Genomic DNA, 134493 nt, shown 5'->3' on the forward strand with positions numbered 1-134493 from the left:
TCAACCCTTCAGTGATGTCATAATTGTAAACCGTTTGCCACGTTTTAAATGGGGAGCACCAGGACCCTCCGCCTGCGGCTTTCTGAATCTCCGGAGGCTGATCATACAAACTGTCATTTCCGAGGAATCCCCCGTGTCCGCAGTCCAAGTAATAATAGTCGGACGATGACACAATCACCCTGTACCCAGCTTGCACAATTTTTTTGGTGCTCTCAATACCATTCTTCCAGGATTGGAAAATGGTGTACTCAGGATAAAGATACGATGGATCAACTTTAATTTCATTATCCAGGATCACATCTTCCCAGTAAATCGCAGTCTTGTCAAGAGCAACAATGAACGGAAAGACAAAATTGATGAATTTTTCCAGGACTTCGCTCAGGGTACCGCCGGTGGATAAGAAGGATTGGATTAAGGAATCGGATTTCCAGCAAGCCGGAAGGATTTCATCGCCTCCTGAATGGAAAAAATTTTCCGGGAAAATGCTTGCAACATTCTCCAGGACATTTATCATGACCCCGAAGGTTTTTGGGTGCAAGGGATTAAGTTGTCCGGTTCCAGGCTCGGAAGCAAGCCTGTCTTCCCATTTGGTGCCTGCTGGCCACCAAAATTTGTTTGCACAGGACACTATCTCTGGGTGAGCTCCTGCCCATGATCCTGAGTGGCCTGAAATTACATTACAAAAAATTGAAAGTTTTTAAGGAACAGTCTTTGCGCACGGCTGTCTGATGGGAACATATCATATGAATTATAAGGAGAGAAAAAAAAAAGAAAAAAGGCTATGATTTTGTCAAATGGGTAGATAAAGTGACAAAAGATTTTTTCCTACTGATAAATGTTGGTCTTGAATATTAACATTAGTTAGATTTATTCATATTTAGAGTTAAAAAGACAAAAAACAAAAACAAAAATAAAAATAAATACTACTTTACTTTAATTGTGGATATTTTCTCTTTTACCATGTTGATGACTGATGAGACAAAATTTGTTCCGTTTCAAGTTACAAAACAAGAGAAAATTTTTTCTATCTTGTGGCTTAAAATTTCGGGTAATATCAAAATTAAAAACTCATATTCAAACAGTTTGAAGATAGCATTACATTATTTTTTAACTTCAGCTTTTAATTTTAAAAAAATAAAATAAAATTGTCAAACAGAAACGTTTTTCATTTTTAAATTACTATTTTTGAAAGACATTACCAGAAGCATTTTCGAATCCGAAAAACATCAAACTCAAAACAACAATTTTCAATGTCTCATTTAAAAAAAAAAATTGAGAAAACAGTGTCTGGAAAATAACATCAAACTCACCAGGAGTGTCAATTTCCGGAACAACCCTGACACCATAATCCAAACCATATTCAATAATCTTCTTCACATCACTAGGAGTGTACAAGTAGTCCTCCCCATAGGATCCCTTGGCGGCAAGATTAGGATCAGACGGCAGCAACAATGGAAACGAATGTGAATCCGTAATGTGCCAATGAAACACATTCAATTTATTTGCACTCATTGCAGAAATTGTCCTCAGTATATCATCAACTTCATAATAGTTCCTCGAGGTATCAAGCAACAACCCTCTATGCGAAAAGAGTGGCTCATCCCACACATAAATGCCAACCGCCACACACGACGGATTCCCCCAGACCAGCTGGGAGAAGGTCTCTAGGCCCCGCATGGCCCCCCATACAGTCGAGGCTACGAGGTAAGCTGTGTTTTCGTCGGAGGTGATGGTGAGAGAGTAGGACTCGTTAACACCGTGCGTAAGAGGGACAGAAATGTTGTCAACAGATATGGAGAGGGTCTGTAGGGGAGGAGATGATGAAATGTTGATGGATGGCCTAACCAAGTGATGGTGGTGCTCTGACTTAATGAGTTTGAGGTAACGGTCAACGGCAGAGGAGAGCTGGGTCTGCATTGGTGCTTGGATTTTGAACTCTGCAGCAAGATTTGTGGCTTCAGGTTTTGGCCATGAGAAGATTCTGGGTTTCGGCCAGACATTAATGGGATCAGATTGCAAAGACAAGAGGCAAAGTTGAGAAAGGCTGATGAAGAAGATAATGGCTCTTGCCATTTGGATTGTGCAATGGCTGTGAGAGAGAATGAGGGAGGTGCATTTGCATATAAACAAGGTGCAAAATTATCTTCTGTTTTAGGAGAAGTTTTTTGAATGGCTGTCGTTTCAGCTTGCAATGATAGGCCACGGTACAACAGTTAGAATCTGTATATCAAGTTCCAACAAAATTTCTAGAAAGTTTTGGCAGCCGGGTAGCAGGAATTTGTCTCCACTATTCTCAAAAAGTAGAATATTTATCGAAATACACCCTCACACTTCAAAATTCCTCGTATATGCCTTTTTTAATGTGCAAATACCCAATTACCCTCATCCAAATCTTCTAAATCATGGTCGAGTACACAAAGCCTATGCTTCTGTTGCTGTTACTTCATTCTTCTGCTGCTACTTGTTCTATTATTAACTTTCACTGTAAATTCACAGAATTTAAAGTGATTTACACTTGATTTTTACTTCACAAAGAGAATTTAGGATTTATAATTGTTAGAGTTATATGCTTTAGGATTTTAAAAAACTAACTCTTGGTCTTTGCAGAGTTGTACTTCAACTGTGACTCCCTAGCTAACTAGAAAATCAAAGAAGTTTGTCTCCCTTTCAAATTCCGTCAATTCTTTTTTTTTTTAAAAAAAAAAACAAATTACAAATTTTGAAAGCCAAAGTAAATCGCTTATCGACAGTTAAAATTCTAGGCCGGTTTGTTTATTATATGCTTTTACGAAACCATGACATGTAATTATCATTGGGGAAACCATGGCATGTAATTATCACAGAGGAAACCATGGCATGTATGTAAACGGATCCTTAGTAATTAAGAAAGTGTTATGGAGTGTTCAAGATTTTGAATTTTTGAAGTAAATAAACTTTTGATTTGAACAAAGTTAGAAGGTATAAGCATAGCATATAGGTCTCATTTGAGATTGAGGTGTTGTAGTTTAAAAGTTACAACTGTTGTAAAAAAAATATTGTAACTATTAAATAAAATTAATAATATGTAGCAAAAATAAATTTTAAATAATAATTTTCATAAAATTATTAAAGATATAATAAATTTTTCATTATACAAGTGAAAAATTATATGAACATACCTTACAAACTACATCAGTTAATGTTTATCAGACATTTTAATACTCTACCTTAACACAATCCTAAATGCACCCATAGTCGAGGAGGCCTAATTCGAAAGAATTAATCATATAGCCTTATTTATAGATTAGATTAGCATGGGAAGAGGGAAAAAGCATGTTGGTCTTCGGTTCATGTTTAATTATAATTATGCACATGCCGTCGCTTTTGGCAGTTATTAGTCGAGCTAGCATTAATATTATACAAGCAGGTGCAGGACTTGTAAATTTGGAGTACTATTTTTGGGTGCATTTGTGCTTTGACAATTGTGGTCTTCTTTCACTTTACAACTTAGATCCTGTTTCATTTGGCTTATATTGCCGATGCATTTCTGCATTTGATTTGACTCAACAGCGGTCATGTACTTTTAAAAATTAGCTTTTCCAGTTTTGCTTTCCTGTACAATCAAAACCCGAAGATGAAACATATAAACTGGACCTTTTGCCAAATTGAAATTGATGATGAATTTGAAGTATTGTTTTAATAGGATTGATCATATTTGCTATATATTATTTAAAATTTAATTGAGACCAAGAGTTAGTTACATTTTATTTAAAACTAATTGCAACTAAATTTCTCTAATGTAATCGTGTAATGAAAAATTTCCTCAACTAGTATGTCATGTAATTTGTCTGATTGGTTTATAATATATTATTATGCAACTTTTTAATCTTACTGCTATATATATATGTGTGTGTGTGTGTGTGAAATGGTAAGAATGAGGGAAGTTTCGGTGAGGATTTTTTATTTCTCTTTTAGGGATATTTGAGTCAATACACAACTCGAAAGGCATAATTACATAATTATCAAGTATGGGGTATAAATAAATAAATACCCTTTGTTTTGGGGTATACTGGAAAAACAGAATAGAAAAAGTCGAGAGTTTTAAACTGGGGACTATTATCGGACCCTGCAAGTGAGGAAAATGCAGAGTTTTGTTTTCAGGAAAATGAACTTAATCGCTTGGAATCAGAAGTTGGTTGAATTGTGGTCATAGAGTGTGATTGATCAATTCAATTCGGGTTAAAATCTTCCACATGTTACACGAGAGCTCTGTGGGAACCCAGTTATCTCATGCGACTGGCTGTTGTTTGAGCTGGTAGAGATAATAATTCAGAAGATACAAGAAAAGTATTAATATGCATTGGATACAACCTAAAAACTGGTAAATTTGGCAGCATGCGGCGCAGGGAAAACTAAAGAAATATCGGAACAATGTGTGATTTTCCTTCGTTCAAGGCTTTTGGTTCAATTTATTTCATCGACAATAGAATTTAAGTAAAATTGCCCGATTGTCAGCCGAACTCAACCAAATCCCGAAACCGGTATATTGAAAGGGAAAGCGCCAGAGAGAGAGATAAGAGAAGCATACACGTCTTTTGGAAAAAAAAAAATGCAATTAAAGAAATTGATAGATAAGACTGTCCGAATAACCCAATTGATTTAGACTCTTACCATGAGAACAAGACTGAAATCATAATCCTTTAAAATGAAAAAAAAAAGATGTAAATAAATCCTGAATTAAGTTCTTATCTGGTGGTGAGGTATTACCGGCTTTTAAACCACATCAACTGTGAAAAAAAAATTATAAACATGAAATAAAAGTCAACAATGTATAGTAAACATAACTTTTAAATAATAATTGTGACAAAAATAATAAAGTTATGGATTTTTTTTCTTTGGCTGAGAAATAAAAGATTATATAAAACACCATATGAAATTATTATAGATTTTTTAACATACAAATGTGAGACTAGATCAATTAATTTTCAAATAATTTATGTAGTGTAGCTTTTGCCCAATCATTCTGCCAAATAGGTCCTAAGACCATTTTCGCATAACATAAATATTATCTGTTATTACGTATACCATATAATGTCTAGACCAATGCCATGTGCCAAGAAGACAATTTCTTTTATCTCAATTTTGTAAATAGTAATGCACATCATTATGTATTTAGATGATCAAATACAGCAATATAATGGAGACAATATCTCCCAAGATTTTCTCATATAAACATGCCCATGAAAGGTTGATCCATACATGAAACAATCTCAATAGGAAGGGAATAGGACTACCTTTTCATTTTTTTTTTCCCCTTTCTCCTCAAAGGAATAGGGCTCACTGAACCCATCATTCAATAATTCAGTAGCAACAATGAAATATGGAAGAGCTTTCTGCAAAATGTGTTACACCTTGTATCCAGAGAAGTGAAATTTAGCTAAGAAACTAGCTCAAGGAATACATACTTTCCAAATTTCTAGCATGAAGACAGAAAGAAGCAGCAAAAACATTAGTACTTACAGTCTACAAAGGCATATGGATGAATGTTACTTTCAGATCTCTCCTAGATAAATCTGTTTATCGCTGCTGCAAGATCCAATGACAGGTTCAGTTGGGTGGAAAACAGACTCATTGACAGATCCAGTATGTCCCGGAAGCTTATACAAGATACGTCGTGAGGTTGTATCCCATATGTAAACCATGCGATCTGAACTACCTGCAGTGACCTTGCTTCCATCTGGTGACCAACCACATTTCAACAAGGTCTTTTCAAAGTTGTGCTGGTGTCCTTCCAAAATCTTCACACAGCGATTTTGAGGTGCATATGGGCGCATATCCCAAATGCAGAGCTTGCAGTCCATGCCATTAGTGAGGAGATATGAACCATCAGGACTCAAGCTCATGCCTGTTATCATATCTTGATGGCCTTGAAGTGTCATGCTTACTTCACCTTTACGCAAGTCCCAAACCTTGACGTCATTGTCTATGCCACCAGTGTAGATTTTATCAGAAGCATCGGAGAAACTGACAGCTGTGATCTGGTATTTATCTGGAAATGTTTGGATAGCACCCCTCTGACGCATATCCCAAAGTTTAGCAGTTCCATCATCAGAGCCACTAACAACAAGAGGCGGTCCTCTCCGAGAAGGGCAGCAAGAATTGACAAAAGAGTTGTGCTCTGCCATCTTTTTAATCTGTTTTCCGGTTTCAACATCCCAGGCCCGCAGAGTTTTGTCCGGGCTGGCTGATATTATCTGGGACCCGTCAGTTGTCCAGTGAAGATCCAGAATTGCATTCTTGTGCCCCTTCAGAACCATGAAATTTTTGCAATCCCCATGCACATGCCAAAGGAAGATGTCTCTGTCGTGAGATCCAGAAGCAATCACCGTTCCTGCTGGATTGACCTTCATGGTATATACAGCACTCTGATGGCCTGTCAGCAACATAATCGGTGATTCTAAACTTGATGTTCTCTGCTTTCCATTTGGACCTGGAGCTTGGGGAGCACTATATGGGACTGTAGACCATTCCATTGGCCTTGCACTAACAGTAGACAAAGCATTTTCATTCTCTCTTTGGTGTGTAACAACTTCCATATTTCCCTCTGGTACTATGCTGGACAAATGAGCTCTAAACCATAAATAACCAGTAAAGAAATTAGCAAGAGGAAACAACCCAAAAAAAAAAAACCGAAGTCAAAGAAGGTACAGGTCCAATATCTATGATTCTATCTAGCAAAACTAAGGACTAGATTTCAAAACTAATGGCTTTGCTTTCAAATAAGGACTCACAATTATCCTTGGCACATTCTGATAGCTTGATTACTACCATTAAAAATCCATGTTTTCCATAGATATAGTTATAATTTTTTTCATCCTAACATGATTGATGTAAGCAGGCATCATTTATTTCCTTTTTAACAAAAAAAGCCTTAATTCTACTAAATGGTTGGAAGGATGCATTCATCATTCAGCTAATCCTATGGATATGGGAATTATTATTAAGCTCGTCACTATCAAGTATCCAACTACATGAGACTCAAGCTCAGTGCAGGAAAATTAAATAAATGAAATCCAGCAAAAGTTGAGACATTAGATTATGCAGTCACGGAATGTGATAGAGACAAGACGTAATGATAAAAGTGAAGAATCATACTGTATGTTCTTTTTAAGGAGCCATAAAGTTAAATAAATCATAAGTTGATGTAATATATGTCAAGCTAAAGCAAACAAAACAACATTAAATGTGCATGAAACTGAAATTAAATTCCATGTTAACTAGCCCTGATGTAACATAGCAGACCTAACTGTCAATCCGTAAAACTAAATCCGAAACTAAACCTAGAACTGAACATTCAACACAGATAAGGAGGAAAAGATCAGATTCAAATCATCAAAATCTAAATGTAGGCCACACCAACAAGGCCCCAGACAAGGACTAGATACAGTTTGCGGATGCATATCAGAGCTTGAATGCCATTAACACCAAATCAACAAATAGCCACACGATGTATCATAGCCTAATGAGGACCGATCTCAGAAGCTAGAATTAACGCGGATCGAAGAATGAACCCTTGACTCCCAATCCCATGTTACAAATTCAACTAAATAGAAATCACATTGAAAATACAAAACTTGGAACTGCACTAAAAACAAGAATGACCAAAAAGCACTAGCAGAAACGAAAAATCAACTCATTCGATAATCCAACAAGGAACTTACCTATATTACCCAAAACCCAAAAGTTGCAAAAGAGCAAGATTTTTCTTAACAATACTTCATAAAACATTTAAAATAAAAATTAAAAAAAACATATTTTAATCCTTCATGTTGCTATAAATTTCAGGAGCCAGTCATGAAAGCTTATGGAACCATCACAAGTCTATCCTTAGCTGAAGCCCAAGTCTAGCATGAACTCAAGCACGTGATCAAAGCAGCACGCCAATCCAATTCCAAATTAAAAAAAAAAAAAATCTAGAAATTTTCATTGCAATTTTGACCTAAAAAAATTAAACCAAAAGATAATTACGACTCAAAGCATTGAAAGCTCAAAATTAGAGAGAGAGGGAGGGAGCGTACCGATTTCTTCTTGTGTGCCCTAAAGAGTTCTCTGCGATTGCAAAATAACGTCGTCTAAAGTTGCTCGGCAGAGAGTAATAGGTGGGTTCACTAAAGAGGTATCGTGAGGCGTCCCGATGTTGTGTGGGGTAGACTTAGAATGTTGATACCCATGAGAATTCAATCATGGGCCGGGCTTCACTTTCGTCGCAAATTGCCTGAAGTAAATGGTAATGGTTGACTACGGTATCGCCGGAGTAAAGCATCCTACAATTTGGGTGTTGTTGGATAGTCAAATTTTATTACTTTTTTTTTATCATTGTAGGGCACAATGCCACAGTTAAACCTTATAATATAATTACTAACTATATTTTGTTACCATCATATACAGTTCTCAAATTTTGCACTAGATATTTTACTACTGTTTGTAAAACAATTCGAAAAAACTTAGCCAACAACTTTTGTATTATAAACTTTTAAAGTCGTATTGGTATTAATTTTTTACGTACATTTTTAATTACAATAATGTTATGGATTCTATTATTTGAGTCTTAACTTGAGTCTGAATATAATGTATTATCTATTATATGAATATTTGATGATAGATTTCATAATTTATAAATTTATTTAAACTATTTAATAAATGAGTGTCATACATATTAAGATGCAGATTCGAATTTAGTATTGAGGTGTATAGTATTGCTCTTTTTACGATTGTTATTTAGCCTACACAATCCAATTATGTGAAGGTTTTCAAGTAGATTTGTATTAGATAAATTTTACAATTTTAGCTTTTACAAAAAGAAAATAGTTGTATGGTTATCAATTATATATTTTAGCGAAAGTTATGTAATAATTTTAATCAAATCTAATCAATTGTGTGCCGTCATATAAGTTATTGTGCTTGGCGATTCATGTGTCACTTGATCATTGATCTTGAGATTTTAGTCAATTGTCAGATGACACGTGGCTTATGGCAAAGATGATTTAGTGCATAGGACGCGTATTTGACGGATACTCTGTATTTAACTGACAAATTTTTTAAATTTATCTTTGCTAGAACGGCTTTATTGTATAGTTTTGTTTGGAGTCCATGCAAAACTATTACTTCATTTTCACTAACATACACCCACTTTTAAGTCTTGAATTATTTAATAAAATATTGACAACATTCTAATCATTCGACTCATTCCAATATTCCATGATCGCGCGCCCTTAAATGACAAACTCAATTGAGAAAATTAAACCTCAAAGGCCCGAGCTTTAGAACATCTTCCAAATAAACCCCGAAGGTTTTCAAACAATTACATCCATGTCCCTAGACTCAGAGCCATCTCCTTCCTCAAGCAGGGACTGGCTCTTCCCATCACACTCTTTCGCTCACTCCTATGACATCTACACGTCGAAAACCCCAAAATACCATCGCAGATTCTCCTCAAACCCCAGACTGTCGCAGCCACTTCCTCCCGATTCGAAACCCCACAAAACGCCGGCGTTTCACTCCGTTTCGTCCTCCAATTCCTGTTCTTTCAGTGAATACAAGTATGCAGGGCTTAGAAGAAGATCATACTCATCTCGCCGCGCCGGGACGTCTCCGAAACGTGAAGAAAATGGCACCGTATTGCAAAGAAACGCCGTCGTCTCAAATCGAAACGTCGGCGTTTCGGAGGAGAAAACGTCGGAAAGTAAGATGATTGCCGGCTTTTATGGTCAACGGGTCAAATTCCGGTGGCATATGGTCATTTCTTTGGTGGTGATTGCTCTTTCTATCTGTAAAACTATTAAATGTTGAATTTTTTTCAATGAAAAAAATGATTTCTTTGATTAATTTTGTTTGAAATAATTGCAGATTATGATAACATTTTTCACTTCATTGGTACACAAGAATTTCTCTTTACATAATCAAGTCGACGAGTTACAGGTAAAATTCAGTTTTTTTATTTTTTTATTTTTTAAAATGATTTTGTGACTGTTAACTTGATATTTAACATACTAACTTTTTGTTTAAAATTTTTGCTTGGTGGAAACTCTAAATTTGTTGTTTGCTTTTTGCTATCTAAAAGGTTAACTTTGTCTTGAATGATTAGCAGCAAACAATTATTTTAAATGGTAACCAAATGGCGTCATAAGATTGAAATAAGCTTGCTCCCAGTTTATCTGGTTATATAATGTGATATTTTTCAGGCTTTGATATTTTAACAATTGAATCACATTGATTAAAAGTATTCGTGTGTGATCTTCACTGAACAAACACTAGTTTCGCCTTTGTAGAACCAGGTCTCAAAGTTGAATAGTAGGTTACGAGCTTGCAATTTGTTGGATTCTACAGATGTCATTCGCTCCATATCCAAGGACAGTGAACAACTTTCCAGCGAAGGCTTAAAAAACCTGGCTTTAATCGTCTCACTGACACTTCTATCCATACCTGTTGTTATTTTGAAGTACATTGACTATGTCTCTAAATCAAGATCACCGGATAATATTTCAGAGGAAGTTTCTTTAAGCAAGCAGCTTGCATACCGGGTGGATGTCTTTTTTTCAGTCCATCCTTATGCTAAGCCATTGGCGCTGTTGGTTGCAACTCTGCTACTTATTTGTCTTGGGGGCTTGGCACTCTTTGGTGTGACAGATGATAACTTGGCCGATTGCCTTTGGTTATCTTGGACATTTGTGGCTGATTCAGGCAACCATGCTAACTCTGAAGGCATTGGTCCAAGGCTAGTTTCAGTTTCCATTAGCTTTGGAGGGATGCTTATATTTGCAATGATGCTTGGACTCGTTTCTGATTCAATTTCTGAGAAATTTGACTCACTGAGGAAAGGAAGAAGTGAGGTAGTGGAGCAAAACCACACCCTAATTCTTGGGTGGAGTGATAAATTGGTAATGTTCTAATTTCTTGGAATATCCACATAAGGCTTTTTCTTTCTTCCTAATACACAACCCCCCCCCCCCCCCAAAAAAAAAAAAAACAAGTTATGGGGCCTGAATATTACAGCACCTTGTGTCATACTTCTTACCCCTCTCTCTTAGACACCATAACCTATGATTCTACTTAGTTTAGCTTCCATACAAGCTATACCTGCAGTTGACTCCCTTTTTATATCTAAATTATTTGTTTTCATTTTATTATTATAGTTGGACTGTACTGTGATATCTTGCATCAGACATTCTAGTTTACATGTTCCTGCATTGGACAAATGAAGATGGATTGTGCCACTTAGTCCCCAATTATTTCAGTGCTCATGATAGCTTTCCCATTGTTCTCATCAATTAGTCTGCACTTCAACAGGGATCATTGCTAAATCAACTTGCCATAGCCAATGAGAGCTTGGGTGGAGGGATAGTTGTCGTAATGGCTGAACAAGATAAAGAGGAGATGGAACTTGACATTTCCAAAATGGAGTTTGATTTCAAAGGGACGTCTGTAATATGCAGAAGTGGGAGCCCTCTGATTCTGGCCGACCTTAAAAAGGTAAGACTCCATACTTTGTTAGCTCATGTAACATAATTCTTTCTTCATTTTTTCTAATCATGTAGCCAACGTAATGCAATAGGGTTTAACTGTAAGTAACTGATACCAGATAATTTGAGTATTAGATCCAAATCAAATAGTCAATTGAAATTATTTTAAATCTCATTTGAATCAAGTTATTTGAAAACAGGTGAAGTTATGAGACAAGCCAGAAGCACGAATCTGCACACAATTTGGTGAATAAGTTCTGTTTTCCTATAATGTTGCTTAACAAAAACGGAAAAGAATAACAAGGGCTTGTTGATGTCATTACTTTGATTTTTCTTAATGGGTATTAAAAGATACTGCTCCTTTTTCCTTGAGAATATGTTTTTCCAGAATCTTTTTCATGAAAAGAAATGAATTTGAATGAAAAGAACAAACGCCGAAAATTTTTTGCACGGGACTTCCTTACAATTCTGTGTTCCAACTTGCTGAATCTTGTGGCATACTCTTCAATGTACTTGTTGCTAGCATTTGCATTCATTTAATTTGAGCAATATTCTACGTTATCATCTAACCATCCAATCTGTGGTAGATGATAATCATGTGATGCTGAAAACCATGGCAATTTATTTGCTATGCTAACCTCATGAAAATATTCAGGTGTCTGTGTCCAAGGCCCGTGCCATAATTGTCCTTGCTGAAGATGGAAATGCTGATCAGGTTTATTTGATTGAAGACATTAATGTGTTTTATCCTTAAATATCCCATAAGATTGATCACATTAACTTATTCATAGTATAACACAGAGTGATGCTCGTGCATTGAGGACTGTCTTAAGTCTAACAGGCGTAAAAGAAGGGCTAAGAGGGCACATTGTAGTGGAACTAAGTGATCTTGACAATGAGGTCCTAGTTAAACTTGTTGGAGGAGATCTTGTTCAAACTGTTGTGGCTCATGATGTTATTGGCCGTTTGATGATTCAATGCGCTCGGCAGCCAGGACTTGCACAGGTTCATTTTATAATTCCAGATGTTTTTTATTCCACTTACTAAGTTTGGCAGCATTGTCTTAATCTCAATGTAGATGCTAATCTTCATGGACGAGTTTTCTGCCATTATATTTTAATGCTTATTGCCTTATTATGCAAATAAGCATCCAGTGTCATGTTCTCTTACTGTATCTATGATAATTATGGACTGGCCATGGCAGATCTGGGAAGATATTCTTGGGTTTGAAAATTGTGAGTTCTACATAAAAAGATGGCCAACGTTGGATGGCATGCCATTTGAGGATGCATTGATCAGTTTTCCTGATGCTATACCTTGTGGAGTCAAGGTTGCATCCTGTGGTGGTAAGATTATCATGAATCCCGATGACTCATACATTCTACAAGAAGGCGACGAAATTCTTGTCATTGCAGAAGATGATGATAGTTATGCTCCAGCAGAGTTGCCTATGGTGCTTTCATTTTCCTCTAGAAATAAGGATTTTAAACAAATTTCTTGGTTTATTTTGCTAGCCTATTCCGTTTGTTGCATAATATGTTCAACATGCATAATGTGATACTTGACTTACAGCTTACTGAAATCAGGCTGCATTTGAATGCTTCAAAAGAATGAAAGAGAACTTAAGAGAGATGAATAAATGCATTAAAGAAAGAGAATGATTAGGTTAATAGGCTAGGAATATGCAAATGGAGTTGATTTTGTATGCATTTCATAAGGCCTTTCATCGCTAAGGATAAAACTATATATTTGCCTTGGTTGAAGCAACCACTAAACGAATTGGGTTGGTGTTTGTATTTGCTTATAGGGTTGTTATTGTTTCACTAGTTTAGGAATTGCATAATATCAAATGAAATCAAGGACCTGAGATATCATTGTCCTCTTTTTCTGTGGGGTAGAAATGGTATCATCTGCTCCCTCTTGTTGTTTGTAAGTCATCTGCTTTTATTAATGTCCACATGAGTACTGCACAATATGATTCACAACTTATCACATGACGCACATTGATTAAGTGAAGTCTGTTACATTAGTCACACATTTCCTCTGTTGACCTGACTGCACGCTGGAAGAATGAAACTTATGCTGCATCAATCTGTCCAATTATAATTTTTTTTTAAAAGAGTTTTGACAGATCATTTGACAGAAAGCTGCAATTAAAGAAATCATTTGATGCTTTTAAAATATTTTGCCAAACAACTAAAATAAAAATAAGTGGAGAAAAAGGCAAACAGTGAACTGCAGTTATGACAAACATTCTTGGTTAAGAAAGATGGCATAGTTTTTTCAGGCTAGGGATATGTCATGCGTGGAGTTAAACTGAGTCGGGCTTAAATTTTAAAACTTACATAAGTATAATCACTTTGATCATTCAGGTCAAACAAGCATCTTTCATAAACATTGCTCGACCAGCAAAAATGCCACAGAAGATTCTACTTTGTGGATGGAGGAGGGACATTGATGATATGATTGTGGTAAGTTTATCTATTTAAGCCCCTAATCATTGTTGTTTCACCTGAATGCTGCAGGTACGGAGGGGTAATCTACCTAAAGACTTTATTCTGCCAAAGTCTGCAGAAAAGATACTTTTTTGTGGGTGGCGACGGGATATGGAAGATATGATCATGGTAATGTTACAATACAAGGAATCTGAAACCATGCTCCCAAAACTTCATGAGAGCGATCGATCCTCAATATACACGAAGTGGTGGTAGTTCAGAATTTGTTTCCCACCATTGCTCAATTTCTTCTCACACAATAAATCATTTAGTATTCAGAAACATTCTTTTTCTTTGTCTAGTTTGGTGCATTACAGATAACTGATTTCATATTTATGGTGTTAATAGTGTTACTCGTTTACGTTTCTTTAGGTTCTAGATGCCTTTCTAGCACCTGGTTCAGAGCTATGGATGTTCAATGATGTCCCAGAAAATGACAGGGAAAAGAAGCTTATTGATGGTGGTCTAGACCTCAGCAGGTTAATGAATATATCTCTGGTTAATCGTGAAGGGAATGCAGTTATACGGCGTCACTTGGAAAGCCTTCCCTTGGAATCTTTTGATTCAGTGAGTAGATATACAGTCAGCTTATTTATCAGAAGCATATGTTTTAGAGTGAGAGAAATTAATTCTCAGTCAGAGAAATTAATAATCATTATGGATCAAATGTAAAAGGGATAAAATAATGGGAAGCCAGAGCTTTGCCAAAAATATGTTCCTGATGTAAGTGCTCACTAGATGAGTGACCCTCTGGCTGTTGGGTATTTCATTTTCGAAAACTCTTTTTTTTTTTTCCTTTTTACTTCAGCACTTAATATGAAGCACACCAGGCAGGTGACAATCATTGTTGGAACTAGTTTGAAGTGAAACACAGTGTGGCTTGGTGGGCTTGTTAAGGGTGTTTGTAGCTGATATTTGCATTTCCTTTCTTGGTATGTTTCCTTTGTTTCTTAGTTTGATTATATTTTGATGTAGCCATTTTGTTTCACAGATTTTAATCTTGGCTGATGAGTCAGTGGAAGATTCAGCCATTCAAGCTGATTCCAGATCCCTTGCCACACTGCTTCTGATTCGTGATATTCAGGTACTTCGAAATATGAGAATAAGTTAAATATTCGTGATGTATCTACTCTTTCAAGGTACTTCTTGTAGTAGTTTCATTCTGAAGACCAATATAGAGAAATTTCTCTCATTCTCTGATTATTGCTGATCAAAGACTACTTACCCCAGTTTATCTTCCTACTTGTTCACATGCTGCATAGAGTTAGGTTCCTTTGTGAAAATGTTGGATCATATACCACATGATGTTTTGGAGATTGAGTTGCGTTTTTCCGGTCTTTCTACTCATGATTGCAGGCAAAGCGTCTCCCATACAGAGAAGCAAGGGTTTCCCAAGTCCACAGAGGAAGCTTCTCGCAAGGCTCTTGGATTGGGGAGATGCAGCAAGCTTCTGATAAATCAGTGATAATCAGTGAAATTCTAGATCCAAGGACTAAAAATCTCTTATCCATGTCAAAGATTAGTGATTATGTTCTGTCAAATGAGCTTGTCAGCATGGCTTTGGCTATGGTTGCAGAGGATCGACAGATAAATGATGTATTAGAAGAGCTATTTGCCGAAGAGGTACTTGAATTGACACCCCTCAATTCGTACCCAACTGTGTCTAACGGCTTACTTATGATTGGTCATTTGGAAAGATAAGATCTTGCTTGTCTTTTTTAGCCTAGTTAATGAATCTTTTTTGTTCTAACAGGGAAATGAATTGCACATAAGACAAGCTGATCTTTACCTTCGTAAAGGTGAGGAGTTGAGTTTCCTTGAAGTAATATTACGAGCCCGACAAAGAAGAGAGATAGTTATTGGCTACCGTTCAGCTAATGCTGAGCGAGCTGTCATAAATCCACCTTTGAAAAGTGAGAAACGGAGGTGGTCACTACAGGATGTATTTGTGGTAATTGCGGAGAAGGAATGAACCATTTTTATTTCCACACGGCCAAAGAGATTCTTGGAGAAAGGAGAAAATCCTCTTGAATGATCAGAGTAAGCTCAAACATTTTACGTGGAAGTGATATGTAAATATACAACTGTCACTTAGAGAATTCACCATCACAGTTTAGATTACCTAACACCGGAAAAAAATCTCAAGAGTATTAAAAGACAGCTCATTTTGGATTTACGGATAGGGGGGTCAATGCGGCAGATTGTCATTGTTGCCTGGCTTCTGCATGTGAAGGATATATCTTACTCTTCTTTTCCTACTCAGATTATGTTTTACAGTATAGATGAGTTAGAAAGTAGTGTCATCAAAGCAATGTCTCCATTTTGCCAAATGTGCTGAGTTCCAGAAATGTATTGTAGCTTTTACATTGGTGATTGTGAGTAGATCAACTGTTTGTTACATTGTTGAATATAAATGAACTAAGCTACTTCTTTCTGGAAAAGCACCAATGTGGTTGCAACTACAGAAGGCTCACAAAAAATTTAATGTAGTAACTGACATGGATATGTACACATGTCTCTTCATTTAATCAGATGAAATAGAAGAACTAAGCTTTATTTGTCTGGTGGAATGCACAAAAATGGTTCTCCAGGTTTACATAAAGGTCAGTATCAGAAAAAGTTTCTCGGAATCTGCCATGCAATTAACAGCAAGAATAATGAGAGGCTAAAATTGAGGCATCATACTGCACAAGAAAAATCTTTAACCTCTACGCTTCAGAGAGATCGACATTATCATTCATTGAAGCCACTGATTCAGAGGATGGATCTTGGATTCCTTCAGTATCAGCTGGTTGAGATTCATGCTTGGCAGCAGCCTGCAACACCCGGTTTTGGACATCTACAGATGAGGGCGATGTCGGTAGACCAGGTCGATTTGTTTCTAATTTCCCAGCAGCCCATGAAAATGCCTGAGCACCAATTCTAACAGGAGCTAGCAACATCCTTCAGAGAACATAACACAGAAACCACAGCTAATTCATCAGTTAACAGATTGGAAACTTAAAATCCTGTTCTTATCAACTACACTATACAACCAAGCTTCATGTCAATTTAAATTTCAATTTTGAATGTACTATTATCAGATAATACACCAGGGCGCATTTGGTATGTCGGTAAGGATTAGATAAAATAGGACATGATATGATTGCACTAGATTAAATTGGAATAGATTAAATTTAGTGATGTGTTGTCATATGTTCAGTGTAGCATAGTATATGTTTGTATTATAAATTCAATTATTTTATTAAAATAATTAAAAATAAAAAATAATTATTGTATATTTATTTAACCATGAATTTAATTAAATTAGTTAAATGAAAACTAATGAAATATCAAAATATATTTCTATTTATAATATTACAAAAATTTTCAAATTATTAAACATTAAATGCCTTTAAATCTTCGATGAAAGTTCATTAACATTTTCGATGTGGGATATGCTGAAAGTTCACCATATTTACAACACTTTGCCTTGAACTTCACCATTTAGTTGCATAAAACAAAGGTAACCATCATCTTCAATGATAGTTCACCAACATCTCAACGTGGGACATGGTGAAAGCTCACCATAGTTACAACACTCCGACTTGAATTTCAGCTTATCAATGATTCTAATTTTTGTACAGATTTACAAAACGTTATCACCACAATAACATGTTTTTTTATATATAGATATCATTTGTAGACTTTTCCTCTGATTAGAATTATAATATCTCTTCTAACTAAAATTTTATCTAAAATGATCCATTCCACCTAGGGAAAACAATGAAGACATACTTGGGATATTTAAAACATGAAAGAGATACTTGATTTAATTTATAAATGTTGTAAATGTGGTAAACTTTCACCATATCCACATTGAAATATTAGTGAACTTTCATTGAAGACTCAAAAGCAAACCACACGCAATCGCCCAACAAACCGTCCCTCTTGCTCCTCCTCCAATTAGTAAATAAAATAGCTGATGAAAACATAAAAGAGAATGAAGAGAGAAAGAAGAGATGAGGAGGCAAGGGATGAAAAACCACATCAACCCTAGTCCTTCTGTGTTGGATAAATCAAAGGGGGAGTGTTATAAATTCATAATTATGGCCCTACCACTTTGATATTATAAACAGAAAAGTCACGATAAAAAAATTTCATTTAAATTCCTTGATGTTTTAACACACACACACACACACACATAAGGGCTAAGGTAATGAAGAGAGAGAGAATAGAAGAGGAGGCAGAGGAGGAGAAACCTGACTTTAAACAGTATTTTCCAATCCTAACCCTCATATGTGTGTGTATATTAAAATATCAATTTTCATATCTTGACTGTCAAGGACCTATATGTTTATAACGTCAAAAGAGGTGGGGTCGTAATTATCAATTTACAACATTACCCCTTAGACACACCACTTCTATTACATTATTGGAGGTGCTCAGTATTACCTCGTTAAAACCTTGCTAATAAAACTCAGAGGGATAAATCCTGGTTATTCCACTAAAACCCAAGGAATAAAACTTGGACGAAGGGAAAGAAATAATAAAATAAATAAAAGAAAACTTCAAAATGGAGAAAAGTACTTCAATCAAATACATTATAATAGCTTAAATAAGCTCTTTTGTTCATTGGTCAATAATACAACAAGCACACACATATATATAGTCGATTATACAATTAAAAATATATTTTATAATATTATTAACTAACATATAATATCAAAATTATGAATTTTATTTATAAAAAGAAATTTTATTTTTGTTAATATTCTATTATACAATAATATTTAAAATTTCTCTTATTCTTTAAGAATCAAAAAAATTATTTTATAATTAAAAATTAATGTAATAACTAAATAATGTACAATTGAATTAACGAAAATATTTATCCTAACATCTCCCATGCCCATGGGATAAGTTTTGGTTGAAACTAAATGGTGGGTTTCAGGATCACAATTAATTATCTCATTTCATTCTATTCTCACATGCACCAAACATAGGACTGGATAAAAAAATAATCCATCTCAAGTTTTAATAATGCAACCAAATAGTATTAAATTGAACTATTTATTGTCAAATTCCATGTTTAGTGAATGTTAGGATAGGATAATCAGAGAGAGTTAATTGTAACCCATCATTCAATCCCCAATTGGAGCGAAAACTTATCCCATGGCCTTCATGTGATAAGTTAAGATAAGTATTTTTGCTAAATAAAATTATAGATATATTTTTGTTACATTATTTTATACTAAAGCATAAATTATTTAATTATAATAATGAGACAAATTAATTTTATAATAAAAATCCTAATTAAAAAATAAAAAATTCTTTTATAAATTATATCTATTATAAAATAAAAAATTTATTTTAAATAAAATTCATAATTTTAAGATTATATTTTAGTCAATAGTAAAATGCTATATATTTTTAATAGTTTAAAATTTATATTATTTAGATATTTAATCTTTTTTCATATGAACTATTTTACTAAATTAATGGTTAAATTAATATATAATAACTACTTTTTTATATTTGAATAAAAAATTATATTTATAATTCAATCTTATCCCAAACTATACGAAACACAAAACAAGACAATACTATACATAATCCTATCTAATTCAATCCTATCTTATCTAGACCAATCTAATCTAGTCCAATCTAATCCAGTCCAATTTGACATATCAACCATTCCTATGAAATGCCTATCATGATGCCCAATATTGGTTTTAGAAATTGGTGTCCATATGTATATTCGGTGCAACACCCAGTGGTTTTAAATCACCTTATTATTTTCAGCTGGCAGTGCAATTAAAATGCTAACTCTGGGTGTTCATGTCTAACAAGCATTCAATCTACACACTACACCCTTCATAACATTATACACAATGAACATCTATATTCACTAAGATTTGGCGTTTGATTAAAACATTATTATAGCATCTGGAAGATAGGAAACCACAAGACAATTTATAAAGAATAAACTAATCACGTTGTGGTAGTTTGAGAAGAACAAGTGATCCATGTTAGGAGTTTATAATCATTTGAACCTTTATTTTTCCAAAACCTAATTATTTTCAATATATATATTTAATGTGCAGATCAAAATTGGAATAAAATATTTAATGATGACTCTGTTTTCTAGATTTCATATAACCTTAAGAAGATTTTACCTCACATCTTGCTTAAAATCTTCAGCATCATTGTATGAAGCCACCCGCCGATAAATAGTCTGGTAGAATTACAGCAACCCAGCCACAGAATCAGTATAATTTGCAATACCCAAATACATAAAACATATAAGAAATTTTCAGTTTCATTTAATAAAGAAATCTGCACCAGTGCATGACGGCCAGTAGATGGACTATATTATATAAACTCTCTGTTCCAAAATCAATGTAACATGATGATGTCATAACATTTATTGCAAAAAATCCAGAGGCATTAATAATTTTTTTAAAAAAATAGAAAAAGGACCAAAGAATAGACCAAAAAAGCCATCTTCTTGTCAGAAGCAACTAGCAAAATCAGACAATTGAAAATCATCATATCATTCTCAATCTTTTACCACAAAATCCCAACCAGTTAACCTCTAGGACCGGATTGTATATTTGAAACTGAATTGCAAAGGAAAAGGAGCATGTACGCACACACTCATCATTTCACAGAAGTTTATATGATTTCATCATTTACTTAATCTATACCAGTATTAAAATTCAATATATTAAATGAAACAACTTTACAGGAGCACTTAAACTAGAGAAGAATATGAGTACCTGACCAAGGCCAATAACACCAATAAATTGTAACGTCTTCTCCCACTCTGAGTCCAATTATTTACATGCAGTTAGCACAAAGCATGGGACATTATATTTTTATAGAAAAAGGAAATAGATTTAAAGGACAGTTGTCTATACAGAGGCCATTAATCTAAAACAAGATCTCAATAAACATCCCATGAAACAGATATGCTATGATTACATGCCAAGACAATCCAAAGCTAATGTCAGGCCACAGCAGAACAATGGTACAGGTTGCCCCCAACAAAGTCTCAAGATGTAACTATCCAACATTGGAATTAAACGGGGCCTTCTAAGGCACAGTAAATCCTAAAACGAACACCCACTCCTCTTCCCTGCCCACCCCTAACCTTTGTCTTTCACCTCGGGCGTCTGTGTCGTAGCATGTGCCCTCAATCATAGACATCATAGAATGCTATCTATCATGGGCCAAGACCAGTTTGCACTTGAATTTCAGAACCTTAACCTTTCCATTTGATATATGCTACCAAAACAATCCACAATTCAGTAGTTTCGGTGAGTAATCCTAGAAAAAGTTTACCTTTGTTTTCGTTCTGGTAATAGTCACTAGATATAAAAAGAACCCAATTTAAACCCTGTTTGGTATTGTAGTTAGCAGCTATAGCTTTTGATGTACGCACTAAAAGTGTTTGGTAAACACTAGTTGCTATAATTTGACAGCTAAGTTGATTTTTAGCATACACTTATACAATGAAAACCTATAATATCTTCATTATTTTTTATCAAAAATTATTATTAAAATTCATATTTACCACACACTATCAACTTTTATTTCATAACTACAGCTTTTTCTTTTTCTTTTTTTTAATTACAAAAGCCATGGATTTTAAACCACAGCACCTTAACACTAAACAGGTACTAAGGGCGTTTTGTCTTTTGCCACTAACTAGCAGGCCATCCAACCAAAAGGGAATAGACTGACACCCACAAAAGAGAATGAAAATGAAAATACACTAGGATACCACCTAAACAATAATTTATCCCATCCAACCCTCCATCCCAAAAGTTAGTCTACATGTATAACCTCCAACCTCTATGTATCACCTACCCAACAAATACACAGCCAGATTGTCTTAGCCAACTATTCAAGGTAGAAGCATACAGGCATTACTGCCTTAGTTATGAGTCTACTCTCAACTAGGCTCCTGCATGCAGGCTCCTTCAACAAGCATCCATAATTTCCTTAAAGAATTGGAGGGAAATGTTTCCGGAGTTAGTTGCCAGCAGATGCATGTCAACATCCATGTTTCTTTTCACCAGAAATCAATCCCATTGAGTATAAGCTTTTCATTGTTCAACAAGCACAAGCTCTAATGATAAAAAAGTCAAATTGCAAAGGGTCATATGTTACATTTTTTATGACCTGAACTTGAAAAGCAGTTCAACAATGTATACCGAACTAGTAAATTTGTACAAACCAAAGTTCACTAAGGACATATCCCAATGAATCATATTGCATTCCAATTATGAATAAAATTGACATATCTGAACAAAGAAATATACGCACCTAATAGCGCATATAATACTGCAAAACAGCCCTGGCCATAAATAAAAGCAGTTATTAGCGAAAGATGCACCTTAGATCACATGACAAGCCTTAACATTCATATTATGTACTTGAGACTGCATCTGAACCATTAACCAGTATTTAGAGACTGAACAAAAATTAATGTAGTAGATATTCAGGAAATAGTTAAGAAGCAAAGACCAATTCAAGGAATGTTTTAATATATTTTCTTAAACTGCAGATAAAATGTACAGATAGATGATGAAATTTATCTATGTGGCCGAACTCTCTTCGTCATAATGGGTTCCAACACTTCTCAATGCAATTCTATGCAGCTCTTAGCTTAGATAGAACTAGAAGAATTGCTTTTAATCCATGCCTCCAGTTATGACAAGTCAAACAAAGATAGCTTTAGAGGTGTACAAAATGGATTCAGCATGATAAACAATTACTGTGAAGAAATCACGTATGCAATTGAATATCCACACGAAAGTAACCTTACCACACCAAACCCAAGAAATTGCACCGGAGAAGGATTGATATCTTCTAAGATTGCCTCAGCATCCTGAAACGATTCAACTATGCATTAATAGGCAGCTAAAAAGTTTGATCTACTTTTCGGAAAGAGAAGACAAAGAAACAAGTTCAGCCAGAATAAAATCTTATACTACTGAAAGTTTAGAAGTTCAGAGAATAACAGTAACCCTGTTGTGAATACCTCGTTGAGTATAGTTAATGCAGTCTCAGATTTTAGCTCCTTTATCCGTAGACCCTCTTTTACCCAAGACTGAAAGCCACCTTGGACCAGGAATGGTCTCTATCATGTGAAACAACACAACAATTAGTAGATGATTTTTAGATCTATCTATGATGATTCTGGCAATATATTTTTAGCTAATGCTGCCTTCCGGTTCCCCAACACATGAGATAAATTATACAGTGAACAATGGGATTTGAATTTTGGGTCAGATATATATATTTTCTTCTTCCAATTTTGATTCCATCTTAATTTCATAATCAAGTATTGCAAAGAAGCATTGAAGAGTCCTAGTGATACTTACCATAACCCCAAGTTTTCTCAGAGATCTTGCAATGCCTTTCGAACGAGTACCATCAGCATCCATAACTATGACCTTGGACCTGTCCTACAGATAGTACAAAAAGTATATTCTGAGACATCATTTCCACATACCATTAAGAAACAACAAAAAGTGCATGATATAGGGGATATTATTGCAAATAAGAACAGCCCATCATAAATTCTAGAAAAACTCGAAGGCAGCACAAGCATATATACATAAATAAGACAGGATCACATTACTTACACTACAAAATATATATTGTATCTTTACTTTTCATCAAATCACTGAATCAAAGGGATCGCTACCATCTGTGATACACACCAAATATCACATTCCAGCTCTAATTGTAGCTATCTAATCCATAAACTGCATTCCTACAGACAATTAAATGTTTGTTCTCTTAGTACAATCTCAATAGTACAGCTTTATTGAACAACTTGAAATTGGATGCTCAATGGGTATGACCAAACTACGAAACCGACCATTTTGGTTTGTGCATCATTTATGCTACACAATTTTATTGAATGATGTAATATATTTACCATTTGCAAGTCATATGCTCCTATGGGTTGTTAAAAATGTAAAGAGTGGTAAGGTATACTAATCATGTGTTAAGCAAGACAGGGACACAGGGTAAAGCTTCATGACTTCTTCTTAGTGGCCATTAGCACACAAGAACAGAATTTGGAGAGTCAAGTAAAAAGTTGTTTAGCATTTTTGCAGAAAGTTTATTTTTATTTTTTGAGAATAGAAAGCTTTCTATTTGAAAAATTAGGAGCTATACAGAAATAAGCATTCTAAGAGTTTAAAGCTACCATACCTGAACAATTTTCAAATTACGAATAATGGCAGCTGTTAAGGTGTCATCAAGCTCTCTGCCACCTCTTAACAATTTCTTTACTGATCCACCAACCTAAATATAAACAACGAAAATTAGAATGAAACCGTAAGCTCCACATAGACACCACCCTCTTTTTCTTTCTCCAAAACATTACTTAGCAATTTCCATCAAATTAGAGGCAATGGGCATTTTGATTGCCTTCCCTATAACAAATTCACAAAAGAAATTACACCATATACATGCTTAAACCAACCTCAGGCAAATATACACTTGCGTAGCGAAATCGTGCTCCTCGTCGAAGATCAGGAATTCCATCTCTTTCTCTTAGATCCTTCAGAAGATTCAATTCCCAACATCAAGCAAAATTTGATAAAATTGAGCAGGAAACAAAAATGTAGGTTTAACTTTGGAGTGAAAACATTATCACTAATCAATCATACATTTGAACCCAAAAGAGAACCCCTTTCTTTTAATAACCCAAAAACAACTTTAAAAACAGTAGAGGTTCTAAGTAAAACTGGAATGAAAGCAGTAGGACAATTGTTTTAGCCTTCTTATGGGAGCACCAGAACTTAACATGTCTGATTTAACCAAATAAATGGCCAGAAAGATTTACAATCTCTTGCCTCATGCCGGACATCAATCAGTACAGCATTCTCCTTCCCTCTCAAAAGTTCCAAAGTCGACTTAGGAGATAAATCTCCAGAGTAACCACCATATGTCCACCACCAATAAAAGATCCTGCACAAATCTGATAGAACATTAAGTTTCCCATGCGATAAGTAATTCGCTAATTTGTTTTCTAACATGAATGGTAACAAAATTCATTCTTCAGAACAAAAGGATATTCATACCACAAAGTAGCTGATGTACCCAAGAAAACAACAAATGGAACAATAGGATCATTCGGATCAAAGCCAAGGCTTCTTTCCAACCCCTCAATGGCAACAGAAACCTGCTTACACAGTACTGAAATTTAGTGCTCACAGGCAATGCAAGCTCAACGTGTTTACAATCAGTTACTGTTAGAAAATCTTAATGGAAGTGATGCAACAACAAAGAAAATGTCTGACCAAGAACCAAGGAAACAAATATTTTCGTGTCTCATAATGGAGATTTCCGAATTATGCTTTCAATGAAAATAATCTCACTATAGAATCTTACTAAATCATCAGATATCATGAAGCAATGAAACTGATTAGTATCCAAATTATAACAGTACCTGTTGTAAAGCTGACCCAACAGGCCTCCAGAGTTTTACTGCTCTGTCTTCATATAAATTAAGAGCATCCCTTATCTCTGGAGCAAGTGATTCCTTAGTGGTGCCATAATAGTAAACAACAAAAGAAGCCCCATTTGTTATAGATTCTTCCAATGCAACAATTGTATTCCTCAAGACATCAACAGCAGCAACAGTTGCTTTACTTGAGGCTTCCTTCAAGTCAGTTGAAAAATTTGTCAACTTGCTGCCGGCAGATCCTCCTGTTTGATCAATAGAAGAAAACACCCTACTAACAACATTATCAACTGCTTCTGAAGTACTTTTCTTTATAGATGTTAGTGATGAAGTAATTGTGTCAAGTGAGCTTTTCACAGCATTTTCTCCTTTAATCATGGAAGAACTGAAGGACTCATTTACGCCAGCTAAAAAATCATCAAAACTGCTTTTGATATTGGATATTGAACTGTTATCCATATCCAGAGAATCAAATGTTGTGGTGGGATTCTCAGGTGTTAATTCAATAGTTAATGTGGCTTTGGGTTCCACAGGTGCCATCAACTTGTCTGCATTTTCAGTCATTCGGTCTGCAAAATCCACAAGTCCTTCTTCCACAGCAGGTACACTAGAATCTTCGATATATTTCAGCTCCCCACTTCCCATAGGGTTCATCTCATTTGCCGCTTCAACAGAATAACTCCACGCATTAGATGGTTTGCAACTAATGTCGTCTAATTCATTTGGACAGGAATTAATGAAATCTATGGAGACTGATTTACTGTTTTCAACAAAACTAGAGTACAAGGACTTTGTAGCTTGTGTTTTAAAGCAAACTCTCTGGAGATGAGTTCCATTTTTCAAGCCCAAATCAATACCATCTTCCACATTACACTTCAATTCAAAGTCCTTCCTGAATGGGGAAAAGGATTGCAAACCTCCATGGAATGATGTCTGCTAATTGAAAAATGCAAATGCAATCAATGTTTAAACGCAAGATTCCCAAGGCAACAAAAAAGTAAGAGATTTCAGGGCATGTATTGCAAGATTCCCATCATTTTTTGTACATTTCGATTCAAAGTCCTTACTGAGTGAAAATGTCATCTTTGTAATGTAGGGTAGTTCGAGTGCACAATATCAATCATGCAACAATGACCTACAACATCTATGTGGATTGATTTTTGCAAAATAAAGAACAATGCTGACTGAGGAATAAGGTGCATACCAGATTAGCAATATCTCAGCAAGTAACCAACAATTTTTTATCTGATAAGAAAAAATTACAATTTCTTGAATATACATGAAACATTTTGCAGAAAGAACCATGTCATAATTATGAGTCCAACTGAAGAATTATCAATACTTATCACATGAAACGAAAGATACCCGAGTTCACTTAATGAAATTCTCTTTTTTTTCTCTAACATTGAGATAAGCAAAAACTTTTAACTAAAGACAATCATCTAGTGATCTCAAACAAATTAGGTTAGTATGAAACCATCATAATTTGTTCGCTCATTGCCTAATTTTATTAATGCAAGAGCCTGGAAGCAACTCAAAAAGAAAATAACCAACATAGGAAGTGTCATCTCATATCTCACCAATGAATGGGAACAGCTTGATGTGGCTGAGCAAACTGGCAGAATTGTCATTTTAACACACGTTCAAGAAACTCAGCAAATTCTCATATCTGTTTAAATTCCACAGCAAAGATAGTTACAAGAAATCTAATCAAAATTTAAAATGTCAGAAGGCAAATCTTCCAATTAGGATCAAAAGAAGATAATTATAATTTGTCATTTCAATTCTGATTGTACAATTTTATTTTTTTATGTGTGCATTTATTAAGATTCTACCTTCTCTTCCAAATTGTGATGGACTTGGTAAATAATGAATTGTACCGACTTGAATTTTATACAACTTATTGAGATAATAATACGCAAAATTCAACACCGTCCATCCCAAATCACAACAAGAAACACAAACTTTTATCCCCTCAAGTGGGTTCTTGAAACTCAAGCTTTAGTGCCAGTACAATTTTGAAAGATTGTGATCAAACTAAAACATCAAATAAAATAAGACGTAACAAAAACACGTCTTCAGAAAATTAGTATAGGAATAAAGATAAGCTACACAGACCTACTTCAAGGAATTAGAAAAATTATGATAAACTTGATGCATTTCGAAAAACAACAAACAAATATTCCCAGGAAAACAAAAAAAAGACAACTTTGTTTAAGCTTAGACAAAAATAACTAAGGACATATGAATGCATCATAATAGTATCTATTCCCCAATTGAGTTCACCAACATAAAATCAGCATATAGTCTTAGCAAAATTTGTGTGAAAATGGGCTAAAGTAAACCCAAAAACCATTTGAAATTCAATCTCTGATGCAAGAAACATCCAAAACTTAAGATAAATAAACTAAATTACACAACCCCATTTGATTTCATGACAAAGAGATCAAATCTTGAACTGTGTATCTTGAAATTCAGCCGTTAGTAACTGCAAAATTATCAAAAAAATGAGCTAAACATATATAGCATTTCAGAGGAGTGCTTACTTGACAAATCACTAATACAAAGCTGCGAATGGGCATTCGGAATGTTTTGAGAGCCTCGTGTAGATAAAATATGAAGTTATTTAAGTAATGACAAAAGGAGAATCGTGTGGCTTGTCAAAGCCGTTAGCTCCATCTCATTTGCCTCGTCCTCTCGTTTTGTTTCTGTGGGGACATATTTGATATTTCGGATTTTGTCTAAAATTTGTCATGTTTTTGGATACTAACATCTACGCCTCTAGTATTTAATAAAATTGTTATTAAGGATAAGCTTTTCATTTTTTTCATCTTTGATCTTTTTGAAGTCGTATTTTTTTATAAATTTTATTAATAAACCAATAATTTGACATTAAACCAATTATTTCTGAACCCACTAAATTCTTCCCTGCACCTATTAAAAAAAAATCATTCATAATATTTAAAATTTCAAAATTTTAAAAATTACCCTTCATAAATCTCTTTTTCTTTCTATCTTACAATTGAATATTCTTTCTCTACTCTAACATTTTGTAAACTAAGCGTTTAATTTCACTATTTTTGAATTTATTTTTGTCTTTTCTTAGCATATTATGATCTCTATTTCATGTTTTCTATATATAAGAATTTTTTTTTATATCCATAAAATTTTGTGTTTGGTGAAAATTAATGGGAAATTTACACCAATAACCACAAAAATTTTGACTTTTTCCATCTTAACCCCCCAAACAAACTTCTATCAACATTAGCCATAAAAAATAATTTGAGACCAAAATACCCCTCTCTCTCATCTCTCCCCTAACAATCTCTCTTTCACCCATCTGTCCCAAACCGAAGAACCTCCCATCATCGGCGGCGTTGGCGGCAACATCAGCACTCATCGGCGGCGGCTAATACCCCTCTCTCTCATTAACGCATAAGCAATTGCAGCAATTGGTACCAAAAAATTCAATGACATTGATACCCAGATGATATAACAATCTGAAAGGAAAGAAATCAGTCAAACTCCAGGAACAGAAATTCACGTGTTTACTTGCATAACTCAGTTTTTTGCTGTGCCTCCACAAATACATTGGAAAAGGAATAGCTTGTATATATTCTGTACCAAGATACAAAGAAACAGCATTGGAGGCAATTTGGGGAACCAATAACGGCTGTAAAATCGTGACCTATGCCTATTTACAGCGGATGAATGGCAAAACAAATGGGGACGAGGGTGGGAGCTGAAATGGATAGGTTACCATGCACATGCTCTGGTAAGCCACAGAAGCAACAAAAATGAAGTCACAAATGCATGCAGGTGTGTCATTTAATTCGTCAGAGGGTGTCAAATCCTGGCATTGCAAACTGGGAAGCAAATGCCTCAACCCGATTTCGGAGGTCAACAATCTCTTTATTGTTCTGGAGACCTTCGTGGAACCCTTTCTGCAGTTTGCTAAGTTTTACAGCCCTGATTTTGGAAGGAGTGGGGAAGAATATGGGCATAAGAATGCCTCAGATGTAATGCTTTGCAGTAATGGACGACATTGCCCCAAGCTCAAGTGCCGGGTGAGCATCTTTATCTAAAATTTTTGTGAGATGCATATAATATAAAATGTGGCAACAGGCTTGGTGCGACAGGCAGCTTGTTGCTAGATTCACCCACGACTCGCAGTGACTGAAACTCTCGAGTAAGTTCAGAAAATAACTCATATCACTATGTAATACCGGTTAGTGTTGGATCCGGATAGATTATTATCAAATTTCACTTTTATCGTTGTCTTTTGCAGTCGCCGTTTGTTGATGATCAAGAGTGGAAAGCTGCCTTTGGTTTGTCGAAAGGGGAGAAAGAAAATTACTTTTGGTTTGTAAAGAAGGGTAATTTGGGGAGAAAAGCGTATGTTTGGCTAATGTTGATAGAAAAAAGTTGAGAGGATTAATTGTAAAAATAGCAAAAGTTTTATGGTTATTTTTGTAAATTTCCCAAAATTAATTTCTTGATATTTGTTAATTTTTATAACTGATAAAAATATATCAATGTTCATTTTTAAATGATGGGTTTTGTTCATTTTAGTTAGTTATATTAATTTTTTGTAGGTAAAAAAATATATTTGAATGAATTGAAGGAAAATTGTGAAATTGAGAAGAGACAGAGAAGAAAAAGTTAATTAAATATTTTTTCAAAAATTATTCAAATAATAAAATTCTTAATTAAAAACAAAGATGGAGAGAGAAATTTAGTGGGTTCAAAATACTTATTTTAATTCCAGAAAAGAACCAATAAAAGAAATCAAAAGATGATTCTTTTATTTCTCGACATATTTCTTTGTACTTTTCTCTCTCTACTGATTCACAATTTTTCATACTTCTAACTATCATTTTATTCAATTATTTTGTATTTTTAATGACAATTATTTAACTTTTAGTTAGTTTTGATATTGATTAGAGATTGAAAGTGTATTTTAGAAGACTTCCGGTCTCTTGAAAAAAGGAAAAATGGAGAAGAAGAAGAAGTGTTCATGATTTTTTGTAGGCGTTAAAGTTAAATGGTTTGAAATGATATTTTGTTTTAATTTCACTCATTAATCTCATTCAGGATAAAATTATAAATGCAAATAAATGGGGTTTCATAAGTATTTTTAATAGTGTTAAAAGGTCTACTCACTAAATAAACATGTTTTACCCAAACCAATGCGATTAGTAAGTTATTGGGTTGCGTTGATCAGGTTAAAAATCAAAATTAAAAATTAAATAAATAAAAAAGGCATAAAAACTATATGTTACTTGAAAATAAAAAGAATTTCTAATAGTTAGTTCTAATGTCCCATATCCAAAACATGCATATTAAATAAATATTATAAGTTAGAAATACAATATCCAAGAAAGAATGAATGAAATACCATATTTTTGTTGAGAATTAAGAGTGTGATTTTAATTTTGATATTGGAGTCTAAAGTGCTACGTTTAAATAATCTCTTTTATAAAATAATAAAAAGAGGTTAAAAATTAGGTTAGCCATTTAGGCATTTAGGGTTTAACAATTAAGGATGAACATATTATTGTTGTTGTTGTTGTTGTTGTTGTTGTTATTATTATTTATATGTTTACTAATCCAATCCAATCCAATTATTAACGAATTTGAAAAAATTGATCCAATCAAGCCGTAATAATTCATTCAACTCGTCTAAATTGGATTAGGTTGAATTTGGTTTGCCACCCTTATTTTGAGCAACAAACCTCAATGTGATTCCATGAGCTCTTTGATTGTTTATAAAATTGATTTCGAGTACATAATGGAGAGTATCGACAATGAAAGTGCAAAACAAATTATTGTATACATTAAAATGTGCAAAACAATGAATTATATGTACGAACGAGTGCAAACACATTTTTCAATAAGAAGTTAAAAGATATTTATGCATGAAAAAGCCTACGTTTGTAGTTATTCTAAATTTTAAAAACAAAATTTACATTTAGATCCCTAAAATTTACGTATAAGTACAAAAGTTTCAAATATTGTCTATTATTTTTTTAACATGCCTATTCCTTGTGGATAATTCTATCTCATCACTAATGTTGTTTCTTGCTTACAATTTGTATAGGGATGGCAAAAATTCTCACGGGGACGGGTACCCTCGGAGATTTTCCTCATTTGGGGAGGGTATGCGGATAATTTCATACCCAATTTCTTATTCGGGGAAGGGACGGGGAAATTTTTTTACCCAATTTCGTATTCGGGGAGGGGACGGGGATGAGGTGGAATCCCCATCCTCTACCCATTTCCCCATTTTACTTTTTAATTTAATTTTTATTTTTTAAAATTACTAGTAAATAAATAATAAATTTTGAATTATAAAATTATAAGTATTGGTAAAAATAAAAAATATCAAAATATTTATATTATTAAACTTTTAGGCCTAATTAACTAATTAAAGTTCTAAATTTTTATTTAGGACATTAAAAATATTGAACAGATTCTATTAGCCCAAAACTTTTGTTTTAATTTTAATATTCATTAAATATTTTAAACTTAAATCTATTTTTTATTTATCTTAAATCTATTTTTTATTTATTTTTAGATGTTATAATTGCCCACAGCAAATCACAATTTTAATATCTAATCTAATCTAATATTTGATATTGATTTGCTTCGACTTAACTATTGTGTTGTAAAGGGAATAGTCTACATTTATAAAGTGCCCACGCCACCATTGAAAAGCTAATTTTGAATCTAAATTTGATTTTATTTGTAACAATTTTGTAGTAGGCTATTAATTTGTTCATGATAGTTTGTATCCCTTACATGCTGCGTTACTTACTAATTTAATGTATGTGACTTTTGTAATGGATATTAATGTAAGATATATTTCGAACTTTACTTTTATTTGAATTTTTTATTTTAATATGATTAACTTAAAATCAAAAACAAAAAAATGTATTAGTTATTCGGGGATCGGAGACCCTCGGGGATCCACTGTTATTATTCGGGGAGGGGATGAAGATTCTCTTAAATAAATTTGACGGGGATGGGGAGGGGACGGGGATATACGCAAAATATCGAGGATGGGTACGGGGAGATTGGTCCCCTCTTCTCCCCTCTCCATTGCCATCCCTAAATTTGTATAGCGTCTCAAAATAGACAATAGGGGGATTTTGAATTTTTTAAGTCTCAATATAGTCTCTAATCTTGTGAGAAAGATTTTCTTTCAATAATTTGGAGGTAAACATAACATAACTTTTTGGACTAAAGCCTAACTCTGCTGGTTATGGTGGTATCCTTTTCAAGAACTGAGTATTTAGATTCGAGTTTTATAGAGTGTGCATGCGTTTTTAATTAATATTTTTTTAAAACAATACATCAAATATTAATATCCATGACATAATTTAGTTCTTAATTTTTTTTAAATACATCAAAAACATAATTTTTTTAACAACTTATAGGCATGACAAATTTCAAGATATAAATATCAGTCAAAATAAGTGAAAGAAATAATGGTGCCAATTCTAATTTCTTAATTAAATTAATTAGTGCATGAGCCCTGAATACGACACGAGAGTTTGATGGGCTAACATGGCACAAGAACCTGAATAAATAATTGATTTAAGAAATAATTCAACGAAAAATATAATTGATAAGAATTCAGTATTGAAATGAGTTTTTTATGAAACACTGAATTAATGATTATTAAGCAAGAACAATAAAAAATAAATATTAATCATTGATAAGTTTCAACAAAAGCTTAACACAATCCTCAATCCTAATTCAAATTATAAATGTCATTCATATATTCATTATAATCAACAACAAAGGTTATAAATGTTTAGAAATTCTAGAGGGAAGGAAGCTATCGCTGGGCAATCAACAACTAAATTTGATGTAATTGTGGCACGAGATGGAATATGGAAACTACACCATAATTTCAAATGCCGCCACAGACATTGACTTATCTACAATAACAATGATCTAATTAAAATAAAAATAAAGTTTATGGGCATTTATTAAAATAAAAATAGGAGTGAAGTAAAAACATTTAGATTTTAATGTATGTACGGAAAAAATTATCTTTAAAAATACTTTCTTAATGTGTGTGTGCATATTGAAATACTCAAACCAATTTTGGTTATATATAATTAAACAAAATTTAAAATATGAAAAATATAATGTAGTTATAGTGGATAAGCAATAAGTGAGCACAATATAATTAATCAAATATTATGCTATCAAAAGTTAATTTTAGAAATTCCAAATCCAATAGCTAACACAATTCTTTAAAGAAATAATATGGGGCATTGGGCAAGAGTAATGAATGCTTAGTGGGTGCATTTGATTGATAGATATATAAAGGGCCGAAACTTGATATTATATTACTTTTTACAAATTTTAATCCAATCACATATTTAATGAAAACAAAATGAGTTAGGATTGTTTATTTAGAACCCACATTTTAATAAGGCTTCATTTGATGTAGTTTTTCAAACATTGATTATTTGAGTAATTACAAATTTTAATCCAATCACATATTTAATGAAAACAAAATGAGTTAGGATTGTTTATTTAGAACCCACATTTTAATAAGGCTTCATTTGATGTAGTTTTTCAAACATTGATTATTCGAGTAAAGTTTCCTCAATAGAGTTTTTATCAAACAAATTTTATTTATTTGGTTGTCAATAAGAGTTTTTATTAAAAATTATAAATTTATTTAAATAAACATATTTTTTAAAATTACATTATAAAAAGAATTAAATAAAGTTATAAAAGTAAAATATATTTTAGATATTTTAATATTTAAGAAAAAAATTTTGAATCTCTACTTTCAGAAACTCAAATTTTTAGCTTTTAATTGTAGAGACAAAATATCTTATTTAATCTTTAAAAGTTATGCTAAAAACAATCAAATAACTACCAAAATTTTAATAAGAACACATAAAATTAAACAAGCATTTATTAATAATCACTTTAGTGTACTTATCTAATGACCATAAATGTTTATTTAATCTCATAAGTTCTTATTTAATCTCATGAGCTCTTTTCAATTTTTTTGTTGTTTTTTTTAGTAGAGCTTTTCAAAATTAAATAAACTATTTTGCTCATACTAGGAAAAACTAAAATTTTAGGTTTTTGCGAATAATTGTTTAAAATTTTTAAAAAATATTAAAATGTCTAAAATATCTTTTTTTATTTCATAATCTTATTTCATTTCTTCATAACATAACTTTAAATAACTTATCTATTAAAATAATTTCACAATTTCTAATAAAAACTCTAATTGACAATTAAGTAACAACTTTTTTTTTTTGTAAAAAATCTATTAATAAAAAATCTATTTAAATATATTATATTTGAAAAGGTATGCTAAAGGAACCTAAGATAAAAACAAAAATTTTTACATCCAGACAATTAGGGGTTTTTAATTAAATACCCTTTAATAATTTCAAAATTATTTAAATACCCCCTCCCTTTTTGGTTTTCATGGATACCCTAACAAATGTGAGCAAAGTCGGAAATACCCTTAATGAATGCATCAAATTCACTCAATGAATTGTCTTCATATTTCTTTCCTCATTTCTTTCACCCAAATCTATTTTTGCTGCCGATTCTTTCAAAATCTCTTAGAATCTCTCAAAATCTCTCATAACTTCTTACACAAATACAATTATGTATTCATTTATTTAACACCCACTATTTTTTTAAAGGTGCATTGCTTATTAAACAACCCAATAAGGTATGTTAATGTTGTTGGGTTTTAAATTTTTTAATTTTTAGGAAAATTTAGAAATTTTCCTCACATTACAATGTTTTATTTTCACCATTTTTTCTTATACGTAGAAATATATGCAATGTAGGTTGTTTAATTATTTTTTCAGCAATATAACTTATTTATGGCGAAAATGTTTCGAGTCGTGCATTCTTTTGATACCGTGTACGTCATATAGTTAGTCATGTAGGTCGTGTAAGTAATATAGTCGTGTAAGTCGTGTATGTAGGTCATGTAAGAAATATAGTCATGTAGGTCATGTAAGAAATATAGTCGTGTAAGTCGTGTAAGTCGTGTAAGTAATATAGTCGTGTAGGTCATGTAGGTCGTGTAGTTACTTGTATATGAAATTTAATATTATTGTTTTTATTGTATCATCAGATATGGTTTTGGTACGTGTGCCTATTCTCTTCAATGGTGAATGGATTGAGCAAAATGACGAGTATAAGTTCAAAGGTTCAAAGGCTAAAAGGATAATGATACCACGATCGACAACATATGTCGAATTGGTGGAGAAGATAGCTGAAGTTATTGATATAGATACTTCAGAATTTGAAATCACAATGAAGTTCAAACTTAAGACATCTGATAGTATGCCACCAGTTACAATTCAAACCAATGATGATGTGGAATTTTTTTAGATTCCAATTTAATTTCACTTCTTTTTTTAATAATTTTCGTTGACATTTTCTGCATAGCAGCAAATATAAATTCTTAGCACAAATTAAGTCTTTAAAGAACTAAATTAATCTAATGATTAATGGAAAAATTCGTGTAATTTTAAAGTCGCAATTAAACATATTACAGACATTTAAAAAGTTTTTTTTTTTTTTATCTTCAAAGTGTTTTCTTCCTCTGGCCAAGCATACAAGCATACATGAGGAATGCCTGCATATAATTAATCCATGAAATCAATTAAGAAAAAAAAATATCAACTATAGGAAATTAATGTAATGTTATACACATAAGAACACCATTCGCAGTGATAAAATATTTCCACTCATAACTAGACATATCATGACTTACCATGGCTTATAATTGGAAATTAAGAATCTCTCTAACTAATGGCATTTCACAAGGTAAAGGTATATGCACCATTCCAATTTATTGTGAGCCTAATTAAACTAAATGTAATGTGTAGATTCTATTGACAAGAAACAAAATGTGGAATTGAAGGTCGTGTAATTGTGTAATACAAGAAGATCGTGTAATTGTATAATACATGAAGGTCGTATAAACGTGTAATACATGAAGGTCGTGTAAACGTGTAATACATGAAGGTCGTGTAATCGTGCAATACATGAAGGTCGTGTAATCGTGCAATACATGAAGGTCGTGTAATACATAACCTTGAATCTTACATAACCTTACACGACTAAATCTTGTGTTACATAACAAAATTATAATCAGCACAATCCATTAATTTTTCACAATTTGCATACAGCAAAACAACTAGAAATTTGTTTTCGAATATGTTATGAGAGACCCACAACTAATTAATCTATTTTTTCAATATAAAACCCTAACTTTTTGTTTTTTTCCCTTGAATATTAACAAGAAAACTAATTACATGGAATTACTTGTCTCAACTAGTTACATTCTGACAATTTTGCAGTAAATGATAAACTCTCTCCAGCGATTATGTAGTGACGAACTATGCTTCACTTTCTCAGTTGTGGCAGCTTCCCCTTCTCAGGCTTAGTTTGCTCGTGTTGAAGTTCGATTTACCATGTATGGAGAATGAATGTTTGTTTCGGTAGAGGTGATGCCGGTGAGGAAATTGCAGTGTTTGTTTGTTTGAGTTTGATAATGGAGGGAATTGCAGCAGATGAGTGTTTGTTTGCTTCAGTAGAGAAGGGAGAGGTGCTGTCCGTTGAGTTGAAATGTTTTAAAATGAGGATAGCTTAGTAATTTCCTATCAGTTTTTAAAGGGTATCGATGAAAATTTTGGCAAAAACAGATTTTAGGGTATTGTGATAATTTTTGAAGTAAGGAGGTGTACCGGGCGCAATTGGCACAGACAATTAAGCTTAAAACAATTTCAAATGAATTTTAGACTAATGAAAGTCGATTCTCATCCAAGTTTGGTAACTTATTGACATCTTCTCATATAACCTTCGATCAAGTCGATTCTTACCTGACGACTAATTGGTACATCACCGTTGTTCTCTATACTCGCATGCATCCGATCACAAATCTCTCTCCAATTGTCGTCTTTCTTCGCCGTTTTAGCGCATCCTTCTTGAATTTCCCGCATTTCGTTCCCTCCTGTTACAAGTCTCCGGTCAGGTCAGTTTACTTGCCGATTAATTCGGCAAATCTCGAATCTCTTCTCTATCTCTCTCGTTTTCTCGCGTCGTTTCACTTCAATTTTTTGTGTCTCCTTTCAGTTTAAGTGATTGAATTAATTTTATCGCAGTCGTAAGAGAAATTAAGTAATGCTCTTGGATTTAAAATTTTTTTGCTTTCGACTTTAGAGTCTCGAAAGTCAAACTCTGCTACGAATCCATAGATTCTCAATGTTTATAATCTTATTTGTGTTTGACCAGGTAACTGGATCGTGAAATTCGTCGTTTTGTATCAATTCAAGCTTTCGCGAGCTCATGGAATCACCTGGTGAGTTGTGGTGAAACGTTATCGTTTCAATTTTCGCTTAATTCTTTATTGCATATTTTTTTTCTCTATTATTTCAGTTTAATTTAGAAAAGAAAGAGGACCCAAAAAGAGAGAGAGAGAGAGAGACTCTACCATACTCAATTCCTTGCTCATTCTGATTTGGCCTGAATGTTGGCATTGACAATTATTTGTTTTCATTTCCATTTAATTCTCATTTAGACAGTCTTTACTAACGGTCAATAATAGTTTAAGGAAAATTATAATAGGGATTCTGCAATAATCTTTCTGCATTGTTCAAGTTAGTAGACAATGAATAGGATGTTTATGCTTACCTCATTTTGAACCCTGAGGGCTTAGTTGAGTAGTTGATCCAACATATCCAGCAACGGTTGATGTGAGAACAGGATGCCACTTAGATAGGCTTAAACTGGTTTTGGAGGTTTGTATTCATTCTATTGTACGTCTTGCTTACAAATTTTTTATTTTGTATAATATGCTCTTTGTTGGTAAATCTCATTTGACTTAGAAAAGATAGTTTTATCCCAACAGTAGGATAAATCATTGAGATGCATGGCAGTGTGAATATAGTAGACAAAATCATTGAGACACATGGTGGTGTGAACATAGTAAACTTTGTCAAACACAGCTAAGATGAACAAATTGTTTCATTAACCTTTATCTTATCTGCTGTGATGATTCAAATTAATGCTGTTTGGTAGGTTGCAAAAAACGAAATGAGCTGACTGTTCGTATTATTTAGTCAGATCTCTAGCAATAAGTTGAAGTTCATTGTCACATGGGTTGGGAGTAGCATGGGCTGTGAGTAGTAGAATGGATTTATGGAGTTGATACAAGTGCCCATAATCTATCATGTCATTCTAGGATTAAATGGATTGCACATTACTGTAAAGTTGGAGGTTAAATTTATATAATTCGGATTGATTGTAAAATGGGAGGCAGAGATGAGTTAGAAAAAGAATGACCTGTGTCCTTTTTGAGCTGTTTCTAAATCTCCCTGGTGTGCTTCATGCTTAACACGTGTCTTTCCAAATAATTTTGCTTAACCTGTGCTTGTCTACTTCTTGTGCTATTCTGTGCCTGGTCCTGAGCTGTGTTGGTAGATTGACATAATTTTGCTCTGCTAAATGTATAACTTATTAATCAGAGTCCTGTTATTATGGTTTGACACTACTGACATATTGTGTTGGTATTTATTTGTACTTCCCTTGGTTGAATTATTTGCTGTCTCCATGCCATTCGATATGGTGCTACTTGGTTTTTGATCATCCATGACGCTATATATATGTAAAGGATGAATTGATTGTTTTGGCTTGTATTCTCACATTTTATGATTGATCGATGGAAAGGTCTTCATGTATTAAATTCAACCTCACAAGCGTAAGATTGACAGATTGTGGGAAAATTTTCAGGAAAAGAAACTAGACTTCATGGAAGCAATGAAGCTTGAAATTGAACGTCTGCAGCTGAATCTTTCTGCAGCTGAAAGGGATAGAGCTTTATTGTCAATTGGAACTGATCCTGCCTCTATAAATCCAAATGTATTGCTTGATGAATCTTACATGGGAAGACTGTCGAGTAGCAACCACTCTTGCATTACTTGGCCAAACTTCCCTAGAAGACAAAATTGTTGGTGCAATTGGCCTTGAGAATAGTGATGATAGTGTTTTAGACTTCTGGAATATTACTAGAATCGGAGAGAGTTGTTCTGGTGGCGGGTGCAAGGTTCGTGCAGAAACTAAGGTGCCTCCTCTTGCTTCCTCAACTGCAACATCTGTTGGAGCTTCACAATCCCCTTTGTTGTGTTCTCAATGTGAAAGAAAAAGTTTGCAAAGTTTGTTGTGCAGGAAGAGGAGCTCTACTGTTTTCAAATTATAAATCAAGGGATGTGACCAACTACAATGGCTTCTCAAGTCAGAGTGGATCAAGCCATGGAAGCCAAGTTGATGTATCTACCAGTCGTTCACTAACACTGGATGGCGTTATCTGTAAACACTGCTGCCATGAGATTGTGCTTGATGCATTGATGTTGGACTATGTTAGGGTCTTGATTAGCTTGCCAAGAAGTTCCTGTGCAGACAACGCAGCATACAATGCTTTGAATGAGGTTGTTGGATCCTGCTTAAAGGATAGTCTTTCTGAAAGGATTCAGTCTTCCGATAACGTGCAAGCTGCTGAAGTCCTTCACCAATTATGTGGTGGACAGGAATCACTTGCTGAATTTCCATTTGCTAGCTTTTTGCACTAGGTATGTTCTTGGTTTGTATTCAGTTCTCATCATGTTATGTTTTCCTTTTAAATTTCTTTTCTTGATTAAAACTTTTAGAAATATGTTTTAGTATTTGTTCTTATGATATATGCGCAGAACATTCATCCCACTTATCCATGAGAATCCTTGTCTGGTTTGATTTTCAATTGAGACATTTTTGGGAACCCTGAGCAGGTTCCATATGCTAATAATCTTTGAGGTAAGGTGTTGTAGGATGCCTTGAGAAGCTAAAAACCTATTACAAGGAAAAGCTCTTGCATTGTTTTGTGCAATCTGTGTGCTAGCAAGTCATGTCTCTAATAATTTCATAGTTTGCTTGATTAGGAATTTTTTATCTTGATATGGATTGTTTATTCTAGATTCCTTGGTGCCACTGTAGGTTGAAACAGCAAAAGATTCAGCACCGATTTTGTCACTGCTTGCCCCATTAAATTCTGGATCAAGGCACTCATATTGGAGAGCTCCACCTTGTACTACTTCTGTTGAATTTGTTATTGTTCTCGGTTCTGTTTCTGATGTCAGTGGGGTTATCTTGCTTGTTAGTCCTTGCGGCTATTCTGTGGGTGACACTCTGATGGTAAGTGCCATATTTATTCCCTTATTTCCTTGTTGTTCAATAAATTTGGTGATAAGCCAAGTGGCCTTAATAATGAAGCCCAGTACCAGGGGTGGTGGGTAATCGATATTCAACTTGTGAATATTCCTAAGCAAGCACTGAATCAACATAGACCTCGGCAAAAGATCTCCATGCTATTATAACGAAAGTCATATTTTGAAATGATTAAAAGAGTCCCTGTGTAGTGCCATTTCCAAAGAAATTGCAGCTGGGGGTTTAGTTTCATGTAGGTTAGTTTCCGATAATAAACTTTCCATTTCATTAATTGCTGATGAAAAAACCAAGTAAGAACAGTTTTGTTGCTCGTCATTTATGTATATTTTGGTAAACTGTAATTTTAAATTCTCAACGATCTTCCCTTTGTAGGTAAGAAGATGGTCCACTCACTTGATATTTATGATTGTAGATCAGGTTTCTATTGGTTTGCCTTTATCATTCGGAACCCAAGTTTGATATTAACAGAGATCACGTCAATAATATCCTATTGGGGTAGATGTGGGTGAGGATTTAAAATCAAATTTGAAATTGAGGGCAAAGAAGAGAAAAGAAACCACAATAATTAAACATAATATTAGGAACTATTCTGATGAGTTTTAATCTCGAGAGGAACAATTTTCAAATTCAAAATTTAACTGCTAGAGAAATTGTAGCTTTTTGTCATTAGTTAAGAGGAAAGAGAATAAGAACTATCCGGCCCTTTCCTTCATGAATGTGTGTTGAGGTTGCTGTATTATTTAGTCAGTATTTGTAATTTTCTTCCCTGCAGTGCTCTCTGCCTCCTGAATTTGCTACTGAGTCCATATTTTTCTTTGAGCTGTTGCTTCCTATTGCTGTTACAGGTACAAATCTGGGCAAGCAATAAGATACACCGGGAGGAAAGGTCATCAATGGGAAAATGGGATGTCCAATCCCTCATCACATCTTCTTCAGATTTGTATGGTCCAGAAAAGTCCGCTAGTGTTGAAAAATTACCTAGGCATGTAAAATTTACTTTTAAGAATCCTGTTAGGTGCCGCATTGTTTGGATCACATTACGTCTTCAGAGACCTGGTTCGGCTTCAGTTAATTTCGGGAAGGACTTCAGTCTTTTGTCTCTTGATGAAGATGAAAACCCCTTTGCACAAGTAGACAGACGTGCTTCATTTGGAGGAGCAGTTGAAAATGAACCATGTATTCATGCCAAAAGAATTCTTGTAGTCGGAAGCCCAGTAAAAAGGGAGGGGCTTACGTCATCACAGAGCTCTGAGCAGCTAAGTATTAGAAACTGGTTGGATAGAGCTCCACAAATGAGTAGATTCAAGGTATTAGTTGCTTTCACTCTTTGTTCATTCATAATTCCAGCTTTCTGCTTGATGCCTTGCCTCTGATAAACCTCTTTTTTCTCTTCAGGTCCCAATTGAGGCCGAGAGATTGATGGACTACGATCTCGTCTTGGAACAATATCTACCTCCAGCGTCACCTTTGCTTGCCGGATTCCGTCTAGACGCTTTCAGTGCAATAAAACCTAGGGTTACCCATTCACCTTCCTCAGATTCAGATATCTGGGACAAATCAGTAACATTTTTAGAAGACAGGTACATCTCTCAAGCTGTGTTGTATTTACAAGTATCCGCACTCCAGGAACCACATAACATGGTAACTATTGTGGAATATCGACTGCCGGAGGCTAGAGCCGGAACGCCAATGTACTTTGATTTCCCACGACCGATACAGTCCCGACGAGTTTCATTCAAGCTTCTTGGAGATGTTACAGCATTTGCAGACTTCAGAACAAGATGATTCAGGATTGAGAGCTCCGCTTGTGGCTACAGGTTTGTCTTTGTCAAACAGAATCAAGTTATATTATTATTGTGATCCTAGCGAGCTTGGAAAATGGGCAAGCCTTTCGGCTGTTTGATCGTTATTTACATGAGAGAAAGAGTTTTGGGTTTGACTTTGATTTTGATTTGTATTTGTTGTCATTTCATTGAAATTTCTTTTTGTTGTAAAAAAATCAGAAGGTAAAAGTATTAAATTCACTGATGCGGTAATATCTGTGGTGGTTTCATGATTTTATGTTTAACTTGAAGTTAGTAAGCAATGACTTAACAATAGCACTTTGAATTTAACGTGGATCATATTGTATTTGAAATTAAAAAAATAAAGAGAGAAATTAATTGTTAATTGAGTTGGACAATTTTCCGTAGTTAATTGCTCCCAGAAAAGAGAAGAATGGGATTGTGCTTCCTTACACGAAGAAAGACTCGAACGTCTTCGCGCTAATTAATCAATGAATGATTTTGTCAAATATCTGGCCCTTTCTTTCTTGAATGTCTGTGTACAAGTTGCTGTGTCATTTAGTCAGTATTTGCAATTTTCTTCCCTGTAGTGCTCTCTGCTTCCTGAATTTATATTGTTGTGATCTAGTTGCTGAGTGCATATTTTTTCTTTCTCGTTGCTGCAGGTTTGTCGTTGTCAAACAGAATCAAGTTGTATTATTATTGTGATCCTTATGAGCTTGGAAAATGGGCAAGCGTTTCTGGAGTTTGATCCTTATTTATATGTCAGAGAAAGAGTTCTGGGTTTGGGTTTGATTTTGATTTGTAATTTTTGTCAGTTTATTGAAATTTTTTGTTGTATAAAAGCAGAATGTAAAGGTATAAAAATTCATTGATGCTGCAATGTCTGTGCTTTTGAGAAAGAAGAATTCAATGTCTTTTCTATGCCATTGGATTTTCCCACTGCTTGTAAACTTGGGCTGTCGAATGCTCTGTGAACCTTAAGGGCTATAAATAAATTTTCAAGACTGAAGGATTTATTAATCGAGTTCAAAAGATTGTAAGTTGGTGAGCGTTGGCATTTAAAAAATCAATTGTTATTCTCTCAATAATCTCTCTCTTCTGCCGACCCCCCAAGCGCAGAAACCCGTAGATGATCTCTCCTCGTGAAGTGTTTTTCTTTTTCGAGTGAAGGTGGTTTTCTACTTACATATCTCGGGGGTCTTGTGGGGCCTTATGATATCTAATGTGTGAAATTTCTTTCTCATTTTACCATAAAAAATGTCTGTAATGATCTAAAGTTCGAGTCTTAAATTATCTTAAATTTATATATAGAGTGGAGCTATTGGCACCCTATTTAGAGTGGAGTTATTGGCACCCCTACATTACTCTTACAAAACCCCACTTTAAATAAAATTACAATTAAGGACAACTAAAAATTAAACACTTATAGATGTTTTTACAACAAATTATTTAATTCATAATCAATCCTTTAAAAAAAAAATCTATATGTTACTTCCTATCTAACTAAAATAAATTGTACAAATTTAGAATAATCTATTGTTCTCTTTTGATTTCTTATTGATTGAATATTTTTATATTTAAAATTGCTTTGAAATTATAATTTGAAATATGTGTTATTTTAGCCAATGATTAATACTAAAAAACTTATCACTCATATAACTTTTTGATTTGTGTGTAGGGTAATAATAAAATTAAAAATAATTAAAAAAATAGCACAATAATGAGTTTTAACAATAAAACAAATCCAATGAAATTGAAAATTTAGAAAAGTGTATCTAAGAAAAGGGACATTTTCAGAAATAAAATGAATATAACTAAAAATGGGATTTTTTGAGGAGATCATAGGGGTGCCAATAGTCCAACTCGTAATTAAGAATCTCCCATTAGATTGTCAACCAAAAAGACACTTGCATAAGAAGAAGAATTTGTCAGTTTGATTTTTTTTGTAGATCCAACATTTCTCATATCCTGAGCGCCTTTCCGTATCAAATTAAAATAGTATTAGCAAAATTGTAGTGCAAATTCAATTAACCAACTAATAGTCTAAGAAGCAAAGAGAGGATTACAAGTTCACAACACCATTACAAAGGATTCAAAATTCCCACACGAAAACATCAATGTACAGATTATAAACAATCCGAATTGGACACAAGAAAAACCCTTCAATGGATTGCTTGCCTTCCCAATGCTATATACTGTGCAAACTGCGCATTGGCCAAGAAAATGTTTTCAATTTAGTGTATTTTCAAAATGCTTATTTTCTCAGAATAAAAAAAATAAAAAAAGAATTCTTACATGTTTCATCAGCATGATTAAAATCAAAGAAGAAAGCGAGACATAATGTCTCTGACATAATAAAATTACCAAAAATTTCAAGAAAAAAAAAGGTTAAAACATGTAATCTTCAGAAGCATATAATAAAAGAAGACTTCCACAAGTTACTACAATTTCATGCAGTAGAGATTAACTGATGCTTTGACTTATTAGCAGGTTGCAATGAATTATTAACTGATGCTTTGACTAATTAGTTCTGCAGCTAAGTTAAATAAAATAAGGTATTTTCAAAAGCAAAATGGAATCCATAGATAAAACATCATCTTAAACAAATCACAATCTAGAATTAGAGCATTTTCGACATACCTAAGGAACACGAATACGTGAAAACGGGTGACTCATCTGTTAAGAAGTGTTGATTTGATCGGCTCTGCAAATTCTCTTGGGACTCGGTTCTAATTCCTCTTCATCAAAACTGTAATATAATTCCCCTTCATCAGAACTCGAATCAAATTCACTTGTAGCAGTTCCACTCGCGCTTGGCAAATCATCCAATTTCCAAACTTCGGTACCAAAATTGAGAGTAAAAGAGGGACAGAGTAAACAAGAGAGGGAATTTGATACCTCGTTGTATGCATTTTCATAGCCCAGTCTCAGTGATGCTGCAATTGCCATACGTAGTGAATCTGCCAAAATCTTGTTGTTTGCTTTTCCATCAAGTTTCAAGCAGTTAGTAAACCCAAAATAAATTGGTTGTGGCGTCACATATTCCGGATGCCATTGACGAAGGTCAGGAGAGGGTTTGGATAGCTTTTCGAGCACGGATGCATCTAGTTCTTGTACACATGACGGAATCTCTGGCAAAGATTGAAGCCGGTTGCAGTTCATTGCATTTAGTGACTGTAGACACAATGGAAGTTCTGGTAATGACTGAAGCATGTTACAATCCTCCAAGTCAATAGTTTCTAGACCCAATGGAAGTGCTGGTAATGACTGAAGCATGTTACAACGCCTCAAGCGAAGAGTTTCTAGACCCAATGGAAGTTCTGGTAATGACTGAAGTATCTTACAATCCCTCAATTCAAGATATTTTAGACACAATGGAAGTTCTGGTAATGACTGAAGCATATTACAATCCTCCAAGTCAAGATAACGTAGCCACGACAGTTGCTTGATACTTGCAGGTAAACTCTCAAAGTTATTTCCACTTAAATTGCCAATGTTATTCGGCAACATATCAAGTATAGAGCAACCACTTACGGACAAAATTACAAGCCCCGGTAGATTTTCAAATGGCGATGGCAGAGCCGTCCAGACTAAACCGATGTGATTTAAATGTTCCATTTTCTCCAAGATTTCTGGGAAACGCTCAAGGTTCAAGCAGCCATAAAGAAAAAGCTTAACCAAAGATCTCAATTTACAGAACCTAGTTGAAATCCTCTTCAGCCGTTTGCAAAACCTCAAATCCAACTCTACAAGATGAGTTAGGCACTCTATTGATGATGGAACTTCTTCTATTGCAGTGTAGCCCAAGTTTAGCGATGTTACTTTCCCAGAAATCTGTGGAAACTCTTTGAGATTAACACAACAGGAGAAATTAATAGTTACTGGACAAACAAAACGAAGATTGCTTGGAAAAGACATAAGACTTTTGCAGCCCTCAAAAGACAACGCACTGAGATACTTGAAATTCTGGATAGATGAGGGAACACAAGCCAAGTTTGTATAATCCAAAAGATATGTTTCAACATTTGGGGTTTCTAATGGGCCTGGCATCTTGATGAAATGTCGAGAATGACTGAGGTTAATAGATTTTAACTTGAAAGCTTCCTGCAATAACAGATATATAAAGACTATATTAATTAAAAAGCAACATTGAATTCAACAATTAATTGCACGTATATTTAAAGAAAGAAAAAATTAATGTTTTAGTTTTAGTACAGAACTTACCTTTTCTCCTTCCCAAAGTTGCTCCACTTTACTAAAACGCAAATTCAGTTCAACAAGGTTCTTTGGCTTGAAATTTGATGGCAGTGTCCTTAATGGATATGTGTCCCAATGAAGATATCTCAATTTTTTAGGAAGATAATCTAAGCCTTTTCGAAGCTGCACTTTAGAGTATGAAAGTTGCTCTTCAAAGCTCATACTTAGAAACCTTTCAATCTCAGGTACATAAAATTTGAGCAATCTTAGATTAGACATTTTTGTGAAGGCTCCTGGGTCTAAATTGATGCCTTTTATTTTGGACAAATCCAGAAATATGCCTTCAATTGCATCGGTCCCCTTATTAAAAAAAAAACAAAGAATGAGTAACCCTAAAACAGAAAAGAAACATTCGTAAACTTTATTAACTAAGAGCTCCTTAAACAAAAACAAATTCTGTAATCTTTGATTTTATTTTTTTAATATATTAAATATCTATATACGAGAAAAGAAAATTTTGGGGACCATTGCAAAATTAAACTAACCGAAAAAAAATTCAAAATTTGGGGACCATTGCAAAATTCAACTAAACGAAAAAAAATTCAAAATTTCTCTAATTTACAAACCTGTTATCTTAATATCTAGAAGTTGAGAAGACAAGGCCTATTTGATTGGTATAAGATTTCGATTTATTTTTTTAGTCCATAGAATCCAAAATGTTAGTTCAAAATTTCGATCAATTTCGATTTATTTTTTGAGATACAGCCCTTTTTCAAAAGGATTTAACCATCTTACAGCCTCCTTAAGGTACATTTAAGCTAAAAGAAGTGATTGGAGGCAGAACTAGGTGGGCCAATCAGTCCATTTTATTAGCGACTATAGCTTTAAAAAAATTATACTCTAAAACACACCTACTTTTTTGAAAAAAAATATAATTATATTGAAATAGAACCAAGTGGGCCAATCCTCATGGCACTCACTTTGTTCTGACACTCTTCACTAAATTTGAAGAAAAATAAAATTATACTCTTCACACTCTTATTCAAGATTCCAAAATTGAAAAAATTTGGAGTTTTCTTTAAAAATTTAAAATTTGAAGACTTGTTCTCTTGACACCCTCAGTCATTAATTTCACCTAATTATGGTTTTTATGATTTTGGTTGTTTTGTTCATAAAATAATTTTACTAAAGGATGTTCTCGTAATAATAAAAATTATTAAAAAAACATGGGTGTGCTGGTATGGTTGGGAAAATACGAGTGCAGAACTCCAAACAAATAAAAGATTTATATAAATCATGCATTTGCAAGCGGCTATCTAGCTCATGCGTTGGGAAGCAGTTATATGACACTGTTATGAGTGACTTGTCCACGAGGACATCCAGTCTGTGAGACCCAGAATCATCAAGTATCCTTGTCACAAAATCTTTATCCTCTCCCTCAAGGAAACACGCAATATCTAGAAACATACTCTTCTCCTTGCGTGTTAATTCATTAAAGCTAATCTTTAATATATCATAAATACCATGAATATCAGATTCACAAATCCGATTTAAGTCGTCCAATACATTTTCCCAATGGCTTTTCCTCTTGAGATACAGGGAGGAACCCAACACTTTAAGAACTAATGGATTGCCATTGGCATACCATACAACCCTCCATGAGTGCTGGTAGAGATCTTCAGGACAATGATTTTCTTTAACAGCGAAGTTACAAAAATGCTCGAAAGCCTCATCAAATTTCAATCCATTGACCCTATATATTTTCTCCTTCTCCACTCCAAATTTTTCGAGGACTCGTTTATCCCTGGTGGTTACAACAATTCTACTTCCTGGACCATATTGATCAAGCCCTCCAATCAAACCCTCTAATTGTTCATCTTTATTCACATCATCGAGTACAATCAACGCCTTCATGCGTCGGACCCTCCCTTTAGTAAATAGTGGAATATTGGGACCAGCTACTTCAAGTTTTTCACTTAATATTGTCGAAAGCATTTCCTTTTGTAGGTCTTCTAGGCCACCCTCTGTTTCTGATTTTCTCCAAACATTTTTTGCAAAGTATTTACCATCAAACTCACCAGAAAATTGATCGAAAATAGCTTCAGCAAGGGTGGTTTTGCCTATACCGCCCATGCCCCAAATTCCAACAATTTGGACAGTATCCGACAAATCCATACACAGAAATGGTTTAATCTGCTCAATTCGTGAATTTAATCCAACTAGGCCGTTGGATGAGTCCGTTGAGACTGTTATTTTTTCCAACTTCTTCAAAACATCTTCGACAATTTTGTTTACAAGTTCCGCATCGTGCCTAATAGAAAGGTGCAAAGATGCAAAAACATTGAGTCAAATCGGGGCCGAGACAGAAACAGAGAAAAGATGAATTAGGAAAGAGAGTTACCTGAATTTCGTGGATTCATGGCCGGCTATTTGGGATGTTTCTGTCAGTGCATCCCTCCACCTCTGAACCATTTCTGGTTTATCTTCGAACTGTTTTTTGAGCTCATCAAAACGGTCTCCAAATGTTCCGTTTTGATGCCGCACATCAGATGGACTTACTCCATAGAAGACTGGAATAATAATTTGGCCGTTTGTGTTCTTGCATTCAAGAATCTTGACAAGTTCATTCAGGCACCATTTTGAAGAAGCGTAGTCCTTTGAGAAAATGACCACCGAAATTTTTGAACCTTCGATTGCGTTCAAAAGGGCGGGTGAAATCTCATCTCCTCGCCTAAGCTCTTCATCATCAATAAATGTTTTGATTTTCTTTCCTTCATACAATTTATCATAGAGATAGCAAGTAAAGCTCTTACGAGTGTCCTCCCCTCTAAAGTTGAGGAAGACTTCATAATTGCCACAAGAAGAAGAGGAAGCCATGAAGGAAATTTTAGAAAATTGGTGACAGAAACAGAGAATTAATCTTGAGAGTTGAGAGAGGAGATGTAAGAATGAACATGTGTGAAGATTCTTGCGAGTACATATTAAATAATTGAATGGCTGGAGCTTTCTTAGTTTCCTGGAAATTTCCTGGAGCTTTCGTTTACATGCTCTGTCAAGTCATGAAACATAATCATGATAATGGGGCAGACCGAAAAGAAAAGCAACAATTCAAATATTTGATTCAACCAATATAAAAAGGAAGGAAAAGCAAAGAAAGGAAATGTTGAAAGTAGAGTTAGGGAATTATAAAAAGCTGAAGGAAATTGGAATTTTGCACAATTTCTACAGCGAGGAACTTTCAGAGTCGTTACCTCATTGTTACAGTTTAGATTAAGATGTGAGGGTGCAAGCATTTACCTAGATTTTACCTCCGCACTAAATTCTTAAGTTTTGAAAATTATGAGACCTTTATATTGGAACATATTATAATCGAATCAAAACTTAAAATTTTAATATTGTTAATCTTTAATCTTTAAAAAAAAATTACCTCGCCGTTACAGTTTGGATTAAGATTTGAATAAGTATTTACCTAAATTTTATCTCCGCCTGTAAATTCTTATGTTTTAAAAATTATGAGACCTTTATATTGGGAGATATTATAATCGAATCAAAATTTTGAATTTCAATATTATTATTCTTTTAAAATTTTTTTGAGATAACAGAGTGATTGATAATATAGGAGAACTTGTCTAGGCAAGCACATGCATACACAAATGTGATGGATTCAAAAAGAAATTAAAGTGATAATGTACGTGGATCCTTAAAATAAAAAGTGAAATCGCTTGGTGGCCCAGTAAAATTAGAGAACAAAGAAGAATTAGTTATTGATATACAAAAGAGAAAAACTCCAAAATTTCAAGCAAAAATAGTTTCATATACCTTTTCGATTTTGTAAGGGGTGAGGTTTTGAATTTCAATAGTTTCCTCTAAAATCAAAAGGCAACAATTAAGTTAGAAAGAGCAAAGAAGACTTATTAGTACCTTATTGAAGGTAACATTATGGAACTTTCAATTTCATTACCTCACTGTTCAATTTTTATTGAGATTTGTGCAAGAATTTACCTAAATATTACCTAAAATTGAGATATCAGAGTAATATCAAATAGAAAAACTTGCCCACGGTAAGCCAAAAGTCTAGTCAACCACACGCATAAAGCTAAATAGAACAACTAACAAGAGAACAGAGAAACGCGTGGGTCCCTAAAAGAAAAGGCAAGCACATAGATGAAAAAGCCATTACATTTCTATTTTACATGTCATTAATTTCTGTAACACGGTGTGTGGCAGCATATGCACAATCAAGTGAGGCAAAAGGGATTCAATTATCGTGGCAGAACCGGAACGAGGACGCGTGATGAATAATTCCTTCGATAAAACGAAAAACAAACGCAGAGAAAAGAATTTCTTATATGACAAGAAATCAAAGAAATCAAAGTAATGTTTCATTTTCCCTTCCCTACCTTTTTTTTGTTTTATTTTTATAGCAAAGAATTATATCATGAAAAGAATCAATTTAATCACCTTTTCTAGCAGCCCAATTTTTCTTTTATAAAATTTGACCAGGGAGACAAAGAATAATTATTCATACCTTCATCACTAAGGAAATACTTTTCGGTATGGCTAAGGTGAGAAAAGGCTTTCCACAAACACTTGTACTTTGTATTCCTGTAAATTTTCTTTAAAGTCAATAAAAACCATAAGTTCTTTACAATAACCATGTCTTTGATAAAAAAGTGCCGTATTCCTTTAGAATTTAAAACCGGCAAAACCGAATCAGTGTCTTTGAAGAGACATAATGGTCGTAATTCTTTAAATGAGTTGGCTATGGAAATCCTTATCCAATATTCTTTTACGCCATATTCTTTCGTAAACCAAAATTCATTTTGGAATACTCTGTTGAGAATGTCAAATAAAACGGCATTGAAGGAAGTTTTCAAAGGCAGAATCCGCACTTGTCAAATGGATGATCTGCACTTGTCAAAGACACAATCCGCGTCAAATGAATCGACACATTTCCTTCTGTATTCGCATATATAATCTTTGAAAAAATGTAGCTTCTGCATCTATAAATAACGTTCAGTGTATAATGTTTTATTCAAGAAAAGAAAACAAGTTTCTTCATGGTATCAGAGCCATGAATACGGTCAAGTTTCTTCAAGTTTCGCTGCTCTGTTTGTAACAAAAACAGAGAAAACCAAAATCTTCCCACAACCATTTTTTCCACCGTTTTCTTCCTTAAAATCATTCCCACCATTATAGAAATCCATGCCGATCAAAAAACAAGCCACCCATACGTAAAAAACTTGAGTTTACAAATTTATCAACAATCTCATAAATTAGATACAAAACAACGTGACGTTTAATCTCCAGAACTGCAACAGTCTTAAAACGACATGTCGTTTCTATTCCATCAGAACCGACATATCATTTCTTCAAGCAGAGGCCAAACAACTTGTCGTTTTTTTTTATCTAAAAAGGTTATTTTTTCTTATTTCAATCTAGACGCCAAAAAAAAAAATGGAGAAAACTCCAACTGAATCTGATCCTGTTGTCATTCAATCTGTTCAATCTGATGGAGTATTTGATGCTAGAATTATCCTCTCTGAGGCAAACTACGATATTTGGTCTCAAATAATGGAGTTGCATCTCGCAGAAAGAGAAAAACTCTCATATATTCGTAGCAACACAAAGCCATCTGAGGAATCTTCAAAGGAATATGAGAAATGGTATAGTGAGAACGAAAAGGTAAAAAAATGGTTACTCATATCCATGCCTTCGGATATCATGAAGCGATATTTACAAATTCCTACAGCCTACGAAATATGGGATGCATTATCAAAAGCCTTCTATGATGGAATCGATGAATTACAAGTTTTCACTCTAAACCAGAAGGCGTCTCTACCAAGCAAAATTGACAGCCACTATCTAAATTCTTCAGAGAATTGATCGAAATATTTCGAGAACTTGATCACCGAGATAAAGTGGTCATGAAGGATCCAGAAGATGTTGTAATATACAAAAGGTCTGTTGAAAGATTGAGAGTGCACATTTTTCTTGTTGGGCTAGATGAAGAATTTAACCAAGTTCGTGGAGAAATTCTACGAAAAGATATTATCCTAGATTTAGAAGAATGTTATTTTTTGATCTGAAGAGAAGATGTACGGCAAAGCAAACTAAACAAGAAGGTCGACTCAGAAACGTCTGCTATGATAACACGACATCAGCTTCAAAGGAAGCTTGTTGACAAGTCATCACTCCATTGCACTCATTGTAGGAAGAAGGGTCATACGAAATAACAATGTTTTGAAATCATTGGATATCCTGACTGGTGGGATACTTGAAAGAAAAACACCAAGCATGGATCAAAAACTGTAGTAGTTGAATCCACATCCACTACAGATCTTAGAAAATAATCTTCAGTGCAAATCGCAACCTCTGTCAGTCCAGGTAAGGCCCTTAAAACTCTTACACCTGTTATTAATAGTACATGGATAATTGATTCTGGGGCAACTGATCATATGACTTTTGATTCTCGACAAGTTTCTCAATTGAAACCATCTTCACAAAAACATGTTTCCACTCCAAATGGAACCACAACCTCAGTTATTGGGGAAGGATCTTTACAACTCACAGATAAATTAAATTTAGACTATGTGTTAATTGTTCCATCTTTAGATTATAATCTTTTATTTGTGTCTCAATTAACCACTTACTTATCATGTGTTGTAATTTTTTGGCCTGATCATTGTGTGTTTAAGGACATCCAAATGAAGCAAACGATTGGTTATGGTATTAAACGAGGCAACTTGTACTACTTGGAGATGACATCAACAAACACTGGAAAGCTAAGCCCTGCACTAGTCGCAGATAGTTCCATAAAAAAAGGAAATCAGAAATTTGGTTATGGCATAGACATTTAGGGCATGTGTCATTTGGTTACTTAAAAAAATTATTTCCTAGTTTATTTATGAAATTTGATGTTTGTAACTTTAATGTGATGTTTGTGAACTTTCAAAAAGTCATCGAACTACTTTTCCATTGTCCTTAAATAAGAATCCAGTTCCTTTTATAGTAGTACATTCTGATGTATGGGGGCCATCTAAAGTTTCTACAATTGGAGGTGCTCGTTGGTTTGTTACATTTATTGATGATTGTAGCAGAATGACATGGATTTTTCTGATGAAATCGAAAGACGAAATAAACTCTTTATTTCAAAGATTTCATAAGATGGTGACGACTCAATTTCATACACAAATTCGAGTTCTACATACTGATAATGGAGGCGAGTATATGAGCACAACAATTCAACAGTTTCTGAAATCACAAGGAACTGTCCATCAAACCACTTGTGTGGGGACACCCCAACAAAATGGCATTGCTGAACGAAAAAACAGACATTTACTAGAAGTTGTTCGAGCATCACTAATCCAGGCCCACATGCCATTATCTTATTGGGGAGAAGCACTGGCATCCGCAGCATACTTGATCAATCGAACACCTTTAAGCTCTCTTGGATTCCAGACTCTTTTCCAGGTTCTAAATGATGCAATTATGTCACCAAATGTGCCAAATTTACCCCCACATGTGTTTGGTTGTGTTGCCTTTGTTCATTTGCCTCAACAAGACAAATTATCTCCTCGAGCACTACGTTGTGTGTTTATAGGGTATGCCTTACATCAAAAGGGATACCGATGATATGATCCACCATCAAGAAAAATATACATCACTATGGATGTCGTCTTTCATGAAGATATCATGTACTACTTGTCAGAGCCTGAATTTCAGGGGGAGTATAATGAAGAGGAAATTCATACTCTTACATATCTTCCACCTGAAGAAGATCAATCTTCCATTGAGGTAGTAAACCTTCAAGATATTGGAAAAGAAAATGGCGGTGATTCTCAGGCTGAGATAAGTGAAGACACATTTGGGGAGCAAAATAACTCAGACACAACTGCAATCGAGAATGAGTCACATGAAGAATACCTAACTAATCGTCTGCTGAGGATGTTCCTACCACAAGTCCCAATCTAATCAGAAGAATTCTTCCCCAGCGTCAAAATAGAGGTATCCCTAAACCCACATATAAGCCTGACCTTTTTAGTAGAGTCAAATACCCTATGAGTCATTTTGTGTCTAACCATCGCTTGTCAGAATCAAATCAGTCATTTTTGAATTAATTATCTACTGTATCTATTCCTAATAGTGTGCAGGAAGCCTTAAAAGACCCAAAGTGGAAAGCAGCTATGAATGACGAAATGAGATCTCTTCAGAAAAATCAAACATGGGAACTAGTTGATCTTCCACCAGGAAAGAAACTAGTGGGTTGCCGATGGATCTACACTATAAAGTACAAAGCAGATGGCTCTATTGAACGATACAAAGCAAGGCTCGTAGCTAAGGGTTACACCCAAACCTACGGGATAGATTATACCGATACGTTTGCACCGGTAGCAAAAATTAATACTATTCGTATCTTATTATCATTAGCAGTCAACCTGGATTGGCCAGTGCAACAGTTCGATGTAAAGAATGCTCTCCTCCATGGATACCTGTCTAAAGAAATTTATATGGATCTGCCACCAAGATGCAGTGGACCAGAACGACTCAATCAGAAAGTATGCAAATTGAAGAAATCATTGTACGGGTTGAAGCAACCCCCAAGAGCATGGTTCGGGAAATTCACAAAGGCTATGGTTCTTTTTGGGTATAACCAAAGCAATTCAGATCATACCTTATTCATTAAAAAACGACAAGGTAAAATCACTGCCCTTATTGTCTATGTGGATGATATGGTAGTCACAGGCAACGACGAGGAAGAAAGAGAGGCTCTTCAGAAGTACTTGTCGAGAGAGTTTGAGATGAACGATTTAGGAGCCTTAAAATACTTTCTTGGAATTGAGGTTTCTCGATCTAAGGGAGGAATTTTCCTATCTCAAAGGAAATATGCCTTAGATCTATTGCACGAAACGGGAATGACAGCTTGTCAGCCTATTGACACCCCAATAGAAGGACTGAAGTTTTGTATTACCTCAGACCAAGTTCCAATAGATAAAGGAAGATATCAAAGGCTGATTCGAAGATTGATGTACTTGTCCCACACAAAGCCAGATCTTGCTTATGCATTGAGTGTTGTAAGTTGTTGTGCAAATTTTAATGTACTCGCAAGCGCACGAATCTATTGTAGTATAGATCAATGGTGATGAGTGTCGATCCCACGAGGAGGTGGATTTTAATTATATATAGAATTAATTTTGTAAATGGGTAGTTGGATTTATGGTGGAAATGATTTGGAATATGCTAAAACTTAAATTAAAATAGCGAGAATAAATTCTAAAATTGGTATTGAAATGGCAAGAATAAATTGAAGAGAATTATATTGAAATGACGTACTTGGGTATCTGGATCCGTATCAACATGCATCATGGGCTAAATAATCCGTATTAATGCCAATTAAATCATGAGGGGGGAATCTACACCTCATGAACCACGCTCTAATCAATATGGTGCTAAGGGCTTATCGTGCCAAATAATAATAACCTTATACTAGAGAGCCGGTGTAATCAAGGCGGTATCTAGACAAGACTATTATTATTTGTCGACGAAAAGTCAAATCATCCACAAAAATTAGAGGGGAAAAGAAAATAAATTTACCAAATAAAGCCCATGACACATGTTGAGACTTCACCTTCAACCCAAGCTTGAAAGAAAATTAGCCACTCATAATTGAACTAGGGGCAAAATGGGAATTTATTAAAATACGAAGAAAATACAAGATGGAGAAGGAATTACAGAAAATAGATCTCAAAAATGGATTCAGAGATATCAAATTGGGGGGGGAGGCCCCCTTTTTATAGATACATAGAGTAAATCATGGCCATCGGATTAAAAATAGTTTGGACGCTCAGGATTTCGCCACGTCATCAGTCAACAGTACGCGGTTTGACCACGCGGATGAACAGTAACACGGTTTGACTCGGATGAACAGTAACACGGTTTGACTCGGATGAACAGTAACGCGGTTTGGTTGAAAATAATCCAGTGTGATGCATGTACCGTACGCGAGATTTTTCGTCCACTGATATGCTGCCACGTCACCATCAACAGTACATAAGAATTTTAGCCCAACAGGATCGTGACACCTCATCAGTCAATGTCACATCATCGGTCAATGCCACGTCATCGATCCGTCTATGTGAACAGTAATGTGAACAGTACCGTACACGTGAATAGTACCGTACATATGAATAGTGCTATTTTTCCTTTTATGCTCCTCCTAAGGTTTTCGACCGTCCTAAGTTCAAAAGTGATGTCTGTTTTGCCGTCTGATCTCTCCTTTATTGTGAAATGACTATAATGCCCCTAAAATACATAAAATACTTAATTAAAATAAAACACATGTAATTAAATCACAAGAAGGTTAAATACATAAAAGTAAGGGTTGTTAGTAAGACTTGAAATGTAAAATGACGGTTTTCTCCTTTATAAATATGCTTATGCATTGAGTGTTGTAAGTCAGTTTATGTATAATCCCGGAGAACAACACATGAAAGCAGTAATGCGGATCCTGAGGTACCTGAAGTCAAATCCTGGAAAAGGAATCCTATTTTCCAAAAATGGAGATTACAACAACATAGAAGTTTATACTGATGCAGATTGGGCCGGGTCAACTAGTGATAGACGCTCTACCTCAGGATACTTTACCTTTGTGGGAGGCAACCTTGTCACATGGAGAAGCAAGAAACAACATGTCGTTGCCGTTCGAGCGCTGAAGCAGAATATCGAGGCATGACCCTTGGGTTATGTGAAGGGCTATGGATAAGCTTTATCTTAAATGATTTGGGCTATCCATCGGAACAACCAATACAACTATACTGTGACAACAAAGCTGCACGAGATATTGCTCATAACCTAGTTCAACACGATCGAACAAAACATGTCAAGGTAGATAGATTTTTCATCAAGGAGAAATTAGATGAAAAAAATCTTAGAACTGCCGAAAATTCGATCAAAAGATCAACTTGCAGATATTTTAACGAAGGCCATTTCAAGCAGAACATTTACAAAATTCCTAGACAAGCTGGGTATGCAAAACATCTATGCATCAACTTGAGGGGGAGTGTTGAGAATGTCAAATAAAACGGCATTGAAGGAAGTTTTCAAAGGCAGAATCCGTACTTGTCAAAGGGATGATCTGCACTTGTCAAAGACACGATCCGCGCCGAACGAATCGACACATTTCCTTCCGTATTCACATATGTAATTTTTGAAAAAATGTAGCTTCTGCATCTATAAATAACGCTCAGTGTATAATGTTTTATTCAAGAAAAGAAAACAAGTTTCTTCATACTCCTCGTCCGAACATACATAGACAGTCTCTCATAACTTCAGCCGAATACTTATGATGATGATCATTTGTGATTTCATCAGGCATAGGCAAGAACTTGACCCTGTCTACTACCAACCAAATGCCGAAATTCGCCTGCCACCCCAATGATTCCTAATCCTATTTTAATACCAGGTTTGATCACAAGATAAGAATCAGATTTAAACACTTTTCCAAGTGTTGTTTCCCAAAGAGAAGTCACACACATTTTCTTTTCTACCAGGAACTGTTGTACTATCAGGAATCTGTAATCATCTATTGATTGAGCATAGCAAAATGCAAATTTCCGGTCTTGGTATTCTCTTAACTCTGTAGTGGAAAGATTGTATATCTTATATAAATAGTTATTATAATTACGCCCCGAGTCTCTCTTTAATCCTCAAGCACAATAAGCCATTACAAGAATCCAATATCAAAACCGATTCATAAAGCTACCCATTGCTTTAATTTGCAAGTTAAAGAAAAAATCACTTCAGGTTTCGGGGATACTGTACGTAAAATCGAGGAAGGTAACTGAAAAACAATTGTATATATGTCAAGCAAACTGCAGGATTTGTGATTATATGTGTAAAATAGATAAGACTGATAATATAGCAATCGCATATACATGCCAATCCTAGTGGAGTAAAAGCTCTAATGCCACTAGAATTCTGATTATTAAATTTCGGGAGAACTCTGATCACTGATGCCACTGAAAAATTCTATTTATATATTTTTTATTATTATATGTAATACATAGAATAAATGTTCAACGAAAGTCCAATATACAACTGAAACCCACTAAAGTCCAGGATGAGAAAACAAAAGAAATACTTCCACATATTGGGAGATTTGAATCTTCCATTTTTCTCGATATTAGAATTAAGAGGAGGAGGTGCAGATGAACCGAAACAAAGGGTTGATGGTGAAAAATTTTGTATGTGTGAAGAATTGAGCTGTGGATATAGGGGACTTAAGTGTAATCGAAAGAGAGTTATTAGGCCATAGTGCAGATTGCATTCAGTTTATGGGTCGATATGCAAATAATTTGTTGATGTGGCGAAATCTATTATGGTTGTTAGTATTGTTTCTAGAAATTTTCAAGAAACCTCAACATAAAAGGGGCTTTTGCATAGCCTCTGGTGTGCGTGTGATTTCTCTTTCGTTTCCTCATCAAATTCTGTAATTCTTGCTTTGATAAAAAGCTTTTAATCTCTTATGTAGTGTGTGATCAGTGCGTAATCATTTTGAGCGATAAAAGCTTGTGAGTTTTTCCTTCAAACAGTGTCGTTTTGGTCAGTTTGTTAGTTTGATCTGTTCGTGGAATTTTTCTTTGGTTATTTGTTCTCAAATTTCAACCGTAAATAAAGTTTGAACTCTAATGGCTTATAATGTATTGATTAAGAATAATCCTAAGAGTTCCTGATTGAAATTTTTAATGACTATTTTTATTGTTTTGGATATACAAATTGCATTAAGAAAAAATATTGTCAAATTCAGAGGATAACGGGAAATAATTATGCTTCAAAAGGCCAGAGATTAGAGAATAAAGAAGCATTCATTACTGATATACAAAAGAGAAACACTCCAAAATTGCAAGCAAACTAGTTTCATATACTATTTGGATTTTGGAAGGGGTGAAGTTTTGAGCTTCAGTTGTTCCTCTAAAATCAAAAGCAGCAATTAAGCGCTCTCAATTAGAAAGAGCAAAGAAGACTTATTGGTACCTTACTGAAGCTAACATTATGGCACGGTTGTTCATATGTAATGGCTGCTCTGTTATGCTAGCTTCTCTGTTTTTGCTTCTATTTTTGCTTACAGTTTTGAACATAAATTCTTGCTCAAATAACCCATAATTAAATAACACTAATATGGCTCATGAAATCCTATAATAGCTAATTACGCAACTTTCTCCTCCTCCTCAGTTATGTCTTCCCCTGCTCGTACACTAAATTCAAAATTCAATGCCCCGAAAAACAACACAAGAAATCTTTGAGTTAATTCGTGACCAGTTTATATATAGTAGCAATTGAAAAAGAAAAAGAATAAAAGAGTTAATTATTATTCAGACCTTCACTTATTAGGAAGTTTATTAAAGTACTTTTCTTTATAGATGTTAGTGATGAAGTAATTGTGTCAAGTGAGCTTTTCACAGCATTTTCTCCTTTAATCATGGAAGAACTGAAGGACTCATTTACGCCAGCTAAAAAATCATCAAAACTGCTTTTGATATTGGATATTGAACTGTTATCCATATCCAGAGAATCAAATGTTGTGGTGGGATTCTCAGGTGTTAATTCAATAGCTAATGTGGTTTTGGGTTCCACAGGTGCCATCAACGTGTCTGCATTTTCAGTCATTCGGTCTGCAAAATCCACAAGTCCTTCTTCCACAGCAGGTACACTAGAATCTTCTATATATTTCAGCTCCCCACTTCCCATAGGGTTCATCTCATTTGCCGCTTCAACAGAATAACTCCATGCATTAGATGGTTTGCAACTAATGTCGTCTAATTCATTTGGACAGGAATTAATGAAATCTATGGAGACTGATTTACTGTTTTCAACAAAACTAGAGTACAAGGACTTTGTAGCTTGTGTTTTAAAGCAAACTCTCTGGAGATGAGTTCCATTTTTCAAGCCCAAATCAATACCATCTTCCACATTACACTTCAATTCAAAGTCCTTCCTGAATGGGGAAAAGGATTGCAAACCTCCATGGAATGATGTCTGCTAATTGAAAAATGCAAATGCAATCAATGTTTAAACGCAAGATTCCCAAGGCAACAAAAAAGTAAGAGATTTCAGGGCATGTATTGCAAGATTCCCATCATTTTTTGTACATTTCGATTCAAAGTCCTTACTGAGTGAAAATGTCATCTTTGTAATGTAGGGTAGTTCAAGTGCACAAATTGCAGGTTCTATGACTCCTCTAAACCACTTGTGTATTTTACCAGAACTCTTGGTTAAGAAAATCCTAGTCCATGGTGTATGATATATCAATCATGCAACAATGACCTACAACATCTATGTGGATTGATTTTTGCAAAATAAAGAACAATGCTGACTGAGGAATAAGGTGCATACCAGATTAGCAATATCTCAGCAAGTAACCAACAATTTTTTATCCGATAAGAAAAAATTACAATTTCTTGAATATACATGAAACATTTTGCAGAAAGAACCATGTCATAATTATGAGTCCAACTGAAGAATTATCAATACTTATCACATGAAACGAAAGATACCAGAGTTCACTTAATGCAATTCTCTTTTTTTTCTCTAACATTGAGATAAGCAAAAACTTTTAACTAAAGACAATCATCTAGTGATCTCAAACAAATTAGGTTAGTATGAAACCATCATAATTTGTTCGCTCATTGCCTAATTTTATTAATGCAAGAGCCTGGAAGCAACTCAAAAAGAAAATAACCAACATAGGAAGTGTCATCTCATATCTCACCAATGAATGGGAACAGCTTGATGTGGCTGAGCAAACTGGCAGAATTGTCATTTTAACACACGTTCAAGAAACTCAGCAAATTCTCATATCTGTTTAAATTCCACAGCAAAGATAGTTACAAGAAATCTAATCAAAATTTAAAATGTCAGAAGGCAAATCTTCCAATTAGGATCAAAAGAAGATAATTATAATTTGTCATTTCAATTCTGATTGTACAATTTTATTTTTTTATGTGTGCATTTATTAAGATTCTACCTTCTCTGCAAAATTGTGATGGACTTGGTAAATAATGAATTGTACCGACTTGAATTTTATACAACTTATTGAGATAATAATACGCCAAATTCAACACCGTCCATCCCAAATCACAACAAGAAACTCAAACTTTTATCCCCTCAAGTGGGTTCTTGAAACTGAAGCTTTAGTGCCAGTACAATTTTGAAAGATTGTGATCAAACTAAAACATCAAATAAAATAAGACGTAACAAAAACACGTCTTCAGAAAATTAGTATAGGAATAAAGATAAGCTACACAGACCTACTTCAATGAATTAGAAACATTATGATAAACTTGATGCATTTCGAAAAACAACAAACAAATATTCCCAGGAAAACAAAAAAAAAGACAACTTTGTTTAAGCTTAGACAAAAATAACAAAGGACATATGAATGCATCATAATAGTATCCATTCCCCAATTGAGTTCACCAACATAAAATCAGCATGCAATAAAAGATATAGTCTTAGCAAAATTTGTGTGAAAATGGGCTAAATTAAACCCAAAAACCATTTGAAATTCAATCTCTGATGCAAGAAACATCCAAAATTTAAGATAAATAAACTAAATTACACAACCCCATTTGATTTCATGACAAAGAGATCAAATCTTGAACTGTGTATCTTGAAATTCAGTCGTTAGTAACTGCAAAATTATCAAAAAAAATGAGCTAAACATATATAGCATTTCAGAGGAGTGCTTACTTGACAAATCACTAATACAAAGCTGCGAATGGGCATTCGGAATGTTTTGAGAGACTCGTATAGATAAAATATGAAGTTATTTAAGTAATGACAAAAGGAGAATCGTGTGGCTTGTCAAAGCCGTTAGCTCCATCTCATTTGCCTCGTCCTCTCGTTTTGTTTCTGTGGGGACATATTTGATATTTCGGATTTTGTCTAAAATTTGTCATGTTTTTGGATACTAACATCTACGCCTCTAGTATTTAATAAAATTGTAGTTAAGGATAAGCTTTTCATTTCTTTCGTCTTAGATCTTTTTGAAGTCGTATTTTATTATAAATTTTATTAATAAACCAATAATTTGACATTAAACCAATTATTTATGAACCCGCTAAATTCTTCCCTGCACCTATTAAAAAAAATCATTCATAATATTTAAAATTTCAAAATTTTAAAATTACCCTTCATAAATTTCTTTTTCTCTCTATCTTACAATTGAATATTCTCTTTCTATTCTAACATTTTGTAAACTAAACGTTTAATTTCACTTTTTTAATTTATTTTTTGTCTTTTCTTAGTATATTATGATCTCTAATTCATGTTTTCTATCTATAAGAATTTTTTTTATATCTATTAAATTTTGTGTTTGGTGAAAATTAATTTCTTGATATTTGTTCATTTTTATAACTGATAAAAATATGTCAATGTTCATTTTTAAATGATGAGTTTTGTTCATTTTAGTTAGTTATATTAATTTTTTGTAGGTAAAAGAATATATTTGAATGAATTGAAAGAAAATTGTGAAATTGAGAAGAGAAAGAGAAGAAAAAGTTAATTAAATATTTTTTCAAAAATTATTTAAATAATAAAATTTTTAATTAAAAATAAAGATGGAGAGAGAAATTTAGTGGGTTCAAAATACTTATTTTAATTCTAGAAAAGAACCAATAAAACAAACCGAAAGATGATTCTTTTCTTTCTCGACATATGTCTTTGTACTTTTCTCTCTCTATTGATCCACACATTTTCATACTTCTAACTATGATTTTGTTTCTGTTCTGAGTTATGATTTATTCAATTATTTTGTATTTTTAATGAAAATTATTTCATATTTGGTTAGTTTTGATATTGATTAGTGATTGAAAGTGTATTTTAGAAGACTTCCAGCCTCTAGAAAAAAGGAAAAATGGAGAAGAAGAAGAAGAAGAATTGTTCTTGATTTTTTGGAGGCGTTAAAGTTAAATGGTTTGAAATGATATTTTGTTTTAATTTCACTCATTAATCTCATTCAGGATAAAATTATAAATGCAAATAAATGGGGTTTCATAAGTATTTTTAATAGTATTAAAAGGTCTACTCGCTAAATAAATATGTTTAACTCATACCAATCCGATTAATAAGCTATTGGGTTGGGTTGATCAGGTTAAAAATCAAAATTAAAAATTAAATAAATAAAAGGCATAAAAGCTATCTGTTACTTGAAAATAAAAAGAATTTCTAATAGTTAGTTCTAGTGTCCCGTATCCAAAACATGCATATTTAATAAATGTTATAAGTTAGAAATACAATATCTAAGAAAGAATTAATGAAATAACATATTCTTGTTGAGAATTAAGAGTGTGATTTTAATTTTGATATTGGAGTCTAAAGCAATAGATAGTACAATGAAATCATGAATGCTACATTTAAATAATCTCTTTTATAAAATAATAAAAAGAGGTTAAAAATTAGGTTAGCATTTAGGGTTTAGAAGTTAAAGATGAACATATTATTATTGTTGTTGTTGTTGTTATTATAATAATAATTATTATTTACATGATAAGTAATCCAACTGTAACATATGTGAATTTAAAATGAATAAAAAGAGGCGGTTAAGAAGTTAACAAAAGAAGAAGCTGGAAAACAGAGCAACAGAGAGCCACACGTGTGTGAGAGAGTGAGACAGAAGCTGCCAAACCGACCCAACTACAGACCTGGAAACCCGACCCGGAACCCGTGATCTTGACCCGACTATATCTCTCATTTCCGGCCACCGTTTCGGCCGAGCTTGGTACCAATCTGAAGCTTAGAAGCCGGCCGTCGTTCCCTGCCATCCTTGTCACCGAAAACCAACCGGAACACTGGCGATCGAAGCTTGAAAACTCGCGATTGTTTTACTTTGTTCTGCCGGGATTTTCGCCGGTTTTGGGTGACACCACCGATTCGATTTTGTTCCTCACGACTCCCTCTTCCATTTCCGACCATCCATAGCTACCGAGAGTCACTGTTTTGCCGCCGGTCAATTGTTGGAATTCACGGTTGTCGAGTTAGATTCCGGCGTCGTTGTCGCGCGTTGGAGCTCACCGCCGGTACCATTGAACTCAACGTGATTGGAACTTTCAGACTTGAGCTTCCTGGCCAGCGTTGACTAAATTCCGGTGACCGTTGACCGGCAAGGGCATTTCAGTAATTTCACACTATGAGGGCAATTTTGTAATTTTCTGAGCATGTGGATATTTTAGTAATTCCTGGAATTAAGGATTGGGTATAATTACGATTCCGAGGGTAATTTGGTGATTTACGATTTCGGAGTATTTTAATGATTTACGGACTCGAGGGCATTTTAGTAATTTTATCAACACAGGAGTTGTAAATTATAGATAGATGTTCGTTTCGAGTTTATTGCATAAATTTAGTCGTAATTCCGATTTACGGAAAATAATTATGTTGTTTCCTTAATTTAGGAGGATCCACGAGCGAGGACTGGTCCGCGGACGTGGATGATAACCGAGCATGAACACCGTCACTGTGAGTGGAATACACAAAACCTATTTTCATAGTTAATTATGATAGTAATGCATGTTTGTGAAATAAGTATTTTAAATGTTCTGATTTAATGATTTCCTCGAAATGGATTTTATTCACGCATTGATATTTTATTAAAATATTTGGTTAATGATTTTGCGTATCGACTTTGAATAAGTATGATAGTATTTTAAAGATAAGAAAAGTGAATTCAAATGTGATATGATTTAAAATATGGTTAAAATGTATGTGAATATGAGTATAATGATGGTTTTTGAAATCATTAGACAGTACCCTTTTCCTCCAGATACAGTGATACAGATGATATAAGATGAGAGGCCTTTGGGGCCCGTCTGAACACACACAGAGGCTTTGGGCTGTGTGTTTGGGCGTTTTTGCCTTTTGGGGGCATATGCATGCGGTATGATGATTATAGAGATACAGATATGAGATACAAACAGATATTGAGATACAGATGATACAGATGAGATATAGGCCTTTAGGGCCCGTCTGAGTACACACAAAGGCTTTGGGCCATGTGCTTGGGCGCTTTTGTCCTTTGGGGACTAAATTATGCATGCATAGATATGATGAGATATGAGATGGTATTTCCCTGTCTATCTGTGTAGCTCCCGAGCGTGATGGTGCCTAGATAGTACGTCATTGCCCGTTTGTTAAGGTCCGGATACGATGAGATTTATTTCCCTGGGTACTTGTTTAGTGATAATTTTCAGATTTGTGTATTCTATATGATATTGTGATATGATTTGCATGGTTAGTAATCTGGTTTAAATGTTAAATGATTTATTACTGGTTTCTCGCTTATAGTTTAATGAAATCGTGTTTGGAAATGATATGATTATTTCTTTTAAAGTAAGAATTAATTTTCAAAAATTATTATCCACTCACTGATCTCACTGAGTTTTAAACTCTTCCCATTTTTATTATATTTTCCCCCCCTCACTAGGAGGTTGCAGGTACACCATACCGACCTACCGACTGTAAATATATTTTGAGTCTTGGCCACGCGATGGTGTTAGAAGATATAAATATTTTTGTTAGGACATCTTGGTTATCTCGTCCTGTTGGGATTGTATAATTTTTTTTATATATTATTCTTTTGGTATTAAGAATAAACTGAGATATTAATATTAGTTATAATATTATCTTTTGAGACTCTGGAGATATAAAACTCAGCATTTTGGTTGAGGATGTTGCTCACTAGAATTTGTTGTATATTGAATTATATTAGAAGTGTTATATTCATATTTGTAGATTGAGAGTGTTATATATATAAAGGAGACTCTGCCGAATTTTTGGCAGAATCTTTACTAATTAGATTATTATCAAGTCTGTTTTGATGAAACTAGATTGACTCGCCCGGGGAGATTCGGGGCGGGTCGTTTCACCAACCCAACCTAATTATTAACGAATTTGAAAAATTGACCCAATTAATCCACAATAATTCATTCAACTCGTCTAAATTGGATTAGGTTGAACTTGATTTGCTACCCCTACATTGAGCAACAAACCTCAACGTGATTCTATGAGCTCTTTGATTGTTTATAAAATTGATTTAGAGTGCATAAAGTGTATCGACAATGAAAGTGCAAAACAAATTATTGTACATATTAAAATGTGCAAAACAATGAATTATATGTACGAACGAGTGCAAACACATTTTTCAATAAGAAGTTAAAAGATATTTATTCATGAAAAAGCCTACGTTTGTAGTTATTCTAAATTTTAAAAACAAAATTTACATTTAGATCCCTAAAATTCACGTATAAGTACAAAAGTTTCAAATATTGTCTATTATTTTTTAACATATGCCGATTCCTTGTGGATAATTCTGTCTCATCACTAATGTTGTTTCTTGTTTACAAAAACCAAAGGCCACCTCCTTTTACAATTTGTACAGCGTCTCAAAATAGACAATAGGGGGATTTTGAATTTTTTAAGTCTCAAGATAGTCTCTAATCTTGTGAGAAAGATTTTCTTTCAATAATTTGGAGCTAAACATAACATATTTTTTAGACTAAAGTCTAACTCTGCTGGTTTGTAGTTGGTGGTATCCTTTTCAAGACTTGAGTCTTTAGATTCGAGTTTTATATAGTGCGCATGTGTATTTAATTAATAATTTTTTTAAAACAATACATCAAATATTAATATCCATGACATAATTTAGTTCTTAATTTTTTTTTAAATACATCAAAAACATAATTTTTTTTAACAACTTATAAGCATGACAAATTTCAAGATATAAATATCAGTCAAAACAAGTGAAAGAAATAATGGTGACAATTCTAATTTCTTAACTAAATTAATTAGTGCATGAGCCCCGAATACGACACGAGAGTTTGATGGGCTAACTTGGTACAAGAACCTGAATAAATAATTGATTTAAGAAATAATTCAATAAAAAATATAATTGATAAGAATTCAGTATTGAAATGAGTTTTTTATGAAACACTGAATTAATAATTATTAAGCAAGAATAATAAAAAAATAAATATTAACCATTGATAAGCTTCAACAAGAACTTAACATAACCCTCAATCCTAATTCAAATTATAAATGTCATTCATATATTCATTATAAATCAATAAGAAAGGTTATAAATGTTTAGAAATTCTAGAGGGAAGGAAGCTATCGCCAGGCAATCAACAACTAAATTTAATGTAATTGTGGCACAAGATGGAATATGGAAACTACACCATAATTTCAAATGCTGCCATAGACATTGACTTATCTACAATAACAATGATCTAATTAAAATAAAAATAAAGTTCATGGGCATTTATTATTTTGCCATTCCTCATTTGCAAATAGGAATATAATTATAATTTTACTTAGTCAAAGCAATCGGTAATTTTCTTCATTATAGGAGTGAAGTAAAAACATTTAGATTTTAATGTATGTACGGAAAAATTTATCTTTAAAAATACTTTCTTAATATGTGTATATATATTGAAACACTCAAACCAATTTTGGTTATTATATAATTAAACAAATTTTAAAATATGAAAAATATAATGTAGTTATAGTGGATAAACAATAAGTGAGCACAATATAATTAATCAAATATTATGCCATCAAAAGTTAATTTTAGAAATTCCAAATCCAATAGCCAACACAATTCTTTTTTTTAAAAAAAAAGCTGACACAATTAATAAAATTAGTGACATGAATTTCACACCATTGATAATAAGCAATTAGTATTACATTCTAAACTTGCTTCAACTGGTCGTTGATGTCCGGGGTCACCAAAAGTATAAGCAATAATAAGGGGCATTGGGCAAGAGTGATGAATGTTTAGTCGGTGCATTTGAAAATTTTAATCCAATCACTTATTTAATGAAAACAAAATGAGTTAGGATATTTTATTTAGAACACACATTTTAATAAGGCTTCATTTGATGTAGTTTTTTAAACAGTGATTATTTGAGTAAAGTTTCCTCAATAGAGTTTTTATCAAACAAATTTTATTTATTTGGTTGTCGGTAAGAGTTTTTATTAAAAATTATAAAATTATTTAAATAAATATATTTTTTAAAATTACATTATAAAAAGAATCAAATAAAGTTATAAAAGTAAAATAAATTTTAGATATTTTAATATTTAAGAAAAAAATTTTGAATCTCTACTTTCAGAAACTCAAATTTTTAGCTTTTAATTGTAGAGACAAAATATCTTATTTAATCTTTAAAAGTTATGCTAAAAACAATCAAATAACTACAAAAATTTTAATAAGAACACATAAAATTAAAAAAGCATTTATTAATAATCACTTTAGTGTACTTATCTAAGTGTTTATTTAATTTCATAAGTTCTTATTTAATCTCATGAGCTCTTTCAAATTTTTTTGTTGTTTTTTTTAGTAAAGCTTTTCAAAATTAAATAAATTATTTTGCTTCTACTAGGAAAAACTAAAATTTTAGGTTTTTGCGAGTAATTGTTTAAATTTTTTTAAAAAATATTAAAATGTCTAAAATATCTTTTTTTTTTAATTTTATAATCTTATTTCATTTCTTCATAACATAAATTTAAATAACTTACCTATTAAAATAATTTCATAATTTCTAATAAAAACTCTAATTGACAATAAAGTAACAATTTTTTTTTTTGTAAAAACTGTATTTATAAAAAATCTACTTAAATAAATTATACTTAAAAAAGGTATACTAAACGAACCTAAGATAAAAACAAAAATTTTTACATGCAGACAATTAAGCTTAAAACAATTTCAAATGAATTTTAGACTAATCAAAGTACAATACGTACCAAGTTTGGTAATTTATTGACATCTTCTCATATACCTTCGATCAAGTCGATTCTGACTCGACGACTAATTGGTACATCACCGTTGTTCTCTATACTCGCATGCATCCGATCACAAATCTCACTCCAATTGTCGTCTTTCTTCGGCGTTTTAGCGCATCCTTCTTGAATTTCCCGCATTTCGTTCCCTCCTGTTACAAGTCTCCGGTCAGGTCAGTTCACTTGACGATTAATTCGCCAAATCTTGAATCTCTTCTCTATCCCTCTCGTTTTCTCGTGTCTCCTTTCAGTTACAGCGATTGAATCAATTTTATCGCAGTCTTAAGAGAAATTAAGTAATGCTCTTGGATTTAAAATTTTTTTGCTTTCGACTTTAGATCTCGAAAGTCAAACTCTGCTACGAATCCATGGATTCTCAATGTTTATAATCTTATTTGTGTTTGACCAGGTAATTGGATCGTGAAATTCGTCGTTTTGTATCAATTCAAGCTTTCGCGAGCTCATGGAATCACCTGGTGAGTTGTGGTGAAACGTTATCGTTTCAATTTTCGCTTAATTCTTTATTGCATATTTTTTTCTCTAATATTTCAGTTTAATTTAGAAAAGAAAGAGGACCCAAAAAGAGAGAGAGAGAGAGAGAGACTCTACCATACTCAATTCCTTGCTCATTCTGATTTGGCCTGACTGTTGGCATTGACTATTATTTGTTTTCATTTCGATTTAATTCTCATTTAGACAGTCTTTACGAACGGTCGATGAACAGGATGTTTATGTTTACCTCATTTTGAGCCCTGAGGGCTTCGTTGAGTAGTTGATCCAACATATCCAGCAACGGTTGATGTGAGAACAGGATGCCACTTAGATAGGCTTAAACTGATTTTGGAGGTTTGTATTGGTTCTATTGTACGTCTTGCTTACAAATTTTTTATTTTTTATTTTTAATTTTGTATAATATGCTCTTTGTTGGTAAATCTCATTTGACTTAGAAGAGATAGTTTTATCCCAACGGTGGGATAAATCATTGAGATGCATGGCAGTGTGAATATAGTAGACAAAATCATTGAGACACATGGTGGTTTGAACATAGTAAACTTTGTCAAACACAGCTAAGATAAGCAAATTGTTTCATTAGCCTTTATCTTATCTGCTGTGATGATTCAAATTAATGCTGTTTGGTAGGTTGCAAAAAACGAAATGAGCTGACTGTTCGTATTATTTAGTCAGATCTATTGCAATAAGTTGAAGCTCATTGTCGCATGGGTTGGGAGTAGCGTGGGCTGTGAGTAGTAGAATGGATTTATGGAGTTGATACAAGTGCCCACAATCTATCATGTCATTCTAGGATTAAATGGATTGCACATTACTGTAAAGATGGAGGTTAAATTTATATAATTCGGATTGATTGTAAAATGGAAGGCAGAGATGAGTTAGAAAAAGAATGACCTGTGTCCTTTTTGAGCTGTTTCTAAATCTCCCTGGTGTGCTTCATGCTTAACACGTGTCTGTCCAAATAATTTTGCTTAACCTGTGCTTGTCTACTTCTTGTGCTATTCTGTGCCTGGTCCTGAGCTGTGTTGGTAGATTGACATCCAGCTTGAACTTTTAGGTATATCTTTTGTACATAAATTCTGAATACCCATGGACTTAGTGTGATAAAGTCAAGGATCCATTTAGCTGAGTCCTTCAAGTTTTGTTAGTATGTCTTCGGATTATAAATATGAGACAAAAATGAGGTGTAGAATACATTTAAAAAGAAAAGGATAAAAAAACAAAAGAAATGAAAAGAGGTGTTTAGAAGTAACAGCTAAACTAGATACACTCCCACTAATTAGCGATTCTGATGAACAGTACCCATGGCTTCTTTTATACCTTGAAGTTGCAGAAATTGATTCTTGGTGAATTAAGTCACTTACAGACATAACTTTTTCTTCCATCTAATTTTTATTAGGTTAGATAGGAGAAGACTTGTTTCAGGGTGTCCTGACCCTAGTATTAGTTTTCTCGTCAGACTTTTCAAGAAAATTTACAATGCACACGACATACAACTTCTAGTAATCCTAGGACTTAGTTGACAGGGTGCTTCTATTCCTCGTTGTGGAAATGGGACAAACCTTTTGATACCTTTACCAGGATCAGTTAGTGCTGAGGATATGGCTCTTACTGGAGCTGGTGCACGACTTCATGATCAAGATGCACCAACCCTTCCACTGTTGTATGACTTTGAAGAATTAGAGGGAGAATTGGATTTTCTTTCTTGTTTTGTGGCAATTACCTTTTATCCTGCTATTTCTGGAACAAGCTCCATGACTCTTGGTGAGGTAGAAAATATTTTCATAAAATGTTAATTGATGTATCTACGCACTTTATTCTTAAATTAGTATTTTAGACCATGAGCTTTGTGGAGTGGGTTTGCTGTAACTCATGCTGGTGACAACATAATTGTTAATATTATTACAGATAGAGATTCTTGGAGTTTCTCTTCCATGGAGGGGGGTATTCAATAATGAAGGCCCTGGTGCTAGATTAATTGAGCTTGGCAAAAAGTTTCAGGAGGAAACCGATCCATTTTTGTCAAATTCAGTTACAAATACAGTTCCGTTTTCCAATGAAAATGTGTCAACATCAATGCAAACAGAAGCTGCTTCCAATCCTTGGGTTGACCTGTTGTCTGAAGGGGACACATTTTCTGATCCTCTTTCAGAGCCGTTTTCTAACCCTCTTTCTGAGCCGTTCTCTGATCCTCTTTCTGAGCCAGTGACAAGAAATGTTGCATCTGGAGGGGCTGATTTGCTTGATTTCTTGGACCAGCCTATAGTTGAAGATCATGGTGTGGAAACTTATAAAAGATCTTCAACACAGGATGGCTGTTCTCTAGCTAGTGGTGCCCAGCAGTACATAAGCTGTCTAAAATCCCTTGCAGGGCCACGCGAGGTATAGTATTGCTCTCTTGTGTTTTTTGCAGCTTTACATCTTAGCAACTTCATCTTTTTAAAGGAGTAAATTCTAGAAGTTCAACAAATTTTAATCTGCTAAATGTATAACTTATTAATCAGAGTCCTGTTATTATGGTTTGACACTACTGACATATTGTGTTGGTATTTATTTGTACTTCCCTTGGTTGAATTATTTGCTGTCTCCATGCCAGTCGATATGGTGCATCCATGAGGCTATATATATGTAAAGGATGAATTGATTGTTTTGGCTTGTATTCTCACATTTTATGATTGATCGATGGAAAGGTCTTCATGTATTAAATTCAACCTCACAAGCGTAAGATTGACAGATTGTGGGAAAATTTTCAGGAAAAGAAACTAGACTTCATGGAAGCAATGAAGCTTGAAATTGAACGTCTGCAGCTGAATCTTTCTGCAGCTGAAAGGGATAGAGCTTTATTGTCAATTGGAACTGATCCTGCCTCTATAGATCCAAATGTATTGCTTGATGAATCTTACATGGGAAGACTGTCGAGTAGCAACCACTCTTGCATTACTTGGCCAAACTTCCCTAGAAGACAAAATTGTTGGTGCAATTGGCCTTGAGAATAGTGATGATAGTGTTTTAGACTTCTGGAATATTACTAGAATTGGAGAGAGTTGTTCTGGTGGCGGGTGCAAGGTTCGTGCAGAAACTAAGGTGCCTGCTCTTGCTTCCTCAACTGCAACATCTGTTGGAGCTTCACAATCCCCTTTGTTGTGTTCTCAATGTGAAAGAAAAGTTTGCAAAGTTTGTTGTGCAGGAAGAGGAGCTCTACTGTTTTCAAATTATAAATCAAGGGATGTGACCAACTACAATGGCTTCTCAAGTCAGAGTGGATCAAGCCATGGAAGCCAAGTTGATGTATCTACCAGTCGTTCACTAACACTGGATGGCGTTATCTGTAAACACTGCTGCCATGAGATTGTGCTTGATGCATTGATGTTGGACTATGTTAGGGTCTTGATTAGCTTGCGAAGAAGTTCCCATGCAGACAACGCAGCATACAATGCTTTGAATGAGGTTGTTGGATCCTGCTTAAAGGATAGTCTTTCTGAAAGGATTCAGTCTTCCGATAACGTGCAAGCTGCTGAAGTCCTTCACCAATTATGTGGTGGACAGGAATCACTTGCTGAATTTCCATTTGCTAGCTTTTTGCACTAGGTATGTTCTTGGTTTGTATTCAGTTCTCATCATGTTATGTTTTCCTTTTAAATTTCTTTTCTTGATTAAAATTTTTAGAAATATGTTTTAGTATTTGTTCTTATGATAGATGCCCAGAACATTCATCCCACTTATCCATGAGAATCCTTGTCTGGTTTGATTTTCAATTGAGACATTTTTGGGAACCCTGAGCAGGTTCCATATGCTAATAATCTTTGAGGTAAGGTGTTGTAGGATGCCTTGAGAAGCTAAAAACCTATTACAAGGAAAAGCTCTTGCATTGTTTTGTGCAATCTGTGTGCTAGCAAGTCATGTCTCTAATAATTTCATAGTTTGCTTGATTGGAATTTTTTATCTTGATATGGATTGTTTATTCTAGATTCCTTGGTGCCACTGTAGGTTGAAACAGCAAAAGATTCAGCACCAATTTTGTCACTGCTTGCTCCATTAAATTCTGGATCAAGGCACTCATATTGGAGAGCTCCACCTAGCACTACTTCTGTTGAATTTGTTATTGTTCTCGGTTCTGTTTCTGATGTCAGTGGGGTTATCTTGCTTGTTAGTCCTTGCGGCTATTCTGTGGGTGACACTTCGATGGTAAGTGCCATATTTATTCCCGTATTTCCTTGTTGTTCAATAAATTTGGTGATAAGCCAAGTGGCCTTAATAATGAAGCCCAGTACCAGGGGTGGTGGGTAATCGGTATTCAACTTGTGAATATTCCTAAGCAAACACTGAATCAACATATACATCGGCAAAAGTTCTCCATGCTATTATAACGAAAGTCATATTTTGAAATGATTAAAAGAGTCCCTGTGTAGTGCCATTTCCAAAGAAATTGCAGCTGGGGGTTTAGTTTCATGTAGGTTAGTTTCCGATAATAAACTTTCCATTTCATTAATTGCTGATGAAAAAACCAAGTAAGAACAGTTTTGTTGCTCGTCATTTATGTATATTTTGGTAAACTGTAATTTTAAATTCTCAACGATCTTCCCTTTGTAGGTAAGAAGATGGTCCACTCACTTGATATTTATGATTGTAGATCAGGTTTCTATTGGTTTGCCTTTATCATTCGGAACCCAAGTTTGATATTAACAGAGATCACGTCAATAATATCCTATTTGGGTAGATGTGGGCGAGGATTTAAAATCAAATTTGAAATTGAGGGCAAAGAAGAGTGTAACAAAATATAGGAAGGAAACAGTAAACACTGCACTTTCATATTACCTTTATTAATCAAACTACAAGATTATATATAGGCTTGAAGCTAACATAGACTAGAAGTCTTATCTTAGCAAAGTCCTTTATTCTAGGGATAAAAACAAAAAATAAGTAGATAGAACATATCATGTAAAACAACCACCAGATAAGGATAACTCTATTTTTTCAAATTCTGCCACACTCCCCCTCAAGCTGGACAAAAAACATTGAACATTCCCAGCTTGTCTACCAACTTTTCAAACACTGGTTTGACTAATCCTTTAGTAAGAAGATCTGCAGTTTGTTGAGATGTAGGCACATATGTCATAGAAATTACTCCTTCTTCTATCTTCTCCTTGATGAAATGCCGGTCAACCTCAACATGCTTAGTTCTATCATGATGTACTGGATTATGAGAAATATCTATGGCTGCCTTATTGTTACAATAAAGTTTCATAGGTTGAATATCTGCGATTTTTAGCTCCCCTAATAATAGTTTCAGCCATAACAACTCACAGATACCTTGAGCTACTGCTCTGAACTCTGCTTCAGCACTACTTCTTGCCACAACTGACTGTTTTTTACTTCTCCAAGTTACTAAATTCCCCCATACAAATGTGCAATAGCCCGACGTAGATCTTCTATCCTTAATTGAACCAGCCCAATCAGCGTCTGTGAAGGCTTCAACACTTCTTGCCTCATTCTTTTTGAAGAGAAGACCTTTTCCTGGAGTTCCTTTAAGATATCTCAGGATTCGATAAACAGCTTCCATATGTTCCTCGCATGGAGCATGCATGAATTGACTTACAACACTAACCGCAAAAGCAATATCAGGTCTAGTGTGGGAAAGATAGATGAGTTTCCCAACAAGTCGCTGATATCTCCCTCTCTCAACAGGAATACTGTCCTTCAAGTCTCCTAATTTCAAATTTGCATCCATTGGTGTGTCTACAGGCTTACAACCTATCATTCCTGTTTCTTTCAAAAGGTCTATAACATATTTCCTTTGAGAAACAGATATGCCTGTGTTATTTCTTGCCACTTCCATGCCTAGAAAGTATCTTAGGGATCCAAGGTCCTTTATGTCAAATTCTATTGCAAGAATTTTCTTCAATCTCTTTATTTCAACAATATCATTCCCAGTCAATATTATATCATCAACATAAACAATAAGAACAGTAATCTTACCATCCTTATGTCTATAAAATAACGTGTGGTCTGTCTGAGCTTGTTTGTATTCTTGCTGTCGTATAGCCCTAGAGAATCTGTCAAACCAAGCTCTAGGTGACTGTTTCAGTCCATAGAGTGATTTTTTCAATTTACACACTAGTCCTCTTCCTTCCTTATCAAATCCAGGTGGCAACTCCATGTAAACTTCCTCTGCTAAGTCTCCGTTAAGAAAAGCATTCTTAACATCTAATTGTTGAAGTGGCCAATCCAAGTTTGCAGCCAAGGATAATAGAACTCGAATTGTATTTAATTTAGCGACTGGAGCAAATGTTTCCTGGTAATCAATCCCGTATGTTTGAGTGAACCCCTTTGCTACTAGTCGTGCCTTATACCTCTCTATTGATCCATCAGACCTATACTTGATAGTAAAAACCCATTTACAACCCACTGGAACCTTTCCTTTTGGTTTTTGTACCAGCTCCCATGTTCCCATCTGTTCTAGAGCACTCATCTCCTCCATAACAGCCTGTCTCCACTTCGAGTCTTCTAACGCTTCTTGAATATTCTTTGGAATTTGTACACCTGAAAGATTAGTAACAAATGCTCGAAGAGAAGGTGACAGTCGGTCATAGGTCACATAATTAGAAATAGGATATTGAGCACAAGATCTAATCCCCTTTCTTAAGGCTATAGGAACATCAAGATCAGCAATTTCAGGTTTAAGAACAGTATTTTGAGGCTGTATACCTTCATTCAGTTCGGTCTCTTGACAGTGCTGTCGGTGAACAGGTTCCTCAACTCTTTGCGGATTATTCCGTCGTGAATAAACACGTAGCTCTTGTTGTTGCTGTGTTTCTCCCCCTGTCCTGAAATTTTCATCATTAGTAGACTTCATTGGCTGAGATGAATTTTGAGTTGTTTCTGATGAAGACAAATCTGATTGAGACTGACACGGCTGAACAGTAGTGAGTTTAGGTGGAGATAACAATTCTGAAGACTGGGGAAAAATTGGAGATGGTAAGGACGCTTCCCAAAAATTCCCTTCATTAGAACTCTCCCCCTGAAGGGAATTCTGGGCATAGAAAGGGTGAGTTTCAAAAAAGGTAACATCCATAGAAATGAAATATTTGTGCTGTTCAGGAGAATAACATCGATAACCTTTTTGAGTGGCTGAGTAACCTAAAAAAATACACTTATGAGCTCTAGGATCTAGCTTTGTTTGAGCCAAACTATGGATATGGACAAAGGAAGTACAACCAAAGACTTTAAGTGGCAGATCCGTACATACTCGAGTGTGTGGATAATATTGGAGAAACATGTTAAGTGGAGTTTGGTAATTAAGAACCTTAGAAGGCATGCGATTAATTAAGTACGATGCCGTAAGAATAGCATCTCCCCAGAATTGTTTAGGTACATTGGTAGTGAACATAAGAGACCGTGCTACTTCAAGTAGATGACGATTTTTTCTTTCGGAGACACCGTTTTGTTGTGGAGTATAAACACAAGAACTTTGGTGTATAATCCCATGGTGTGAAAGAAATTGACTAAGAGAAGTGTTAAAAAATTCTCTACCATTATCAGTACGTAAAATCTGAATTTTGGCTTGGAATTGTGTTTGGATCATGGAGTGAAAATTTTTAAAGGTTTGTGCTGCGTCAGATTTATCCTTTAATAGATACACCCAACAGATTCGTGTGTGATCATCAATAAAAGTAATGAATCATTTTATACCCGTAAGGTTTGAGACACGAGAAGGTCCCCATATGTCACTATGAATCATTGCAAAAGGTTTGGAAGGTTTGTATGATTGAGAAGGAAAATAGGAACGCTGATGTTTAGCCAATTGACATACTTCACAATGAATCATAAGAGAATCTTTATTACGAAATAATTCAGGAAACAAATTTCTTAAATATGGAAAGCTAGGATGACCTAACCTACGATGCCACAACATTATTTTTTGTTCCCTAGACATAGAAAGAGATCCACAGTCAGCAGTATGAGCTTGTTTATTCACGTTGAAATCCTCAAAATAGTAAAGTCCCCCATGTTCCCTAGCACTGCCGATCCTCCTCCCCGAAATTAGGTCCTGAAATTCACAAGAGGAGTGCGAAAAATTAGCAACACAATTAAGATCTTTAGTGATTTGGCTGACAGAGAGTAGATTGCAAGATAATTTAGGAACATGGAGAACTGATTTGAGAATTATGCTAGGAGTAATCTTTATAGTGCCCATCCCTGCAACAACTGAAAGTGAACCATCAGCTATCCTTACTTTAAAATGATCTGGACTAGGAGCATAAGAAGAGAAAAAATGAATGCAGCCTGTCATGTGATCTGTGGCGCCAGAATCAATGATCCAGGGATCTGGAACCTTGGCAGAAGCATGAAAAACTGTTGGGATCTGGAAAATACCTTTTTGGGCCAGCAAAGAGGACGAAGGAATAGGAGTTAAAAGTTTTTGAAGCTGCTCAAGTTGTTCTTTGGTAAATGATGGAATCACACTGCTTACACCTTCCTTTGGAACACTTTGATCAGTGTCAGTTGCAGATTGAAATCCTTTTGGACTTCGCTTATTGCCTCTATTGTCTTTCCAATTTGTTGGTTTACCATGTAGCCTCCAACAACGCTCTTTGGTGTGATTCGGTTTGTGGCAATGATCACACCACAGCTGGCCACCTTTGTTGGAATTATTAGATCCCTGAACAGCCAAAGCAGACATTTCAGGTGCTGTAAGTGATTTTGGCTCCCCAAGCATGACCCGTTTACGACTCTCTTCTCGTCTGACTTCAGCAAAGATTTCTCGGATGGAAGGTAATGGTTTAGTGCCAAGTATACGACCACGAACATCATCAAGCTCCTTATTAAGACCAGCCAAAAAGTCATAAATTCGATCTTTATCCACCAGTTTTTTGTATCGAGCACCATCATCAATACACCTCCATTCACACTCATTGAATAGATCTAATTCCTGCCAAAGATTCTTCAGAGAGTTAAAATAATGGGTTACATCCATATCACCTTGTTTCAAGTTCCGAGCCATATTCCTCAATTCAAACAGCTGTGATGAATTTTCCAAATCCGAGTAAGTTTCTTTGACAGCTTCCCACAGTTCAGCAGCTGTTTGGTAAAATAAATATGTCTGCCCGATGTTTGGTTCCATTGAGTTAACCAGCCATGCCATAACGATAGAATTTTCAGCATCCCATGTTTGAAATGCAGGATCATTTTCATCTGGCCTTTGCTTTTGGCCAAGGAGATAGCCAAGTTTTCCACGCCCTCGAATTACCATTTGAACAGAACGAGACCATGGGAGAAAGTTCTTTCCGTTGAGTTTGTGGGATGTAATTTGAAGTGATGTATTTTCAGTAATTGCAGTGTGAACAATTGTAGGAGTTGACAGAGAAGGAATCTGAGATGTTTCAGCAGATTCGGAAGAGTCAATACTCCTACTTGTGCCAGTCATGGCTGTTTTTACCATGGTTTCCTTCAACTAATACCTAGCTCTGATACCATGTAACAAAATATAGGAAGGAAACAGTAAACACTGCACTTTCATATTACCTTTATTAATCAAACTACAAGATTATATATAGGCTTGAAGCTAACATAGACTAGAAGTCTTATCTTAGCAAAGTCCTTTATTCTAGGGATAAAAACAAAAAATAAGTAGATAGAACATATCATGTAAAACAACCACCAGATAAGGATAACTCTATTTTTTCAAATTCTGCCACAAAGAGAAAAGAAACCACAATAATTAAACAAAATATTAGGAACTATTCTGATGAGTTTTAATCTCGAGAGGAACAATTTTCAAATGCAAAATTTAACTGCTAGAGAAATTGTAGCTTTTTGTCATTAGTTAAGAGGAAAGAGAATAAGAACTATCCGGCCCTTTCCTTCATGAATGTGTGTTGAGGTTGCTGTATTATTTAGTCAGTATTTGTAATTTTCTTCCCTGCAGTGCTCTCTGCCTCCTGAATTTGCTACTGAGTCCATATTTTTCTTTGAGCTGTTGCTTCCTATTGCTGTTACAGGTACAAATCTGGGCAAGCAATAAGATACACCGGGAGGAAAGGTCATCAATGGGAAAATGGGATGTCCAATCCCTCATCACATCTTCTTCAGATTTGTATGGTCCAGAAAAGTCCGCTAGTGTTGAAAAAGTACCTAGGCATGTAAAATTTACTTTAAAGAATCCTGTTAGGTGCCTAATTGTTTGGATCACATTACGTCTTCAGAGACCTGGTTCGGCTTCAGTTAATTTCGGGAAGGACTTTAGTCTTTTGTCTCTTGATGAAGATGAAAACCCCTTTGCACAAGTAGACAGACGTGCTTCATTTGGAGGAGCAGTTGAAAATGAACCATGTATTCATGCCAAAAGAATTCTTGTAGTCGGAAGCCCCGTAAAAAGGGAGGGGCTTACCTCATCACAGAGCTCTGAGCAGCCAAGTATTAGAAACTGGTTGGATAGAGCTCCACAAATGAGTAGATTCAAGGTATTAGTTGCTTTCACTCTTTGTTCATTCATAATTCCAGCTTTCTGCTTGATGCCTTGCCTCTGATAAACCTCTTTTTTCTCTTCAGGTCCCAATTGAGGCCGAGAGATTGATGGACTACGATCATATTGTATTTGAAATTAAAAAATAAAGAGAGAGAAATTAATTGTTAATTGAGTTGGACAATTTTCCGTGGTTAATTGCATCAAATGGTATACAAAATTTTCAGCTAGAAAAAATCTGCTCCCAGAAAAGAGAAGAATGAGATTGTGCTTCCTCAGACGAAGAAAGACTCAAACGTCTTCGCGCTAATTAATCAATGAAAGATTTTGTCAAATAGCTGGCCCTTTCTTTCTTGAATGTGTGTGTACAAGTTGCTGTGTCATTTAGTCAGTATTTGCAATTTTCTTCGCTGTAGTGCTCTCTGCTTCCTGAATTTATATTATTGTGATCTAGTTGCTGGGTGCATATTTTTTCTTTCTCGTTGCTGCAGGTTTGTCGTTGTCAAACAGAATCAAGTTATATTATTATTGTGATCCTTATGAGCTTGGAAAATGGGCAAGCCTTTTTGGAGTTTGATCGTTATTTATATGTCAGAGAAAGAGTTCTGGGTTTGATTTTGATTTGTAATTTTTGTCAGTTTATTGAAAATTTTTTGTTGTATAAAAGCAGAATGTAAAGGTATAAAAATTCATTGATGCTGCAATGTCTGTGCTTTTGAGAAAGAAGAATTCAATGTCTTTTCTATGCCATTGGATTTTTCCACTGCTTGTAAACTTGGGCTGTCGAATGCTCTGTGAACCTTAAGGGCTAAAGTAATTTTCAAGACTGAAGGATTTATTAATCGAGTTCAAAAGATTGCAAGTTGGTGAGCGTTGGCATTTAAAAATCAATTGTTATTCTCTCAATAATCTCTCTTCTGCGCCAATGTACTTTGACACCCCAAGCTCAGAGCCGGAACGCCAATGTACTTTGATTTCCCACGACCGATACAGTCCCGACGAGTTTCATTCAAGCTTCTTGGAGATGTTACAGCATTTGCAGATGAACCTTCAGAACAAGAAGATTCAGGATTGAGAGCTCCGCTTGTGGCCACAGGTTCCAACAGAATCAAGTTATATTATTATTGTGATCCTTATGAGCTCGGAAAATGGGCAAGCCTTTCTGGAGTTTGATCGTTATTTATATGTCAGAGAAAGGGTTTTGGGTTTGGATAATAACAGATATTATTATTGTATAATAGATAGGTTTAGAAAAATTGAAGAACCAAGTAAGTTATTAGAAAAATGGGCTCCACCTGTAATACAACGCTGCACCACATACATCGTTATTGAATTTTTTATTTAAAAATTAATTGGCCTTTGGATCGCACTCAAAAGTAATCCAACGGATTATATTTTTTTTGGCTAATGTTGGCTACCGGAAGTATCAGTTGCGATTGATTGAGATGTGGTATAAATAAGATATTTTTTTTACCCGTTCTCTTTTCATCTGTCTCTAAAGCTCAGGCAATTGGTATCCCCTTTTAATGAAAAAATTGATGGTGTGGTGAGACTGGAAGTTGGTCGGCTTTCTCTGAATCTCTTTCTCAAATCCAAAATTACAAATTGACCGCCCAAGCACCAGCACTAAATAGTATAATTTCAACGAAGAATCAGCTCAATCAACGAAGGATCAGCCTCAATCAACGCCCAGAACAAAAATGTAGTTAAAGAAATTTTCACCAGCAGCTTAAAGAAAACTAATGGTATGAATTTTCATATTACTGTTGTGTTATTTACCGTGTTTCAAATCTATGGATACCTTTAGAATCGTGATTAAATTCTCTTTCTATAAGGTAATTTCTTAATTAGTTTGAAAATTTTTCCTATTGTCTTATGTCTTTTTGAAGTCTGCATTTTAAACAGATCAATTTATTCTCACAAAGAAACAATCTCAACTAACGAGACTATGTAAGGAGATTTCTAATTCAAAGAAACCTACCCGTAACAGGTACGTCTTACCAAATTACCATATATCCTTTAGAATTGCGAGTTAAACCATTGGTATAATTTTTTAATATAGAAGAATTTATTAATTGAAGGGTATAATCTAATAAGCTGTGTGGAGATATGCTGACCGAATGGGGAAAGAATTAACATGTGTTTATATGATATTCATATGAAGAGAATGAAAAAGAAAAAGTTTAAAACACAGCAATAAAGTATATTGTTTAAATAGGAAAGTAAAATTTGGTAAAAGAAATAGAATGAAATAAGTAATTTTTTTTTAAATGTTATAGGTTTTAATGGATGGATTTACAATGTTTTACATAGGAAAACAGATGGACAATCAGCTACGCAAGCGTAAACGAGAATCAATAAACTTACAAAAGAGTAGTACTTGTCTTCCGAAAGTAAACAATGAAAATGCAGTTCCTAAATCTTCAACATATGGATTTGTCTCTCACTTGTAAGTAACTATATTCATTTATTATTCGACACACATACTAGATAACTACTAATTCAATGTCATGCAGTTGCAACGATGAAGAAGAGCTTTTGAGAAGTGATAATTTTAATTTGTCTACCACTATTGGGGTCAGTATATGTATAGATATTTTTTTAAATTAGGATGTTCATTAATGGCAAGTCACAAATTAGTATTTTTTTAAAATTAGTATGAGAAGAGCTTTTGAGAAGTCACATGTAAAAATTTTTAATCTTTATTACTTTTGTGACAGTTGAGGAAACACAGTAAGAAAACCAACAGAGAACTTTCAGCAGAACATAAGGCAAGTCACAAAAAGCAATGTGAAAGGATTGGTTGTGCATATGCATATTCGGATAACAATGAATCAAAACATGTTAAGGCAGATAAGTTCACCTTGGAAACTAGGTGTGCGCCTGACCGATTTTGTTCTCTTGTTGGTAACTTATCGGAAGACAAGAAAATGCAATAAGAGATATAGGATTTGGAAGCCTACTTGAAATCCAATGTGGTCGACTGAGGAGGCAATTATGTCGTTGGTTAGTGGATCAATTCAAACCTGAATGCAACATTATTGAACTTCATGGTCAAAATTTGAAACTGTGCCACAGAACATTTTCAGATGTCATGGGTGTAAAAGATGGAGGTATACCAATACAATTGGGTGGACCAAGTGAAAATATTGCTGAATTACGAGATATTTTTCAATCAACAGTCAAAGGGATCAACATCAAGACGCTTGAGGATATTATAAAGCAAGAAGATAAAACCAGCTGGATTTTCAAGGTTTGTAATAAAGTTGATTTTGGCACATTTATGCATACACCCATTATTATATTAAATCATGAATATCTGTTATATTTCTTTCATATTATATTCTATTCTGACACCATTTGTATTTTTTCTATAATATTTGCATGCATAATTGTATAAAACATTTAAAGTTACTGTGAAATATGAGCACATATCAGCCATTTATCAAACTCATTCATGTTTGTTATTGTTCATTTTACAAATAGTAGTTTTGATATGAGCAGGTTGCGTTTACTTTGTTTGCACTAGCCACGTTGTTATGCCCAACAAGTGGTTATATATCGCATTTGTTCTTGCATCCGTGCAACGATGTTCTCAATGTTAAATCACTTAATTGGGCTTCGTTTTGTTATAAATGGCTGGCAAAATCCATTGGCAAATATAAGAATCGTGAAACTACATATGTCGGGGGATGTCTTCTTTTCCTACAGGTAAGATGATTTTCATAATTGAATTTTAGCATTTTTCTGGCCATGGATGGCTGTTTATACAGATTTTCTTAACTATAATATGTTTATACAGATTTTTTACCTCCATAATGTTGCATACAACTGCATTCAGCCTGATGGGACCAAAACTCCTGTGACATTCTGGAAAGAATCAATGGTGAAGAGGTTCATGAAGTGGTTGAGATCTCAGGGAGGGATTGGAAGTAATAAGGTAAATTTTATTGTAGAGTGCTTATCATTATAATTACCATAATAATGTGTAAGAAATGGCATTATCCTTATTTTTTGATATCATTTATCTGCTCAATTAAACAGATTCAGATGCGTACCACTGATACCGGTGAAGCTTCTCTATCAAAAGTTGTTAGACATCTCAATTTTGAAGAAATAATTCAGAAACAAATACTTTCAATCAGGGTACTGACATTTAAGGTTGATTATCTATCTGATGCGATATCTGACCAGACAAAAATGCTAAAAGAATTGCTACATCAAAGGCAAATTATGGACCGAGTTGCCCCTCATGTCCATCATCCTACCACAGATAACATTAAAACTCCTTCCCACGAGTTTGTGTCTGCTCAAGAAAATAATGTTGGGGCTGAGTTTATTGAAATCTCATCAAATGAAAGTTCAGCCCGAGGTTATGATAAGATAAACTCTCCTTATGATGGCTCCAGCTTAAACACAAAAGAACGACAACTATATCAAATATTGAGGACATTAGAAATGGCTATGGATTGTGAAAAGACAGATGCATTACCCTCAAAGAAAATGGAAATGTCCAAGGGAAAACAAGAACTGATTCTTAAGGATTCTAAGGTATTAAAGTGTCTTTGTTACTATTGTTTTTATATTTATCATAATTGTATGTTGTGACATTACCTCAGAATATGTGAATTTTAATTTTTTCTCTTTTGTAGGAGCGTCTTGTGATGATACAATCAACTGCAAAGGGAATGCATATTCAAACTTCTAAAAAAAAGAATGTCAATCTCAAGTCTACCCAACCCCGATTTTTGGCTGGTCCATTTTCAGTTCCCACTCCATTTACCGAGGATGAAAAAAAGCTTATTCTTTACCTTTTTGACGACAAGTTGGCTGAAATGTATGGTCTAGTAATAATGAAATGTTTTTGTAAATGGCTAGATTGTTTGGAATATAGATATAAATCTCTTAATCTTGCTTTTATTCATTGTAATAATGTTGTTTTTTCATGGTAAAGGGATGTTGTCGTCCGTACAGAATACAGCAGCATAACACGGAGCAGTATGCGTTCCCTCTTGCCGAGAGCATGGATTGATGGTGATGTAATACTCTATGCCTACTATGTATAATATTTAGGATTCATTCAATACTAATGATGCCATTATTTTCAATTAGTATCTATGTGCATATCTCTTAACTAATGTTCCACTTTGGTCGCAACTGTTAAAAAAAAAATTTCAGATTATTACTATGTACGCAGAGTACAAGACTATTGAAGAGGCCCAAAAGGATATCACCTCTCCTCGATGTTGGTTCTTGCCGTCATATTATTCCGTAAGATAACCAGAAATTAAATATTTTTAATTCAATCATTAGTCTTTAAATGAGATCATGCAGATTGTCAACTAACAAAATGTTTTTATTCTTTTAATTTTTGCCTCTTAAATTTAAAGCAAGTTGTATTGGGTGACTCAGGTGATCTAAACCCCTATCGTCGAGCTTCTAGGTTCCAAGAGCGCTACATGCCCCAATTGGAAACCTGTGAAAAGGTTTAGCGCATAACATGAATTTTTTTTAATGAACTTTTTGTGGTTTGTATTTTTACATAGTTCCTTGGTATCTTTTTCATTTTACTAACCTGATAACAAAACATTTTGCCATTAATTGTATTTACTCTCCTACAACTGCAGATTTATGTGCCCATACATTGTGAAGCTCATTGGTACATGCTTGTTATTGACATTCTTCGTCAAACTGCTGATATTTGGGATTCATTGGAATCTCTCAGTCAAAGAGAAAAAATGATTAATCAGTCATTGACAATTGTATGTTCTTTGGAGGATTGACTACATTTGAGCGTTAGTTGGAATTTGATTAAATAACATTCTAACTTTTGTTAACACTTATTCTGGTTGATGTTGGCAGCTCGCCTCACTGGATTTTTTGCTACTTAGAGAGGCTCGACTTCGTTTTGGTTCAAATTTCAATTTTCTGCATTTTCAACTTGGTCGTCAAACTGGTCTGCCACAACAGCCAAATGATTTTGATTGTGGATACTATACCTTGAAATATATGGACAATCCCTCTATTGTTGCTGACCAGTCTTATCAGGTATATGCTTTTTTTTTTCAATCTTGAACATTGATGATTCTGATATTTAGTTCATGATCAATGCTTTCTTCAGACCATTTATCAGTCATTATGTTTAATGATTCTGTATTTAGATTAATAACAATGATAACAGAGGAGTACTACAAAGAAGTAAGAAATATTAAAGTTTTCTTTATGAAGAGTACTTTTAAGGCATAACTAGGAGTACTCGATAATATTTTTTTTTCCTTTTAAGGATGTATTAAGCAAGCTGTTTTTAGAAGATATCTAGTTTTGAAAGCAAGACATACTTTTTAGCGAGTAAACAAGCACCTAAAAATGTGAATTGTTAAAAATCTGCATATGTAAAAGGCTAAGTATTTATATTTAAGAAGTATTATTATATGTTGCAAGTCAACTACCTTTTGTGAAAAAATAAGCTTGCTGCTAGTAATTAGGTAACAACCACTGGAGTCGTGAACTATGTGGACTTTGTTATTTTTATATAAATTCATCTTGTGAGCATATAGAAATTGTTGTAATTAGTGTTTCTTTTTTGTTAGCACGATTCAGATTATGCTCGCATCCTGTTGGCACTCTATCTAGCACAATCTCCACTTAATGATATTAGGCATAAACTCATGCAAGATGCTTCCAATGGATATGGAAAGTGTAGTGCTGCTGACTCGCAAAGGGCCCCTTGTAAACAAGCTTCAGAATTAAGAAAAGCTGCCAGAAATATTAATCTTAACCAGACACCGTCCGAGGCTTTATTAAAAACATTACTATGATCTCTAAAGGTATGTTAAGTCGCTTGTCATTCCCATTTTTGATCTTATGTCCTACGCTTATCAATTGTTATTAAGTTGTTTTTTCTATTTCTTTTAGTGAGTTATGATGTTTTTGGTAGACCAATTAAACTTGTTATTAATCATCTGCTTGTGTTTTTTAGAAAATTGTTACGTAGTTCCACCGAAAATTAGGAATAATTTACCATGAACGAGATAAAACTAACATAAAGAACGCATGTGATAGTTTATTTTGAAATATGTACCCCTAATGTCAGAATTTCGTAATAAATATAGAAATAACAAACCAAAAAATGGAGAAACCATAAGTAGAGGAATCAAACCAAAAAATTGAAATTTGTTAACAACAAATTGATAAAGAAAATGGAAAAGTCGGTAAATATGAATAGAACTTAAAAGTTCCACACAAAAGTTGTAATTCAGTTGAAAGATTTACAATATATAACCAATGAATTGTTGGGAAAAGAGATAAGTAGCTTAACTCATAAATAGAAATAACTCACCACAAATTGGGTAAAGATTAACATAAAAAAGGTTGTAATAATTTAACTTGAAATATGTACCCATAATGTTAGAATTCAGTAGGAAAAGTAGAAATATCTAACCAAAATGTGAGGAAAAAAATAGTACAGGAGTGCAATGGAAAAATTAGAATTTATTGACAAAAAATCGATAAAGTTGATGGTTAAGTTGGTAAATACGAATAAAACTTTAACTTCCATATGAAAGTTGAAATTCATTTAAAAGAGTTGGAATATTTAGCCCATAAATTATTGAGAATATAATTAGGTAGTTCACCCCACAATTAGGAATACTCGACCACAAACTGGATAGCGATTAACGCAAAGAACGCATTTGATAATTTAATTTGAAGTATGCACCCATAATTTCAAATTTCAATAATAATAGTTGAAATAAGCAACCAAAAATTTGAGAAACCATCACTACAGAAATCCAACCAAAAATTTGGGATTTATTAATAATAAATAGATAACATAAATGGTAAAGTTGGTTAATGGAAAGACAACTTGGAATTTCTACACAAATATTGTAATTCATTTAAAAAATTTAAAATATACAAATAATGAATTGTTGGGGAGAAGAGTTAAGTAACTGAACCTACTATTAGGAATAAGTAACAATAATTTGGATACAATTAACGCAAAAAAGGAATAAAATACTTAACTTGAAATATGTACCAATAATGTTAGAATTCAATAGGGAGTAGAAATATGCAAGTAAAATATGTTGAAAACAGGAGTCGAATAGCCCAACCAAAAACTTAGCATTTATAACTGCAAATTGATAGCGTATAACGTTAAATAGGTAAATGTGCAGATGACTTGGAACGTCCACGCAAAAGTTGGAATTCAATTGACAGGTGGAGAATACAAATAATAAATTGTTAGGAATAGAGAGTTAGGTAGCTAAACGTATTAGTAGGAATGTCTTACCACAAAATAAAGATGATTAACCGGAAAAAGATATATGGTAGTCTAACTTGAAACATTTACCCATAATTTTAGAATTCAATTAAAATAATAGAAACATAAGACCCAAAAATAGATGAAACAAGATTGGAAAAAATTATCCAAAACTAAGAATAACAAACCAATTTTTTGATAAATTAGAGTGGGAAGTCGGATTCTATAAAGCGAACTTAGAATATTCACCTAAAATAATGGAATTCAATTAAAAAGATAGGAATATAAGAGTCAACCTATCATGCAAGGAATGTTGGCTCTACAATTGGAATATAAAACAAAAAAATTGGTGGAAATAAGAGGTGAAGAACTTAATCTAAACGTTGGGACAATTTACTAATGATTTGATAAATTTTAATGGGAAATATAAATGTAAAAATGAACTTGAAACATTGACATAAATGTTGGAATTCAATAAAAATTATAGGAATATACAACCACAAAATGGTGGGAAAAAAGTGAGAGTCAACCAAAAAGTTGAAATTTGTAAACCATAATTTGATAAACTTCAAAGGAATTTTAGATGAAAAATGGACTTGAAACTTCTACCAAAAATATTGGAATTCATTAAAAAAAGATGAAATATAAAACAAAAAATTTGTGGGAAAATAGTTGATGAACTTAATCTAAAAATTGTAAAAGAATTTCCAAAAATTTGGTAAATTCTAATTGCAAGTAGGAATATAAAATCAAAAAGTTGTGAGAGGAACAACCGCACCCAAAATTGGTAAAAACTCACCAAGAATTTGAGTACTTTTAACTAAAAGTAGGGATGCAAAATGTAAACTCGAAAATTCGACCTAAAATATTAAAATTTAACAAAAAGAGTATAAGTATAAAACCAAAAAGTAGTGGGAAAAATAGTTAAAAAACTTAACCTAAAAATCGAAATAAATTACCAAGAATTTGATAAATTTAAACGAGAAGTAGAAATCTATAAAGCAAACTTGAAATATCTACTTAAAATGTTGGATATTAATACAAAGAATAGGAATATAAAACCAAAAAGTAGTGGAAAGAATAACCTCACCCAAAATTGGGAACAACTCAATCACAATTTGAGTAATTTCAATTGGAAGTTGGGATACAAAAAGTAAACTTCAAATCTCGACCTAAAATATTGAAATTCAACAAAAAGAGTACCCAAAAGTTGTACAAAGAACAATCCAACCTAAAATTAGGAACAAAACATCGAATATTTGAGTAATCTACACTAGATGTAAAGTTACAAAAAGTAAACTTGAAATTTCGAACTAGAATATTAAAATTCAACACAAAGAGTATACATATAAAACCAAAAACTGGTGGAAATCAGAGTTAAAGAATTTAACCTAAAAGTAGAAATAAATTACCAGGAATTTGATACAATTCAACTAGAAGTAGGGATGAAAAAAGCAAACTTGAAACATCGACTTAAAATGTTGGATTTTAATACAAAGAGTACAAATATAAAACCAAAAAGTAGTGGCAAGAACAACCTCACCCAAAATTCGGAACAACAGAACCAGAATTTGAGTAATCTCAACTGGAAGTTGAGATTTTTAAAGTAAACTTGAAACCTTGACCTAAAATATTAAAATTCAACAAAAAGAATATAAATATAAAACCAAAAAGTTGAGCAAACAAGAGTTAAAGAGGTTAACCTAAAAGTAGAAAAAAAACTTACCAAGAATTTGATACATTTCAACTAGAAGTAGGGATTAAAAAAGCAAACTTGAAACATCGACTTAAAATGTTGGATTTTAATACAAAGAGTACAAATATAAAACCAAAAAGTAGTGGCAAAAAAAACATCACCCAAAATTCGGAACAACTCAACCAGAATTTGAGTAATCTCAACTGGAAGTTGAGATTCCAAAAGTAAACTTGAAACCTTGACCTAAAATATTAAAATTCAACAAAAAGAATATAAATATAAATCCAAAAAGTTGAGCAAAAAAGAGTTAAAGAGGTTAACCTAAAAGTAGAAAAAAACTTACCAAGAATTTAACAATTTATAACGAGAAGTAGAAATTTAAAAACCAAACTTGTAACATTCACTTAAAAAGTTGGATTTTAATAAAAAGAGTAGGAATATAAACCGAAAAAGTTGTGGAAATAAGAATTAAAGAACTTAACCTAAAAGTAAAAAATAAATTACCAAGAATTTGACAATTTTAACGAGAAGTAGAAATCTAAAAAGGAAACTTGAAACATCCACTTAAAATGTTGGATTTTAATACAAAGAGTAGAAATATAAAATACAAAAGTGGTGGAAACAATAGTTAAAGAACTTAACCTAAAAGTAGAAATAAATCACCAGAAATTTGATAATTTCAACGAGAAGTAAGGATTTAAAAAGTAAACTTGAAACATCCACTTAAAATGTTGGATTTTCATAACAATAGTAGGAATATTAAACCAACAAGTGGTGGGAAGAAAACCCCAACCGAAATTTGGAACAAGGTCATAGAATTTGAGTATCTTAAACTGAAAATTGAGATACAAAAGTAAACTTGAAACTTCGACCTAAAATATTAAAATTCAACAAAGAGAGTGTAAATATAAAACTAAAGAGTGGTGGAAACAAGAGTTAAAAATCTTAACCTAAAAATAAAAATAAATTATCAAGAATTTGACAAATTTCAACGAAAAATAGAAATCTAAAAAGTAAACTTGAAAATTTGACTTAAAATGTTGGATTTTAATACAAAGAGTAGGAATATAAAACCAAAAAGTGGTTGGAAGAATAACCTAACCCAAAATTGGGAACAAATCAACAAGAATTTGAGTAATTTAAACTGGAAGTTGGGATACAAAAAGTAAACTTGAAACTTCAACTTAAAATATTATAATTCAACAAAAAGAGTATATAAATATACTACCAAAAAGTAGTGAAAATAGGAGTTAAAGAACTTAACCTAAAAGTAGAAATAAATCACCATAAATTTGATCAATTTTAACAAGAAATAGGGATCTATAAAGTACACTTGAAATGTCCACCTAAAATGTTGAAATTCGATAAAAATAATAGAAACAAATAACTAAAAAGTTGTGGCACAAGAGTTGAAATTTCGACTTAAAAGTTGGAATTACTTACTAAGCATTAAATAATTTTTAATGAAAAGTAGGGATCTAAAAAATTAACCGAAAATATTCACCTAAAATGTTGGAATTTAATAAAAAAAAGAGGAATATAGAACTTAAGTGTGATGAGAAGATGAGTTGATAAACATAACCTAGAAATTGGAATAACTTACACATAATTTAACAAAAAAAAAAACAAGTAGAGATCTAAAAATGAACTTGAGACTTCCACCCAAAATATTTGAATTTTTTAAAAAGAATAGGAATATAGAATTTATAAGTCGCAGGAATAAAAGTTGATGAACTTAACCGAAAAGTTGGAATAAGTTATAAGGTATTTGGTAAATTCCAATGCGAAGTAGAGATCTAAAAAGTAAACTAAAAACATTTATTCAAAATCTTGAAACTCAATCAAAATAGTAGGATTGTAAGATATAAAAGTGGTGGGAAAATGAGTAGGAACAAGTTACTAAAAATTAGATAAAGTTTAATGGAATGTAGGGATAAAAAATGTAAAATTGAAATATCTACCTAAAAAGTTAGTATTTAATGAAAAGAGTGGAAATATGAAAGAAAAGACTAGTAAAAAATGAGTTGAAACAAGTTACGAAAATTTAGATAAATGATAATGAAAATTAGGAATTTCAAAAGTAAACTTGAGACATATAATATAAGTATTGGAATGTAACAATAAAAAATTGAAATATGACTATTTTGTGATATTTTTATAATATTTTTATTAATTTTTATGCTATTTATAAATTTAAAATTATTACAATTTTTTTTATCTCATTTGAAGGCATTTTTAAAATTTTCCCTTTTTTAAATAAAAATTTCATATTAAAAACAATTAAAAATTTTAATTTGCATTTATTAACCGGTTGAAAACCGGTTGTACCGGTACCATGCATGCGCTGCATGAGATGCAGCGCTGCATGGTAGGTTGACTCAGAAAAATGACGAGTACGTGTCAGGTTTGATTAGTCATATGAAGAGTACGTGTCAGGTTTGATTTTCATGTGATTTGGTTAATGACGACGAAAACGACGACGTCCTAGTTGAAAAGCGTTTGAATTAATGTTGCGTAAAAAAAATAAACTTGTTCCACTAATTAAGTCAACATTACTGATGTCTTATCACCCTCGGCCAACTTAACAATTGGTGTCCTTTGGACAATTAAATATGATTTATTCAAAAAAAAAAATGAAACAATTAAATATGATCACGTACTGAACTTTAATTTGTTAAAAATTAGGTCCAATAATAATAATACTAATAATTAAGAAGATCGAATTACATATCAAAATGACTCAAACAAATTAATTAATTTTATATTAGCTAGCGAAGTAGGTTGTCCATCCCACTCAGACATGCACGAAAGCTAAATTCATCAAATGAATTACTTAAAAGGGATCACTTAAAATTATCAAAAGGTGTTATACTATTAAATATTTTTATACTTAAAATTACTTTAAAATTATAATTTCAAATTAAAATAGGAGTAGCAAAATCGTAGTGGACATTCAATTAACCAACTAATAGTCTAAGAAGCAAAAGAGAGGATTACAAGTTCACAACACCATTAATTCCCACACGAAAAACCCCTTCAATGGATTGCTTGCCTTCCCAATGCTATATACTGTGCAAACTGCGCACTGTCCAAGAAAATGTTTTCAATTTAGTGTATTTTCAAAATGCTTATTTTCTCAGAATATAAAAAAGTTAAAACATGTAATCTTCAGAAGCATATAATAAAAGAACACTTCCACAAATTACTACAATTTCATGCAGTAGAGATTGAAGAGTTGAATTCCACTTGTAGACAAAGACCTTTTGTTTTGTCTAATGTTAATAATGAAAACAACAACAGAGGATTAACTGATGCTTTGACTTATTAGCAGATTGCAATGAATTATTGACTGATGCTTTGACTTATTAGTTCTGCAGCTAAGTTAAATAAAATAAGGTATTTTCAAAAGCAAAATGGAATACATAGATAAAACATCATCTTAAACAAATCACAATCCAGAATTAGAGCATTTTCAACATACCTAAGGAAAAAAGAATACGTGAAAATGGGTGATTCATTTGCTAAGGAGTGTTGATTTGGTCGTCTCTGCAAATTCTTTAGGGACTCGGTTCCAGTTCCTCTACATCTGAAGTTCCACTCGTGCTAGGCAAATCATCCAATTTCCAAACTTCGGTAGCAAAATTGATAGTAAAAGTGTTGTCTTTGGTCTCGCTGGGATTTGCATATACTGGACATACTCCGCAACGTTCTATCTTGCAACCCTTCAGGTTACTCTTAGCGAAGAACTTAACTGTGGCAGTTGTATGATTGTAACAATCAGGAAACCCAACATTCAAGCAAGGTTTAAAACCAAGTATGACATGATCTGAATCAATGAGGTCTTCAATAAAGCGCGAATTGTAACCCAGATCAACATGTTTGGTTTCAGAGAGAGTCTTTATTTCTAAGTCGAATTGACACTTGACGTAAAAATAACGAAAACAATCAGAATAAACTTGCTTTAAATCAGGAACAGCACAACAACAGAGGATTAACTGATGCTTTGACTTATTAGCAGGTTGCAATGAATTATTAACTGATGCGTTGACTTTCAAAAGCAAAATGGAATACACAGATAAAACATCATCTTAAACAAATCACAATCTAGAATTAAGAGCATTTTCGACATACCTAAGGAACACGAATACGTGAAAACGGGTGACTCATTTGTTAAGGAGTGTTGATTTGATCGGCTCTGCAAATTCTCTTGGTTCTCGGTTCCAATTCCTCTTCATCCGAAGTTCCACTCGCGCTTGGCAAATCATCCAATTTCCAAACTTTGGTAGCAAAATTGAGAGTAAAAGTGTTGGCTTTGGTCTCGCTGGGATTTGCATATACTGGACATAATCCGCAACGTTTTATCTTGTAAACGTTTAGGTTACTCTCAGCGAAGAACTTAAATGTGGCAGTTGTATGATGGTAACCATCAGGAAAGCCAACATTCAAGCAAGGTTTAAAACCAAGTATGACATGATCTGAATCATGGGGGTCTTCAATTGAGTGCGAATTGTAACCCAGATCAACATGTTTGGTGTCAGAGAGAGTCTTTATTTCTAAGTCGAATTGACACTTGACGGAAAAAAGATGAAAATCAGAATAAACTTGCTTAAAATCAGGAACAGCACAAAAAGCAAACCCGATTAAGTTTCTGCAAAAAGAGTGCGGTGGCAGTTGAATACATATCGAATATCCTGAACTTTGATTGCTGAACCAGTCAGGAATTTCTCTTCCAGGTAAAACAATTAGGGATCCCCTCAGTTCAGAAAGTTTCTGTGAGATGACATTTAAAAAAAGAAAATTGTAAAATGAAAACCATGATTTCAGATATAACAAAGAGGGACAGAGTAAACAAGAGAGGGAATTTGATACCTCGTTGATTGCCTTTTCATAGCCCAGTCTCAGTGATGCAATTGCCATACCCCGAATTATTAGTAGTGAATCTGCCAAAATCTTGTTGTTTGCTTTTCCATCAAGTTTCAAGCAGTTAGTAAACTCAAAACAAATTGCTGCTGACTCCAGAGATTGAATAAGGTCAGGAGAGGGTTTCGATAGCTTTTCTAGTATGGATGCATCTAGTTCTTGCAGACATGACGGAATCTCTGGCAAAGATTGAAGCCGCTTGCAGTTCGTTGCATCTAGTTCTCGTAGACACAATGGAAGTTTTGGTAATGACCGAAGCATGTTACAATCCCTCAAGTAAAGACTTTTTAGACACAATGGAAGTTCTGGTAATGACTGAAGCATCTTACAATCCCTCAAGTGAAGAGATTTTAGGCGCAATGGAAGTTCTGGTAATGACTGAAGCATCTTACAATCGCTCAAGTCAAGAGAACGCAGTCGCGACAGTTGCTTGATGCTTGCAGGTAAACTCTCAAAGTTATTTTCACGTAGATCCAAGCTTGTCAGTGAGGATAAACCTAATAATAATGATCGAGGCAATGATACCAAACCTTTGCATCTAGAGAACTCAAGAATTCTAAGTACGTTTGAATCTGCAACAGAGGATGGTAGTTGACTAATAGCTGATCCAACTGCTGAGATGGCCTGCAAAGATTCTAAATTGCCAATGTTATCCGGCAACTTATCAAGTTTAGAGCAATCATCTACGGACAATGATTCAAGCCCCGGTAGATTTTCAAATGACGATGGCAGCTCTGTAATTGCCGTCCCGTCTAAATTGATGCGTTTTAAATGTTCCATTTTCTCCAAGATTTCTGGGAAGCGCTCAAGGTTCAAGCAGCCATTAACAAAAAGATCAACCAAAGATCTCAATTTACAAAACCTAGTTGAAATCCTCTTCAGCCGTTTGCAATCCCTCAAATACAACACTTCAAGATCAGTTAGGCACTCTATTGATGATGGAACTTCTTCCATTGCAGACTGGCGTAAGTATAGCTGTGTAATTTTCCCAGAAATCTGTGGAAACTCTATGAGATTAACACAATAGGAGAAATTAATAGTTACTGGACAAACAAAATGAAGATTGCTTGGAAAAGACCTAAGACTTTTGCAGCCCTCAAAAGACAACGCACTGAGATACTTGAAATTCTGGATAGATGAGGGAACACAAGCCTTTTCTCCTTCCCAAGGTTGCTCAACTTTACTAAAACGCAAATTCAGTTCAACAAGGTTCTTTGGCTTGAAATTTGATGGCAGTGTCCTTAATGGATATGTGTCCCAATGAAGATATCTCAATTTTTCAGGAAGATAATCTAGGCCATTTGGAAGCTGCACTTTAGAGTATGAAAGTTGCTCTTCAATGCTCATACTTAGAAGATTTTCAATCTCATACTTAGGTACATAAAATTTGAGCAATCTCAGATTAGACATATTTGTGAAGGCTCCGGGGTCTAAATTGATGCCTTTTATTTTGGACAAATCCAGAAATATGCCTTCAATTGCATCGGTCCCCTTATAAAAAAAAAAAAAAAAAAACAAAGAATGGGTAAGCCTAAAATAGAAAAGAAACATTCGTGAACTTTATTAACTAAGGGGATATTATCATTTTCCCGCCGACACATCATGTCAGTACCACGGTTTGGTAAAACTATCAATTTACCACCAAACATTTAAACTCATTCCGTTAAACTGTTAGCATTTTCCCACCATTCTGTTAAAACTCAGTTAATATGTAACAGAAATTTCCTAAAAGGTCAATTTTACCCCTGAAGCATAAAAGACCATGTAATTAACCTTTTATGAATTTTGTAATTAAATCATCATTTGTTGTTCTTCATTCTTAAAGGACAAAAATTACCCTTTATAAATTTTGTAAAATTGACCGTGTGGTGTTAGGTACTTCATAAATTGATTTAATTTTTAAAGAGCAAATTTATTTATTTAATTTTTTTTTATAAAATTATTATCATCATATCAAAGATTAAATTGCTTCTTTTGCACATTCTTTTTTTTTCCCTTTCATAAATTGATTTTTAGTAATAGAATAAATTGTCTTTAGCTCGTCAATTTAATTAATAAATTAAAGCTAAAAGGAACATTTAAGCTAAAAGGAGTGATTGGAGGCAGAACTAGGTGGGCCAATCAGTCCATTTTATTAGCAACTGTTGCTTAAAAAAAATTATACTCTAAAATACACTTACTTTTTAAAAAAAATATAATTATATTAAAATAGAACCAGGTGGGCCAATTCTCATGGCACTCACTTTGTTATGACACTCTTCACTAAATTTGAAGAGAAATAAAATTATACTCTTCCCACTCTTATTCAACATTCCAAATTTGATAAAATCTAGAGTTTTCTTTAAAAATTTAAAATTTGAAGACTTGTTTTCTTGACACCCTCAGTCATTAATTTTACCTAATTATGGTTTTTATGATTTTGGTTGTTTTGTTCATAAAATAATTTTACTAAAGGATGTTCTCGTAATAATAAAAATTATAAAAAAAACATGGGTGTGCTGGTATGGTTGGAGAAATATGAGTGCATAACTCCAAACAAATAAAAGATATATATATATAAACGGAAGATTCTTACCTTATTATGCTTTAGTACCCGGCGGATTTCCTTAGGATCCCACAACCTGTTGCGTTTGCCTGGCTCTTTCTCAGATTCTTGGCGAACAATTTGTCGCCCCATTTCTTGCAATATATCATGCATTTGCAACAATTTGTCGCCCCATTTCTCAGATATTGATATGAGTGACTTATCAATAAGGACATCCAGTCCATCCGACTCAGAATCATCAAGAATCCTTGCCACAAAATCTTTATCCTCTCCCTCAAAGAAACACGCAATATCTAGAAATATGCTCTGCACCCTGGGCGTTAATTCATCAAAACTAATCTTTAATTTCTTATAAATAGCATGAATATCAGATTCACAAATCCGATTTAAGTCGTCCAATACTTTTCCCCAATGGCTTTTCCCCTTGAGGGAGGAACCCAACACTTTAAGAACTAATGGATTGCCATCAGCATACTTTACAACTCTCCGTGAGTCAGGTTTGAAATCTTCAGGACAATGCTTTTCTTTAAAAGCGAAGTTACAAAAATGCTCGAAAGCCTCATGAAAATCCATTCCATTAACCCTATATATTTTCTTCTCCTCCACTCCAAATTTTTCGAGGACTCCTTTATCCCTAGTGGTTACAACAATTCTACTTCCTGGACCATATTGATCAAGCTCTCCAATCAGACCCTCTAATTGTCCAACTTCATTCACATCATCGAGTACTATCAACACCTTCATACGCCGGACCCTCTCTTTAGTAAAATGTGGAATATTGGCACCAGCTACTTCAAGTTTTTCGCTTAATATTGTTGAAAGCATTTCCTTTTGTAGGTCTTCTAGGCCACCCTCTGTTTCTGATTTTCTCCTAACATTTTTTGCAAAGTATTTACCATCAAACTCACCAGAGAATTGATCGAAAATAGCTTCGGCAAGGGTGGTTTTGCCGATACCACCCATGCCCCAAATTCCAACAATTTGGACAGTATCCGACAAATCCATACACAAAAATGGTTTAATCTGCTCAATTCGTGAATTTAATCCAACTAGGCCGTTGGATGAGTCCGTTGAGACTGTTATTTTTTCCAACTTCTTCAAAACATCTTCGACAATTTTGTTTACAAGTTCCGCATCGTGCCTAATATAAAGGTGCAAAGATGCAAAAACATTGAGTCAAATCGGGCCAAGACAGAAACAGAGATAAGATGAATTAGGAAAGAGAGTTACCTGAATTTCGTGGATTCGTGGCCAGCAAGACCGGATGTTTCTCTCAGTGCATCCCTCCACCTCTGAACCATTTCTGGTTTATCTTTGAACTTCTGTTCTAGCTTGTAAAAACCGTCCCCAAAAACTCCGGTTTGATGCCGCACATCGGATGGACTTACTCCATAGAAAACCGGAATATTGATTTGGCCGTTTGTGTGCTTGCATTCAAGAATCTTGACAAGTTCATTCAGGCACCATTTTGAAGAAGCGTAGTCCTTTGAGAAAATGACCACCGAAATTTTTGAACCTTGGATTGCGTTCAAAAGGGCATCTGAAATCTCATCTCCTCGCCTGAGCTTTTCATCATCCATAAATGTTTTGATTTTCTTTTTGTCATACAAATCATCATAGAGATGGCAAGTAAAGATCCTACGAGTGTCCTCCCCTCTAAAATTGAGGAAGACTTCATAAATGCAAGAAGAAGAAGAAGAAGAAGCAGCCATGAAGGAAATTTTAGAAAATTGGTGACAGAAACAGAGAATTAATGTTGAGAGTTGAGAGAGGAGATGTAAGAATGAACATGTGTGAAGATTCTTGCAAGCACACACTAAATAATTGAATGGCTGGAGCTTTCTTAGTCTCCTGGAAATTTCCTGGAGCTTTCATATACATGATTTGTCAAGTCAAGAAACATAATCATGATAATGGGGCAGACCAGGAAGAAAAGAAAATTTGATTCAACCAATAAAGGAAGGAAAAGCAAAGAAAGAAAATTTGAAAGTAGATTCAGAGAATTATAAAAAGCTAAAGGAAATTGGAATTTTGTACAATTTCTCCAGCGAGGAACTTTCACTGTCATTACCTCACCGTTAGAGTTTGGATTAAGATTTGAGGGTGCAGGCATTTACCTAGAGTTTACCTCCGCACTAAATTCTTAAGTTTTGAAAATTATGAAACCTTTATATTGGGAGATATTGTAATCGAATCAAAACTTAAAATTTTTATAATGTTAATATTTAATCTTTCAAAAAACAATAACCTCGCCGTTGTAGTTTGGATTAAGATTTGAGCAATTATTTACCTAAATTTTACCTCCGTCTGTAAATTCTTAAGTTTTGAAAATTATGAGACCTTTATAACCGAATCAAAATTTTGAATTTCAATATTATTATTCTTTAAAATTTTTTTTGAGATAACAGAGTGATTGATAGTATAGGAGAACTTGTCTAGGCAAGCACATGCATACACAGAAACGTGATGGATTCAAAAAGAAATTAAAGTGATAATGCGAAATCGCTTGGTGGCCTAGTAAAATTACAACCGAATTTTTTTTTTTAACAAAATTCAAGCTCATAAATGACAAAAGCTATTTCATTTCCCTTTCACACGTCATTAACTTTTGTAACACGGTGTGTGCATCGTCAAGTGAGGCAAAAGGGTTTCGATTATAGTGGGAAAACATGAACAAGAATGCATAATGAATAATTCCTTCGATAAAGCGAAAATTAAATTACAGAATAATCCTAAAATTTAAACTCTAATATCTTATAATGTATTGATTAAAAATAATCCTAAGATTTCCCAATTGAAACTTTCATAAGTATTTTTATTGTTTTGGATAAACAAATTGCACTAGGATAAAAATTTGGCAAATTCAGAGGATAATGGAAAATAGTTATGCTTCAATAGGCCAAAGATTAGAGAACAAACAAGAATTAGTTATTGATATACAAAAGAGAAACACTCCAAAATTTCAAGCAAAAATAGTTTCATATACCATTTCGATTTTGGAAGGGGTGAGAGACTTATTGGTACCTTATTGAAGGTAAACATTATAGAACTTTCAATGTCATTACCTCACTGTTCAACGAAGACTTATTGGTACCTTATTGAAGGTAAACATTATAGAACTTTCAATGTCATTACCTCACTGTTCAATTTTTATTGAGTCTTGTGTAAGCATTTACCTAAATCTTACCTCCGCCTTTAAATTCATAAGTTTTGATTAATTATGAGACCTTATGTTGGGAGATATTATAATCGAACTAAAACTTAAAATTTCAATATCATTATTCTTTAAAAAGAAATTGAGATTTCAGAGTAATATCACATAGAAAAACTTGCCCACGGTAAGCCAAAAGTCTAGTCAACCACATGCATAAAGCTAACTAGAGCAAGAGGACAGAGAAACGCGTGGGTCCCTAAAAGAAAAGGCAAGCACATAAAGAACTTTCAAAATGCCCAAGCAAATACTGATAAAAATCACTGTTTAAGACTAATATATTATGTGGTTGAAGCTTTCTTTTTATCAATCTTCTTTCTACCCATTAATTTTCCCACGACTTTCCGGTTTTATTTCTTGAATCTCCATGGATTAACTTTCAATAAACCATAAAATAAACTAAGGAATCATTTTCTCGAACACAGCTATGATTTTAATAAATGGGCGGACCATCTAGAATAGTATATATAATTCTGTTTAATTAATAATTTGAAAAAACCATCAAGAGAAATTCTAATATTATGAGCTTGACACGAATTCTTCACTAATTCCAAAACAAGGAGCTGTTTTATAAGAACTGTGGTTGGATTATTAAGTTTTACAATTTGAATATAAATAAGAAAATAAAATCAATCGCGTCGATGTTTTCGATACATTTCGCTGCTAACTTAATTAATTACTTTACTTCAACTTTATTTCCTGACGGGCACTATAAGGTGGGTCCAAGATGAGACCTACAATAATCAATCCTAGAATTTAGTATGGTTACTAAATAGCTTAGTGTTATTTTGTGTTTGGTGGAAGAGATTGAATATTTAGTTTTAACTTAACCATTCAACTAATTAGAAAATAAATAAACTTAAATGAAATGTTTAGATATCAATTTAAATATTAATATCGGGGATATAAATTAGTTATAATATAGTTCATTATATAAAATTGATTAAATTAATAATTACACATGAACATAGATGTATATGCTTTCCAATTTCCAAAGTGCTCAAAGCACTTTTCTCACCAAACTTTCCTCTGAATTTCCCGTAGCTGACTCCTTTGTTTGCGTTTTGTGAAATTTCTAGGAACTTTTTTCTATTTAGAATATTGTACATTTTTCTTTTCAGCTGAGATTAATTTAACTTATAGAAAATCTTATCCTTTTTTTAATATTATTTAAATAAAATTTGTCTATCTTTCATTTTATCAGTCTACTTTCTAGTTTCTACCCATTAATTAAGACTTTTCGATTTCTTTTTTTCCTTAGGTTTTCAGTGACCATCTTTCAATAAACCACAAAAATTACTGAGTCATTTATTGAACAATTAGATGACCATATTTCAAAATATCAACTAGAAGTTGCCCTGAAATATTTAATTAATAGTTGAAGAATTGTGATTAGTGTGGGCATCTACATAAAAATTATATTAAAACACTGCTAAAAGATAAAAATAAAATAAAATAAAATAGTACAAACATACACCCATAGGTTAAAACAAAGAAAAAACACGAACCAATACACTAAAATGTTTTAGCTGTAGTTAGTTTTCAGTTTCATTACTTAAGTCCCACGTGCATGTCTCGTGACTGAGGTCAAAAAATGATTGTCACATTAAAGTTCAAAGTACGGAGCGGGGTAATTAAGGAGTGGAGCTATTGGCACCCCTCCATTATTCTTACAAAACCCCACTTTAAATCAAATTATAATTAAGGACAATTGAAAATTAAACACTTATAGATTTCTTTACAACATGTTGAGTGATAAAAAAGCACCAGTCGGGCATGTCCCCATTTCCTACCCGGGGGCGAATCTCCTCGGCCGAATGGTATGAGTAGACTCCTGGTGATGTCTTCTATGTGGAGCACGTAACAATCGACCAGGAACTAGTACCAACCAGAAACGAGTACTGATCAGAAACGAGCATGACTAGAAACGCATACCGACCAGAGACTTGTGGGTCTCTAAAAGAAAAGGCAAGCACATAAACGAAAAAGCCATTACATTTCTATTTTATATGTCATTCCTAATTTTTGTAACATGGTGTGGCAGCATATGCACAATCAAATGAGGCAAAAGGGATTCGACTATCGTGGCAGAACATGGACGAGGACGCGTGATGAATAATTCCTTCGATAAAATGAAAAACAAACGCAGAGAAAATAATTTCTTATATGACAAGAAATTAAAGTAATGTGAAGGAACATGATGAAGAAATTGCAGACCGATCAATTATCCCCATGGACTCCTATAAATTCAACCAAGATAACAATTCCAATCTTACCAAATTCTTGAGTTAAATTTATTCAATGCTTTTTTTTTAGAGAAATTTTTTCCAATGCTACTTTCCCTTTTTTGGGGAAATTAGAACTGCGGCATGTATAGAAGACATTGAGGTATAAAGCAACATTAATTTCATGGGTTATGCGTTATACGCATAATATATTTTCAGTCCAAATTCAACTATGAAAAGAGGCTTGAGAACTTAAAATTAAGCTCAAACTAAACAGACGAAGTAAATACATGATTATGCAACATAACATTAATTCTCTCAATTTATAACTGTTTTTGCCACATGAATCTTGCACAGTTAATCCTAATTGAAGACTAAAAAAGAACAATTGGAACAAGGTTTTGGAATAGAATGATATACAATCGATATGTTCCATTTCCAGTCGTCATAACTAATTAACTGCAGTTTCTAGACTCCTAATTATACTAGCCATAAGAAACTGTTTAGAAAACTGGTGATCAGATTAGATTTTGAAAAGAAATAATGTTCATTTTCCCTTTGCTACCTTTTTTTTTTTTTTTATACCAAAGAATTCTATCATGAAAAGAATCAATTTAATCACCTTTTCCAGCAGCACAAATTTTCTTTTATAAAATTTGACCACGGAGACAAAGAAGAATTATTCATACCTTCATCAGTAAGGAAATACTTTTCGGTATGGCTAGGGTGAGAAAAGGCTTTCCACAAACACTTGTACTTTGTATTCCTGTAAATTTTCTTTAAAGTCAATAAAAACCATAAGTTCTTTACAATAACCATCTCTTTGATCAAAAAGTGCCGCATTCCTTTAGAATTTAAAACCGGCAAAACCGAATCAGTGTCTTTGAAGAGACATAATGGTCGTAATTCTTTAAATGAGTTGGCTAAGGAAATCCTTATCCAAGATTCTTTCACGCCATGTTCTTTCGTAAACCAAAATTCATTTTGGAATACTCTGATGAGAATGTCAAATAAAACGGCATTGAAGGAAGTTTTCAAAGGCAGAATCTGCACTTGTCAAAGGGATGATATGCACTTGTCAAAGACACGACCCGCGTCGAACGAATCAACACATTTCCTTTCGTATTCGCATATGTAATCTTTGAAAAAATGTAACTTCTGCATCTATAAATAACGCTCAGTGTATAATGTTTTATTCAAGAAAAGAAAACAAGTTTCTTCATACTCCTCGTCCGAACATACAGGGACAGTCTCTCATAACTTCAGCCGAATACTTATGATGATGATCATTTGTGATTTCATCAGGCATAGGGTTGATGGTGAAAAATTTTGTATGTGTGAAGAATTGAGCTGTGGATATAAGGGACTTAAGTGTAATCGAAAGAGAGTTATTAGGCCATAGTGCAGATTGCATTTAGTTTATGGGTCGATATGCGAAATCTGTTATGGTCGTTACTATTGTTTCTGGAAATTTTCTAGAAACCTCAGCATAAAAGGGGCTTTTGCATAGCCTCTGGTGTGCGTGTGATTTCTCTTTCGTTTCCTCATCAAATTCTGTAATTCTTGCTTTGATAAAAAGCTTGTAATCTCTTCTGTAATGTGTGATCAGTGCGTAATCATTTTGAGCAATAAAAGCTTGTGGGTTTTTCCTTCAAACAGTGTCGTTTTGGTCAATTTGTTAGTTTGATCTGTTGGTGGAATTTTCTTTGGTTATTTGTTCTCAAATTTCAACCGTATATAAAGTTTGAACTCTAATGGCTTATAATGTATTGATTAAGAATAATCCTAAGAGTTCCCGATTGAAATTTTTAATGACTATTTTTATTGTTTTGGATATACAAATTGCATTAAGAAAAAATATTGTCAAATTCAGAGGATAACGGGAAATAATTATGCTTCAAAAGGCCAGAGATTAGAGAACAAAGAAGCATTCATTACTGATATACAAAAGAGAAACACTCCAAATTTGCAAGCAAACTAGTTTCATATACTATTTGGATTTTGGAAGGGGTGAAGTTTTGAACTTCAGTTGTTCCTCTAAAATCAAAAGCAGCAATTAAGCGTTCTCAATTAGAAATAGCAAAGAAGACTTATTGGTACCTTACTGAAGCTAACATTATGGCACGGTTGTTCATATGTAATGGTTGCTCTGTTATGCTAGCTTCTCTGTTTTTGCTTACAGTTTTGAACATAAATTCTTGCTCAAATAACCCATAATTAAATAACACTAATATGGCTCATGAAATCCTATAATAGCTAATTACGCAACTTTCTCCTCCTCCTCAATTATGTCTTCCCCTGCTCGTACACTAAATTCAAAATTCAATGCCCCGAAAAACAACACAAGAAATCTTTGAGTTAGTTCGTGACCAGTTTATATATAGTAGCAATTGAAAAAAGAAAAAGAAGAAAAGAGTTAATTATTATTCATACCTTCACTTATTAGGAAGTTTGTTCTGCTATTGGGTGAGATCAAGCTCTCAGCATATACTTCCGCATAATACTTTCTAACATTTTCTTGAAAGACCATCAATCATAAAATCTTCATACTTTTTTCCATCCTTTGGATCAATAAGTACAAATTTCTCATCTAAAACAGAAAAAATAAAATCGCTGTCCTTCATGGAATATCATGGCTGCAATGCCTGAACTGAATTAGCTAATGAAATTTGAGTCCAGGATTCTCTCAGCCCATATTCTTTCATAATCCAAAATTCTTTTCTTTCTCGACATGGAAGATAGTCTTCTTTTCTTTCTCGACATATGTCTCTGTACTTTTCTCTCTCTACTGATCCACACTTTTTCATACTTCTAACTATCATTTTGTTTTTTTTTTTTTTGTTGAGTTGTGATTTATTCAATTATTTTTTATTTTTAATGACAATTATTTAATATTTAGTTTGTTTTGATATTGATTAGTGATTGAAAGTGTATTTTAGAAGACTTCCGGTCTCTTGAAAAAAGGAAAAATGGAGAAGAAGAAGAAGTGTTCTTGATTTTTTTGTAGGCATTAAAGTTAAACGGTTCGAAATGATATTTTGTTTTAATTTCACTCATTAATCTCATTCAGGATAAAATTATAAATGCAAATAAATGGGGTTTCATAAGTATATTTAATAGTGTTAAAAGGTCTACTCACTAAATAAACATGTTTTACCCAAACCAATCCGATTAATAAGCTATTGGGTTGGGTTGATCAGGTTAAAAATTAAATAAATAAAAAAGGCATAAAAACTATATTTTACTTGAAAATAAAAAAGAATTTCTAATAGTTAGTTCTAATGTCCCATATCCAAAACATGCATATTAAATAAATATTATAAGTTAGAGGTAAAATATCCAAGAAACAATGTATGAATGAAATACCATATTTTTGTTGAGAATTAAGAGTGTGAGTTTAATTTTGATATTGGAGTCTAAAGCAATAGATAGTACAATGAAATCATGAATGCCACATTTAAATAATCTCTTTTATAAAATAATAAAAAGAAGTTAAAAATTAAGTTAGCCATTTAGGCGTTTAGGGTTTAGCAGTTAAGGATGAACATATTATTATTATTGTTGTTGTTGTTGTTATTATTATTATTATAATAATTATTTACATATTAATTAATCCAACTCAACCCATTTGTTAACAAATTTGAAAAAAAATGACTCAATTAATCCACAATAATCCATTCAACTTGTCTAAATTGGATTAGGTTGAATTTGATTTGCCACCCCAATTTGATTTGCCACCCCTATTTTGAGCAACAAACCTCAATGTGATTCCATGAGCTCTTTGATTGTTTATAAAATTGATTTAGAGTACATAATGGAGTGTATCGACAATGAAAGTGCAAAACAAATATTTGTGTACATTAAAATCTGCAAAGCAATGAATTATATGTACGAACGAGTGCAAACACATTTTTCAATAAGAAGTTAAAAGATATTTATGCATGAAAAAGCCTGCGTTTGTAGTATTCTAAATTTTAAAAATAAAATTTACATTTAGATCCCTAAAATTTACGTATAAGTACAAAAGTTTCAAATATTGTCTATTATTTTTTTAACATGCCTATTCCTTGTGGATAATTCTATCTCATCGCTGATGTTGTTTCTTGCTTACAATTTGTATAGCGTCTCAAAATAGACAATAGGGGGATTTTGAATTTTTTAAGTCTCAATAGTCTCTAATCTTGTGAGAAAGATTTTCTTTCAATAATTTGGAGGTAAACATAAGATAACTTTTTAGATTAAAGCCTAACTCTGCTGGTTATGGTGGTATCCTTTTCAAGACTTGAGTCTTTAGATTTGAGTTTTATGGAGTGTGCATGCGTATTTAATTAATAGTTTTTTAAAAACAATACATCAAATATTAATATCCATGACATAATTTAGTTCTTAATTTTTTTAAAATACATCAAAAACATAATTTTTATAACAACTTATAGGCATGAAAAATTTCAAGATATAACTATCAGTCAAAATGAGTGAAAGAAATAACGGTGTCAATTTTAATTTCTTGACTAAATTAATTAGTGCATGAGCCCTGAATACGACGCAAGAGTTTGATGGGCTAACTTGGCACAAGAACCTGAATAAATAATTGATTGAAGAAATAATTCAACGAAAAATATAATTGATAAAAATTCAGTATTGAAATGAGTTTTTTACGAAACACTGAATTAATGATTATTAAGCAAGAATAATAAAAAATAAAATAAAAAATAAATATTAACCATTGATAAGCTTCAACAAGAACTTAACACAACCCTCAGTCCTAATTCAAATTATAAATGTCATTCATATATTCATTATAAATCAATAAGAAAGGTTATAAATGTTTAGAAATTCTAGAGGGAAGGAAGCTATCGCCGGGCAATCAACAACTAAATTTGATGTAATTGTGGCACGAGATGGAATATGGAAACTACACCATAATTTCAAATGCCGCCATAGACATTGACTTATCTACAATAACAATGATCTAATTAAAATAAAAATAGAGTTTATGGGCATTTATTAAAATAAAAATAGGAGTGAAGTAAAAACATTTAGATTTTAATATATGTACGGAAAAATTTATCTTTAAAAATACTTTCTTAATGTGTGTGTGCATATTGAAATACTCAAACCAATTTTGGTCATATATAATTAAACAAAATTTAAAATATGAAAAATATAATGTAGTTATAGTGGATAAGCAATAAGTGAGCACAATATAATTAATCAAATATTATGCTATCAAAAGTTAATTTTAGAAATTCCAAATCCAATAGCTAACACAATTCTTTAAAGAAATAATATGGGGCATTGGGCAAGAGTAATGAATGCTTAGTGGGTGCATTTGATTGATAGATATATAAAGGGCCGAAACTTGAGATTATATTACTTTTACAAATTTTAATCCAATCACATATTTACTGAAAACAAAATGAGTTTGGATAGTTTATTTAGAACCCACATTTTAATAAGGCTTCATTTGATGTAGTTTTTCAAACATTGATTATTTGAGTAAAGTTTCTTTAATAGAGTTTTTATCAAACAAATTTTATTTATTTGGTTGTCGATAAGAGTTTTCATTAAAAATTATAAAATTATTTAAATAAACATGTTTCTTAAAATTACATTATAAAAATAATTAAATAAAGTTATAAAAGTAAAATATATTTTAGATATTTTAATATTTAAGAAAAAATTTTCAACCTTTACTTTCGAAAGTTTAAATCTTTAACTTTTAGTTGTAGAGACAAAATATCTTATTTAATCTTTAAAAATTATGCTAAAAACAATCAAATAACTACAATGGTGGGATAGCTGGGCTGGCTGGCCAGCTGTGTGCGCATTGTATATGATTGTTTTTCACTTTTTTAATATTTTCTTGTGCATTAGTTCATATTAGATTAGTGAGTTTGTGTGTGTGTTGTGTGTTTGCAGTTGATTTGGTTAAGATATTTAGGTTATAATAATTTTTTTTAATAAAAATTTGTTTTATTTCGAAATGTCAACAATGCCCACAACTACCCAAATGGCAACTAAGCGGAGTAAAAACGTAGATGGTTTTTTTACAAATAAATAGATTCTCAGCATCTATTTACAATAAACCCAAACCTCGGGGAAGATTTTTAAAAATTACCCTAAAATTAAATAAGCATTTATTAATAATCACTTTGATATACTTATCTAATGACCATAAGTGTTTATTTAATCTAATAAGTTCTTATTTAATCTTATGAGCTCTTTTTAATTTTTTTTGTTGTTTGTTTTTTAGTAGAGTATTTGAAAATTAAATAAAGTATTTTGTCTCTACTAGAAAAAACTCAAATTTTAGATTTTTGTGAGTAAATGTTTAAATTTTTTGAAAAATATTAAAATATCTAAGATATCTTTTCTTTATTTCATAATCTTATTTCATTTCTTCATAACATAACTTTAAATAACTTACCTATTAAAATAATTTCACAATTTCTAATAAAAACTCTAATTGACAATTAAGTAACAACTTTTTTTTTTGTAAAAACTCTATTTATAAAAAATCTAATAAAACTTTTATTTAAATAAATTATATTTGAAAAGGTGTACTAAACCTACCTAACATAAAAACAAAAATTTTTACATCCAGACAATTAAGCTTAAAACAATTTCAAATGAATTTTAGACTAATCAAAGTACAATACGTACCAAGTTTGGTAACTTATTGACATCTTCTCATATAACCTTCGATCAAGTCGATTCTCACTTGACGACTATACTCGCATGCATCCGATCACAAATCTCACTCCAATTGTCGTCTTTCTTCGCCGTTTTAGCGCATCCTTCTTGAATTTCCCGCATTTCGTTCCCTCCTGTTACAAGTCTCCGGTCAGGTCAGTTCTCTTGACGATTAATTCGGTAAATCTTGAATCTCTTCTCTATCCCTCTCGTTTTCTCGCGTCGTTTCACTTCAATTTCTCGTGTCTCCTTTCAGTTTAAGTGATTGAATCAATTCTATCGCAGTCGTAAGAGAAATTAAGTAATGCTCTTGGATTTAAAATTTTTTTGCTTTCGACTTTAGATCTCGAAAGTCAAACTCTGCTACGAATCCATAGATTCTCAATGTTCATAATCTTATTTGTGTTTGACCAGGTAACCGGATCGTGAAATTCGTCGTTTTGTATCAATTCAAGCTTTCGCGAGCTCATGGAATCACCTGGTGAGTTGTGGTGAAACGTTATCGTTTCAATTTTCGCTTAATTCTTTATTGCATATTTTTTTCTCTAATATTTCAGTTTAATTTAGAAAAGAAAGAGGACCCAAAAAGAGAGAGAGAGAGACAGACTCTACCATACTCAATTCCTTGCTCATTCTGATTTGGCCTGAATGTTGGCATTGACTATTATTTGTTTTCATATCGACTTAATTCTCATTTAGACAGTCTTTACTAACGGTCAATAATAGTTTAAGGAAAATGATAATAGGGATTCTGCAATAATCTTTCTGCATTGTTCAAGTTAGTAGACAATGAATAGGATGTTTATGTTTACCTCATTTTGAACCCTGAGGGCTTTGTTGAGTAGTTGATTCAACATATCCAGCAACAGTTGATGTGAGAACAGGATGCCACTTAGATAGGCTTAAACTGATTTTGGAGGTTTGTATTGGTTCTATTGTACGTCTTGCTTACAAATTTTTTATTTTTTATTTTTAATTTTGTATAATATGCTCTTTGTTGGTAAATCTCATTTGACTTAGAAGAGATAGTTTTATCCCAACAGTGGGATAAATCATTGAGATGCATGGCAGTGTGAATATAGTAGACAAAATCATTGAGACACATGGTGGTGTGAACATAGTAAACTTTGTCAAACACAGCTAAGATAAACAAATTGTTTCATTAGCCATTATCTTATCTGCTGTGATGATTCAAATTAATGCTGTTTGGTAGGTTGCAAAAAACAAAATGAGCTGACTGTTCGTATTATTTAGTCAGATCTATAGTAATAAGTTGAAGTTCATTGTCACATGGGTTGGGAGTAGCGTGGGCTGTGAGTAGTAGAATGGATTTATGGAGTTGATACAAGTGCCCACAATCTATCATGTCATTCTAGGATTAAATGGATTGCACATTACTGTAAAGATGGAGGTTAAATTTATATAATTCGGATTGATTGTAAAATGGGACGCAGAGATGAGTTAGAAAAAGAATGACCTGTGTCCTTTTTGAGCTGTTTCTAAATGTCCCTGGTGTGCTTCATGCTTAACACGTGCCTTTCCAAATAATTTTGCTTAACCTGTGCTTGTCTGCTTCTTGTGCTATTCTGTGCCTGGTCCTGAGCTGTGTTGGTAGATTGACATCCAGCTTGAACTTTTAGGTATATCTTTTGTACATAAATTCTGAATACCCATGGACTTAGCGTGATAAAGTCAAGGATCCATTTAGCTGAGTCCTTCAAGTTTTGTTAGTATGTCTTCGGATTATAAATATGTGACAAAAATGAGGTGTAGAATACATTTAAAAAGAAAAGGATAAAAAAAACAAAAGAAATGAAAAGAGGTGTTTAGAAGTAATAGTTAAACTAGATACACTCCCACTAATTTACAATGCACACGACATACAACTTCTAGTAATCCTAGGACTTTGTTGACAGGGTGCTTCTATTCCTCGTTGTGGAAATGGGACAAACCTTTTGATACCTTTACCAGGATCAGTTAGTGCTGAGGATATGGCTATTACTGGAGCTGGTGCACGACTTCATGATCAAGATGCACCAACCCTTCCACTGTTGTATGATTTTGAAGAATTAGAGGGAGAATTGGATTTTCTTACTCGTTTTGTGGCAGTTACCTTTTATCCTGCTATTTCTGGAACAAGCTCCATGACTCTTGGTGAGGTAGAAAATATTTTCATAAAATGTTAATTAATGTGTCTACGCACTTTATTCTTAAATTAGTATTTTAGACCATGAGCTTTGTGGAGTGGGTTTGCTGTAACTGCTGCTGGTGACAACATAATTTTAATATTATTACAGATAGAGATTCTTGGAGTTTCTCTTCCATGGAGGGGGGTATTCAATAATGAAGGCCCTGGTGCTAGATTAATTGAGCTTGGCAAAAAGTTTCAGAAGGAAACCGATCCATTTTTGTCAAATTCAGTTACAAATACAGTTCCGTTTTCCAATGAAAATGTGTCAACATCAATGCAAACAGAAGCTGCTTCCAATCCTTGGGTTGACCTGTTGTCTGGAGGGGACACATTTTCTGATCCTCTTTCAGAGCCGTTTTCTAACCCTCTTTCTGAGCCGTTCTCTGATCCTCTTTCTGAGCTGTTCTCTGATCCTCTTTCTGAGCCAGTGACAAGAAATGTTGCATCTGGAGGGGCTGATTTGCTTGATTTCTTGGACCAGCCTATAGTTGAAGATCATGGTGTGGAAACTTATAAAAGATCTTCAACACAGGATGGCTGTTCTCTAGCTAGTGGTGCCCAGCAGTACATAAGCTGTCTAAAATCCCTTGCAGGGCCACGCGAGGAATAGTGCTGCTCTCTTGTGTTTTTTGCAGCTCTACATCTTAGCAACTTCATCTTTTTAAAGGAGTAAATTCTAGAAGTTCAACAAATTTTGCTCTGTTAAATGTATAACTTATTAATCAGTGTCCTGTTATTATGGTTTGACACTACTGACATATTGTGTTGGTATTTATTTGTACTTCCCTTGGTTGAATTATTTGCTGTCTCCATGCCATTCGATATGGTGCTACTTGGTTTTTGATCATCCATGACGCTATATATATGTAAAGGATGAATTGATTGTTTTGGCTTGTATTCTCACATTTTATGATTGATCGATGGAAAGGTCTTCATGTATTAAATTCAACCTCACAAGCGTAAGATTGACAGATTCTGGGCAAATTTTCAGGAAAAGAAACTAGACTTCATGGAAGCAATGAAGCTTGAAATTGAACGTCTGCAGCTGAATCTTTCTGCAGCTGAAAGGGATAGAGCTTTATTGTCAATTGGAACTGATCCTGCCTCTATAAATCCAAATGTATTGCTTGATGAATCTTACATGGGAAGACTGTGTCGAGTAGCAACCACTCTTGCATTACTTGGCCAAACTTCCCTAGAAGACAAAATTGTTGGTGCAATTGGCCTTGAGAATAGTGATGATAGTGTTTTAGACTTCTGGAATATTACTAGAATCGGAGAGAGTTGTTCTGGTGGCTGGTGGCGGGTGCAAGGTTCGTGCAGAAACTAAGGTGCCTGCTCTTGCTTCCTCAACTGCAACATCTGTTGGAGCTTCACAATCCCCTTTGTTGTGTTCTCAATGTGAAAGAAAAGTTTGCAAAGTTTGTTGTGCAGGAAGAGGAGCTCTACTGTTTTCAAATTATAAATCAAGGGATGTGACCAACTACAATGGCTTCTCAAGTCAGAGTGGATCAAGCCATGGAAGCCAAGTTGATGTATCTACCAGTCGTTCACTAACACTGGATGGCGTTATCTGTAAACACTGCTGCCATGCGATTGTGCTTGATGCATTGATGTTGGACTATGTTAGGGTCTTGATTAGGTTGCGAAGAAGTTCCCGTGCAGACAACGCAGCATACAATGCTTTGAATGAGGTTGTTGGATCCTGCTTAAAGGATAGTCTTTCTGAAAGGATTCAGTCTTCCGATAACGTGCAAGCTGCTGAAGTCCTTCACCAGTTATGTGGTGGACAGGAATCTCTTGCTGAATTTCCATTTGTTAGCGTTTTGCACTCGGTATGTTCTTGGTTTGTATTCAGTTCTCATCATGTTATGTTTTCCTTTTAAATTTCTTTTCTTGATTAAAATTTTTAGAAATATGTTTTAGTATTTGTTCTTATGATATATGCCCAGAACATTCATCCCACTTATCCATGAGAATCCTTGTCTGGTTTGATTTTCAATTGAGACATTTTTGGGAACCCTGAGCAGGTTCCATATGCTAATAATCTTTGAGGTAAGGTGTTGTAGGATGCCTTGAGAAGCTAAAAACCTATTACAAGGAAAAGCTCTTGCATTGTTTTGTGCAATCTGTGTGCTAGCAAGTCATGTCTCTAATAATTTCATAGTTCGCTTGATTGGAATTTTTTATCTTGATATGGATTGTTTATTCTAGATTCCTTGGTGCCACTGTAGGTTGAAACAGCAAAAGATTCAGCACCGATTTTGTCACTGCTTGCTCCATTAAATTCTGGATCAAGGCACTCATATTGGAGAGCTCCACCTAGTACTACTTCTGTTGAATTTGTTATTGTTCTCGGTTCTGTTTCTGATGTCAGTGGGGTTATCTTGCTTGTTAGTCCTTGTGGCTATTCTGTGGCTGACACTCCGATGGTAAGTGCCATATTTATTCCCTTATTTCCTTGTTGTTCAATAAATTTGGTGATAAGCCAAGTGGCCTTAATAATGAAGCCCAGTACCAGGGGTGGTGGGTAATCGATATTCAACTTGTGAATATTCCTAAGCAAACACTGAATCAACATATACCTCGGCAAAAGTTCTCCATGCTATTATAACAAAAGTCATATTTTGAAATGATTAAAAGAGTCCCTGTGTAGTGCCATTTCCAAAGAAATTGCAGCTGGGGGTTTAGTTTCATGTAGGTTAGTTTCCGATAATAAACTTTCCATTTCATTAATTGCTGATGAAATAACCAAGTAAGAACAGTTTCGTTGCTCGTCATTTATGTATATTTTGGTAAACTGTAATTTTAAATTCTCAACGATCTTCCCTTTGTAGGTAAGAAGATGGTCCACTCACTTGATATTTATGATTGTAGATCAGGTTTCTATTGGTTTGCCTTTATCATTCGGAACCCAAGTTTGATATTAACAGAGATCACGTCAATAATATCCTATTTGGGTAGATGTGGGTGAGGATTTAAAATCAAATTTGAAATTGAGGGGAAAGAAGAGAAAAGGAACCACAATAATTAAACAAAATATTAGGAACTATTCTGATGAGTTTTAATCTCGAGAGGAACAATTTTCAAATGCAAATTTAACTGCTAGAGAAATTGTAGCTTTTTGTCATTAGTTAAGAGGAAAGAGAATAAGAACTATCCGGCCCTTTCCTTCATGAATGTGTGTTGAGGTTGCTGTATTATTTAGTCAGTATTTGTAATTTTCTTCCCTGCAGTGCTCTCTGCCTCCTGAATTTGCTACTGAGTCCATATTTTTCTTTGAGCTGTTGCTTCCTATTGCTGTTACAGGTACAAATCTGGGCAAGCAATAAGATACACCGGGAGGAAAGGTCATCAATGGGAAAATGGGATGTCCAATCCCTCATCACATCTTCTTCAGATTTGTATGGTCCAGAAAAGTCCGCTAGTGTTGAAAACTTACCTAGGCATGTAAAATTTACTTTTAAGAATCCTGTTAGGTGCCTCATTGTTCGGATCACATTACGTCTTCAGAGACCTGGTTCGGCTTCAGTTAATTTCGGGAAGGACTTCAGTCTTTTGTCTCTTGATGAAGATGAAAACCCCTTTGCACAAGTAGACAGACGTGCTTCATTTGGAGGAGCAGTTGAAAATGAACCATGTATTCATGCCAAAAGAATTCTTGTAGTCGGAAGCCCAGTAAAAAGGGAGGGGCTTACCTCATCACAGAGCTCTGAGCAGCTAAGTATTAGAAACTGGTTGGATAGAGCTCCACAAATGAGTAGATTCAAGGTATTAGTTGCTTTCACTCTTTGTTCATTCATAATTCCAGCTTTCTGCTTCACTGATAAACCTCTTTTTTCTCTTAAGGTCCCAATTGAGGCCGAGAGATTGATGGACTACGATCTCGTCTTGGAACAGTATTTACCTCCAGCGTCACCTTTGCTTGCCGGATTCCGTCTAGACGCTTTCAGTGCAATAAAACCTAGGGTTACCCATTCACCTTCCTCAGATTCAGATATCTGGGACAAATCAGTAACATTTTTAGACGACAGGTACATCTCTCAAGCTGTGTTGTATTTACAAGTATCCGCACTCCAGGAACCACATAACATGGTAACTATTGCGGAATATCGACTGCCGGAGGCTAGAGCCGGAACACCAATGTACTTTGATTTCCCACGACCGATACAGTCCCGACGAGTTTCATTCAAGCTTCTTGGAGATGTTACAGCATTTGCAGATGAACCTTCAGAACAAGATGATTCAGGATTGAGAGCTCCGCTTGTGGCTACAGGTTTGTCTTTGTCAAACAGAATCAAGTTATATTATTATTGTGATCCTTATGAGCTTGGAAAATGGGCAAGCCTTTCTGGAGTTTGATCGTTATTTATATGTCAGAGAAAGAGTTTTGGGTTTGATTTTGATTTGTAATTTTTGTCAGTTTATTGAAATTTTTTGTTGTATAAAAGCAGAATGTAAAGGTATAAAAATTCATTGATGCTGCAATGTCTGTGCTTTTGAGAAAGAAAGAATTCAATGTGTTTTCTATGCATTGGATTTTCCCACTGCTTGTAAACTTGGGCTGTCGAATGCTCTGTGAACCTTAAGGGCTATAAAGTAATTTTCAAGACTGAAGGATTTATTAATCGAGTTCAAAAGATTGCAAGTTGGTGAGCGTTTGCATTTTAAAAATCAATTGTTATTCTCTCAATAATCTATCTATTCTGCCGACCCGCCAAGCGCAGAAACCCTTAGTTCCGACGGACGTGTAACACTTCTAGAAATTAGCCTTTTCTTCTATATGAACTGTGAAGGTTGATCTCTCCTCGTGAAGTGAAGGTGGTTTTCCAATTACATACGTCGGGGGTCTTATGATATCTAATGTGTGAAATTTCTCTCATTTTACCATAAAGAAAAGTTCTGTAATGATCTAAAGTTGGGAGTCTTAAATTATCTTAAATTTATATTTAGAGTGGAGTTATTGGCACCCCTACATTATTCTTACAAAACTCACTTTAAATAAAATTATAATTAAAGACAATTGAAAATTAAACATTTATAGATTTTTTTTACAGCAAATTACTTAAGTCATAATCAATCTTTTTTTAAAAAAAAATTTATATGTTGCTTCCTATCTAATTAAAATAAATTATAAAAATTTAGAATAATCTATTGTTCTCTTTTGATTTCTTATTGATTAAATATTTTTATACTCAAAATTACTTTGAAATTATAATTTGAAATATGTGTTATATACAGTAGTTCGATTTACCAAACCACAAAGGGCCACAAAGGGAGCCAATGTAGTTTTGCCAAAATCACGTTCTGTAGCATAATAACAGATATTATTATTGTATAATAGATGGGTTTAGAAAAATTGAAGAGTACGTGTCAGGTTTGATTTTCATGTGATTTGGTTAGTGACGACGAAAACGACGACGTCGTAGTTGAAAAGCGTTTGAATTAATGTTGCGTAAAAAAAAAAAAAAGTTGTTCCACTGATTAAGTCAACATTACTGATGTCTTATCACCCTCGGCCAACTTAACAATTGGTGTCCTTTGGACAATTAAATATGATTTATTAAAAAAAAATGAAACAATTAAATATTAAAAATTAGGTCCAATAATAATAATACTAATAATTAAGAAGATCTAATTACATATCAAAATGACTCAAACAAATTAATTAATTTTATATTAGCTAGCCAAGTAGGTTGTCCATCCCACTCAGACATGCATGAAAGCTAAATTCATCAAATGAATTACTTAAGGAGTATTTGATAATTTTGAAATTATCAAAAGGTGTTATACTATTAAATATTTTTATACTTAAAATTGCTTTGAAATTAGAATTTCAAATTAAAATAGCAGTAGCAAAATCGTAGTGCACATTCAATTAACCAACTAATAGTCTAAGAAGCAAAAGAGAGGATTACAAGTTCACAACACCATTAATTCTCCTACGAAAACATCAATGTACAGATATAAACAATCCGAATTGGAAGCGATTGGGAAAAACCCTTCAATGGATTGCTTTCCTTCCCAATGCTATATACTGTGCAAACCAAGAAAATGTTTTCAATTTAGTATATTTTCAAAATGCTTATTTTCTCAGAATTAAAAAAGTTAAAACATGTAATCTTCAGAAGCATATAATAAAAGAACACTTCCACAAATTACTACAATTTCATGCAGTAGAGATTGAAGAATTGAATTCCACTTATAGAATGAATTTTTTAATAATGAAAACAACAACAGAGGATTAACTGATGCTTTGACTTATTTGCAGGTTGCAATGAATTAGTAACTGCAGCTAAGTTAAATAAAATAAGGTATTTTCAAAAGCAAAATGGAATACATAGATAAAACATCATCTTAAACAAATCACAATCTAGAATTAGAGCATTTTCGACATACCTAAGGAACAAGAATACGTGAAAACGGGTGATTCATTTATTAAGGAGTGTTGATTTGGTCGTCTCTGCAAATTCTTTAGGGACTCGGTTCCAATTGCTCTTCATCAAAACTGTAATATAATTCCCCTTCATCAGAACTCGAATCGATGCAATATAATTCCCCTTCATCAGAACTCGAATCAAATTCACTTGCAGCAGTTCCACTCGCGCTTGGCAAATCATCCAATTTCCAAACTTCGGTAGCAAAATTGAGAGTAAAAGTGTTGGCTTTGATCTCGCTGGGATTTGCATATACTGGACATACTCCGCAACGTTTTATCTTCTGACCCTTTTGGACCTTTATTATGTTTCGGTAACACTTATTGAAGAACTTAAGTGAGACAGTTGTATGATGGTAAACATCGGGAAAGCCAACATTCAAGCAAGGCTTAAAACCAAGTATGACATGATCTGAATCATGGGGGTCTTGAATTAAGCCCGATTCGTAACCCAGATCAACATGTTTGGCTTCAGAGAGAGTCTTTATTTCTAAGTCGGATCGACAGCCGACGCTAAAAAAACGAGAACGATCAGAATAAAGTTGCTTAAAATCAAGAACAGCACAAAAAGCAAACCCGATTAAGTTTCTGCAAAAAGAGTGCGGTGGCAGTTGAATACGTATCGAAGATCCTGAACTTTGATTGCTGAACCAGTCAGGAATTTCGCTCCCAGGTAAAACAATTTGGGATCCCCTGAGTTTAGAAAGTTTCTGCGAAACGACATTTAAAAAAAGAAAATTGTAAAATGAAAACCATGATTTCAGATATAACAAAGAGGGACAGAGTAAACAAGAGAGGGAATTTGATACCTCGTTGTATGCATTTTCATAGCCCAGTCTCAGTGATGCTGCAATTGCCATACGTAGTGAATCTGCCAAAATCTTGTTGTTTGCTTTTCCATCAAGTTTCAAGCAGTTAGTAAACCCAAAATAAATTGGTTGTGGCGTCACATATTCCGGATGCCATTGACGAAGGTCAGGAGAGGGTTTGGATAGCTTTTCGAGTACGGATGCATCTAGTTCTTGTACACATGACGGAATCTCTGGCAAAGATTGAAGCCGGTTGCAGTTCATTGCTTTTAGTGACTGTAGACACAATGGAAGTTCTGGTAATGACCGAAGCATGTTACAATCCTCCAAGTCAAGAGTTTCTAGACCCAATGGAAGTGCTGGTAATGACTGAAGCATGTTACAACGCCATAAGCGAAGAGTTTCTAGACCCAATGGAAGTTCTGGTAATGACTGAAGTATCTTACAATCCCTCAATTCAAGATATTTTAGACACAATGGAAGTTCTGGTAATGACTGAAGCATATTGCAATCCGTCAAGTAAAGATAACGTAGCCACGACAGTTGCTTGATACTTGCAGGTAAACTCTCAAAGTTATTTCCACTTAAATTGCCAATGTTATCCGGCAACTTATCAAGCATAGAGCAACCACTTACGGACAAAAGTACAAGCCCCGGTAGATTTTCAAATGGCGATGGCAGCTCTGTAATTGCCGTCCAGACTAAATAGATGCGATTTAAATGTTCCATTTTCTCCAAGATTTCTGGGAAACGCCCAAGGTTCAAGCAGCCAAAAAGAAAAAGGTCACCCAAAGATCTCAATTTACAGAACCTAGTTGAAATCCTCTTCAGCCGTTTGCAATCCCCCAAATCCAACACTTCAAGATCAGTTAGGCACTCTATTGATGATGGAACTTCTTCTATTGCAGTGTAGCCCAAGTTTAGCGATGTTACTTTCCCAGAAATCTGTGGAAACTCTTTGAGATTAACACAACAGGAGAAATTAATAGTTACTGGACAATCAAAATGAAGATTGCTTGGAAAAGACCTAAGACTTTTGCAGCCCATAAAATCCAACCTACTGAGATACTTGAAATTCTGGATAGATGAGGGAACACAAGCCAAGTTTGTGTAATCCAAAAGATATGTTTCAACATTTGGGGTTTCTAATGGGCCTGGCATCTTAATGAAATGTCGAGAATGGCCGAGGTTAATAGATTTTAACTTGAAAGCTTCCTGCAATAACAGATATATAAAGACTATATTAATTAAAAAGCAACATTGAATTCAACAATTAATTGCACGTATATTTAAAGAAAGAAAAAAATTAATGTTTTAGTTTTAGTACAGAACTTGCCTTTTCTCCTTCCCAAAGTTGCTCAACTTTACTAAAACGCAAATTCAGTTCAACAAGGTTCTTTGGCTTGAAATTTGATGGCAGTGTCCTTAATGGATATGTGTCCCAATGAAGATATCTCAATTTTTTAGGAAGATAATCTAGGCCTTTTCGAAGCTGCACTTTAGAGTATGAAAGTTGCTCTTCAATGCTCATACTTAGAAACCTTTCAATCTCAGGTACATAAAATTTGAGCAATCTTAGATTAGACATTTTTGTGAAGGCTCCTGGGTCTAAATTGATGCCTTTTATTTTGGACAAATCTAGAAATATGCCTTCAATTGCATCGGTCCCCTTATTAAAAAAAAAAACAAAGAATGAGTAACCCTAAAACAGAAAAGAAACATTCGTAAACTTTATTAACTAAGAGCTCCTTAAACAAAAACAAATTCTGCAATCTTTGATTTTATTTTTTTTATATATTAAATATCTATATACGAGAAAAGAAAATTTTGGGGACCATTGCAAAATTAAACTAACCGAAAAAAAATTCAAAATTTCTCTAATTTACAAGGCCTATTTGATTGGTATAAGATTTTGATTTTTTTTTAGTCCATAGAATCCAAAATGTTAGTTCAAAATTAGGGAAAAAATGAAAGTTATTTTTTTTCCACTAGTTGTAATTGTTTCCAAATCAAATTGAGATACGACCCTTTTCGAAAGGATTTAATCATCTTATAGCCTCCTTAAGATACATTTAAGCTAAAAGGAGTGATTGGAGGCAGAACTAGGTGGGCCAATCAGTCCATTTTATTAGTGACCGTTGCTTAAAAAAAATTATACTCTAAAACACACTTACTTTTTTGAAAAAAAATGTAATTATATTGAAGTAGAACCAGGTGGGCCAATCCTCATGGCACTCACTTTGTTCTGACACTCTTCACTAAATTTGAAGAAAAATAAAATTATACTCTTCACACTCTTATTCAACATTCCAAAATTGATAAAATCTGGAGTTTTCTTTAAAAATTTAAAATTTGAAGACTTGTTCTCTTGACACCCTCAGTCATTAATTTTACCTAATTATGGTTTTTATGATTTTGGTTGTTTTGTTCATAAAAATGCTTTTACTAAAGGATGTTCTGGCAATAATAAAATTTATAAAAAAAAAGGGTGTGCTGGTATGGTTGGAAAAATATGAGTGCATAACTCCAAATAAATAAAAGATATATAAAAAAAAATGGAGGATTCTTACCATATTATGCTTTAGTACGCGGCGGATTTCCTTAGGATCCCACAACCTACTGCGTCTGCCTGGCTCTTCCTCAGATTCTTGGCGAACAATCTCTCGGCCCATTTCTTGCAATAAATCATGCATTTGCAAGCGGCTATCTAGCTCATGCATTGGGAAGCAGTTATATGACACTGTTATGAGTGACTTGTCCACGAGGACATCCAGTCTGTGAGACCCAGAATCATCAAGTATCCTTGTCACAAAATCTTTATCCTCTCCCTCAAGGAAACACGCAATATCTAGAAACATACTCTTCTCCTTGCGTGTTAATTCATTAAAACTAATCTTTAATATGTCATAAATACCATGAATATCAGATTCACAAATCCGATTTAAGTCGTCCAATACATTTTCCCAATGGCTTTTCCTCTTGAGATACAGGGAGGAACCCAACACTTTAAGAACTAATGGATTGCCATTGGCATACTTTACAACCCTCCATGAGTGCCGGTTGAGATCTTCAGGACAATGATTTTCTTTAAAAGCGAAGTTACAAAAATGCTCGAAAGCCTCATCAAATTTCAATCCATTGACCCCATATATTTTCTCCACTCCAAATTTTTCGAGGACTTGTTTATCCCTGGTGGTTACAACAATTCTACTTCCTGGACCATATTGATCAAGCCCTCCAATCAAACCCTCTAATTGTTCATCTTTATTCACATCATCGAGTACAATCAACACCTTCATGCGTCGGACCCTCCCTTTAGTAAATTGTGGAATATTGGGACCAGCTACTTCAAGTTTTTCACTTAATATTGTCGAAAGCATTTCCTTTTGTAGGTCTTCTAGGCCACCCTCTGTTTCTGATTTTCTCCTAACATTTTTTGCAAAGTATGTACCATCAAACTCACCAGAGAATTGATCGAAAATAGCTTCAGCAAGGGTAGTTTTGCCTATACCACCCGTGCCCCAAATTCCAACAATACGGACAGTATCCCACAAATCCATACACAGAAATGGTTTAATCTGCTCAATTCGTGAATTTAATCCAACTAGGCCATTAGATGAGTCCGTTGAGACTGTTATTTTTTCCAACTTCTTTAAAACATCTTCGACAATTTTGTTTACAAGTTCCGCATCGTGCCTAATATAAAGGTGCAAAGATGCAAAAACATTGAGCAAATCAGGCCGAGACAGAAACAGAGAAAAGATGAATTAGGAAAGAGAGTTACCTGAATTTCGTGGATTCATGGCCGGCTAGATGGGATGTTTCTGTCAGTGCATCCCTCCACTTCAGAACCATTTCTGGTTTATCTTCGAACTGTTTTTTGAGCTCATCAAAACGGTCTCCAAATGTTCCGTTTTGATGCCGCACATCAGATGGACTTACTCCATAGAAGACTGGAATAATAATTTGGCCGTTTGTGTTCTTGCATTCAAGAATCTTGACAAGTTCATTCAGGCACCATTTTGAAGAAGCGTAGTCCTTTGAGAAAATGACCACCGAAATTTTTGAACCTTCGATTGCGTTCAAAAGGGCGGGTGAAATCTCATCTCCTCGCCTAAGCTCTTCATCATCAATAAATGTTTTGATTTTCTTTCCTTCATACAATTTATCATAGAGATAGCAAGTAAAGCTCTTACGAGTGTCCTCCCCTCTAAAGTTGAGGAAGACTTCATAATTGCCACAAGAAGAAGAGGAAGCCATGAAGGAAATTTTAGAAAATTGGTGACAGAAACAGAGAATTAATCTTGAGAGTTGAGAGAGGAGATGTAAGAATGAACATGTGTGAAGATTCTTGCGAGTACATAGTAAATAATTGAATGGCTGGAGCTTTCTTAGTTTCCTGGAAATTTCCTGGAGCTTTCGTTTACATGCTCTGTCAAGTCATGAAACATAATCATGATAATGGGGCAGACCGAAAAGAAAAGCAACAATTCAAATATTTGATTCAACCAGTATAAAAAGGAAGGAAAAGCAAAGAAAGGAAATGTTGAAAGTAGAGTTAGGGAATTATAAAAAGCTGAAGGAAATTGGAATTTTGTACAATTTCTCCAGCGAGGAACTTTCACAGTCGTTACCTCATTGTTACAGTTTAGATTAAGATTTGAGGGTGCAAGCATTTACCTAGATTTTACCTCCGCACTAAACTCTTAAGTTTGAAAAATTATGAGACCTTTATATTGGAAGATATTATAATCGAATCAAAACTTAAAATTTTAATATTATTAATCTGGATCCGCCTACCATACTACTGTGGTACGGTACCACGCTTTTTGTCATCTTTTAAAACCACCGTTCGATGATTCAGAGAAAATCTAACGGTTGAGAAGAGCTAAAGGAAAATTATAGCAACCGGTTGCTCCAAGGCACTGTGGAAAACTTTAATCAATTAATAAAGATCCAGATATTGTGTGGAGGTTCTTATTTGATTAGCTTTGAATGGCCATCATACAAAACCCTTCCAGAACCGATTAATTGCTGAAATCATTTGCAGAGAAAAAATGTCGATAATCATAATAATTTCCGATGGAATCGTAGTGGTATTCGGCGAAATTAGTTCGAAACGACGTCAGATAATATGAAGGCAAACAAAAATTTTGTGGCCGGCAATTGCAGCACACGGTGGTTGGAGCTGAAACTTTAGGAATTAGGCACATCTGAGTAAAAAAAAAAATACTGGAAAGATGTGTGTTTGATCGGTGATGATGCATTCAATCGGACGCAGTAGGTAAGTCCTTATATTTTAATAAAAATTAAAAATTAGAATTAGAATATAAATATAAACAAAATCCATTCTTGTATCGTCCCCAAGCCTCTCATCTCCCAAAGATCTCTCAGTTCCCAAGCAGCAAGCTCTTCTCTCTTAACTCTCTAGTCGATCAACTCACTGCCGACGTTGATTGGTCATCACGCCAAGCCTTCAGCCTCCCCAGTAGCCATCGCACTGCCACGTCTCCGCCGCACCAACAGCCACACAATTTCTCGTTGCTCAGTGCATGCTCCACCCACAGAACCAGAGTCTTGTCACCATCGCCAGCCATCGGCGTTCTCCAACTACAATAAGCCGACAGTTTTTCATGATTTTGTTATGTGTACTTGCGCTGGATGAAGCTCTGATCACTTGAATCCCTTGCCCCAAAGACGGATTGATTGCTTTTGTGTTGGCATAGCCTTAGAGGTAAGATAGAGGTAATAAAATAATTGTACATTGTTCGCTGCAATTTAGAACCCTATATGAATCACAGAAACAAACATTTCGTCAAAATATCACAACCATTCCTTCGCCACGGCCCAGATCTGCTTTTTTCTTCGACTATATAACTTACAAAAATTATAGCATGACTATATCTAACGCAAAATTGTTACTGCAATTTGTTGGTTTGTTATTGTACTTACCGACCTGTAAACAACGCAAGCGTGACAACATCAAGTGAATAGTTCAGACCACGATGAGAAGAGGAAGACAACCACTGTAAATATTATATCCTGTATCCAGATAGATTACAGATGAAATCAGATCGATCTGAGATGAAATCAGATCACTCGTTGCTGTACTAGGAATTTCCCACGATTAAGAAGATTTCCAATCACTCAAATTATATTATATTAATATATTACCGGCTCCAGTAGTTGTCAGTTTTTGCTTCTAATTTCAAAAATTTATTTTAGCCATTAGATTTTCTCTCAATCATCGAACGGTGGTTTTAAAAGAAGACAAAAAGCGTGGTACCATACCACAGTGGTATGGTAGGCGAGTCCTATTAATCTTTAATCTTTAAAAAAAATTACCTTGCTGTTACAATTTGGATTAAGATTTGAATAAACATTTACTTAAATTTTATCTCCGCCTGTAAATTCTTATGTTTTAAAAATTATGAGACCTTTATATTGGGAGATATTATAATCGAATCAAAATTTTGAATTTCAATATTATTATTCTTTTAAAAAAATTTGAGATAACAGAGTGATTGATAATAGAGAACTTGTCTAGGCAAACACATGCATACACAAAAATGTGATGGATTCAAAAAGAAATTAAAGTGATAATGTACGTGGATCCTTAAAACAAAAAGTGAAATCGCTTGGTGGCCCAGTAAAATTAAGACTGAAATTTTTTTACACGAGAAGTCAAGCTCATAAATGGCAAAAGCCATGTCATTTCACTTTTACGCGTCATTGACTTTTGTAACACGGTGTATGCATCGTCAAGTGGGGCAAAAGGGTTTCGATTACAGTGGGAAAACATGAACAAGAATGCATAATGAATAATTCCTTCGATAAAGCGAAAATTAAACACTGAATAATCCTAAAATTTAAACTCTAATATCTTATAATGTATTGATTAAAAATAATCCTAAGAGTTCCTAATTGAAACTTTCATAAGTATTTTTATTGTTTTGGATAAACAAATTGCACTAGGAAAACAATTTGGCAAATTCAGAGGATAATGGAAAATAGCTATGCTTCAATAGGCCAAAGATTAGAGAACAAAGAAGAATTAGTTATTGATATACGAAAGAGAAACACTCCAAAATTTCAAGCAAAAATATTTTCATATACCATTTCGATTTTGGAAGGGGTGAGGTTTTGAACTTCAATAGTTTCCTCTAAAATCAAAAGGCAGCAATTAAGCTAGAAAGAGCAAAGAAGACTTTTTGGTACCTTATTGAAGGTAAACATTATGGAACTTCCAATGGCATTACCTCACTGTTTAATTTTTATTGAGATTTGTGCAAGCATTTACCTAAATCTTACCTCTGCCCGTAAATTCATAAGTTTTGAAAATTATGAGACCTTATATCGGGAGATATTATAATCGAACTAAAACTTAAAATTTCTTTTCTTTTTTTTTTTTATCATAAAAGGGCTCTTAAGAGAGCTAAGGCAACACTAAGGGGGAGTGTGCAACCCCATGAACATCAATAATCCATATGTTTAGCGTATTTGGAGGAATAGATTGAAAGCAATGTAAACCCAAAGAAAAAGAAAAGCTATACGAAGTAAGGAAATCTGCTGCTACATTGGTTTCTCGGTAGATATGATCCACTTTGATCAGCCAATCACGCCAAAGGAGTTCTTCGATGGCCTGAATGAGAGTAAAATGCTCATTGACGGGAGGGTTTGAGTTAGAGATTAACTTCATAATACACATGCTGTCCACTTCCACGTAAAACTTAAAATTTCAATATTATTATTCTTTAAAAAAAATTGAGATATCAGAGTAATATCACATAGAAAAACTTGCCCACGGACGGTAAGCCAAAAGTCTAGTCAACCACATGCATAAAGCTAAGTAGAACAAGAGAACAGAGAAACGCGTGGGTCCCTAAAGAAAAGGCAAGCACATAAATGAAAAAACCATTACATTTCTATTAACACGGTGTGGCAGCATATGCACAATCAAGTGAGGCAAAAGGGATTCGCTTATCGTGGCAGAACATGGACGAGGACGCGTGATGAATAATTCCTTCGATAAAACGAAAAACAAACGCAGAGAAAAGAATTTCTTATATGACAAGAAATCAAAGTAATGTGAAGGAACATGATGAAGAAATTGCAGACTGATCAATTATCCCCATGGACTCCTATAAATTCAACCAAAATAACAATTCGAATCTTACCAAATTCTTGAGTTAAATTTATTCAATGCTTTTATTTTTTTAGAGAAATTTTTTCCAATGCTACTTTCCCTTTTTTGGGGAAATTAGAACCGCGGCATGTATAGAAAACATTGAGGTGTAAAGCAACATTAATTTCATGGGTTATGCGTTATACGCATAATATATTTTCAGTCCAAATTCAACTATACAAAGAGGCTTGAGAACTTAAAATTAAGCACAAACTAAACAGACGAAGTAAATACATGATTATGCAACATAACATTAATTCTCTCAATTTATAACTGTTTTTGCTACATGAATCTTGCACAGTTAATCCTAATTGAAGACTAAAAAAGAGCAATTGGAAGAAGGTTTTGGAATAGAATGATATACAATCGATATGATCCTTTTCCAGTAGTCAACGCTAATTAACTGTAGTTTCTAGACTCCTAATTATACTAGCCATAGTAAACTATTTAGAAAACTGGTGATCAAATTAGATTTTGAAAGGAAATAATGTTCATTTTCCCTTCGCTACTTTTTTTCTTTTTTTTTTTTATAGCAAAGAATTACATCATGAAAAGAATCAATTTAATCACCTTTTCCAGCAGCCCAATTTTTCTTTTATAAAATTTGACCACGGAGACAAAGAAGAATTATTCATAACTTCATCACTAAGGAAATACTTTTCGGTATGGCTAGGGTGAGAAAATGCTTTCCACTAACACTTGTATTTTGTATTCTTGTAAATTTTCTTTAAAGTCAATAAAAACCATAAGTTCTTTACAATAACCATCTCTTTGATCAAAAAGTGGCGTATTCCTTTAGAATTTAAAACCGGCAAAACCGAATCAGTGTCTTTGAAGAGACATAGTGGTCGTAATTCTTTAAATGAGTTGGCTATGGAAATCCTTATCCAAGATTCTTTTTTGCCATATTCTTTCGTAAACCAAAATTCATTTTGAAATACTCTATTGAGAATGTCAAATAAAACGGCATTGAAGGAAGTTTTCAAAGGCAGAATCCGCACTTGTCAAAGGGATGATCTGCACTTGTCAAAGACACGATCCGCGTCGAACGAATCGACACATTTCCTTTCGTATTCGCATATGTAATCTTTGAAAAAATGTAGCTTCTGCATCTATAAATAACGCTCAGTGTATAATGTTTTATTCAAGAAAAGAAAACAAGTTTCTTCATACTCCTCGTCCGAACATACAGAGATAGTCTCTCATAACTTCAGCCGAATACTTATGATGATGATCATTTGTGATTTCATCAGGCATAGGGTTGATGGTGAAAAATTTTGTATGTGTGAAGAATTGAGCTGTGGATATAGGGGACTTAAGTGTAATCGAAAGAGAGTTATTAGGCCATAGTGCAGATTGCATTCAGTTTATGGGTTGATATGCAAATAATTTGTTGACGTGGCGAAATCTGTTATGGTCGTTACTATTGTTTCTGGAAATTTTCTAGAAACCTCAGCATAAAAGGGGCTTTTGCATAGCCTCTGGTGTGTGTGTGATTTCTCTTTCGTTTCCTCATCAAATTCTGTAATACTTGCTTTGATAAAAAGCTTGTAATCATTTCTGTAATGTGTGATCAGTGCGTAATCATTTTGAGCAATAAAAGCTTGTGGGTTTTTCCTTCAAACAGTGTCGTTTTGGTCAGTTTGTTAGTTTGATCTGTTGGTGGAATTTTCTTTGGTTATTTGTTCTCAAATTTCAACCGTATATAAAGTTTGAATTCTAATGGCTTATAATGTATTGATTAAGAATAATCCTAAGAGTTCCCGATTGAAATTTTTAATGACTATTTTTATTGTTTTGGATATACAAATTGCATTAAGAAAAAATATTGTCAAATTCAGAGGATAACGGGAAATAATTATGCTTCAAAAGGCTAGAGATTAGAGAATAAAGAAGCATTCATTACTGACATACAAAAGAGAAACACTCCAAAATTGCAAGCAAACTAGTTTCATATACCATTTGGATTTTAGAAGGGGTGGAGTTTTGAACTTCAGTTGTTCCTCTAAAATCGAAGTGGGCTCAGGCCACAAATTCACCAAATGTAGGGTTTTGTACGTTTTATGGCATGTGATTATGATGATAATGGAGGAGTACATGATCTGCGTGAAACGAAAGATTCTTCTAAACTTACTTTGCATAGAAGAGATGGACTTCCAATTCAATTTAGGCTCACTTTTCACACCAGGTAAATTATTTCAACACGCGAAAGACGAAGCAGCAATTAAGTGTTCTCAATTAGAAATAGCAAAGAAGACTTATTGGTACCTTACTGAAGCTAACATTATGGCACGGTTGTTCATATGTAATGGCTGCTCTGTTATGCTAGCTTCTCTGTTTTTGCTTACAGTTTTGAACATAAATTCTTGCTCAAATAACCCATAATTAAATAACACTAATATGGCTCATGAAATCCTATAATAGCTAATTACGCAACTTTCTCCTCTTCCTCAATTATGTCTTCCCCTGCTCGTACACTAAATTCAAAATTCAATGCCCCGAAAAACAACACAAGAAATCTTTAAGTTAATTCGTGACCAGTTTATATATAGTAGCAATTGAAAAAAGAAAAAGAAGAAAAGAGTTAATTATTATTCAGACCTTCACTTATTCGAAAGTTTGTTCTGCTATTGGGTGCGGTCAAGCTCTCAGCATATACTTCCACATGATACTTTCTAACATTTTCTTGAAAGCCATCAATCATAAAATCTTCATACTTGTTTCCATCCTTTGGATCAATGAGTACAAATTTCTCATCTAAAACAGACAAAATAAAATCACTGTCCTTCATGGAACATAATGGCTGCAATGCCTGAACTGAATTGGCTAATGAAATTTGAGTCCAAGATTCTCTCAGCCCATATTCTTTCATCATCCAAAATTCTTTTCTTTCTCGACATGGAACATAGTCTTCTTTTCTTTCTCGACATATGTCTCTATACTTTTCTCTCTCTACTGATCCACACTTTTTCATACTTCTAACTATCATTTTGTTTTTTTTTTTGTTGAGTTGTGATTTATTCAATTATTTTGTATTTTTAATGACAATTATTTAATATTTAGTTAGTTTTGATATTGATTAGTGATTGAAAGTGTATTTTAGAAGACTTCTGGTCTCTTGAAAAAAGGAAAAATGGAGAAGAAGAAGAAGTGTTCTTGATTTTTTTGTAGGCATTAAAGTTAAACGGTTTGAAATGATATTTTGTTTTAATTTCACTCATTAATCTTATTCAGGATAAAATTATAAATGCAAATAAATGGGGTTTCATGAGTATTTTTAATAGTGTTAAAAGGTCTACTCTCTAAATAAACATGTTTTACCCAAACCAATCTGATTAATAAAGTTGTTGGGTTGGGTTGATCAGGTTAAAAATCAAAATTAAAAATTAAATAAATAAAAAAGGCATAAAAACTATCTGTTACTTGAAAACAAAAAGAATTTCTAATGGTTAATTCTAATGTACCATATCCAAAACATGCATATTAAATAAATATTATAAGTTAGAGATAAAATATCCAAGAAATAATGAATGAATGAAATACCATATTTTTGTTGAGAATTAAGAGTGTGATTTTAATTTTGATATTGGAATCTAAAGCAATAGATAGTACAATGAAATCATGAATGCCACATTTAAATAATCTCTTTTATAAAATAATAAAAAGAGGTTAAAAATTAGGTTAGCATTTAGGGTTTAACAGTTAAGGATGAACGTATTATTATTGTTGTTGTTGTTGTTATAACAATTATTATTATTTACATGATAAGTAATCCAACCCAACCTAATTATTAACAAATTTAAAAAATTGACCCAATTAATCCACAATAATTCATTCAACTCGTCTAAATTGGATTAGGTTGAACTTGATTTGCTACCCCTACATTGAGCAACAAACCTCAACGTCATTCTACGAGCTCTTTGATTGTTTATAAAATTGATTTAGAGTACATAAAGTGTATCGACAATGAAAGTGAAAAACAAATTATTGTACATATTAAAATGTGCAAAACAATGAATTATATGTACAAACGAGTGCAAACACATTTTTCAATAAGAAGTTAAAAGATATTTATGCATGAAAAAGCCTACGTTTGTAGTTATTCTAAATTTTAAAAACAAAATTTACATTTAGATCCCTAAAATTTACGTATAAGTATACAGTTTCAAATATTGTCTATTATTTTTTGAACATGCCTATTCTGGATAATTCTGTCTCATCACTAATGTTGTTTCTTGCTTACAAAAAACAAATGTCATCTCCTTTTACAATTTTTATAGCGTCTCAAAATAGACAATAGGGGGATTTTGAATTTTTTAAGTCTCAATATAGTCTCTAATCTTGTGAGAAAGATTTTCTTTCAATAATTTGGAGGTAAACATAACATAATTTTTTGGATAGTGTGCATGTGTATTTAATTAATAATTTTTTAAAAAAATACATCAAATATTAATATCCATGACATAATTTAGTTCTTAATTTTTTTTAAATACATCAAAAACATAATTTTTTTAACAACTTATAGGCATGACAAATTTCAAAATATAAATATCAGTCAAAATAAGTGAAAGAAATCAAAGTAATGTTTCATTTTCCCTTCCCTACCTTTTTTTTTGTTTTATTTTTATAGCAAAGAATTATATCATGAAAAGAATCAATTTAATCACCTTTTCTAGCAGCCCAATTTTTCTTTTATAAAATTTGACCAGGGAGACAAAGAATAATTATTCATACCTTCATCACTAAGGAAATACTTTTCGGTATGGCTAAGGTGAGAAAAGGCTTTCCACAAACACTTGTACTTTGTATTCCTGTAAATTTTCTTTAAAGTCAATAAAAACCATAAGTTCTTTACAATAACCATGTCTTTGATAAAAAAGTGCCGTATTCCTTTAGAATTTAAAACCGGCAAAACCGAATCAGTGTCTTTGAAGAGACATAATGGTCGTAATTCTTTAAATGAGTTGGCTATGGAAATCCTTATCCAAGATTCTTTTACGCCATATTCTTTTGTAAACCAAAATTCATTTTGGAATACTCTGTTGAGAATGTCAAATAAAACGGCATTGAAGGAAGTTTTCAAAGGCAGAATCCGCACTTGTCAAATGGATGATCTTCACTTGTCAAAGACACAATCCGCGTCAAATGAATCGACACATTTCTTTCTGTATTCACATATGCAATTTTTGAAAAAATGTAGCTTTTACATCTATAAATAACGCTCAGTGTATAATGTTTTATTCAAGAAAAGAAAACAAGTTTCTTCATGGTATCAGAGCCATGAATACGCTCAAGTTTCTTCAAGTTTCGCTGCTCTGTTTGTAACAAAAACAGAGAAAACCAAAATCTTCCCACAACCATTTTTTCCACCGTTTTCTTCCTTAAAATCATTCCCACCATTATAGAAATCCATGCCGATCAAAAAACAAGCCACCCATACGTAAAAAATTTGAGTTTACAAATTTATCAACAATCTCATAAATTAGATACAAAACAACGTGACGTTTAATCTCCAGAACTGCAACAATCTTAAAACGACATGTCGTTTCTATTCCATCAGAACCGACATATCATTTCTTCAAGCAGAGGCCAAACGACTTGTCGTTTTTTTATCTAAAAAGGTTATTTTTTCTTATTTCAATCTAGACGCCAAAAAAAAATGGAGAAAACTCCAACTGAATCTGATCCTGTTGTCATTCAATCTGTTTAATCTGATGGAGTATTTGATGCTGGAATTATCCTCTCTAAGGCAAACTACGATATTTGGTCTCAAATAATGGAGTTGCATCTCGCAGAAAGAGAAAAACTCTCATATATTCGTAGCAACACAAAGCCATCTGAGGAATCTTCAAAGGAATATGAGAAATGGTATAGTGAGAACGAAAAGGTAAAAAATGGTTACTCATATCCATGTCTTTGGATATCATGAACCGATATTTACGAATTCCTACAGCCTACGAAATATGGGATGCATTATCAAAAGGCTTCTATGATGGAATCGATGAATTACAAGTTTTCACTCTAAACCAGAAGGCGTCTCTACCAAGCAAAATTGACAGCCACTATCTAAATTCTTCAGAGAATTGATCGAAATATTTCGAGAACTTGATCACCGAGATAAAGTGGTCATGAAGGATCCAGAAGATGTTGTAATATACAAAAGGTCTGTTGAAAGATTGAGAGTGCACATTTTTCTTGTTGGGCTAGATGAAGAATTTAACCAAGTTCGTGGAGAAATTCTACGAAAAGATATTATCCTAGATTTAGAAGAATGTTATTTTTTGATCTGAAGAGAAGATGTACGGCAAAGCAAACTAAACAAGAAGGTCGACTCAGAAACGTCTGCTATGATAACACGACATCAGCTTCAAAGGAAGCTTGTTGACAAGTCATCACTCCATTGCACTCATTGTAGGAAGAAGGGTCATACGAAATAACAATGTTTTGAAATCATTGGATATCCTGACTGGTGGGATACTCGAAAGAAAAACACCAAGCAGGGATAAAAAACTGTAGTAGTTGAATCCACATCCACTACAGATCTTAGAAAATAATCTTCAGTGCAAATCGCAACCTCTGTCAGTCCAGGTAAGGCCCTTAAAACTCTTACACCTGTTATTAATAGTACATGGATAATTGATTCTGGGGCAACTGATCATATGACTTTTGATTCTCGACAAGTTTCTCAATTGAAACCATCTTCACAAAAACATGTTTCCACTCCAAATGGAACCACAACCTCAGTTATTGGGGAAGGATCTTTACAACTCACAGATAAATTAAATTTAGACTATGTG

At 33.7% G+C, this 134493-nt stretch overlaps 11 protein-coding genes, 2 long non-coding RNA genes and 2 pseudogenes across 24 annotated transcripts; 7 read left to right on the plus strand and 8 right to left on the minus strand.

Annotated features, from left to right (window-relative positions):
- Nucleotides 1-2100, minus strand: part of LOC18046136 — a 2426-nt pseudogene extending 326 nt beyond the window's left edge.
- Nucleotides 2101-5195: 3095 nt separating this feature from the next.
- LOC18046137 (U5 small nuclear ribonucleoprotein 40 kDa protein) lies at nucleotides 5196-8153 on the minus strand. Of its 2 annotated transcripts, none has more exons than XM_006442111.2 (2): nucleotides 8058-8153; nucleotides 5196-6609 (listed from the first exon to the last, which is right to left on the minus strand). In XM_006442111.2, the coding sequence occupies exon 2, from the start codon at nucleotides 6573-6575 to the stop codon at nucleotides 5532-5534; it is 1044 nt and encodes a 347-aa protein (XP_006442174.1). In that variant the 5' UTR covers nucleotides 6576-6609; nucleotides 8058-8153; the 3' UTR covers nucleotides 5196-5531. The 2 variants fall into 2 exon arrangements, with proteins under 2 accessions (XP_006442174.1, XP_024045264.1); XM_024189496.1 differs by having other exon boundaries at nucleotides 5196-6594; nucleotides 8058-8151.
- Nucleotides 8154-9157: 1004 nt separating this feature from the next.
- On the plus strand, nucleotides 9158-16427 carry LOC18046138 (ion channel CASTOR). Of its 3 annotated transcripts, none has more exons than XM_024189026.1 (12): nucleotides 9158-9789; nucleotides 9886-9957; nucleotides 10308-10916; nucleotides 11326-11508; nucleotides 12154-12213; nucleotides 12300-12503; nucleotides 12703-12951; nucleotides 13871-13969; nucleotides 14366-14560; nucleotides 14985-15077; nucleotides 15350-15616; nucleotides 15747-16427. In XM_024189026.1, exons 1-12 carry the CDS (start codon nucleotides 9349-9351, stop codon nucleotides 15963-15965), a joined length of 2691 nt encoding a protein of 896 aa, XP_024044794.1. In that variant the 5' UTR covers nucleotides 9158-9348; the 3' UTR covers nucleotides 15966-16427. The 3 variants fall into 3 exon arrangements, with proteins under 3 accessions (XP_024044794.1, XP_006442175.1, XP_024044795.1); XM_006442112.2 differs by lacking the exon at nucleotides 13871-13969 and adding an exon at nucleotides 14024-14122 and having other exon boundaries at nucleotides 9159-9789; XM_024189027.1 differs by lacking the exons at nucleotides 12703-12951; nucleotides 13871-13969 and adding an exon at nucleotides 14024-14122 and having other exon boundaries at nucleotides 9159-9789.
- A 6-nt stretch (nucleotides 16428-16433) lies between these two features.
- LOC112100237 (calcium sensing receptor, chloroplastic) lies at nucleotides 16434-28198 on the minus strand. Its single transcript, XM_024189028.1, has 14 exons — nucleotides 28013-28198; nucleotides 27047-27135; nucleotides 25452-26399; nucleotides 25084-25184; nucleotides 24856-24970; nucleotides 24483-24560; nucleotides 24209-24301; nucleotides 23368-23451; nucleotides 23025-23123; nucleotides 22809-22871; nucleotides 22307-22337; nucleotides 20755-20801; nucleotides 20152-20210; nucleotides 16434-16936 (listed from the first exon to the last, which is right to left on the minus strand). The coding sequence occupies exons 2-14, from the start codon at nucleotides 27095-27097 to the stop codon at nucleotides 16702-16704; spliced, it is 2004 nt and encodes a 667-aa protein (XP_024044796.1). The 5' UTR covers nucleotides 27098-27135; nucleotides 28013-28198; the 3' UTR covers nucleotides 16434-16701.
- A 9074-nt stretch (nucleotides 28199-37272) lies between these two features.
- Nucleotides 37273-37840, plus strand: LOC112100131. Its single transcript, XR_002906455.1, has 2 exons — nucleotides 37273-37512; nucleotides 37773-37840. It is a non-coding gene; the product is annotated as an uncharacterized LOC112100131 (long non-coding RNA).
- Nucleotides 37841-40927: 3087 nt separating this feature from the next.
- LOC112100130 (probable phosphoinositide phosphatase SAC9) lies at nucleotides 40928-42729 on the plus strand. The gene is made up of 3 exons (XM_024188452.1): nucleotides 40928-40968; nucleotides 41509-42043; nucleotides 42132-42729. The coding sequence occupies exons 2-3, from the start codon at nucleotides 41630-41632 to the stop codon at nucleotides 42519-42521; spliced, it is 804 nt and encodes a 267-aa protein (XP_024044220.1). The 5' UTR covers nucleotides 40928-40968; nucleotides 41509-41629; the 3' UTR covers nucleotides 42522-42729.
- Nucleotides 42730-44480: 1751 nt separating this feature from the next.
- Nucleotides 44481-47101, minus strand: LOC112100191 (disease resistance-like protein DSC1). Of its 3 annotated transcripts, XM_024188834.1 has the most exons (4): nucleotides 46748-47101; nucleotides 45926-46627; nucleotides 45164-45736; nucleotides 44481-44727 (listed from the first exon to the last, which is right to left on the minus strand). In XM_024188834.1, exons 1-3 carry the CDS (start codon nucleotides 46997-46999, stop codon nucleotides 45203-45205), a joined length of 1488 nt encoding a protein of 495 aa, XP_024044602.1. In that variant the 5' UTR covers nucleotides 47000-47101; the 3' UTR covers nucleotides 44481-44727; nucleotides 45164-45202. The 3 variants fall into 3 exon arrangements, with proteins under 3 accessions (XP_024044602.1, XP_024044601.1, XP_024044600.1); XM_024188833.1 differs by having other exon boundaries at nucleotides 45164-46513; XM_024188832.1 differs by having other exon boundaries at nucleotides 45164-46627.
- Nucleotides 47102-47905: 804 nt separating this feature from the next.
- LOC18046139 (TMV resistance protein N) lies at nucleotides 47906-49796 on the minus strand. The gene is made up of 2 exons (XM_024187294.1): nucleotides 49122-49796; nucleotides 47906-49031 (listed from the first exon to the last, which is right to left on the minus strand). Exons 1-2 carry the CDS (start codon nucleotides 49595-49597, stop codon nucleotides 47906-47908), a joined length of 1602 nt encoding a protein of 533 aa, XP_024043062.1. The 5' UTR covers nucleotides 49598-49796.
- An 8290-nt stretch (nucleotides 49797-58086) lies between these two features.
- Nucleotides 58087-62654, minus strand: LOC112099814. Its single transcript, XM_024187295.1, has 4 exons — nucleotides 62468-62654; nucleotides 61488-61576; nucleotides 60127-60754; nucleotides 58087-58355 (listed from the first exon to the last, which is right to left on the minus strand). Exons 2-4 carry the CDS (start codon nucleotides 61536-61538, stop codon nucleotides 58087-58089), a joined length of 948 nt encoding a protein of 315 aa, XP_024043063.1. The 5' UTR covers nucleotides 61539-61576; nucleotides 62468-62654.
- A 7359-nt stretch (nucleotides 62655-70013) lies between these two features.
- On the plus strand, nucleotides 70014-81758 carry LOC112099815 (annotated as a pseudogene).
- Nucleotides 81759-82071: 313 nt separating this feature from the next.
- LOC112100065 lies at nucleotides 82072-82965 on the plus strand. Its single transcript, XR_002906328.1, has 3 exons — nucleotides 82072-82267; nucleotides 82412-82512; nucleotides 82836-82965. It is a non-coding gene; the product is annotated as an uncharacterized LOC112100065 (long non-coding RNA).
- A 2219-nt stretch (nucleotides 82966-85184) lies between these two features.
- On the plus strand, nucleotides 85185-87491 carry LOC18046141 (ubiquitin-like-specific protease ESD4). Its single transcript, XM_024187729.1, has 7 exons — nucleotides 85185-85359; nucleotides 85477-85561; nucleotides 85701-85793; nucleotides 85913-86008; nucleotides 86150-86284; nucleotides 86385-86570; nucleotides 87113-87491. The coding sequence occupies exons 1-7, from the start codon at nucleotides 85187-85189 to the stop codon at nucleotides 87338-87340; spliced, it is 996 nt and encodes a 331-aa protein (XP_024043497.1). The 5' UTR covers nucleotides 85185-85186; the 3' UTR covers nucleotides 87341-87491.
- Nucleotides 87492-93412: 5921 nt separating this feature from the next.
- LOC18046142 (disease resistance-like protein DSC1) lies at nucleotides 93413-99647 on the minus strand. Of its 5 annotated transcripts, none has more exons than XR_002906323.1 (6): nucleotides 99174-99647; nucleotides 97974-99084; nucleotides 95348-96889; nucleotides 94610-95248; nucleotides 93960-94229; nucleotides 93413-93563 (listed from the first exon to the last, which is right to left on the minus strand). XR_002906323.1 is itself a non-coding variant. In XM_024187727.1 (5 exons), the coding sequence occupies exons 1-4, from the start codon at nucleotides 99521-99523 to the stop codon at nucleotides 94649-94651; spliced, it is 3603 nt and encodes a 1200-aa protein (XP_024043495.1). In that variant the 5' UTR covers nucleotides 99524-99647; the 3' UTR covers nucleotides 93413-93556; nucleotides 94610-94648. The 5 variants fall into 5 exon arrangements, 2 of the variants coding, with proteins under 2 accessions (XP_024043495.1, XP_006442179.2); XR_002906324.1 differs by having other exon boundaries at nucleotides 93413-93556; nucleotides 93960-94398; XR_002906322.1 differs by having other exon boundaries at nucleotides 93960-94398.
- A 10896-nt stretch (nucleotides 99648-110543) lies between these two features.
- LOC112099816 (probable phosphoinositide phosphatase SAC9) lies at nucleotides 110544-116913 on the plus strand. The gene is given in 9 exon segments (XM_024187296.1): nucleotides 110544-110556; nucleotides 110921-110994; nucleotides 111992-112234; nucleotides 112373-112870; nucleotides 113258-113566; nucleotides 113568-114101; nucleotides 114501-114698; nucleotides 115576-116037; nucleotides 116116-116913. Coding segments are annotated over 9 exon segments (2844 nt in total). The 3' UTR covers nucleotides 116629-116913.
- A 1661-nt stretch (nucleotides 116914-118574) lies between these two features.
- On the minus strand, nucleotides 118575-123970 carry LOC18046143 (disease resistance protein RPS6). Of its 3 annotated transcripts, XM_024187725.1 has the most exons (6): nucleotides 123296-123970; nucleotides 122082-123207; nucleotides 120848-121180; nucleotides 119512-120726; nucleotides 118827-119412; nucleotides 118575-118790 (listed from the first exon to the last, which is right to left on the minus strand). In XM_024187725.1, the coding sequence occupies exons 1-6, from the start codon at nucleotides 123769-123771 to the stop codon at nucleotides 118741-118743; spliced, it is 3786 nt and encodes a 1261-aa protein (XP_024043493.1). In that variant the 5' UTR covers nucleotides 123772-123970; the 3' UTR covers nucleotides 118575-118740. The 3 variants fall into 3 exon arrangements, with proteins under 3 accessions (XP_024043493.1, XP_024043492.1, XP_024043494.1); XM_024187724.1 differs by having other exon boundaries at nucleotides 118575-119412; XM_024187726.1 differs by lacking the exon at nucleotides 120848-121180 and having other exon boundaries at nucleotides 118575-119412.
- Nucleotides 123971-134493: the final 10523 nt, after the last annotated feature.

Source organism: Citrus clementina, unplaced genomic scaffold (genome assembly GCF_000493195.1).
Source record: "Citrus clementina cultivar Clemenules unplaced genomic scaffold, Citrus_clementina_v1.0 scaffold_3, whole genome shotgun sequence".
Classification (NCBI taxonomy): domain Eukaryota; kingdom Viridiplantae; phylum Streptophyta; class Magnoliopsida; order Sapindales; family Rutaceae; genus Citrus; species Citrus x clementina.

What these genes read in the sequence shown, in the direction of transcription:
- LOC18046137 (XM_006442111.2), bottom strand. Translation starts at nt 6,575, where the DNA reads ATGGAAGTTGTTACACACCAAAGAGAGAATGAAAATGCTTTGTCTACT.
- LOC18046138 (XM_024189026.1), top strand. Translation starts at nt 9,349, where the DNA reads ATGTCCCTAGACTCAGAGCCATCTCCTTCCTCAAGCAGGGACTGGCTC. An exon ending in GGCAGCCAGGACTTGCACAG is followed by an intron (nt 12,504 to 12,702) that starts GTTCATTTTATA and finishes TGGCCATGGCAG; the next exon opens with ATCTGGGAAGATATTCTTGG. An exon ending in CTCCAGCAGAGTTGCCTATG is followed by an intron (nt 12,952 to 13,870) that starts GTGCTTTCATTT and finishes TTGATCATTCAG; the next exon opens with GTCAAACAAGCATCTTTCAT.
- LOC112100237 (XM_024189028.1), bottom strand. Translation starts at nt 27,097, where the DNA reads ATGACAATTCTGCCAGTTTGCTCAGCCACATCAAGCTGTTCCCATTCA. An exon ending in TTGGGTCAGCTTTACAACAG is followed by an intron (nt 25,185 to 25,451) that starts GTACTGTTATAA and finishes CTGTGTAAGCAG; the next exon opens with GTTTCTGTTGCCATTGAGGG. An exon ending in CATTAACTATACTCAACGAG is followed by an intron (nt 22,872 to 23,024) that starts GTATTCACAACA and finishes GAATCGTTTCAG; the next exon opens with GATGCTGAGGCAATCTTAGA.
- LOC112100130 (XM_024188452.1), top strand. Translation starts at nt 41,630, where the DNA reads ATGGGAAAATGGGATGTCCAATCCCTCATCACATCTTCTTCAGATTTG. An exon ending in CACAAATGAGTAGATTCAAG is followed by an intron (nt 42,044 to 42,131) that starts GTATTAGTTGCT and finishes TTTTCTCTTCAG; the next exon opens with GTCCCAATTGAGGCCGAGAG.
- LOC112100191 (XM_024188832.1), bottom strand. Translation starts at nt 46,999, where the DNA reads ATGTCTAATCTAAGATTGCTCAAATTTTATGTACCTGAGATTGAAAGG. An exon ending in AACTTTGGGAAGGAGAAAAG is followed by an intron (nt 46,628 to 46,747) that starts GTAAGTTCTGTA and finishes CTGTTATTGCAG; the next exon opens with GAAGCTTTCAAGTTAAAATC.
- LOC18046139 (XM_024187294.1), bottom strand. Translation starts at nt 49,597, where the DNA reads ATGGCTTCCTCTTCTTCTTGTGGCAATTATGAAGTCTTCCTCAACTTT. An exon ending in CATGAATCCACGAAATTCAG is followed by an intron (nt 49,032 to 49,121) that starts GTAACTCTCTTT and finishes CCTTTCTATTAG; the next exon opens with GCACGATGCGGAACTTGTAA.
- LOC112099814 (XM_024187295.1), bottom strand. Translation starts at nt 61,538, where the DNA reads ATGACAATTCTGCCAGTTTGCTCAGCCACATCAAGCTGTTCCCATTCA. An exon ending in CAAGCTGTTCCCATTCATTG is followed by an intron (nt 60,755 to 61,487) that starts GTGAGATATGAG and finishes TTCAATTAGCAG; the next exon opens with ACATCATTCCATGGAGGTTT. An exon ending in ACTAACATCTATAAAGAAAA is followed by an intron (nt 58,356 to 60,126) that starts GTACTTTAATAA and finishes TTTCCACTACAG; the next exon opens with AGTTAAGAGAATACCAAGAC.
- LOC18046141 (XM_024187729.1), top strand. Translation starts at nt 85,187, where the DNA reads ATGATACAATCAACTGCAAAGGGAATGCATATTCAAACTTCTAAAAAA. An exon ending in GACGACAAGTTGGCTGAAAT is followed by an intron (nt 85,360 to 85,476) that starts GTATGGTCTAGT and finishes TTCATGGTAAAG; the next exon opens with GGATGTTGTCGTCCGTACAG. An exon ending in GAGCATGGATTGATGGTGAT is followed by an intron (nt 85,562 to 85,700) that starts GTAATACTCTAT and finishes AAAAAATTTCAG; the next exon opens with ATTATTACTATGTACGCAGA.
- LOC18046142 (XM_024187727.1), bottom strand. Translation starts at nt 99,523, where the DNA reads ATGGATGATGAAAAGCTCAGGCGAGGAGATGAGATTTCAGATGCCCTT. An exon ending in CACGAATCCACGAAATTCAG is followed by an intron (nt 99,085 to 99,173) that starts GTAACTCTCTTT and finishes CCTTTATATTAG; the next exon opens with GCACGATGCGGAACTTGTAA. An exon ending in ATGAAAAGGCAATCAACGAG is followed by an intron (nt 95,249 to 95,347) that starts GTATCAAATTCC and finishes GTCATCTCACAG; the next exon opens with AAACTTTCTGAACTGAGGGG.
- LOC18046143 (XM_024187724.1), bottom strand. Translation starts at nt 123,771, where the DNA reads ATGGCTTCCTCTTCTTCTTGTGGCAATTATGAAGTCTTCCTCAACTTT. An exon ending in GCGTACTAAAGCATAATATG is followed by an intron (nt 121,181 to 122,081) that starts GTAAGAATCCTC and finishes TTTTTTAATAAG; the next exon opens with GGGACCGATGCAATTGAAGG. An exon ending in ATGAAAATGCATACAACGAG is followed by an intron (nt 119,413 to 119,511) that starts GTATCAAATTCC and finishes GTCGTTTCGCAG; the next exon opens with AAACTTTCTAAACTCAGGGG.